The following is a 143,018-nucleotide window of genomic DNA, read 5'->3' as shown; positions in this document are numbered from 1 at the left end:
AAAAAAACAAATTCAATCTAGAATTTTTTTAAGCCCTAAAATCCTTAGAGTGCTAACAGACCACGATTTGGCTTCAGTGTGTATGTAAGTCTGCTTGCAGAGAACTATGATAATCAATAAACTTTCTGAAGCATAAAAAAATATTTCATTACGATAAAACTGTGGAAATGAAAAGAAAGATTGTAAATTCAAGGAGAAAAAGGGACAATGTAAAACCTTAAAGAACTGGTTCATCCATTTTTAAATAAATCACGATGGGTATCAAATTGTTAGGCTCTTTAGATTCCATTAGGTACAATTTTTTAAAACATGTAACATTTCTATTTTAGAACATCAATATTTATAATATGCCAGGAGGAATATTCTTTGCAACCATTTACACTTACAAAGAAAATTTATGAATGTCAACCTCAAAATGTGCGAGGGGAATTCACCGTTTTCCAAAATGCTTTTGGGTGGCGTGCAAGCAAAAAACTACTGAAACCGCTGGCCTGTACCATTCACTTGGTCGCCAGTGCCCACCTTGGCACATGGCTCGGTCTGAACAGCTACTCTGTGCTGTATTGTTTGAATTCCCTCACGGCAGCCTTGTTTCTCCAGCTCAACTAGAAGCGGAGTCACAGGCTGTTTTGTGTCCCCAGTGCTGGCAAAGTATAGAATAAAGCTGAGCCTTGACGCCAGTGTCTCTTGATGGGCCTCTTTTAACTCACAAATGAAGATGTGAGTTGAAATCTCAAGCCTGCGGGCTGTTGCACGTGCTCCATGGTCACTTCATAAGCCCCTCTGGGTCTTAACTTCCTCATCTGTAAAACAGGGTCAAGGCCACACACCTACGGTATTGATGTTACAGGATTTTTACAAGGCTCAAATAGAATCATCTTCCCTCCTAGCTTTAACTCCAATTTTTCAAATATTACCTTGCAGCCTATCTGCTTGTACTGAGCTCACAAACCCCCCTAAAATAGAAGAGCCAAAAGCCCTTCCCCCAAAAAATCAATGTCCTTAACGACCACCACCCCAAACAAGGGAACCCATTCCATCTTCCTTCCCCAATGAGCCAAACATGGCCTAAAATTCCTTCACAAAACTCCCAGCTCTCTAAGCCACCACCGATTGAGCTGCGAGGTCAATTTCCCTCTGTTGTGTTTGACTATTGATGGTTGAGTGTCGGGTATATTGATTATTGAGCTTTCGATAACACCTCCCTCCCGGGAATTCAGAGGTCTCGTGGTCGAGCCCTTGGTCCTAGAGACCCACACTCTCTCCAGCACTGGCCTGGAAAGCAAAGAAGGCGTGAGAGTACCGGGAAAAAGGAAACCACGGAAGTGGTGCCTCCCCCTCCCCTCCAAAACAGAAGCTGGGACATGTCTCCACGTGATTACAGACACTATGCAGCGTCTCTGTTCCTTTTGTGACTCTTCGCCTACAAAGCCCGTCAGTGCTATTTCAGAGCTGCCTTCCTGTGGTTTGTTTCACGAATCTGACCAGGGCAGAACCGCTGCCCTGCATGCTGCTGCTGTCGTGCAAGAGGCTGGGTGGGTTTTTTTTTCTTTTTTTATAGAATTTTTAAAGGTTACTTTCTATTCACAGTTATTACAAAATACTGGCTCTATTCCCCGTGTTGTACAATACATCCTTGAGCTTACCTTACACCCAATAGTTTGTGCCTTCCACTCTCCCACCCCTCTATTGCCCCTCCCCCTTCCCTCTCTCCACTGGTAACCACTAGTTTGTTCTCTGTGAGTCTGCTTCTTTTTTGTTATATTCACTAGTTTGCTGTACTTTTTAGGTTCCACTTATAAGTGATATCACACAGTATTTGTCTTTCTCTGTCTGACTTATTTCGCTTAGCATAATGCCCTCCAAGTCCACTCATGTTGCTGCAAATGGCAAAACTTCGTTCTTTTTTATGGCTGAGTAGTATTCCAGTGTGTGTGTGTGTACACATATACATATATATACATACCACATCTTCTTTATCCATTCATCTGTTGATGGACACTTAGGTTGCTTCCACATCTTGGCAACTGTAAATAATGCTCCTATGAATATTGGGGTGCATGTATCTTTTTGAATTAGTGTTTTTGGTTCTTTTCAAATAAATACCAAGGAGTGGAATTGCTGGGTCTCGTGGTAACTCTATTTTTAGTTTTTTGAGAAATCTCCATACTCCTCTCCACAGCGGCTGCACCAATTTACATTCCCACCAGCACAAGGGTTGCCTTGTCTCCACGCCCTCACCAACATTTGTTACTTGTGTTCTTTCTTATGACGGCCATTCTGACAAGTGTAAGGTGATACCTCACTGTGGTTTTGATTTGCATTCCCCTGATGACGAGTGATGTTGAGCATCTTTTCACGTGCCAGTTGGCCATCTGCATTTCCTCTTTGGAAAAATGTCTATTCAGTTCTTCTGCCCATTTTCTAATCGAGTTGTTTGTTTTTTTGATGTTGATTGTATGAGCTGTTTATATAGGTTGACTAATCCGTTTTCAGTCATATCATTTGCAAAATTTTTTTTTTTTTTTTTTTTTTGCAGTACGCGGGCCTCTCACTGTTGTGGCCTCTCCCGTTGAGGAGCACAGGCTCCATGGCCATGGCTCACGGGCCCAGCCGCTCCGCGGCATGTGGGATCTTCCCGGACCGGGGCATGAACCCCGGTCCCCTGCATCGGCAGGCGGACTCTCAACCACCGCGCCACCGGGGAAGCCCATTTGCAAATATTTTATACCATTCAGTCTCTTCAATAAATGGTGCTGGGAGAACCGGACAACTACATGTAAAAGAATGAAATCAGAACATTCTCTCATACCATACAAAAAACATAAACTCAAAATGGATTAAAGATCTAAATGTAAGACCAGATACTATAAAAATCCTAGAGGAGAACAGAGAGAGAACCCTCTTTGACATAAATCACAGCGATATTTTTTTGGATCCATCTCCTAAAGTAAACAAAATAAAAGCAAAAATAAACAAACGGGACCTAATTAAACTTAAAAGCTTTTGCACAGCAAAGGAAACCTTTGACAAAACGAAAAGACAAGAGGTTTGTTTTATTAATGAAAAGACCTCTCATCCTGGGAAGCCCCAGGAAGGCAGACAAGAGAAGCAGGGTGACTCAGTCGATAAGTCAGGGAAGGGTCTTGGTAATTGTTCCAATTCACCTAGAAAATGAAGAACACACACCAACCTGTGTTTCAAGAAGACAAAGCTGCTCTGCTTGTGGGACTGGTCCTCAAGTCCACAGCTGCCACCCACAGGTGAAAGTCAAGACAGGATTGGGCTTCAATGCCAAATCTGCCACGTCTCAGTATAACCCCAGTTCTCTGTCCTGCTGGTGAACAACAGGGCTGTACTGTCCTCCCCAAATGGTCTCCCTATTTGCACAGAGTGCAGAAGGACTTACACACTGGGCTTTACTGTAATTCGAGTCTTAGTTTCAATCAATACAGAAACCTCAGGATAGAGGGAGGTTAAGGAGCCCCCAGGACCAGTTGGGAAGCTGCCAATCCTTGTTAGGCCGAAGCTATAGAGCTGGTTACACTGCAGCAAGTCGCCTCTGAGGCTCAGACCATGAGCCTCCCCAGGCCACAGCCTTAGAAGGCATGGAAGGAACGGGAGGGTCCCTACACTGGAGGGTGCTGGCTCCTCCATGCCAAGCACTGGTCTCGGTGCCAGGGATAGAGCAGTGAACCAAAGACAGAAGTCTTAGTGGGGGGCTTCCCTGGTGGCACAGTGGTTGAGAGTCCGCCTGCCAATGCAGGGGACATGGGTTCGTGCCCCGGTCCGGGAAGATCCCACGTACCATGGAGCGGCTGGGCCCATGAACCATGGCCGCTGAGCCTGGGCGTCCGGAGCCTGTGCTCTGCAACAGGAGAGGCCACAGCAAAAGTCTTAGTGGGGACGGGGACTTCCCTGGTGGTCCAGTGGTTAAGACTCTGCACTTCCACTGCAGGGGTCACGGGTTCCATCCCTGGTCGGGGAACTAAGATCTCACATGCTGTGCGGCCAAAAAAAAAATCCTAGCTGGGAACACAGATAATAAACAAGCCAAATAAAATATATTATATATCCAATAGCAAAAAGAGAAAAGGAGAAGAATACAGCAGAGAGGCTATATGGATAGGGAGTGTGTGTGTTGCAATCTGACATCGTGAGGTCAGCAAAGACCGTACTGAGAAGTTACTGAGTCAGACATGAAGGAAATGAAGGCGGGAGCTACGCAGCTACCTGGGAAAAGAGCAATCTGGACAGAAAGAACGTAAGTGTGAAGGTCCCAAATAAGACCCTTCATGCATTTCTCGGTTACAAAACTTAACACAGCGTCATCAGTTGAGAGAATGATGACGAAAATTGAAAGAATCTTCCTCTCTTAGGTCCTACAATGCATTTATTCATTGTTTTTCCAGAAGATATGGTATCACAGTCATCATTCCAATGGTGAATATTTGCCTCACTACTAAGAAATGTACACCCACCACGCTGTGTCCAAGCCTTTCTGTGGATACAGTAACTTTTCATTGCCATATGCCAACTTATGATGAATTCAAAGACATTTTAAATGGCAATTAAACCTGCGGTAACAACAATGCCCATCACTCAACACCCATCATTCAAGTGACAACAATATGGACAGTTATATAGATCATATATAATTTCATTATTTTATTCAAAGAAATCTGATATGTGCTATCCTTTCCTGACACATAAATTGAATAACTCGTTTTTTAGCAGCTGGTTTTTCAAATTTACTCTAGAAACAAATTGCATCAAGCTTGGTGCTAAAAGTCTATCTGATGAGGATCTTTCCACATTCAGACAATAACAACCGCATCATATCTGTTGCCAGCAACCCTAAAACTCCAGCTCAAGACTGCAAGACTCATGTTTTCAGAGCTTTTCTAATGAGATGTGACTGATTAGCATGAAGACTGAATAAAAGATTAGTATACAAAAGCCAGCCCTGGTCTCAACAGAGAAAACCTGGAAACCGAAATAACTGGCCACCAACTAGAGAGTGGATTAGTAAACTGTGATGTACTCAACACAATGTGATACGAAACGAAAGTAAAAATCTATTCCTTATAGCAACATGTCATGTCGTTACGGCACAAAGCATGGCACAGGCAAGTGAAAGAAGTCCAGAAAGACTACAAAAGGCATAATATGCTTTTATAAAGTTAAAAATTACCAAAATAATAAACAAATAAAAATGGGCCATGATTGGACCAATATGAGGGTGTTTCATGAACTAGCTCTAGAGCTGTAACTGTCTCTGGTAGTTGCTACCTCTATGATACTTTAATATTCCCCCTTTACTCTTCCAGGTACCTAGTTATTCTATACCTGGTTAGCTTTTTTGTTTATTTCTAATTGTCTCTGTTCAAATAACTAGTATGACTTCTGTCTCCCGACTCTGATTGGTACAGGCCCTCTCTGCCTGCCTGCCGTTTGCAATCTATGACAGCCTGGAACTCTGCAAAGTGCAAAAGCTGAATTTTCTTTCTTTTTTTAAAAAAATTAATTTATTTATTTTTATTTATTTATTTTTGTCTGTGTTGGGTCTTTGTTGCCGGGCGGGCTTTCTCTAGTTGCGGCGAGCAGGGGCTACTCTTCGTTGTGGTGCGCGGGCTTCTCATTGTGGTGGCTTCTCTTGTTGCAGAGCACGGGCTCTAGGGTGCATGGACTTCAGTAGTTGTGGCTCGCAGATTCTAGAGTGCAGGCTCAGTAGTTGTGGCGCACGGGCTTAGCTGCTCTGCAGCATGTGGGATCTTCCCGGACCAGGGCTCGAACCCGTGTACCCTGCATTGGCAGGCAGATTCTTAACCACTGTGCCACCAGGGAAGTCCCAAAGCTGAATTTTCTGTTCCAAGCTAAGGTAAGCATGAGCAGAGACCAGCAGGCATAGATCATGGCAGAGATAAATCCTGAAGCCCTTGACAAATATCTCCTCCTATTCTGTGCTCCTTGTCTGGACGTGGAGACAGTTATACTCAAATATAAGATGTATTTCACTACCCTACAACATGGAGAAGAAGACAAACTACAGTTGCCATAGATTATCCCTCTGCTCTTACACAGTGGGACAAGGGAGATTATCCCTCCCTTACAGGTCCTGGGTGGTTATACCCAGATCTTCAGGCAGCCCCAGTGAGCTGAGGTCCAGACATCAGTCCTCGAGGTACCTGTCAAGTCCTCCTTGGCTGGGATCTCTAAGTCTGTGGTCCTGCCCGCCACATCCTACATGACACCATCCTGAGTCTCTAAGGCAACTGGACCCCCCAAACCCAGGCAGGAAGTGCAGGTCCTCTTTGGTTGGAAAGCTACCAACTATGGGGCCACAAGGACACGAGCCTCATCCCCTAATCCTCCATAAGCATGTAAGACTTCTCGTGGGACTTCCCACAGGATGCCCTGCTCTCCAGCATGGTCTGCACACCCAGGTCATCTCCTTTCCACCCTGTATATTTCATCTCCTGCTTGGCTGGCTATGCCTGCATAACAGATTACCCTCAACACTTAGTAGCTTAAAACAACAAACAGTTTCTGCAGGTCAGAAATCTGGTGAGTGGTTCCGCTGGACGGTTCTGGCCCAAGATCTGTCACGAGGCGGCCGTCAAAGGAAGCCATCCCTGATGGAGGGTCTACCACCAGGCTCACTCTCAAGGCTGCTGGCAGGAGGCTTCAGTTCCTCCCATGAAAGCCTCCCCACAGGGCTCCTCAACAGTGTGACTTCGTCCCTCAGAGTGAGTGAGTGACCCAAGAGCAAGCCATCCCAGGATGGAAGCCACAGTGGCTTTTGTAATCTGAGAACAGAAATAAGGCACCATCACTTCTACCATATTCTGTTGGTCACACAAACCAACCCTAGGATAACATGGGAGAGGGCCACACTGGGCATGGATACCAGGAGGAGGGCATGATTGAAGGTGGGCTACCATACCTGGCTACTTGTCTGTACCCTCTACCTAACGAGCCCCTTGAGGGTGAAAGCTGGGTCTTGTCCACCATTGTGTCTCCCGCACCTGACACACAGTCTTATCCTCTGGGTCAACAGATACCAATTTACAAGGGCAGGTAGCATCGTGTCAGTCTTCACGGCCACCGTAGTGCCTTGTCTCCAGCGAGGGCAAGGTGGCAGGAAGGAAAGCAGGCAAGAGCCAGCTTCTCTATTTAGGACCAGGAAGAGAGGAAAATCAAACTAGGCGAGAGAAAAACCGAACACCTTCTCCAAAGGAGACGTTGTGAGCAGCGTCCTACTGCGGAGATATCCCCGTAATTGTGGAAGGGCATGTGGGACTATCATTGTAGCCAGAAGACAAATTCAAATTCAGCATCTCTGCCCTGCTGGGGGCAGGGCAGGGGTCCTCTTTGATAGAAAAGCTCTTACAGAAGATTACTAATGTTAATAGCTGTAAAATGGGGATAATAATATCACCAACTTCACAAGTTGTTGTATGGCTCAATCGAAACAAACGTTTGTGACTGTCTTCGCAAGGTATCTGGCAATCAGGACAAAAATCAATAGATGATAGCTACTTTTATTTGGTGGATATGAGTACCAAGTCCCAGACAGCTACAACCTCCACCAGCCACGGAAAGGAGCAACATTCTCTTCTCTGAGGAGTTCTGCTAATCCTTTCAGACAAATGAAAAGGAAGGAAAAAGTATTTCCACTAGAGCTGGCTGGCTATGGGGAAACAATGAGATTATTTTCTAATTAAGTGGCTGCTAGAGAGATACTTCCTCTGAAACCTTTTGCTTCTCATCTTCAATGAAATGTACCTGCCCAGAAAAATAATTAAAACACTGGAATGTCGCACAAGCAAGTCATCCCATTTATAAATTTACAAGAAGTTTTTGGTGGGGGAGGGGATTTTCATCAAAACTGAAGATAAGGGTATCACATCCATCAGGATGCAGGCATACTCAAGTTGAGTCATTTGAAGAGGCAACAATAAAATACCTATCTACAAACGTTGGGGAAATCACAAAAGATAGGGAAGTACCCCAGCTCTAGAAAGCGTACACAGATACCACCTGTAGGCTCAAAGGAACATGGGGAAAGAATGGTTATCAAAACCTGGAAGGAGAGCTTCATGCGGAGAGGGCTGCCCAATGCCTGACTGGAGCCACATTCTTTAGCCAAGGAATGCAACCATCTCAAGTCAAACCTGCAGGCAATGAGGCAGGGGAATAGACACCCAATCTCATTCCTCACTCTCATCCCTCCCTCCAGTCTCCTGATGTAGATCCCCATTGGTCAAATCCAACCTGAAGCCAAGAAAAGAGAGCCCAATGCGTTTCCAGGGGTAGAGAGCAAGGTGAAGAGTGGAGAGGGGATCTGGAAGGTCAGATAGAAAATATCCAATACATATATTTATGAATTTATAAAGAAAAACAGCAGTAACACATGTAACAAATACATGTTTACATAAGTACATCATGCAATCTTTTTTTTTTAGAAATAAACAGCATAACCACTGAGAAAAGATCAGAAAAGACAGAGATCAAATAGCTAAGCACACAAATTCAGGAAGGGCAAAAATACTACTGTAAAGGCGCAACAGATTATCATAGGTTGAGTGTAAGGCTACTCCAGAACTTCGTTTTTAAGTAAGATGCAGTGGGACCCTGTAAACCTATCCACAGTATTTTTTTTTCATGTTTCTGTAGCTAGGAATGTTATGCTTAAACAAGATGCACTAGCACCAGATACAATGGTTTGCTACTTAATTTAATTCATACTATCCTATGGGTTTTTTTTTAATTCATTTTATTGGAGTATAGTTCCTTCACAATACCATGTTAATTTCTGTTGCACAAAAAAGCGAATCAGCTATATGCATACACATGTCCCCACATCCCCTCCCTCTTGAGCCTCCCTCCCATCCTCCCTATCCCACTCCTCTAGGTCATCACAAAGCACCAAGCCATGTCCCTGTGCTCTGATGCTGCTTCCCACCAGCCAACTATTTTACATTCGGCAATGTATATACATCAATGCTACTCTCACTTTGCCCCAGCTTTGCCCTCCCACCCCATGTCTTCAAGTCCATTCTTTATGTCTACCTCTTTATTCCTGCCCTGCAACTAGGTTCATCAGTACCATTTTTTGTTTTAGATTCTATATATATGTGTTAGCATACAGTACTTATTTTTCTCTTTCTGACTTACTTCACTCTGTTTGACAGTCTCTAGGTCCATCCACCTCACTACAAATAACTCAATTTCGTTTCTTTTTATGGCTGAGTAATATTCCATTGTATATATGTGCCACATCTTCTTTATCTGTTCATCTGTCGATGGACACTTAGGTTGCTTCCATGACCTGGCTATTGTAAATAATGCTGCAATGAACATTGTGGTGCATGTCTCCTTCTGAATTATGGCTTTCTCAGGGTATATGCCCAGTAGTGGGATTGCTGGGTCATACAGTAGTTCTATTTTTAGTTTTTTAAGGAACCTCCATACTGTTTTCCATAGTGGTTGTAACAATTTACATTCCCACCAACAATGTAGGAGGGTTCCTTTTTCACCACATCCTTTCCAGCATTTATTGTTTCTAGCTTTTTTGATAATGGCCATTCTGACCAGCATGAGGTGACATCTCATGGTAGTTCTGATTTGCATTTCTCTAATAATTAGTGATGTTGAGCATCTTTTCATGTACCTCTTGGCCATCTGTATGTCTTCCTTGGTGAAATGTCTATTTAGGTCTTCTGCCCATTTTTTAACTGGATTGTTTGTTTTTCTGATATTGAGCTCCATGAGTTGTTTGTATATTTTGGAGATTAATCCTTTGTCTGTTGTTTCATTTCCAAATATTTTCTCCCATTCTGAGGGTTGTCTTTTTGTCTGGTTTATGGTTTCCTTTGCTGTGCAAAAGCTTTTAAGTTTAATTAAGTCCCATTTGTTTATTTTTGTTTTTATTTATGTTACTCTAGGAGGTGGGTCAAAAAAGATCTTGCTGTGGTTTATGTCAAAGTGTGTTTTTCCTATGTTTTCCTCTAAGAGTTTTATAGTGTCTGGTCTTACATTTACATCTTTAATCCATTTGGAGTTTATTTTTGTGTATAGTGTTAGGGAGTGTTCTAATTTCATTCTTTTACATGTAGCTGTCCAGTTTTCCCAGCACCACTTATTGAAAAGTTTGTCTTTTCTCCATTGTATGTTCTTGCCTCCTTTGTTGTAAATTAGGTGACCATACGTGTGTGGGTTTATCTCTTTATTCTTTCCTGTACCACTGATCTATATTTCTGTTTTTATGCCAGTACGATACTGTCTTGATTACTGTAGCTTTGTGGTATAGTTTGAAGTCAGGGAGCCTGATTCCTCCAACTCTGTTTTTCTTTCTCAGGATTGTTTTGGCTATTCAGGGTCTTTTTTGTTTCCATAAGAATTGTAAGATTTTTTTAATTTTTTAACTCTGTTTAATTTTTTAACTCTGTTCTAATCCTGTGAAGAATGCCATTGGTAGTTTGATAGGGATTGCATTGAATCAGTAGATTGCTTTGGGCAGAAGAGTCATTTTCACAATATTGATTCTTCCAATCCAAGAACATGATATATTTCTCCATCTGTTTATGTCATCTTTGATTTCTTTCATCAGTGTTTTATAGTTTTCTGAGTACAAGTCTTTCACCTCCTTAGGCAGGTTTATTCCTAGGTATTTTATTCTTTTTGTTGCAATCTTAAATGGGAGTGTTTCCTTAATTTCTCTTTCTGATTTTTCGTTGTTGATGTATAGGAATGCCAGAGATTTCTGTGCATTAATTTTGTATCCTGCAACCTTACTAAATTCATTGATTAGCTCTAGTAGTTTTCTGGTGGCATCTTTAGGATATTCTATGTATAATATCATGTCATCTGCAAACAGTGACAGCTTTACTTCTTCTTTTCCAATTTGTATTCCTTTTATTTCTTTTTCTTCTCTGATTGCCATGGCTAGGACTCCAAAACTATGTTGAATAATAGTGGCGAGAATGGACATCCTTGTCTTGTTCCTGATCTTAGTGGAAATGCTTTCAGTTTTTCACCTTTGAGTATGATGCTTGCTGTGGGTTTGTCATATATGGCCTCTAATATGTTGAGGTAGGTTCCCTCTATGCCCACTTTCTGGAGAGTTTTTATCATAAATGGGTGTTGAATTTTGTCAAAAGCTTTTTCTTCATCTATTGAGATGATCATATGGTTTTTATTCCTTAATTCGTTAATGTGGTGTATCACATTGATTGATTTGCGTTATTGAAGAATCCTTGCAACTCTGGGATAAATCCCACTTGATCATGGTGTATGATCCTTTCACTGTTTTGTTGGATTCCATTTGTTAGTATTTTGTTGAGGATTTTTGCGTCTATATTCATCAGTGATGAATACATAAATACATACAGAGCAAATACATAAATCATGCAGCAAGCACACATGCAGAGGAGAAAATTTTGACTCAACACCTGCAACCAAAGTTTCATCTCTCCCATGGAACCAGAGGACCTGAATATGACCAGAACTTGAATGCCAGATCCCTCTCAGAAGCAAAGTGTCCCTTGTACAAGAAGATGCTGTCTTGCAGAAAAACAAATATCATATGATATCGCTTATATGTGGAATCTTAAAAAAAAAATGGGGGTACTGATGAACTTACTTACAAAACAGAAGTAGAGTCACAGATGTAGAAAACAAACTTATGGTTACCAGGAGATAAGGGTGGGGAGGGATAAACTGGGAGACTGAGACTGACATATACACACTACTATCTATAAAATAGATAACCTGCTGTATAGCACAGGGAACTCTACTCAGTCCTCTGTAATGGCCTATATGGGAATAGAATCTAAAAAAAGAGTGGATGTATGTATATGTATAACTGATTCACTTTGCTGTACACCTGAAACTAACACAACATTGTCAATCAACTATACTCCAATAAAAATTAAAAAAAAAAAAAAAAAAAAACAGGAGATACTATGTAGAAGCCCCTTTACTACCTTACCATAAATGGCTGGGTTCCAAAGGCATCCAAATGAAACCTGCACCACCAGCACTTCAGCATAACAACCCTCCTCCCTAACTCATGAAAGTCTGAACAAACCCTAGATCAGGGAGATGAATTTGAGCCCTGCTTCCTGTCTTCTTTCCTGTCCACCTTGCTATAAAGGTCTTTCTTTTCTAAAAAAAAAAAAAAAAAAAATCTCCCATCCTCACTTGCATTCAAACATGCTTCCTCAGATAGGAAAAGGGGGAATGATATGACAGTGAGAGTCCCTCAGACAAAACATAAACCCTGTGATGGAGCAGAGACCTTCATTCCCCACCGAATATCCACGTCCTTTTCCTTACTTCCCAGCCCCCTCGCAGTAGGTTAGAGCAATGCGACCAGTTCTGGACCACAGACTGGGAGCAGAAGTGGCGTGTGGCACTCCACAACCAGAGCATGTAAGACCCTCCAGATGATGCAGCTACAAGACCATGAAGCCCCTCTCAGCCTGAGTCACCAGGCACTACAAGAAGCAAAGGCTCCCCACCAACCCATGTCGGACACGTGGAGCTAGAGAAAGATCAACTTTCATGGTGTTAAGCCATCGAAACAGATAGCTGCTTGTTCCCTCAGCATAGCCTTGCCTATCCTGACTGGTGCCGTGATCCGGGGATGCCCTGGAAGAGGCTTAGGCACGTGGTTGACGTCACTGCCTAACTATGAATGTTAGGAATTGTTTTGCCAACAATCTCGGGTTTTAGGAAACGTTTCTTTAGAAATATTTTGTAATTATGAGAGATGTGCTACATGCGGAAAATAACATAACAGGGTACCAACCACACAAATTTGAAAAAATTTCACATTTTGCCATATTAGCTTCAACTCTTTTCATCAGTAAAACATTACAGCTATAGCTAATGCCCCACTCCACACCCATCCCATTTCCCTCCCAGAGATGACCACCAACCTATGTGTCTGTGTGTGTCCTTTGAGGAGAGTTTACTCTGCTCATAAACAGAGTAAACTTGGCATAAACATAGCAATCTGATACCTGAGCTTTCTGCTTCGGGGGAAAAAATGAGAAAACGTGATGCTCTTATGCTTTTCTTTTACAAAAGAAGGAATTGTGACATTAACTACCCTTCCTCTTTTTCCATTTTTTTCCTTCTTCCTCCTGGTTTGCAAAACTACTTTAAGGTAAGAAATATGTGACTGTTTTATTTTTAAACACTGGCCTCAAATCAAGGATATTTTATTAGTTTCAGTTTTCTCGAGGAGAAAAAAATACCAGTTTCTGTTTTTGTTTTAGATTTTAGTGAAACCTCTATTTAGCTCTTGAATCAACTGCTTCTGTTCTAATCCCCACATGGCCTCCTATGAGCTGGGTAACCTTGACCAATTTTCCTAACCTTTCTGTGCTTCAGCTCTCTTGTGTATCACTCAAGGTCCAGGATGAAATAAATGGCACACTTGAGAGAGGCCACTGAAGAGAATTTAATACAGGATCAACTGACGAAGGTACAGGCATGACGAAGAGAAATCGGTAAGAAATGGGAAGATCCCCCAGAGCTGGTAATAGCAGGAAGCCATCATTAGCCTGAACAGAGGGGCAAGGGAAAGCAGTGGGGTCCAAAATCTGTTGTGACCCTCAGCTGGAAGAGAGAACCACTTGCCAGGAGCTGTGGCCTTAGGTGAGGAGCTCAGCCTTTGCCCCCTTATGACATTATGACTTAACCTTCAGTCTCCCGAAGGCCGCCATTGGAGAAACACAACTAGAATCCAGAGGACAAAGGAGCACGATGGATGCTGCCCCACGGGCCATGCTGCCACAGCGCCAAGCACAGGAAGGAAGATCTGAAGGGCACAGAGAAAATCGAGCACAGCCCACCCGTACCATTAGGACAATAACAGCACCTTTGTCATAGAGCTATTCTGATGATTACATGAAGAAACATATAAAGGACAGTCTCTGGCACATATAAATGCTCAACAAACAATACCTTATAGCAGAATCATTAACTAGCCCACATAATCAGTATATATCTGAAGTACTGAATATGCCTACTGATACTAAATAACTATAGAAGTGAATTCTTTCTGAAAACCTGGGTGATTTATTTGTTTATTTATATATTTGTAGCAAGAAATTTGCCAAAGAAGTCATTTCCAAGCTGAATGTTTTCACCACACACTCAAAAAGAAAATCTTCATTTACTTTCACTAGGTCTGTACTGTGATCTAATATCCATTGCCCTTTAGGGAAAAAACAGCTCCTACAAAATGGAGATGATTTTTCTTCAAAGAAATGGCCACTCCAGATTTGTTGAAAGTGATTCAATATTTGGTTCAATATTTGTCCCCATGCCTGTGTCAAAATCTGGTTAAAAGAGAAGTTTTAGGTTTAACTATGGCCTGAGGAATGCAGTGCTGGCAGGCGTTTCAGTATAAAGGATTCCTGCAGAAAGTCTCACTTGGTCTTCTCCCCTTGAAAGCAAAGGATGAGTTTCCAAAAACCAAAATACTGATCAAGATCTCAACCCTAAAATGCAAAATGGAAGGCTGCCATCAATATCAATATATAATATATATTATGCTATAGTATCTAGAATATATAATCCAATATTAACTCAACATATAAAACATATCATCTAATATGTAACATATGATCCAATATTAAATATTGGAGGGTTGTCTTATCTTGTGGCCAATGACTTTGTACCAGGTATAACCAGTGATTTGTGTAAGCCTGTAGCAACTCTAGTTATACAACTTGAGCAATTCATTCATAGCACTCAAACCCTAGTTGCATAACTTTACTCTCTACTTGTCCTTGGGCAAACCACCTCGATTCTCTCCACCTCCCTCTAGATTGGGGTGGGGGGGGGTGGGCAGAGTGCCCACTTCAACCTGTAGCTCTACCACTTATTAACTAAATGACCTTGAGCAAATTATTTAAATTTGAAATGTGACAGAAAGAGGAGTTGGAGGATTCTGAGGTTTTTGTCTTGAATAAGTATACAGGATGGTGTTTGCCCTTTCCTGTGTCACTGAGTCAGCAGCCTGTTCTTATTTATTAGTTTATAACGAAAAGTTCCAGGCCTCGATCTGGACTCTCATCTAATGCCAAAGCCCGTGCAGTTTGGTCCTTTACACCATAGTCCCGTCATGCTTTGGCAAGTAAGCCTGGGCACTGAGCCTGAGCTAATAAGTCAGTCAACAGCAAGCTCTGACGACACTCCCCACTCAGCATCAATTTCTGGACTCAGCAAGATTGAAGTGATTTGCCAAGGGTCCCACAGCAAGTCAGAACTGGTGCTTTAGGCTTGTACAAACTTATCCTGCTTGCCCTGGGTGAAGCTTCGTCTCTGAAGCAGCAATTATTAACCTTCTAGAGATCCTGGACCACTCTGAGAATCTGATGAAAAAGATGGATCCCATCCCCTGAAAAAGCTAGGCGTACGCAGCTACACAGACAATTTCTGGAGGTTCACAGACGCTCCCTTTAAAGCTCATCTGTAAACCCACTCGGGAACCCTGGGCTAAGAATCCCTGCCTTGGAAGCAAAGTTGAAAATAAGTAAATTAATACCAAGATGCTTTTAATTATTTTGAATAGGTAATAGACACACCTGAGGAAAAATACTAAAATAAAAGAGTACAAATGAGTATTAGATGGTCTCTCTCCTAGTTCTATCTTTAGCATCTCAATTCCCCTGACCGGATGCATCCACTCCTAACAGATTCTCCTATAGACATCCGGAGATGGAGTGTGTATGTGTGTGTGTGTCACCTTTCTCTTCACCCACAAAGTAGCATCCTGTACACATTGTTCTGTTTCTTGTTGCCTTACCCTCCTATGATTGCACAGCTGGCTCTTACTGATGAACACTTAGGGATGTTTTCATCTTTTCCCATAAAGAAACTTCCGCCCTGGATAACCTTGAGCATCCCTGTTTGTGCTCATTTCGGAGTTTATCTGTAGCAAAAGCTCCCAGAAGCGGCACTGAGGGTCCAAGGACCCGTGCGTTTTACCTTTAACAGACTTTCCAAATTGCCCTCCAAAGGGAATCTACCAATTCACACTCTCACCAACAAAATCACCAAGTATTTTAATAACACTGCCACGTTTTCCCCAGAACTGGAAGTATTCATTTTTCAATTTAAAAAAAGAAATCCACTACATGAAATGCTTTCTGGCTTCTCTTGACTAATCCAAGTTATTCCACAAATTATTCTCACAAACAAAAACAAATAGTCTGATCCATATGTTCACATTCAGCACAGGCCAAAAGAGCAAAGGCAAGCCACAGACAAGCCTTCGGAACCGAACCCTTATCTATCAATGTGGGGCTCTTTCTTGATAATAACCCTTTCATCCCATAATTAATGGATAGACCGATGTCTTACCTGAATCAAAATTTGTTTCAATTCCAAAGGAACCTCATATGAACAACTCAGAACAGAGATAAAAGTTTAAAAGATCAAAATCCCCAGGGAAATTTAAAATGCCAAGGCCAGAATCCATTCTCATTTCAATTAGTTCCAGCAAAGAACTACTGAATCAGAGTTTCCAATGCTGCTAAAGCAATTGCTCATTAAGGCAAACTGAGAGAAGGCTCAACCTTGCCGTTTTCCCTTCATGCTGAGCAGAACGTCCCACGCGTTCCGAATTGGACACATGGTACCAAGTACATATAAAAATGAACAAGAAATTTTATTAAAGCACAATACAGGGGAGAAAAATAAACTTGAAACTGGATATATGGGCCAAGATTCTGTCCACGAGGTGCAAGGGACCGAAGCTCAAACTGGTTTCAGGAGAAAAAGTTAAAAACTCAGAAAGAGAATGTGCCCCTCACCCTTTATTAAGGCCTCTGACGTCGCACCACTGCCCAATGGGGTTTATGACTTCCTGTCTTGCCCCAGGGTTACTTCTCTAGGATCCCTTGCCCTGGGTGCTGTCTCAACAGGACACACACTCAGCTACCTTCCGCAGCCTCCTCTTGACCCCTGTCAATGTGCATTGAGTCCCCCCAAGCTCAGCAAATAGAGTCAGCTTCCTCTGCTGCCCCTGCCTTCAGTCTCCTCCAGGCCAGAGAGGGGCACATGTCCAAATGCCCACCTGGCAAGCTACCCCAAGCCCTCCCTTGTGTTCTGCTGCTGCAGAACACACACACACACACACACACACACACACACACACGCACACACGCACGCACACACACACACACACACACACACCATCTTTATCCATTCATCTGTTGATGGACATTTAAGTTGTTTCCATATCTTGGCTATTGTAAATAATGTCGCAATGAACACGGGAGTGCAGTGATTTCATTTCCTTTGGATAAATACCCGTACGTGGGATGACTGGATCATAGGGTAGTTAATTTCATGAGAACCCCCATACTGTTCTCCATAATAACTGTATCAATTTACATTCCCACCAATAGCACACTAGGGCTCCTTTTTTTCCAAATCCCCATCAATACTTGTTATCTCTCATCTCTTTTGGTAATAGCCATTCTACCAGGTGTGGGGTGATATCTCATTGCGTCCTGGATGTGCATTTACCCGTGATTAGTGGTACTGAGCTCCGCTAAGCTTGTGGCAATCTGTTCCACCGCAATGGAAAGCTAGCCTTTGAGAAGCAGGAGAGGTTGCCTGATGGCTCTGCGCATCTCTGAGCTTCCAGTCAGCTGAGGAGAGGCTACCTGTTGGTTAGGATGAGCCTGGGAGAAAGTGCCTGGGCTCAACGTGCAATGGACGCAAGCTGGAAGGCAGCCACCACCAACAGGATGAAAATGGAGACCACCGAGCCACACAGCTGGTCAGGTGACACAAGGAAAACTGTAAGCTCAGATGTACTGCAGAGGCTGGAATACCCAGATCCTCCCCTGTCTTTCTTTTGCCTCTAGTTTATTCTAAGGCAAGACTCCTTACCATGCCCACAAGCCCCTGCAAGGGCTTACCCTGCTGACCTCCCTGACCTCCTTCCTCTCCACACTGCCCCTTCACAGATATATTATTATTATCATCACTTATTTATTTATTTATGCTGCACTGGGTCTTCATTGCTGCGCACAGGCTTTCTCTAGTTGCGGCGAGCAGGGGCTACTCTTGGTTGCGGTGCGCGGGCTTCTCATTGCCGTGGCTTCTCTTGTTGCAGAGCACGGGCTCTAGGTGCACAGGCTCAGTAGTTGTGGCACACAGGCTCAGTAGTTGTGGCTCGAGGGCTCTAGAGCGCAGGCTCAGTAGTTGTGGCACACGGGCTTAGTTGCTCCGCGGCATGTGGGATCTTCCTGTACCAGGGCTCGAACCCATGTCCCCTGCATTGGCAGGCGGATTCTCAGCCATTGCACCACGAGGGATGTCCCCACAGATACATTCTTATCTCATCAGCTTTATTTCAGTGCCTGGAACATACCAATCTCTTCCCACGTCTAGTCCTTTGCAATGTATGTTCCCTCTGCCTAGAATGCTCTTCTCTTGGCTCTTGCTTTGGGTGGCTCCTTAGTTAGGTCCAGCAGAAATGTCACTTCTTTTACTAGAAGGCTTTCAAGAAGCCTTCTCCAAATGCTCCACCCAAAGGAGGTCCCTCCATCTCATACTCTGTCTCTGCACCCTGTTTCTTTCCACCGCAGCACTCATGAGAATTTGCACTTAGATTATATATTCGGTTGTTTGCTTTTTCACTGTCTATCTTTATCACTAGGAAGTACGCACCTGTGGCAGCTGGGATTGTGTCTGCCTATTTAATCTCTGCTTCCCCAGGACCTAGCAGGGTGCCAGGCCCTAGAAGACACTCGATCATTTTAAGTGGACAAATGGCCTTCCTACCTGCGCAGAAGTGCTCCCCTGCCATCCCTTTTCCCCTCCTCTCATAAGACCAGCAAGGCCCAGAGCCTTCAAAGTTCTGCTTTCTGAATCCCAGACATGCTCTTCCCAAGTCCTGGTGATCGTTCACCAAGGTAGAACTATTGATTAGCCCCATTTTACAGATGAAGAAAACGAGTCTCAGAGAAATGAAGAGATCACAGAGCACCTGAAATAGCAGACCCAAGACTTGGACCCACTTCCGTCCGACTCCAAAATCCATGTTCCTCCCATGAGCGTCTGTCACCTCCAGTTTTCTAGAGAAGGCTTCTTGAGAAATCTTAACATCCCGAGTACTCACAGCAGCCAGTCCATGCCAACCCAGGTGGAGGAGAGAAGGGTAAGAGAAATCTGGCTGAAAGGAATTTGAGGCAGCTTCCAAGGTAACAGGCAGAGAAGGCGTCCCCACCAGAGGAAAGTGCTCCCTGGAGACTGTGGGCTCCGTACAGACACTGGCTTGGTCCTGCTCAAGGCTGCACCTTCAGAGGTAAGAATAGTGCCTGGTATGTGGTGGGCATTCAGTAAGTATGGTTGAAAGAACTTAAAATGCTAATATCAAACTGTTAGGAGTTCATAGGTAGGTAACACAGCAAGGGTCTCAACTTGAGTAGAATCCCCGTACACACGGGCAGGCTTGCCAGGCATCTCAGTTATGTTGGGGTTTCTCAACCTGGACGCTACGGACATCTGGTGCCAGGTCGTTCTCGTCACGGGGGCTGCCCTGTGCGCCACAGAAGTGAGCGGCACCCCTGGCCTCTACTGTAGAGGCCAGCACACGTCCCCCTCCACGTGGTGACAGCCACCGATGTCTCCAGACAGTCCCAGAAGTCCCCTCGGAGGGCAAAACCACCTTCCTAACTCATGAGAACCCCTGACTTACGTGCAGTGGAGCCTAATCCTTATTGAAACATGGGCTCAGACCCTCCGAGATTTTTGCCAGAACAAGGAAATAAGCTACCAGGATGCTTGGCTTGCCTTCCTTTCTTGTATAAAATTGACAATCTCTGTTTCAGGAGAAATAAGGGGAGGGAATCAAGAAGACTCTGCAGGTCACCACGAGGCAACTGACTCAGGACACCGCTGGGGCTAGTGGGGGGCTTGGAGCTGCAGTCATGTTGATTCCTAGAGAAGCTGCCAGGGTAAATTTTCCAAGCGTATGGCTAGGTAACATCTGGACTTAATCTGAAATGAGGTTTCACTGCCTTCTCTCACCTTGGGATAAAAAAATATATGTATTTTTGTTCAGCCTAAATCGGAGTCTCTAACACTTAAAATGAGAGATCCTTGAACAGAAGGAGTAAGCCATACTACAAACCACAGAAAGATAGTGGGGGGAGGATACTTCCTCCATCTGAAATGCTGCCGGATTAAAAAAAACAAAGACCAAGGTTTCTCTTACTTTGCGGGTGCGATCTTTCTAGGAACAAGCAGTGCAGAAAACATGGATAAATCAAAAGAATTTTCTAAGTGGCACCGTGAAAGCTCTGTGCACTTAGAATCTCATTCTCCCAAGAGTTTCTTATCTGAATCGTTAAATACGCTCATCAGTCCGGAACTGATGCCACCTTCCTCGTGAACCTTGAGGAAAAGCACAGACTCGGAGTCCCAAACAGACTTTCACACCTGCCCTTCCTCCACTCTTTCGAATGTAAAGAGGAATGAACGTGTTTCCATCTTACATGTCAGGCCTGCTCCGTGGGGGGCATCAACTCGGCAAAACATCAGAGGAAACACCAATCACAGGAGGGTTTTCTATTCCAGGTTGTGAAAGAAAAGCTCAGGTTGGAGTTCACGGAGCATTTTGCTTAAACGTGACCTGTTACTTATAGACAAGGGAGCAGGTGGCGGTGAGAGGGCTCTCGAGAGTGATTTTTAAAATAGGATTCTGATATCTGGAACATTTTCTTCTGACAAAATCTTAAGGAGGATCTCAATAAAAAGCAGATACAAGAGGAGCCTCTGGGACTTCCGTGGTGGTCCAGCGGTTAGGACTCTGCGCTTCCAATGCAGGGGGCGAGGGTTCTATCCCTGGTCGGGGAGGAAGTTCCGCATGCCACACAGTGCGACCAAAAACAAAAGAAGGCTTTTTCAGAGAAACGGGAGGTCTAGAAATCCACCCCAGGCAACACTTCGCACCAGCATCTTCCCCAAAACCTCACCATGATCTGCCAAAACAAATTGGAGCTCTGCGCTCTGGGGGACTGGGTTTTCCCTTTGGCACTGGGTTGCTCCATGGATTTCCAATAAACTGTCCTTGCATTTTTTTTTTTTTTTTTTAGATGTTGGGGGGTAGGAGTTTATTTATTTATTTATTTTTGCTGTGTTGGGTCTTCGTTTCTGTGTGAAGGCTTTCTCTAGTTGTGGCAAGCGGCGGCCACTCTTCATCGCGGTGCGCGGGCCTCTCACTATCGCAGCCTCTCCTGTTGCGGAGCACAGGCTCCAGACGCGCAGGCTCAGCAGCCATGGCCCACGGGCCCAGTTGCTCCGCGGCATGTGGGATCCTCCCAGACCAGGGCTTGAACCCGTGTCCCCTGCATTGGCAAGCAGATTCTCAACCACTGCGCCACCAGGGAAGTCCCTGTCCTCGCATCTTGAGCTCGTTTCTCTGTCCACCTGCTCCCGCTCAGTGGCCTGGGAGCTGATTCTAGAGACGGGCTCACGAAAGTCCCCTGTCGCAGCCAATGGGAGGCAACAACAGGAGGTCCCAGGGCAGGAGGAGAGAGCAGTCAGGACATTTCTTCCCCACGGGCTCCCAGGATTGGTCAGCTCGGGCTTGTTTTGAACATGGCTATCTAAGCCCAATTTTCTAAGTCTGTTTCCATTTCAAACACCGTGATTCGGATTTGGGGCTGAGAAATGTGGTCCCTGATATCAGTGTGCCTTAAGTTCGATCCTTCCCTGAAGAACAGTCACATTTTTTTACCTGGAAGTGGAATCTACTCTGTTGGTTGCCTGAGAGACAAAATGCACCGCTTTGTACCATTTAAATGTTAAGAGGGCTCAGACATTTTTCTGCAGAAGGCCTATTTCCCTGGCACTGAGTTCCCCAGTTCTCCCAGTTTCACAGGTTAGGGAGTTCTCTTTCATTAGAAAGTTTTTTAGAAAATGTTAGGGATGGATTTCATTTATATCAATTTCTTGCTGTGCTTTCTACTAAATTCCAAATTAATGCCAGCCCAGGGTTTAATAGATCAGATCCCTGAGGTCACCGTGACCGCTATTAACTGAGCACTAGCTTTGTGCAAGGCATGTTCTATTCACTGTCTCTCATGCTCCTAAAACCCCCAAGGTAAGCAGCATTCTTCCCAATGGAAAAACTGAGGCTTCGCAATAAGTGAAGTCACTTGGAAGAGCTAGAATTTGAACTTCTATGGTCCGGAAGCCCTAATCTTTTGTACATATGGGGAATGACTGTTAAGGGGTAGGAGGGTTCTTTTTAGGGTGATGAAAATGTTCTGAAATTAGACAGTGGTAATGATTGTACAACTTTCTGAACAGAAGAAAACCACTGAATTGTATACTTTAAAAGGGTGAATCTCATGGCATACGAATTATGTCTCAAAAAAAATATTTTGAACAGCACTCAGAACAATGCTTGGCTAAGTACTAAGGAAGTTTTCATTAAATAAATTAAAGTAAATTGCAAAAACAATAAATTATTATTTCAGATTTTAAAATCTTTATTCATCAAATCCTTCGGCCACCCCACCACACGAGATTTTTCAGAATTGTCTTCAATCTTTCGGAGCCTTCACCCTTTCGCCGCTTTCCCATATTTTCTGCAATCTCTCCCTCCCAGTTGGACCCCTTCCAACTCCAAATTTCCCTCTTCCTGTTATACGAAGAAATCCTGCTTTATGTAAGTTGGTGCAGCCACTGTGGAAAACAGTATGGAGGATACTCAGAAAACTAAAAATAGAACTACCGTATGATCCAGCAGTCCCACTCCTGGGCATATATCCAGACAAAACTATAATTCAAAAAATTACCTGCAAAAGATGGCAGTGTAGAAGGACGTGCGTTCACTCCCTCTTGCGAGAGCACCAAAATCACAACTAACTGCTGAACAATCATCGAGAGTAAGACACTGGAACTCACCAAAAAAGATACCCCACATCCAAAGACAAAGGAGAAGCCACAATGAGATGGTACGAGGGGTGCAATCAAAATAAAATCAAGGGGGCTTCCCTGGTGGCGCAGTGGTTGAGAGTCCGCCTGCCGATGCAGGGGACACGGGTTCGTGCCCCAGTTCAGGAAGATCCCACATGCCGCGGAGCGGCTGGGCCCGTGAGCCATGGCCGCTGAGCCTGCATGTCCGGAGCCTGTGCTCCGCAACAGGAGAGGCCACAACAGTGAGAGGCCCACGTACTGAAAAAAAAAAAAAAAAAAAAAAAAAAAAAAAAAAACACCTAGAGACAAATGACAATGAAAACACAACAATCCAAAACCTATGGGATGCAGCAAAAGCAGTTCTAAGACGGAAGTTTATAGCAATACAAGCCTACCTCAAGAAACAAGAAAAATCTCAAAGAAACAATCTAACCTTACACCTAAAGGAACTAGAGAAAGAAGAACAAACAAAATCCAAAGTTAGCAGAAGGAAAGAATCATAATGATCAGAGCAGAAATAAATGAAATAGAAACAAAGAAAACAATAGCAAAGATCAATAAAATTAAAAGCTGGTTCTTTGAGAAGATAAACAAAATTGATAAACCATTAGCCAGACTCATCAAGAAAAAGAGGGAGAGGACTCAAATTAGTAAAATTAGAAATGAAAAAGGAGAAGTTACAACAGATACCGCAGAAACACAAAGCATCCTAAGAGACTACTACAAGCAACTCTATGCCAATAAAATGGGCAACCAGGAAGAAACAGAAAATATGAACAGACCAATCACAAGTAAAGAAATTGAAACTGTGATTAAAAATCTTCCAACAAACAGAATTCCAGGACCAGATGGCTTCACAGGTGAATTCTATCAAACATTTAAAGAAGAGCTAACACCCAACCTTCTCAAACTCTTCCAAAAAACTGCAGAGGAAGGAACACTCCCAAACTCATTCTATGAGGCCACCATCACCCTGATATCAAAACCAGACAAAGTTACTACAAAAAAAGAAAATTACAGACCAATATCACTGATGAATATAGATGCAAAAATCCTCAACAAAATTCTAGCAAACAGAATGCAACAACACATTAAAAGGATCATACACCATGATCAAGTGGGATTTATCCCAGGGATGCAAGGATTCTTCAACATACGCAAATCAATCAATGTGATACACCATGTTAACAAATTGAAGAACAAAAGCCATATGATCATCTCAATAGATGCAGAAAAAGCTTTTGACAAAATTCAACACCCATTTATGATAAAAACTCTCCAGAAAGTGGGCATAGAGGGAACCTACCTCAACATAATAAAGGCCATATATGACAAAACCACAGCCAACATCATTCTGAATGGTGAAAAACTGAAACCATTTCCACTAAGATCAGGAAGAAGACAAGGTTGCCCACTCTCACCACTATTATTCAACATAGTTTTGGAAGTCCTAGCCATGGCAATCAGAGAAGAAAAAGAAATAAAAGGAATCCAAATCGGAAAAGAAGAAGTAAAACTGTCACTGTTTGCAGATGACTGACATGATACTATACATAGAGAATCCTAAAGATACCACCAGAAAACTACTAGAGGTAATCAATGAATATAGTAAAGTTGCAGGATACAAAATTAATGCACAGAAATCACTTGCATTCCTATACACTAATGATGAAAAATCAGAAAGAGAAATTATGGAAACACTCCCATTTACCACTGCAACAAAAAGAATAAAATACCTAGGGAGACAAAAGACTTGTATGCAGAAAACTATAAGACACTGATGAAAGAAATTAAAGATGACACAAACAGATGGAGAGATATACCATGTTCTTGGATTGGAAGAATCAATATTGTGAAAATGACTATACTACCCAAAGCAATCCACAGATTCAATGCAATCCCTATCAAATTACCAATGGCATTTTTTTTAACAGAACTAGAACAATAAAACTTGTAGGGAGACACAAAAGACCCCGAATACCCAAAGCAGTCTTGAGGGAAAACACGGAACTGGAGGAATCTGACTCCCTGACTTCAGACTATCCAAGCTACAGTAATCAAGACAATACAGTACTGACACAAAAACAGAAATATAGATCAGTAGAACAGGATAGAAGGCCCAGAGATAAACCCACGTACATATGGTCACCTTATTTTTGATAAAGGAGGCAAGAATATACAATGGAGAAAAGACAGCCTCTTCAATAAGTGGTGCTGGGAAAACTGGACATCCACATGTAAAAGAATGAAATTAGAACACTCCCTAACACCATACACAAAAATAAACTCAAAATGGATTAAAGACCTAAATGTAAGACCAGACACTATAAAACTCTTAGAGGAAAACATAGGAAGAAAACTCTTTGACATAAATCACAGCAAGATCTTTTTTGACCCACCTCGTAGAGAAATGGAAATAAAAACAAAAATCAACAAATGGGACCTAATGAAACTTCAAAGCTTTTGCACAGCAAAGGAAACTATAAACAAGATGAAAAGACAACCCTCAGAAGGGGAGAAAATATTTGCAAATGAATCAAAAGACAAAGGATTAATCTCCAAAATATATAAATAGCTCATGCAGCTCAATATTAAAAAACAAACAACCCAATCAAAAAATGGGCACAAGACCTAAATAGACATTTCTCCAAAGAAGACATACAGATGGCCAAGAGGCACATGAAAGGCTGCTCAACATCACTCATTACTAGAGAAATGTAAATCAAAACTACAATGAGGTATCACCTCACACCAGTTAGAATGGGCATCATCAGAAAATCTACAAACAACAAATGCTGGAGAGGGTGTGAGAAAAGGGAAGCCCCTTGCCCTATTGGTGGGAATGTAAATTGATACAGCCACTATGGAGAAGAGTATGGAGGTTCCTTTAAAAACTAAAAATAGAATTACCATATGACCCAGCAATCCCACTACAGGGCATATACTCAGAGAAAACCATAATTCAAAAAGATACATGAACCCCAATGTTCACTGCAGCACTATTTACAACAGCCAGGTCATGGAAGCAACCTGTCCATCGACAGATGAATGGATAAAGAAGATGTGGTACATATATACAATGGAATATTACTCAGCCATAAAAAGGAATGAAATTGGGTCATCTGTAGATACGTGGATGGACCTAGAGACTGCCATACAGAGTGAAGTAAGTCAGAAAGGGAAAAACAAATATCATATATTAACACATATATGTGTAATTTAGAAAAATGGTACAAATGAACTGGTTTGCAAGGCAGAAATAGAGACACAGATGTAGAGAACAAACGTATAGACACTAACAGGGGAAAGCAGGGGCGGGGGGAGGGATGAACTGGGAGATTGGGATTGACATGTATACACTGATGTGTATAAAACAGATAACTAATAAGAACCTGCTGTATAAAAAATAATATAAAATAAAATTCAAGAAAAAAAAGATACATGCACCCCTATGTTTAGCAGCACTATTTACAATAGCCACGACATGGAAACAACCCAAATGTCCATCGGCACATGAGTGGATAAAGAAGATATGGTACATATATACAGCGGAATACTACTCAGCCATAAAAAAAATGAAATAATGTCATTTGCAGCAACATGGATGCAACTAGAGGTTATTATACTAAGCGAAGTAAGTCAGAAAGAGAAAGACAAATACCATATGATATCACTTATATGTGGAATCTAAAAGATGACACAAATGAACTTATCTATGAAACAGGAACATAATCACGGACATAGAGAACAGACTGGTAGTTGTGAAGGGGGAGGGGGTGGGGGAGGGATGGAGTGGGAGGCTGGGGTCAGCAGATGTAAGCTATTATAGAGAGAATGGATAATAAACAAGGTCCTACTGTCTAGCACAGAGAACTATATTCAATACCCTATGATAAACCATAATAGAAAAGAATATTTTTTAAAAGAATGTATATACATATATATATATATGTGTGTGTGTGTGTGTGTGTGTATAACTGACTCACTTTGCTGTACAGCAGAAACTAACACAACATCGTAAATAAACTATACTTCAATAAAAAAAAAATTTTTAATTAAAAAAAAGAAATCCTGCTTTCCCGAGGCCCTTCGCTCCAATCCAGTACCATGCTCATCTTTGCATATCCAAACCAAGAATCAACGCGCCTTCCATTTAACAAGATTCCACCCTGATTAAAAAGCAATTATGGGGCTTCCCTGGTGGCGCAGTGGTTGGGAGTCCGCCTGCCGATGCAGGGGACGCGGGTTCGTGCCCCGGTCCGGGAAGATCCCACATGCTGCGGAGCGGCTGGGCCCATGAGCCATGGCCGGTGAGCCTGCGCATCCGGAGCCTGTGCTCCGCAACGGGAGAGGCCACAACAATGAGAGGCCCGTGTACCGCAAAAAAAAAAAAAAAAAAAAAAAAAAAAAAAAAGCAATTATGATTTATGTTTTTTCTTACGCAAGCTACTGTAATAGAGACAATACATGTCTTCTCTTTTTCTTTTTTCTTTTTAAAGAATTCAGAGGATAGGGTGGAAAAGGAAAAGGTGAGTCAGTAAGCCAGAGACTGAGGAAGCACAGATGGGACTGAAAAACTACGAACTTTTTTCTTCTCATTCACCATTTCTCCCCATCAATGACAAATTTCAGACACCTTTTGGTCTCAGGACTTCGTATTTACTGTTCCCTCTACATAGAATGCTTTTCCCGCAGGAAGCCACATGGCTCACTACCATAACCCACGCAGATCTCTGATCAAATGTCCCCACTCTGTGACATTCCCAGGGTCCCCTGATTGCATCTCATCCCTGACACCACGATCCCTCTCGCCTGCCTTCTTTCCTCTCAATAGCTTGCATTATGATCTGCCATCCTATGTAGTTCCGTATTTGCTTGTTCAGGGTCTCTCGCCCCACTCTCAGCCCTCTCGAGGCAGTCTTCTGTCTTTCTTATTCACAACGGTATCCCCAGCACCGAGAACAGTGTCTGGTACATAGTAAGACGCCCAGTAAATATTATTTGGGTGAATGAATGAATGAATGAATGAATGACACAAGAAGCTAATTTTCAACAGGTCTTCTAGACAAGGGGTCGTATTTTGCACAGAAGGCAGGTATTACTCTACGTTGGGTGGTATGCCATTTCATCTGTATTATTTCCCTGGGTACCATGGAGACCTCTAAGAAGCCATTGTTCTGAAATACAATTACAGGGGAAAATTAGTCACTTAATTCAAAAGTGTTCATGCTTCTGTATAATAATTTGATGTGAAAAGAAAGACGTGGAAAGATATTAGTCTTATTGTCAGCACACTTTTTTAGTTTTTAAAAATCAAGTCTCCTCTGTGCCTGTCTTGCCATTTCATCCATCAGGTTGAGAACTCCCCAAGGGAAGGGCCAGGCGGGAGTGGGTTTCAGGACAGCACTGAGTGTCTGGGGAGGGGCTGGATGTCAGCTTTTCCCTGAGTTCTGTGAGCTGTCCCAGCAAATTATCAAACCCAAGGAGGGGGTCATGGGAACCCTGATTTATAGCCGGTTGGTCAGAAGTACAGCTGACAACCCGGGACTTGCGATTTGGCACCTGAAGTGGGGTCAGTCTTGTGGGACAGAACCCTGAACTTGTGGGATCTGACACTAACCCTAGGTAGACAGAGGCAGAACTGAATTGAGATCTAGGACATCCAGCTGAGAATTGGTTAGTGTTGGGGGCGGAAAATACCTACACTTCTGGACCCAGAGGTGAGTAGTAGAAGAAAAACATGATAGTCCTTTTCTCTCAGACCAGCCGGGACTACGGAAGCAGATACTGGGCATGGGGCCCAGCATTCTTGTTCTCACAAGCCCAACAGGTGACTCTGGTAGGAACTCAAGTCTGAGACCATTGCTTGCTTCCCCCTGGGAAGTCCCCGAGGGTCTAACCCTCCTCCAGGCAGTCTAGTATCCACGACTCTCCCTGGGCAGCATTGTCCCATCTGGGCTCACAGCCCAATCTCCAACAAACCCCAGCGTTCACCTCCAGAGCTCAAAATAATATGTTGGTACCATTATTCCTGATTTAGGTAACACATATTACCTCCCCACCAAGAGGACTTAGCCCATAACTTCCCCTCTCCATCTCAACTTTTGATATTTATAGTTCTGTGACTCTCTAGAATTTTAGATGATACGCTCAATCCTCTATTTCTTGTTCCATCAACAAGGGGATCCTGGACCCCCTGCTTTATAAGATGCTCATTAGCTCCCATCCCCTCCCCGCCCTTCTCCTCCCTCCAATCCATGTCACAACTTCTGCCCAAGACTCCTTTGCTTTTATGTTTCTAAACAGATCTCATTTACAGTTCATTCCCTCTCAAGGCAGTCTTTTTCTTTCGTATTCACAGAAGTATCCCCAGCACCAAAAACAGTATGTGGTACATAGTAAGATGGCCGGTAAATATTTATTGGGTGAATGAATAAATGTACAAATAAACGAATGACATGAGAAGCTAATTTTCAATAGGTGTTCTAGACAAGGGGTCATATTTTGCACAGATGGCAGGTATTACTCTACGTTGGGTGGTATTCCAACATAGCGTAACACCTGCCATCAGGTATTACTAAACTTACAAGCTAAGTCTAAATACTGAAAACCAGTGAATAGCCTTTATATTATTACGAGAGTATGTGTGTAAGGAGCATGGCACAGTGTTTGGCAAGAGTAAGCCCTCCATCAATGGTAGTGGATTATTATTTTCATGACAAGCTAAATATTGTTCAGGTTGGTAGCCAGACTCCAAAGTGGTCCCCAGTGATGCTCACCTCCTGGTATTCACGTTTGTGTGTAATCTCCTCCTACACTGAATAGGGTTGAACTGTTTGACAAATGGGATGTTGCAGAAGTGACAGTGTGTAATTTCCAAAGCTAGGCTACAAAGAGCATTGTAACTTCTGCCTTGTTCTCTTGGGATTCCTTGGGCTGGGAAAAGCCAGACACCATATTGTGAGGACACTCAAGCTGCTCTGTGGAGAGGAACCTCCAGCAGTCGACACCAACTGGCCTGCCATGTGAGTGAGCTACTTTGGAAGGGGATCACCCAGCCCCAATGAAATCTTCACATGATGCTACCAGCCCTGGCCTAGGTGTTGACTGCAACCTCATGAAAAATTTTGAGTCAGAACCACCAGGTTATGAATTCCTGACCCAAAGAAACTATAAGCGATAATAAATGTTTATTATTGTTTTAAGCCACTAAGCATTGGGGTAACTTGTTACGCAGCAATAGATAACTACTACACTTTACTGTAGTGTCAGCCATCCTATTGAAGGGCCATATTTCACAGTACATGACTAATTCCAAACGACATTATTCTAAGTCAGATAAAAAGATGCGTCTCGGGACTTCCCTGGTGGTCCAGTGGTAAAGAATCTGCCTTCCAATGCAGGGGATGCGGGTTCGATCCCTGGTCAGGGAACTAAGACCCCACATGCCACGGGGCAACTAAGCCCGCATGCCACAAGTACTGAGCTTGTGTGCCTCAGTTAGAGCCCATGAGCCACAAACTACAGAGCCCATGCACTCTGGAGCCCACACACCACAACTGCAGAGCTGCCCTGGAGCCTGCGTGCCACAACTAGAGAAAAGAAAACCCACACACCACAACTAGAGAGAAGCCCACATACCACAACGAAAGATCTAGCATGCCTCAACAGAGACCCTGCGTGCTGCAACTGAGACCCGACACAGCTGAAAATAAATTAAATAAATACATACATAAACATGGCGGGGGGGGGGGGAGAAAAAAAAAAAAAGATGGGTCTCTTTCAACCAAAGTGGTCCTTTCAGCCTGTGCTAAGACTTGGTTTTAATTATCTACAAAATTCTTTCTTGATCCTAGTGGCAAAAATCAAAGCCAATTCTCTATTCTAAGTTACAGGTCAGCAACTCACTGAGAGCTTTCAGCTTAGACATTTCAACAAAGAGGAAGGCTTTCCAGAGCTCAGCCTTGCACCACACTGCCTGCTCCCTCCCACCTCTAAAGCACTGCAGAAAATCACCTAAGTACTGATAGCTTGCTAAACTATACATCCCCAGACCCCACTCCCAGGGATTCTGAATCAGTGGCTGCAGCCGGGACCCAGGAATCTGCTTTATAAAGAAATAGTCCCCCAGGTGATCCCGATATAGGTAGAGCTGCTCTGAGAGAAAAGATGCTGTAAAGGCTGGCGTCTCCTCTCCCCTGATCCATTAGCTGAGCCGTCACAGCTGGTGAGATGGGAATAACACTGAAAGCATTTGCCAGCATGGTTGCGAGCCAGGCCTTCTCCAAGTCTGAAGTCAGGGGACGGCAAGCTGAGTGCCACTGCGTAAAACATATACAGTCACAATCCTTTTCTCTGTCTCAGAAAAGATCCACCAGTGAATAACTCAGAGAAAAGTTCCTCTGGAAGAATCAGTAGCCATTCCTACCTCTTGTAGGCTTTTTATTTTCTTTCCCCGTTTTGCAAATCTGAGGGAATTACACCTGTTTCATTATATCAGATGTTCGGGACCAAGATTGTTTTTTAATAGCTCTTTAGAGTCTCATGGACAATGCAGGCAAAACAACACGGAAACCTTGAAAATCTGAAGTGTGAAAAGAAGAGCTGGTTCTTTCCTGCTACCTCGCTTACCTCTCTCAGGGACGCTGATTCAAAATAATCATTTCCTGGCCCTAGTCAATACCCATTGATTATTCACCACTGCAGTTATTAAAGCAGGTTGATTTGAGAAAGCTCGGCTGGTGCGAAGCATAAAGATTCTATTTTCAAACAAGACCAGAGATAATCTTGATCAAAGAAACCCACGGGTGCAAAACTGAAAGTCCACACCCCAAGAGGCAAGCCCGCATAGATGCAGGCCCTTTGAGAGTAGTCACAATAAATCATTCTCTACACTCACATTCAATCAGTATCTATAAATTCTCTAAGATTTACATGTGCCAAGATTGCTGCAAGCAGAAAACCAAGATTTGTTTCTATTCCATAGTCTTTATCGCATTGTTTGCAAACTGGTGATTCCTGGGGCCCCATCTGGAGCTCAGAAATATTTGGTTACACCTGTAGAGGTTCTTTGTTTGTTTGAATTCATTGCCAACGTTTTAAAATCAGGAGATTTTACACTCAATGCAGATGGCAAGCCTGGGTCAGTTAGCATTTTCTGTGTAATAACCATTTATTGTCCCATGATTCTGGCGTTCAGAAATCTGGGCTGGGCTCAGCCAGGCGGCTCTGCTGGTCTAGGCTGGCTTGACTGATCTCTGCCAGCCATGTTCATGTGTTTGTGGTCAGCTGCCGGATCAGATGGGGGCTGGCTGGTCTAGGGTGGCCTCAGCTGGGACAATTGGCTCTGTTCCACCTTGGTCTCTTCCTCCATCAGGCTAGCCCGGGCTTGTTCACAAGGCAATCACGGGTTCCAAGAGCAAGGGCAGGTGTGCAAGGTCTGGATGCCTGGGCTCAAAACTCACACACCATTACTTAAGCTGAATTCTATTGCCCAAAGCAAGTCACAGGCCAGCCTAGATTCAAAGGGTGGAAAAACAGACTCCACCTCTGGATAGGAGGGGAAGAAGTTGAGGCCGATTTTGCAATTTTACACACAGCTTATCTTAAGAAATCAACAGATGGAACCACATAGGGTGCTAGAGTATAGAGGCACCTGCCCCCTTAAGGGCCATGTCAGCGCCCTTGTGCACAAGCCTTGCCCTTGTGATTCATTGACACAACGGTCTGGCCCTGAGGGCACGGCAGGGTTTGCCATTCCTGATCCCAGAAGAAGCTCCCACCTTGTGTATCCCAAAGATCCGTCCCCAGCACTGTCAGGACCCTGGAATCACTTTTCACTTCTCAGAAAACATCTCCTTTCTGTTTACCCTGTCTCCCTTCCCCCAATAAATATCCCATTTTCTGCTGGGAGAATGGGGGAAGGGGATGTGAAAGCGGGGAGGGTGACTCTTCGGTAGTTGGAAGACTCAGGAAAAGAGCAGCTTTGGAGCCAACAGACTTGGGTTCTCCTTGTAGCTCCAAGACCCCATGAACATAGTGTCTCTAAGCCTGGTTTCTCGTCTGTAAAACCGTCCCTGCTAAGTTTGCTTACTTCCCCTTGAAAATGCATTATGTTCGTTGATCCATACATTTTGCGTAAATATGGACCCTTTTTTTTTTTTTTTTGCAGTACGCGGGCCTCTCACTGTTGTGGCCTCTCCCGTTGCGGAGCACAGGCTCCGGACGCACAGGCCCAGCGGCCATGGCTCATGGGCCCAGCCGCTCCGCGGCATGTGGGATACTCCCGGACCGGGGCACGAACCCGTGTCCCCTGCATCGGCAGGCGGACTCTCAACCACTGCGCCACCAGGGAAGCCCTGGGGACATTTTTGATGTAACAAAGTTAGGCAAAAAAACAAAAACAAAAAGGAAACAAAAGCAACGACAACCCAGAAAAGCACTCAGAAATGAGTGGTTAAGGTTATTTCCCGGCTCAGCCGTGAGTTTACACCAGGCTTCCTACAAAAACCAATTCAGGACTCATGTGCAGAAGCGATTTGCTAAAAGATCCAGAGACTTAATGGCCCAGGGAGCTGTTTTATGTCCTTGCATTTACAAACTGTAACTTGCCTCAAAGCTCAGAATCCCTGGCAATGCCTGCCTCTCCTTGGTGGGAGCCTTGGGAGGGCCTGCAGCGCCTCCTGCTGGGTGAGGGCTCCTGGGACAGGGTCACCCGGGGCTCAGGGCAGGGTTATTGAGGTAAGTCCGGGACAGATCCTCACCCTAAGGGACCTACAAGCATCACTCAGCTGCAAGCCAGTGAAGCCGGGGTCCCCTAACACCCACTTCCGAGGCCCAGCCCTGCAGCTCCCGCCACCTTCAGAGCCCCAGACCACCTTCCCCTTAACCTCCCTAAGCCTCAATTCCCTCATTTGCAAAATGGAAATGATGAGAACGCCGACCTCATTGAGGTGCAAATGTGACCATCCAGAGGAAGCCCTCAAAGCCCGGAAGCAGAGCGCACAACACGTAGCAGCCATTAAGGTTAGGCCCGAATCTCCTCCGGATAACAATAACATAACAAGAGTCATCTATAGCGGTCCCCTTCCCCACCCACCAGGAGTGTGGTAACAAGTACCGGGGATTCACCGTCGGCCAGGCTCCGAGACCCTTAGGTGCATCGAACATTTTTAAACCTCAAGCATTTCCATAAAGTCCATAACATTATTATCCCCATTTCACAGATAAGGAAAACTCAGATTAAGTAACTTGGCCAAACTCGGCTAGAAGCAAGTAGCAGGACTAAAATTCAAAAGCCAGCAACCTGTGTCTAGAAGTAATAAAAAATTTTCTTCCTGGATAGATATTAGCAAGTCAAAACTCTCCCCACCTCCCCCCTTTTTTCCTTGATAATCTATTAAAAAAGGGAAGCTAAGTGAATCAAACAGTTTTGTTTTCCCCCAAAGACCCTCCGTGTTGCTTTTACTACCTGCAGAGCTCCTCACTGGCCTGGCGGCCCTGGGTATTTGTCCTCATCTTACAGAAAGAAAATGGAGAAGCCAGGTCAGGCTAAGTTCCACTCACTTGCTTGTCACTCCCAGAAGCCAGTGGCGGGTGCCCAGGCCAGAACCCCGCGGTCTAGGCGGTACTGACCTGGTTCAAGACCCCAGTCACGATGCACAAAGCTTGCCGGGGCGTTAGCTTTCGTAGCCTCACTGAAGCCAAGTGAGGGAGGCTGAGGAGAAACGCCTCCAAATTGCCGGGAGACAGATGAGAGGCTGGTGAGCGCGCGCGCGCGCACACACACACACACACACACACACACACACCACATACCTCACACTCACAACACACACCACACACATCTCACACACACACCACACACACAACTCACACACACCTCACACTAACAACACACACACCACACACAATTCTCACACACAGCTCACACACACCACACATACCTCACACTCACAACACACACACCACACACACACATCTCACACACACACCACAACTCACACACACCTCACACTCACAACACACACACCACACACAATTCTCACACACAGCTCACACACACCCCTCACACACACACACACACACACACACACACACACACACCTGGTCAACCAAGAATCAACGTCACTTTTCAACGCCCCAGCGTGCTGAGACAAAGGAGGCTCTGAGTTCCCACGAGGTCTCAGGCAGAAGCTTGACTCACCTTGTACGTGGGCGCTTCCCCAGCTCGCCCGTCTCGGCAGATGCCTGTCGGTCTGTCTGTCCATCCGCCCTGAGCGTCAGGACGGGCACGAGGCCCTGGGTTCGCAAGCTGGAGAGTTGCCGGGTGAAATCCGAAACCGACCCCTGTCAACCGAGGGCCAGGGCAGGCCCAAGAAAGGGGCGGACCCTCCAGATGGGTGGGTGGTGCTTTCAACACGCAGGGAACTTACACACGAGGCTTGAAAGTTGTAACGAGCAACTTTCTCCGGGATTCTCCGTCCCGCGCCCGAGAATCTTAAAAGTTTATGTCGAGGCCTTAGCGGGCCTTCGTCATCCAGACCGTCTCAACAACACGTGACTCTCAGGCTGCGTCCTCCAAATGGTTCCCACTGTGGAATGGCGGGCGGAAGGCCGTGGGAGGAGCCTCCAATCGTCGGGGCTTAGTTCAAGCGGAGGTCACGTCCTCTCGGTGACCTCCTCCTACAACCCCGAGCCCTCCCTCTCTGCACCCAACTTCCAGGCTTCGCTCGTGTCTCCGAAGTCCTCCCACGCGGCGCCCAGAGCTCTGCAGACACCACCCGAGTGGTCTCCGTCTTCCATCTTCCTCCCCCACCCCGACCTCCAGGCGCCAAGCAGAGGGGCCTGTTTAACGTGGTCATCAGATTATGTGGCTTCCCTGATTAAGATCCTTCAATGTAGGGCTTCCCTGGTGGCGCAGTGGTTGAGAGTCCGCCTGCCGATGCAGGGGACACGGGTTCGTGCCCCGGTCCAGGAAGATCCCACATGCCGCGGAGCGGCTGGGCCCGTGAGCCACGGCCGCTGAGCCTGCGCGTCCGGAGCCTGTGCTCCGCAACGGGAGAGGCCACAACAGTGAGAGGCCCGCGTACCGCCCAAAAAAAAAAAAGATCCTTCAATGCTCACTCACAGCAGCTAGAATAAAATCGCCTGATCTGGTCCCTGGCAACTTTTCCCAAACCCCTCAAGCCCCTCACTCCTTGCACACCGGCCACTCAGGCCTCCTCTGACACTCCTGCCCCCAACTTGCCACTCATACTGCTTTCTTCCTCCTTTGGACCTGCACCCAGTTGTCCCTCTGCTTGACCCCTCTTCCCCCTGGAAGCTCCACGTCTGCTCCTGGGCACCTTCCAGATGTCCAATGCCTCCTTCTCCGGGAAGCCTTTCTGATCACCCCTCGCCCAACACAATTGATGATGCCGTCCTCCCCTGGCTATCTGTTCTCTGCCCATCAGGCCCATCCAACTCGAAGCTCCCTAAGAGCAGGGACCATTCCCAAGCCACCCACCTGCATGACCTGGCAGAGTAGAGGGCAGATCGTAGATGTTCAAAAAATATTTGAGGGAGGGAGGGAGGAAGGGAGGGAGAAAGGGAAGGAATGAGAAGACAGACATGGGAGAACAATCAGTAATTATTAACGTAATTTGTGATGATAATAGCCAACACCAGGATGGGCCTGCTCTGAGCCTGGCGCTATTCCACGCGCTTCACATGTGTTAATGCATTTAATCCTCACTGCGAGTCCCCATCTTACATGTGCAGAGGCTGAGGCTCAAGTGAAGTAACTTGACCAGTGTCCACAGAAAGCAAGCGGTATGGCTCAAGCTTGAACCTGGGCTTCACTCCAGAGTTCATGCTCTCAGCCTCCAGGAAGGAGGCCCTAGATGTCCATCGCATAGGGGAAAGGACACCCCCTCCACAGGGAATACAAGGCAGCCGCTTAAAGAAGGATTTCCGTATTTACTGACATGGACAGGTGTCCTTGATGGGACACTGGGTGAAAAAAAGCAAATGAAGGACACATGTTATAATCCCATTTTTTTGGAAAACATCAGAGAAAACAACAGCCAGATGTGATTGTTCACACACAGAAACGTGGCTGGAAGGACACACAAACCTGGCTGATGCTGGCTACTGCTGGGAGGGCTTCCCGGGTCTCTCGCTCCAGGCTCTAGGCACATGGAACTCTCCCTCGAGACCTAGCAGGCTGCTCTATCCACAGTCCCAGAGCCCCAACTCCCCAGCCCCTTACTCGGCTTCCGCGCTGCATTTGCTGCTGCCTGACACCAGAGGGCACACTTATTTATTTGATGCCCGTCTCTGTAAGGGTAAGAATACATTGAAAAAGAAAAAAGTTGATTTTCCCCGGTGCAAAAGGAGAACCTTTGCATTGCCACTCTCCTTTTCTTAGATCATGTGATTCTTTCTCTGCCCCTTTGACATGTATGTAAATCTTTTTAAAGGCGAAATAAGCCGCTTGCAGGTTTTTAAAACCCGGGAATGTGTTAAGAGTCTGAGAGCTGTCTCCTTGAAAGGTAAACATCAAGGAAGATAGCAGCCTATCTCCTAGGCCAGATGAGGGTTTAACTTCGGTGACTAGCTCTGTGCTATAATTACATGTTTGTCACAGAGGCACAGGAAGTGTATTATTCCTTTGGATAAAGACAATTAGCAAGTACAAACGAGGGTGGACTATGTGTGACAAACCGTGCTGTCAAGTCCTCTTACCTGAGAACTAGTTATTTTTTGTCTTTGGATGAAGCATCTGCTCAGCTGCATATAACAAGGCGCTTTCTTCCTGTCTTTGAGATCTCGTTAGTGAATTGCCCCTGATCTGCATCACGTTCTAGCTTAATGTTTACTCAATAATAAAATTCTTTTCTTTCTCTTCTCCTTTTGTGGAAAGGTTTTCTGTCAGCAGATTTTGTTTTGAAGTCTCCCCACCACCCCTCCCCGCTGGCTTGTCTTCCCCAGTAGAACATAAGCTCTGGGATACCTTGTCTTCGTACTTCACGGCTGTGTGCCCGGCACTGAGGAGGTGCTTAAAACCTGTTTATTGAATGAATAAAAGAAGTTGCTGGCTGTATCCTTTGAGTTTTCATTGTTTACAATGATCAAATGTTACCTATGACAATAATTTTGCTAAAAAACAAACTTTTAAAGACTCCACAGTTGTGCATACAAAAGGCAGCCACTGGTTTGCTTAACAGATATTGATTTTATTTCCTGTTAATCCCCATGCTTCTCAGGCATGAGTCAGTCGTCTTTAAATCATTATTACCAAGTACTTAAGACAGTCTTATTAGCAACATATTGAGACATCGAACGAACGAGAAAATCTTCAAACATCATAGTTCCAGCTAATCCAGATCCTTCCCGAGTACCGAGAAGTGATTGTTTCTATCTCCAAGGCAGTCGAGAGGAGATTCTTGGAAAACCGTATCCGCACGCTTCTCCTCAACAAGCTACCGCTTTTCTCGGTGGTGGTTTTACAAGTAGCATCTGTCTCCCTGAGTGGCCTCACTGGACCGCACAGCTCGGGTTCTACGCCCTGTGCCCCCCACCCCGAAGCTTTTATTGGTATCCAGTCCACACCATTCATACTCTTCTCAGAACGAATGAATGAAAAGGAACAATAATAATAATGGCCACTGTGCTCACCACGATCAGCTTTCGGGAAGGCACTGTACGTGCTGGTCCCTGTGCCGAGCATACACGTGCATGAAATTTCTCTTATTCTTCACAGCAATATTGTGATATGGTGCTATTATTATTCCCATCTTACAGATGAGAAAACTGAGGTCCCAAGATGTTGAGTGACTTGACCCAGCACACGGTCAGTGCACCATAATGGGGGGACACACCCCCAGGCAATCTGACCCCAGAGCCCCAGCTCTTGGCCCCAAGACATAAAACACCATTTGTTTCAAAGCGTTGGACTAATCTTCTACCTTATTTGTGGAAACAAGAGAAAACCCAGCCAGGCAGTAACCCGAGGCAGGAGGAACCCGAATTCCTCTTAATAACTCACATTTTCTGAGCTCCTGCCATCAGTCAGGCACTAGGCACAGCACTCAAAAGGTGTCATCCCGGGCTTCCCTGGTGGCGCAGTGGTTGGGAGCCCGCCTGCCGATGCAGGGGACGCAGGTTCGTGCCCCGGTCCAGGAGGATCCCACATGCCGCGGAGCGGCTGGGCCCGTGAGCCATGGCTGCTGAGCCTGTGCGTCCGGAGCCTGTGCTCTGCAACGGGAGAGGCCACAACAGTGAGAGGCCCGCGTACCAAAAAAAAAAAAAAAAAAAAGGTGTCATCCCACTTAAGCCTCACACCAACCTAAGGGAGGTTCATTCACTGTCCACATCCCAGAGGTGAAGGCTGAGAAACACAGAGAGGTGTCGTGACTTGCCAAGGTGCCACAGTCGGTCAGTGGCTGAGGTGGAATCATATCCAGGTCTCTCCGCCTCCATGGCCCATGTTCTTACTGACGATTTTTCCCCCAAATGAGGAAGAAAAGCAGAGATGATGATCCAATGTCAGCCCAAGTTCAGACAAGGACAGAGCTCCCACAGGGTGGGCCACGAGGAAAAAGAGGTCGCTCGGAAGTGGGTGGTGGCAGCTACCACCGGTGACATTCTCCACGCCCCCCTTGGTGCCTAGCAGAGCCCCGAGCATGACGCGGATGCTGAATTAAATAGTGACTGAAAAACTGAGAGCGAATGCACCTCTTCCTACAGAGACCTACAGTGCATGCCTCCATGGTTCCCAGTTCAGACATGGTCTGTGGGGCGTGGAAGCCCGTTTTCTCCTCAGCCCTCCTCCTCCCTTCGTTGTGCCCCACAGGCCATCTGTGTCATGATGGAGGGAAGGGGGGTGGGGAGTGAAGCCTTTGTGGGGACTGATACCATGCCCGTCGTGCACACATGGGATTGCTCTTCATTTTTTCAGGAAGTCATAGACACATGTGTCGTTATTCCCATAACACAGGAAAAGAAAGTTGAGGTTAAAGCAGGTTACATACTTTCCTTGGGGCCGCAAGGCTAGTGTCACGAGCTCCCAAACTCCACCCTGACCCATTTGCCTCCGAAGACCCTGCCTCACAGAGGGAGAAGAATCAGTAGGTGCCACACGATGAAAGAAAATGTGCACACGTGGTCGGCACCCAGTAAGTGCGTGTTGATAAGTGAATGGGTGAGACTCTTTCAAGGAGAGGGTTACTAACAGGATCTACTGCTACAAGATGTCACTAACGATAGTTCAAGTTATAATAGAGAAAAAACTGGAAATCACGTATATATTTATTATAACCTATATTAGTCAGCTCGGGCTCCCATAACAAAATACCACAAACCGGGTGGCTTAAACAACAGAAATTTATTTTCTCACAGTTCTGGAGGCTGGAAGTCCCAGATCAGGGTGCCAACGAGGTCCAGTTCTTGTGAGCATCCTCTTCCTGGCTTGCTGATTGCTTCTTGCTGTGTCCTCACGTGGCAGAGAGAAAGAGTTCTGGTGTCTCTTCCACTTCCGATAAGGGCACTAATCCCATCGTGAGGAACCCACCTTTATGACCTAATCTAACCGTATTTACCTCCCAATTGGCCCATCTCCAAACACTATCAAACGGAGAATTAGTGCTTTAACATGTGAATTTGGGGGGAAACACAAACATTCAGTCCATAACACCCATTACCAGGACACTGGATTAAATAAATCATGGAGCACCTATACTATAGAATGCTCTGCAGCTTTTAAATAATAATATTGCACAATTATGGTTTCAACAAGAGAGACATTAGTGACAGATGAAGTGAAAAAGTCACATTATGATGCATATATACAACATCATCCCATTTCTACCAAAACTAGGGGTGTGGGGTACTTTGGCAAGATCTGGATCTCACACCCATACCCTGACCAGAGGGCCACCAACCATTGAGATTGGACAGCTTCATACAAACTACAATAGGGAGGGAGGGGCATCTCCAATAGAAAGAGGGAGCTGGGCAGACAAAATAGACAGAAACGCCAGCCACACTGCCATGTCTTGAGTCCTTACTGTGTCATGCCCTGTTCTACAGGCACTGAACTATATTATCTCCTTTAACTTTCACAGTAACCCTTTGAGATGGGTATTATTACTCTCACTTCTTGCAAGTGAGGAAGCAAGGGACTTAGATCGTTGGAGTCACTTAACAAAGATTCTAAACAGGGCCTGCACCACACCAAAGCTGTGATGTTCACCAACAAATCATGAAACCACAAAGCCTTACTTTTACTGCATCGCCCACTGCTGGCACATAGCAGGTGTTCAGAATAATGAATGCTGATTGGAAATGAACAGAGAGGAGGCAAGAAGTGATGTATGGGCACGGGTAGTTGGATTTGCTTTGGGAAAAGGGACAGAAGCAGGAGGTGGGGAATGGTGGAGGGAAACAGGGACGTGGGCTGGAGCCATCAGTTAAGACTCAGGCTTCCCCTGAGAAGTAAGAGGCCAGGGTATGTGCCAGGAGAGAAGTCATCAGGGCAGGAAGGAGGACTCCAGGTGAGCAGAAACAGTTTAGAGCAGACACTGCAGAATCTGACAGAGAAAGAGAACTGGAAGAGAACTGTTCTCGTCCTCAGGAAGACTCAGGTACAACCAGAGAATACGTAATGGGAGAAAACGTGGCAATGTGTCCCAAACACTGTTCGCTTTCTATTTTATCACTGTTTATCTGCCTGTGCTCCAGAATCTACCTTCCCACATTCTTATAGAAAGGAGCCACAGTGAGTAACCCCGAGGCCCTGGACCCCTGAGCAGATTAACCATGGTTCCCTTGGGAACTGGGAAGAAGTAGTTCCTCCTCCACCAGAAGGGAAAACTCCTTTTCCTTCCTCCAGCACCCCGGCCCCTCACACACACACACACACACACACTGATGTGTGCCCCTTCCCATGGTACATGTGCACTTCCTGTGTGACACTCACCGCCGTGCACGGGCACACAGCCCTGTCGCACTGCCTGGAGTTACCACCCCCGTCCCCCGGCAGCCACCCCCTCTACCTCCCTGCCAGCAGAACCCCGATTGTGTTCAGGAAGACGATGTGCCTACTCCGACCTAAGCCAGGCCTATTTCTTTTGCTGGATCCTCAAATTCCAGACTCCCTTGCAGCTAAGAGTGTCCTGTGACTCAGCTGTAGCCAGTGAGACAGAAGGGGCTTCTCAAGGTGGGGGTAGGGTCCTGAGGTATTGAATTTGGGCACATCGATCCCCATCTCTTTCCAGTGTAGAACGGCTGAACGGCCGGCAGAACAGCTATAATTTCCCTTTGCACCTAGGTTTCTGGATACGAACTCATTTCTGCCAGTTGAATGCACTGGCAGAATATTTCGAAGGCAGAAAGGAGGCGGAGGCATCCTCCTGCGGTTTGGGCTGTTTGCTGCTGGTAAACAAGTGTGTGGAGACGTGGGGTTTTCTGCAGCAGAATTCAGGTGTGCAGTCGCCAGCCCACGGGTGTGGACCGTTAGTTGTGGCCGAGGCAGCCGCCTGACCCTGCTTTCCAGCGTCCAGTGATCTGTTCTGTAGAAGCTGGAAAGCAGCTGCAGTGGCAGTTTCCTGATCCTGGGGTCACGGCTCTGGCAGTGTGCTCTAGAATTCATTCATTCCACTGGCCGACCCCTGACACCCACCTAACGGCTTGTGGCTTGTGTCCCCCCTCTTGCCGGCCTGTGTTGCTCTGTCCAGAGAGCCTTTCCTGGGGGGCCAGCCTAATGTCCACTCCCCCAGCTTTTCCAATGGTTTTCCAAGCAACCGTTCCCTGTGGTAAAAAAAAAAATTTTTTTTCTGCTTAAAATAGCAAAGATCTAGAAACATAACATTCTGGATCCTCTAGTTTGAACCAAAAAAAGCTACCGGGGGCTCAGGCATGACAAAAGGATGAGAATAAGAGGCCTCAGGGAAGGTTTCATTTCTGTGAGCCTCAGTTTCTTCTTCTGCAGAATGGAGACCAAAGATTATTATTTTTATTACAGTTAATAGTTGACTACCGTGGTAGACTGCATTTCCCAAACATGGTCACGACAATATTTCCCATTGCACAAGCCCTTCCACACGTGACCTTGTCACTTCCCGTCAAGTCGGAGGAATCTGACCCCCTCACTCCTGAATCAGGGCTGGACTGGCCTCTGACTCGCTTGTAAGCAACATGATGAGTCAGGATCCGCCGACTAGAACTCGCAGGCTGTCGGAAGGGGTGCACGTCTCCAGCCCCGCCCATTTCTCGCGGTGCTTCAGCTCCGGCCCGCCCCGGCCGCGCGGGGCTACAGCCCCGCCCTCGCCGCTCAGGCGGCGGAGGGGCGGGGGTCGGTGGGCGGGGCCAAGGACGGCGCGCGGCCCCGGCCCCACCCCGCCGCTCCGGGCTCGGGCTCCCGCGGGCCCCGCCCACCGCGCTGCTCCCTCTGCTGTCCGCTGTGCGGGCAGCGGCGCAGGGCTGAGTACCATGGCCGGGCTGCTGGCGCTGCTGTGCCCCACGGGCAGGGTGGGCGCCCGGGTCCGGTCTCGCGCCGCCTGGCTCCTGGGCGCTGCCGCCCCCCGCGCCCCACCGCCCTTGTTTCTGCCGCTGCTCGGGACCGGGCTGGACGCCCCGCTGCTGCACGCGGCCCGCGGGAACTGCCACGGCCGCCAGGTAAGCCTCCCCGCCCCCACCCCGAACCCCGCGCGCCCCGATCGTCGGCCCATCTCCGCCGAAGGAGAGCCTGACTCGCGCAGCTGCCCGAGACCGAGCACCGCCAGGGTCCCCAGGCCTCAGATCTCTACAAGTCAAAGAAGCGAGTTCCCAGTTTACAGCAGGGGAAACTGAGGCTCAGGAAGGTGTGACTGCCCAAGGTCACAACCTCCAGGTGATCCCAGGATCCCAAAGCGTCAGGCTGTACTGTGGTGGTGGACGGGAGGATTGGAGATGGGGCCTGGGCTTGGTATCGACGTTCTCACTGGGCGGTAGAGTTGTTCCCTTTGAAGTCGCGCCGGGGCTTCCTCCCTGGGCCGAGGAGAAAGGCTTGGTGGGTGCTGCGGTCTCTAACACCCCCCCCCCAACACTTGCTGCCACTCCCTTTTTATCTAACCTAGAGGGCAGGCCTCCCTGTCAGACTGCAGGCAGGACGCGCGCAAGAAACCCAGTGTTACTTCATTGCATCAATATTTCACTTCGGTTGCTTCTGTGTTTGCTAACTGAAAACTGGTTTCCATTCAGAATGGTAAGGCAGACTATCCCTTTTTGAAAGTTTTGAAGTGGGTCTCCTTAAAGAAAAAAGGTGGTAAGCAGTGAAGTCTGGAGATCCAGAGCTAACAAGTTGGGACAAGCAGTGCCTGGAGGTTTGCACCTTTGGTCCCTTTGCCTGCCTGCATCCACTCACCAGCGGTGTAGACCTACCCCAAGTGCTGAAGGCCTCTGAGCCTGTTTGCTGACCTTGCAGGCGTTTAAAATAGCACCTTCCCAACAATAGTTTGGGGAACAGTTCCATGAGCTGATGTGGGCCTCAACATGGTGCCACCGGGAGCCAGTGCTTCCTGAATGTTGCATAGGCATTTGACTCGTGACCTTACCATGCCTCTGCCACAGGTGGAGAAACTTCCTTCCCTGCCTTCTGCTCCCCCATCGGACAGGTGGTAGATCTTGTCTCTGCCTCCTGAGCCCAGTTAGGGGATCGTCATGCGTCTGGCACCCTCCGCGCACACCCAGCTGTCTCCTGGTGATTCTCTGTGGATCAGCCCAGCTGTCCCTTCCTCCCGGAAGCCTTCCCTGACCACCAGTGATACCTTGGGTGCCTCCACTGGCCCCCTCCTCAGCCCCATGGGTGTGCATCTTCTATGCACTCATCATATGGAATGTCCTCCTGACTTGCTTGTCTGTCTTGTGAGCCTGGCACTGGCAGGTGTGTGTGTGTGTGTGTGTGTGTGTGTGTGTGTGTGTGTGTGTACTGCTCCCCCACCCCATATTTATTAAAGTAAGAAGGCTGTATTAGAAGGGTCAGGAAGGTTTGAGGAATGAGCCAAAAATTGCTCACAAGTTCAGATTGTTTAGAGTGACACCTGTTTTCATTCATGCAATAAGTAATATTAATAATAAACACTATATTTTGTTTACTTTGTACCAGGCACTGTTCTGAGTAGTTTGAAAATATTAATTCATGTAATCCTCACAACAACCCTGTGACGTGAGCAATACTGTCATCCCCCCCGCTTAAGCCCAGAGAGGTTGAGTAACTTTCTGAGAATCACGCAGAGGTTACCTGTCAGAACTGGGATCCAAACCAGTCTCGTTCCAAGGCTTCTGCCCTCAACAGCTGTGCTGTGTTCCTCACTTATTCGTGAGTGTCTGCACTGTGCTAGGCACTGCTCTAAGGCGGGGGGGGGCGGGGGGGGCCGGATAGAGCAATGAACAAAACAGACATAACCCACCCTCAGGGAGCCTGACGTCTAGTGGGAGGGGAGGGACAATAAACAGAAAAGGAAAATATCAGGCTTGTTGATGTGAGAGGTGCTACTGAGAAATGCCAAGGGGGGAGGGAGGGTGCAGATGGGCAGGGCTGCAGGGAGGGATGCTGCCAGTTAATAAATAAGGTCATCAGGGAAAGGCTCCCTGAAAAGGCAGCGTGTGAGGGAGAACTGGGAGGTAGGACACTGGGGCTCAGAGAGCCATCTGCAGGTATATGAAAGCACTTATCTAAGAACAGACACGGGTGAGGTAGATGTTGTCTGCATCCAGGGCAGCGACTAAGGATACATCACAGGTTCTTAAGGTGATATTTCACGAAGAAATGAATGTCTGAAAAGTTTCCATTCCTTGCAGGTCATCACCTCATAAATTCCTTTATTTCAGTCTCTTTATTCTCCTCCAGGGTTAGGAAGAAAAATGCATGACCCACAATGATTAAAGAGATTTCCAGGATAAAAGGAAGAAAATTGTCCATATAAGCTTCTAACTCAAGAAAGTTAAAAACTAACTGCAGGGCTTCCCTGGTGGCGCAGTGGTTGGGGGTCCGCCTGCCGATGCAGGGGGCGCGGGTTCGTGCCCCGGTCCGGGAGGATCCCACGTGCCGCGGAGCGGCTGGGCCCGTGGGCCGTGGCCGCTGGGCCTGCGCGTCCGGAGCCTGTGCTCTGCAGCGGGAGAGGCCACGGCAGTGAGAGGCCCGCATACCACCAAAAAAAAAAAAAAAAAAAACTAACTGCAGCACCGGCTAACAGGAAATTGTCTTTTGTGTGAATATTTTGTCCCTCCCATTGTCTTGCAGTAGATACTGGTTATTCTGTAGCTGGAAGTCTGGCTGCCTTTTTTTTTAAGGAATAACTTTTCTTTTAATATTTATTTATTAATTTATTTATTTTTGGCTGTGTTGGGTCTTCGTTTCTGTGCGAGGGCTTTCTCTAGTTGCGGCGAGCGGGGGCCACTCCTCATCACAGTGCGCGGGCCTCTCACTATCGCGGCCTCTCTCTCTTGTTGCGGAGCACAGGCTCGAGAAGCACAGGCTCAGTAGTTGTGGCTCACGGGCCCAGTTGCTCCGCGGCATGCAGGATGCGGGATCTCCCCAGACCAGGGCTCGAACCCATGTCCCCTGCATTGGCAGGCAGATTCTCAACCACTGCGCCACCAGGGAAGCCCTGGCTGCCTTTTTTTCTTTTCTGGCCAAAAGGCCTTTTGCCAAAATAGAGGTCGTACAGAAAAGGGCTCTCGAGAGAGAGACAGTTCCACCCGGTCCTGGCAAGTAGACAGAGGGGACATAATGAAGTCTGGTTGGGCCAGATGTCCAGGGTGGAAAGTGAAAGGGGCTTTCACCCGTCATCAGCCTCAGGACGTTGTTTGGCTCTTGGAACCGGGGTTTGTCCACTGCTCCTCCTATCAGGGCCTGGCAGATCTCCCATCCGGGGCACTTCATCCGCAGCCAAAAGGCGGGTGGGGAGCTGTTTATCAGGAGCCTGAGCTCCCAGCGGCCATTCTGGCTGCTAGGCGTCAGAGGACAGGGCGGGCGCGGTGCAGGCCCAACCGAAGGGTACTGGTGACAGTTTTCCTTCTCCCCTCCAGAGCCTTGACGTTCTGGAACAGGCTCTTCCTTGAGGAATGTTCAGCTCTTGGGGGACATGAAGGGGAGCCTGCAGCACAGAACTCAGTCTGGGCGCCGCCAGCCAGCTCATAGCTTTGCCCCAAACCTTGGTCTCCCATCTGTCAAAGTGGGAGCGACAGAGGTGCCCACGTCGTGGGGTTGTGAGGGTTTTTATGGGATGGCGCCTTTAAAGTGCTAAGCCCGGTACCTGGCTCAATAGAAGGGGCCTCTCTTGAGGACACTGGTGGTTTTCCTAAAACCTTTCAAAAAACGTTATGCTTTCCTGCCTATCAGAACCAGCCTCTGGGACCCCATAAATGGATACTGGATTTTAGTAGGCAGTCCCCTTTTTTTAAGTGTTTGTTTTCTTAAGTCTGAAAAAAGCCCGCAGAAGTCAAAGCTAAAGGCAGAGAGGAAATACAGTTTGTCTCCCGCCTTAGGAGCTTAACACTTAATTCCTAGGGACTGAGCAGCCTTTAATGAAACAGATTTAATTTTAATTGAAGCTTTAATTTAAAGCTTCCAGGTGTTTTGGGGTTTTGTTTGGTTGGTTTTTTTTTTTTTTTCAGTCCCAACTGCAGTTTGGGAACAAAAGAGATGCTCTTTCAGTTGGGAGGTAATGAAAAGACTCTTTCAACTAATAAATCTGAGTTCTGTGCCAACTCTTTTGGGAGCAGGGGCAAATGAGCAGCTGCTGTGTATGATTAAAAATCAAGGATGATTCTGGGAAAGGTTTTTGGTGTTTTTTTTTTTTTTTGGCTACGCTGCACGGCTTGTGAGATCTTAGTTCCCTGACCAGGGATTGAACTCGTGCCCTCGGCAGTGAAAGCGCAGGGTCCTAACTACTAGACCACCAGGGAGTTCCCAATTCTGGGCAAGTTTTAATCCAAGACTGAATTCCACCCCCTCCTCGCCGTGCGTGGAATGTGGCCCTTCACTGAGCCTTACTTAGTTCTTTTGGGGACACTAGGAGAGTCTGCTTTTGTGCCTTCTTATCTTCTACGTATGTGCAGCAGCCACGGTTTATCTTCCATTCTGGCAGCTGGTCCAGAGCCAAGCCCTCCTGTCCAGCATGAAACCAAGCTGAGAGGCTGCCCCAGGGGTTACCAGACACAACAGGGCTCCAGACACTGCAGACATTCTTTGTAGGGCAAAATGTACTGTGGCTCCCAGCTTGCCCTGAAGAGTAAATTTTAGAATCTGTACTTTGTATTTCAGTTGAATCAAATTCTGCTTCATAAAAAGGAATGAAGTTTGATACCTGCTACAACGTGGATGAACCTTGAAAACACGATAAGTGAAAAAAGCTGCCGTAGTCTGTTCGGGCTGCTATATAACACCATAGGCTGGGCGGCTTAAACGGCAGACATTCATTTCTCACAGTCCTGGAGTCAAGAAGTCCAAGGTCAAGACACGGGCAGATTCAGTGTCTGGTGAGGGCCTGCTTCCGAGTTCATAGCCAGCTGTCTTCTGTCTTCTTGCCATGTCCTCACATGGTAGAAGGTTCAAGGGAGCGCTCTGGGGTCTCTTTTACAAGGGCCCTGATCCCATTCATGAGGGCTTCACCCTCATGACCTAGTCACCTCCCACCTCCAAATACCATCCTGGTGGGGATTCGGTTTCAACATACGAATTTGGGGCGGGGGAGGGCTTCCACCAACATTCAGTCTGTAGCAGAAGCCAGTCACAAAAGGCCCCATGCTGTATGGCCCCGTTTACATGAAACGTCCAGAAAGGGCAAATCCATAGACAGAAAGGAGTTTCGTGTTTGCCTTTCCCCATCAGGATGGGGGAGAGAGGAATGGGGAGTGACTGCTAATTGGGTGACAAAAACGTTCCAAAATTAGATCCTTGTGATGGTTGCACAACTGCAAACACACATAAACCATCTGACTGTACGTTTTAAACCTTAAGATGGACTTTATGGCCTGTAATCTATATACCAGCAAAACTGTTACCAAAGTGGATGGGCCTCCCTGGGGAGGAGGAAGAAACGCACGTGGGGCGTTAGGTGGTGACGGCCCGATGGAGGGAACTGCACAGGAGCAGCTGTGTGAGGGTCTCGGTTTTAAAGAGGGTGCTCCAGGAGGGCCTCCCTGAGGTGATGTCGGAATAAAGACCTGGAGGCGGGGCTATGAGGACATCTGGGGAAAAGCATTCAGGCAGAGGGAGCCGCAGATGCCAAGGCCAGGAGCGGGCCTGGCCTGGGCTGCTTAAAGCAGCAAGAAGGCCACATGGCCCGAATGGGGAGCAGGAAGGAGAATGGGGGTGGGGGGCGGCGGGCCTGGAGGGCTGAGGGGCTGGTGCTTCCAGGAGGCCTCTGACGGGGGTGGTGCTGTAATCCCACCTCGGTTTTTACAGGCTCCCTCTGGCCACTGTGTTGAGTGGTCAAGGGTGGGATTGGGGGACCAGCTGGGAGGGAGGCCACCACAGTAACCCAGGGGAGAGATGAGGCGCCTGGGCCAGGTGGTCCTGAAGCAGCGTTCCCTAAACCCACCTAGGCTGGCACCGCTCAGCGCCCCTCCGGTCAGTAGCCCTGTCTGCTGCTCTGTAGGGTCAGCCCCTCATGGGAGACCTGCAAGGTCAGGCCCCGGGCCCCTGGGTGGCCCCTGGTCTCTCATGTTCCTGCCTACAGCCCGGGCAAGAGTAGCTCGGGGGGTCTGGTCTGAGTGCCGTCAAAGAAAGAAAACAGCCCAGGAGGCCGACTGCAGTGGGCCCGGTGGAGGGCGGGGCAGTGGATTCTGATGGGCAGACACCATGGAGGGCGGGGCAGTGGATTCTGATGGGCAGACACCGTGGAGGGCGGGGCAGTGGATTCTGATGGGCAGACACCGTGGAGGGCGGGGCAGTGGATTCTGATGGGCAGACACCATCACGTCCTGAGGATGGAAGGGCGGGGGTGGGCCACCAGGGCTGCTGGCTTAGGGGACAGCATGGATGAGCACGAGGGATGGAGGACACAGTGCGGGCCTGGCGTGCGATGCGGGGACGAGGCTTGGGTGGGCAAGCCTCCAGAAGTATCTGAGGAGGAAGGGGACCTGCTGCACTTAAAACCCTTTATCAGGGAGTTCCCTGGCAGTCCAGTGGTTAGGACTCCGCGCTTTCAGTGCCGAGGGCGCGGGTTTAATCCCTGGACGGGAAACTAAGATCCCAAGGCACAGCTGTGTGGCGTGGCCAAAAAAGTAAAAACTCCTGATCACATCCTAGTACCTGTGCATGCAATCCAGCTCGACCCCTAATACACCGGGCAGAGATGGTCCCTTCACGCTCCCAGTGCTAGGAGCCAGGCAAGACGACCAGGTTCCCTGCTCCCTGGAACCACACATTCCGGGCCTCTGGCCAACAGCAAACAAGCGAAGAACGGAATGCTTACGTACATGTATTTGTTATATTTGTTACATTATAAGCAGGACAACTCCTGAAGATGGAAATCTCAGAGAGGGAAGTAGAGATGTGATAGCATGGCTGCCACTGAGGGCAGGCAGCTGAGGTGGTCAAGGAGGGCCTCTTGGAGGAGGTGACGTTTGTGTTTCCAGCTTAGGAAGTGGCTCACTCCAGTCTGTTGCAAGGCAGGTACATCTGAGAAGCGACGGCCACGTGGAGAGTCTGCTGAGGGCGGGCAGGAGCAGGGCAAGGGGAGGCGAGAGTGCTGAGCAGGTGTTTACCTGGCAATGCTGGCTGATCACTTAGAAGCACCAGGGGAACTGATATCTAATCGCAGTGCCCAGGCCTCACCCCACATCTATGAAATCAGAGGCTGGGCACCTGGGCACAGACAGATGGATCAGCAGCATCCGGGTCCCCTGGGAGCTCTTGAGAAAGGCAGCGTCTGCAGGGAGGCCCCAGACGTGCTTGGTCAAAGCTCCCACCTGCCCGCCAGCAGGGGCTCTGAAGCAGGGCAGGGCCGGGAGGAGGACCTGTGCCTCGTTGCGGTTGGAGGCTGCTGCCCTGGGCACCTGTGTCATTTCACTTTTGTCCCTGGGATGCCACGCTGCATGTCATGTGTCCCCACCCCACCACCCCCACCGCAGCCTTTGAAGCATGGCTCCACTGCAGCATGTTCTAAAAATACAAGAAAGCAGCCGTCCCGCTGCAAAGTCAGTAGCCGGAGCTGACTGACCCAGATGCTGCCTGTGAGAAGAGCTCTGAGGTCTGTCGTTAGAGCTGAAGAAACCCTTTGATGTAAACGGCACTCTCCATATTGAGGAGTTTTGTCTTTTTAATCCAACGTTGTTTTTATTTCTCCCAAACATTCCAGGCCCTGTAGATGCTCAGTAATTGTTAACAAACACCCCACGCAATGAATACTTTCTGTACTAACCCGGCCGCTGCATTTATGGCCGGAGAACTAGCCCTCCCTTTCTCCGTTCAGATCTCAGGGGTAAATCTTGATTCCAGAAGTAGATACGTCACGGCTTTTGCTCCGTTTTATTTCGTACCCACTGTCTTGTAGAGTCTAGCATGGTTGTCACGTCACCACAAACCTGGAGGCATTAAACGACACACATTTATTCTTTGACAGCCCTGGAGGTCAGAAGCCCAAACGGGGTCTCACAGGGCTAAAGTCAGTGTGTGGGCAGGGCTGGTTCCTTCCAGTGGCTCTACGGGAGAATCCATTTCCTGCCTTGTCCAGCTTCTGGAGGTGCTGCACTCCTTGGCTCGTGGCCTTTTCCTCTGTCTTCAGAGCCAGCAGCACAAATCTCTGCAAATCTGACTCTGCTGCTGTCCTCACGTCTGCTTCTCTGACCCTCCTGCCCCGCTGTGTCCACTCACAGGACCCTTATGATTAAGGTCCCACTGGTCCCACTCAGAAAATCCGGATGATTTGCCCATCGCAGATCCTTAACTTAATCCCACCTGCAAAATCCTTCTGCCACGTAAGGTAACATATTCACAGGTTCTGGGGACTAGGACCTAGACATCTTAGGGGCCATCATCGTTCTGCCCATCGTACCTGGTACCCAGCCCTTCACTGCACTCAGTGGCTTAGCGGGCATTAGCCTCAGCTGACAAAGAAAGATAGTAACTTATCTCTCACTGGACAGGAAAGAGCAGAACGCTGCCTGAATCTGAAGCTGCTGATGACCACTAACATCCTTGCTCCTGCCCTAAAGCGTCTCCCCTTCTTTGGCTTGTGCGCAGGACACCAGCAAAATCACTGTGACAACAGGCGGCAACATCAGCAGTACAGAGGAGAAAAAGCAAAGCAAGTCGCAGCAGCTGAAAAAGATCTTTCAAGAATATGGTGCCGTTGGCGTGTCACTGCACATTGGAATCTCATTAATCTCTTTGGGCATGTTTTACATGGTTGTTTCAAGGTAAGATTTTGACAGTAGTAGATGTTTGTTTTTCGCTGCCATCCAAGTGTCTTTGGGAATAAGAACTTTTTTCCTAAGACTTTATATTCATCTAGCTACTTTCATCACATTTTTTAAAATACTGTAAATGTCATAGCCAAATTGATCGGTTAACTCTATCCCTTTTGTGTTTGTCTGTTTGCCTCTCTCCCCTCCAGTGGTGTGGACATGTCAGCCATCCTGCTTAAGCTCGGGTTTAAAGAGTCACTGGTACAGTCGAAAATGGCAGCAGGCACAAGTACTTTCGTGGTGGCCTATGCCATCCACAAGCTGTTTGCACCCGTGAGGATAAGCATTACCTTATTTTCCGTGCCCCTGATTGTCAGGTATTTTCGGAAAGTGGGAATTTTTAAACCTCCAGCTGCAAAGCCTTGATAAACTCTTCAACTGTGGGCCTGAAAACCTACTTCTTTGAAATGATACATTTTGGACTGGTTTTATGATGTAGGGTTTCTGGTGGGGGTGAGGCAGGGGCTAGCTGCTGTCTTCTCGTGAATAGCATTTACTTTTGCCAGCAAAAATTCAGGGTTTCAAATCACTGTAATTTTTTTGCTTTATAAGTTTTGGTGATGCTATTCATCATAGGGCTTGCCTGCATCATCTACAGTGTCAGCAAAGCATCGCCATTGAGTTATCATCTGAAACAAAACTGTCAGCCAGGAAATGTTCCTTCTGGAGGATCACTGGTGAGGGTCTGCGTGCAGAAAGAAGCCTCAGGGGTTAATCTTTGCTCAAGTTCTTAAAGGGCAGCGATTCATTAAGCTGGTTTTTAAAGTTCCCCTTCCTCTAATATTTGCTGTCAGGCGGCCTTCGTTTTAATATGCAGTAATGTGCAGAACAGCTGCCAGTGCTACAATTAATGAAGCAGAATTTAAGACTTCACAATATGGAATCAGGATCTTAATTAGCATCAACACTTTGACGTTCATTACACTTGTTTGGGGGGAAAGAAAAACAGGTATTTCTGGTACGTTTCACTGATCCCAAGACACCTTCATATCTGGACATGATGGGGCCTGCCTCAGCTGATTTTTCCCAAACTTCATCAAAGTAGGTCAGAATCATTTGTCTCTGTTTCGGTAAAACACGGAAACTTCATCCAATAGTAATGGCATCAGTTGGCCCCGGATGCATGTGTCCTCAGGAAACTGGACACTGTACATATACGCAAAGCTGAGACAATCTTGGCCTGACTAACTCTGTCTCAGACTTCAGACATTCCAGAACTAGTGTCACAGTGTTTACATTGTGTTGCTACTTATATTTTTTAATTGAGTTAAAATTATGTATGCAAAAAAAAGATTTTGTATCACTCTCTAAAAAAGTAAAATTACTAGCAGTTGCTGTAAATGGGAGACAACCTCAAAATAATAATATAGGCCGGGCAGGGACCGAGCTAGTTTACCAGGTAAAGGGCGTGTGACTTTAGGCCCCTCGTTCTCTGTTTGGGACATTGGTTAAGAACAGAAATGCAAGCACACAGATCTCAGTTGAGACTTTCTCCTTGAGCCAGTCAGGAGCAAGCAACGGAGCAGGACTCTATTCCCGTGGGCTTCAGCATCACTGACGGGACACTGGCTGCACCCCAGGAACCCCAGTGTAACTGCCCTGCCACCATGGTTCAGGGGTTGCATTTATCTTTCTGGCTCCCAGATTTATTTTTTATTTTAGTTTTTTGGTTTGATTAACTACATTTGTGACAATCAGAAAACTCAAGGAACTATAAACTGATCATCCTGGTTTTACTGAGATCTGACTATTGACAGGTTTTCCTCGTTAGCCCATAGTAACCCATGTCAATCAGTTATTTCAGTTAACTTTTATGAGAATCTTTGTGAGCCAGATTCTCCACTTGCAAGATCTTTAAAGTGGATCTATTATCCCACCCCCACCCCCCCTTTTAAAGCCGTTAGCCCACTGCCAAAAGGTTTTAGCAATTTAAAGTTGGAATTAGACTGCCTTTCTGGGGTCTAATTCCCAGGACACGTCCACATCAGAGAGAGATGGCACCAGTGCTAGGTAATTCCTCATGAGGACAGGACCAGCACTTCTGTGTTGCTGTCTGTGTGTGAACAGTTGGCTCTGGGCTCCTAACCACCTTCCTCACCGGCCTCCCAACCATTCAACTCATGAGTAATGCCTATGCAAAAAAGCCGATAGGGATTCCTACAGGTTTAAGGGCTTGAATGGGAGTGGACTGAAAGGGCAAGCAATAAAACAAATTATCATACCAAATAGCCATAGCGTTCTCTTGTAAGCCCCAACTCCACTCCACTCCAGTGGCCAGTTGTCAGAACAGAACAGAGTAACTAGAGAGGAGAGGCAATCAAAGGACCAGGGAGTTACAGCATTATGTGAATTCACCAGCAAGATGTACAGATCACTTGTATTTACATTGTTTTTATGGAACTAGGGGAATAAAACTGATGATCTATTTTAAACACGTAAGCCATTGTTCACCTCTAATTTTTTATCTGACCAAATGAGCAGCTTAAATTCCGTGAAACAAATAAACATCTTTGTAAAGTTTATGAAGAACTTTTTATTCTTAGAAAGCCATCACTGCTGCTGATCATGAAGCAGCAGTGCGTGTGACTAGTTTATTAATGCTGTGCTGCTACAGTGAGCTCTTTTCTGTGCTTCTGTGGGATTGTTTGGGAAAATGACAGCTTAGCTAGTGTCACTGGTGGGGTTAGTCATGTTGTGTTGACTGCATCCGGGGTGGATGGATGAACTACTACTCTGGGATGTAAAAGCTCGAGACTGTGGGAACCAAAAGCTCCTTTGTTCCGACGGGGCTACCTGGACACGGCCGTTTTACTCAGTTCTTAAGTTTCCACAACTACTTCGGCAACTCTGACGTGGAAGCGTATAGCCACGTCCTTCTGTGTAGACATTTCTGACCTCTGTAGGCCTCTTGCACTGAAAGTTGGCCATGAAAGCATGTTTCCTCTCCTAGTTCCCAGTAAGTTCAACACTTCCACCTTTGCCTTCATCATGGTCAAGTTCATCATCTTTGGTTGATGCACAGGTGTTGGCAGCCAGAAATACGTCATTTTACGTGATAGGAACACATAGAACGTGAGACCAGCTCCTCTCGTGGCACCTCCTCATTTCTAGGCCAAGAGTGAACAGGTGGTGAAAAGAATTACCCATGTACTGCAGACAGGTGTACTTGTGGACTCAGGTTTCAAGTTCACACAGACGCCACAACTCCAGTGTGTCCCGTGGGAACCAGGTGACCCGGGGAAGAAGGGAAGCCTCTGCCAGCTGTACTGAAGGGGCAGCAGGCGTCCACTTTATAAGCCACGATGAACACTGACAGCGCCCAGATCCAAGTACGGCTGCGGAGGAGGAATTCCGTTTAGGCAAACACTCCTTCACCGGAGAATCAGGACAAAAGCCACACTTGGAAAATCCATTTGCCAAGAACTGGTTCACCCCACGTGTGAATCTCTTTGCCATCCTGTTGAGAACACAGTCAGAGGCCAGGGATGGGCAGGTGTGGATGTGTAGGACTCCCCCGCTCTGTCCTGACCACCTGCAGCTCTGGTGGTCCCCCAGAGGCCCCCGCTCAGTCTCACCAGGAGGTTAAGTGGCTGAGGACCAACAAGCAGGCTCGGCAGGGGTACTGGACAGACACTGAGAGCGGTCCTAAAGGAACGCCATGGAGGTAAAAATACAAGTCTATACAAAAGTCTTTATTTTAACATTTAAAAGAAAGAATCACATGTTCATTCCGACAGCTTTACCAGACTGGGCCACCCGATAAGTTACACGCACACAGGGACTTGGAAAGTTATTGCACAGATTTTCAACGGGTCGAGTCAGGACCAAACAGCCGCCCTTCCCCACAGCCAGGCTGCGAGTCCATCTTCCACAAGGACACCTTACTCAAAACAGGCTGCGGGGTGGCTGCACTTGAACCTTGCCTCCAGATTGATTATATAACCACAGCTGCTCCCACTGCAGAGTGTCGTGTCTGCGGAGGTGGAGCTCTGAACTGGGAGGCCGAGCACTGCCTGCTCATAAACAGTATTTCCTGTAGCATCTCGAGGGCGGGCAGGCAGCAGGGAGATAGGCCAGCAGCCTGTTCCAGGCAGATTATCAGCAGCCCCGTCTCGAGGATTTCTGCCCCCAAAGATTCTTAAGATTGTTTGCTAGCTGATTCTTTTTTTTGACTACTCGATGGTTTTGAATTTGCCGTGATCCAGGGGTGTTCAAGTACTTCTTTGAGGGTGGGCCGCTGGCTGGGATTATGCTTCAGCAGTCTGGAAATGAGGTCCCTGGCTCCCTCTGGCACAAAGTCAGGGAATGTGAATTCCACCTGGGTAAGTGTACAATAAGTGACAGGGTCACAAACGTGGCTAAGAGAGAACAGGATAAATATTCAGATCGTAGCCTAAAGTCAAGGCTGATAAGGAATGATGGGTCCTTTCTAGTGATGTCTTACCCGTGATATTCTTTTGTAGGTCTCTTGGTATGTGTTTGCCTCAAAAGGAGGCTTCCCAACTAGAAATTCATAGCAAAGCACCCCAAGGCTCCAGAGATCCACCTTCTCGTCATGCATCCGGCCTTCAATCATCTCAGGCGGCAAGTAGTCCAGGGTACCGCAGAGGGTGGTTCTCCTAAAAACGCAGGCAGGTTCAGGTTGACGTGCTTCTGTTTCTGATGCACAACAGCTGCTCAAAATCACCAACCATTACACTAACGTTGAGCGCTTTTCCTAGGCTAGATCCTGTGCTACGAAGCAGGTACTGTTATAAATCCCCACTTTTAGACAGGGAGATGTACAAGATCTCACAGCTAGCAATCAAGCTGCACTCCAAATCTGTCCAACTCCAGAACTTCCTTAAATGATATAAAATATAGGATTTAAAGTATCACCACTATAAAATTTTGTGGACAACTAGGGAAATTTGAACATGGACTAAATAGCAGGTATTAATAAGGCTGTTAATTTTCTTAGGCGTGATAATGGTTGTGATTATACAGGACAATGTCCTTATTTTTAGGAGATGCACACTGAAGCACTCAAAGGACAAAGCACACTGTCTGCAACTTATACGTAGACGACACACCCAACATGGCAAAATGTTAACAACTGTTTGAGTGTAGGCACTGGATCGACAGGTGACCAATGCAGCACGTCTGTATGTTGTTTTTATAATAGAGGTTGGAAACAAACATCAAAGCAGGAGCAAAGACCATGCAGGTTTTGCTGGTTTACATCAGTTATTCTCTCCCTGGTGCCCAGTGAGCGCACAAATGCTCGCTCGACTGCATGGTGACCCAGGATTAAGGAGCTACCTCTCCAGACACCTAGCCTCTCATCACCACCGAGATTCAGGAGACGGCCTGAATCGGGGGGTTCTCAAATGACAGCACAACATCGAAGGAGCTCTTACAGTTACCAAGGTACGGGAGGCGAGGAGAAGTGACCAACATTTACACAGTGTCCTCTTCAGAAAAGGATCAGCTACCTTTCCTGTCACGATGACACCACTGGGAGGGTTAAGGTACAGTTTTGCCCTGCGATGCCATGAAGCCAGGTGCCAGCAGCTCCCACCCGTGGCAGACCACGAGACTTTTTTTTTTTTTTTTTTAAACAGAGACTGCAGCAGCATATTCAGTGCCTTGCAGGAAACAATTAGGAGTGGTCTGTGACAAAAGCAAAGCTCCCCACACCCAATGGCATCTATTTTAGACTACACAATTTTTTTTCAACTGGCTTTAAGGTAATCTGGCTAAAACTTTTTAAAGACCTACCCCGAAGTTGACAGACTCTTCCTGGTGGATGTGTGCTTTCAAATGCCCTACTTCACATGTGGTCCCAAAAGCTCGCTTAAACTCCACTTACATTTTAAAGAGGAGAAACTGTTTTAGCTCTGTTGGCAAAGTTCACTTAAATTGTTTCACTACGTTGATCTCTCCACTTTAAGAGGAGACAGGAAAGGACTGTTCTGTTGACAGAGGACGAAAGAATCTTTGCCCCCCCACCCTGAAAGCTCCGTCCTGAAAGCTCCGTCCAAACCAGTTTGGTTCCTTTAAGTTCCCTGAAGAACTGTGCTCTTGGTTCTAGATCTTTGCAAGCGATGCCCTCAGAAACTTCTGTCTCCTGGTCCGGGAAGCAGTGGAGTCTCCCTCACACCAGTCAGCCAGGTGTTACTGCCCCTGTACACATGCTGCACTTCACCTGTCATACACTTGTCATATCTTTTACTTATTTGTCCCCTTCATTAGTCTCTAAGGACATTACGCATCTTTTAACCCCAGGCTTAGGACAGGATAAACAGCCCAAAATGGCTGCGGAGTAAAAATGTTCTTGAAGACACTAGTTTACTATCAGGCCTAAATTACACCAAAGTACGTGCGTCAGTTACCTGCCCCAACTCAGCACACATCTATACTTTACATATTTTACTATTTAGCTCATGATTAGCCCCTGGGCTTTTGCTAAACCGAGCAAACAAGTTCCACGTCTGCAGTTACATACCTGGAGGATGGGGCATGTACTGACCACCCAAAATCTGCGATCTTAAGCTCTCCAGATGATCCGAGGAGCAGGTTCTCTGGCTTAATGTCTCTATGAATAACTCTCTTTGAATGACAGTAAGACAGGGCATTTGCCAATTCTGTGATATACTATTCAAAAAAAAAAGCATTGAAAGTCTGTGCTTTAGATTTATATAACACAATTTTAGACATCTCTTCTGAAAGGAAACCCAACATAGATTTTAACATGTTTCGTAGATTTTTAAAGCCAAAACTAGAGAAAATGGATGACTCTACAAGAAAACAAACCAATTTAGTGTGCAGCATTAAGTACAAGTGATTCTGTGCTATGTTATTTGCTAACACAGCAGATGTGATATTGAAAGACAGGAAAACACAGAGACAGCACTACATCCCCACATGGCAATATATGGCCCAGCAGCAATGAATTAAGACAATATTGAAAAACTGGTATAAATTAGGGAGTCAGACATGTAAACGGTTTTTAACATTTAAAACAAAAACGCTTAAGTACAGACCATTCCCATTTTTAAACCAAGGCCAATTTACAACAAAAGGATTTGTCTGAAGCTAAAACTTTACTCTAAGAGCACCGGAAGAAAAAAATCCTGAACAATAAACTAAGAGCAGTTGTCCTGGCATGTTAAGTAGCGAGCTAAATTTGGGGACACACTACATAGTAATTCATTAGTCAGCTTCAAAGTACACAAGCAAGTCAGTCCTTTCGTTCGTTTTGTTTGCATTTCAACTAAAAGATCTAGCAAGCAGGTCCGGAATTTGCTTTAACATATAAATAAGAATGGTTTTATAGTATACTGAAAGAATATACTTAGCTCTGACTTAAGTTAGAGAAGCGTTTGTTTCCCAAAAGTAATTCTAGACAGGACTGAACATTATTTTATACCAAAAAAGGTGTACTAAACAAATGGGTAGAAACCAGATGTTATCGTCAGAAAGGACATTTTTCATTATTTTCAGCCAAAGCCAGAGACCAAAATTTAGACCATAATAAACTGAAAGTGAAGGCAAAGAAAGCTCGTCTCCTGCACCAAAGTTGGGTTGATGATGCCCTAGGAGCACACATTACTATTCCGGAGGGCAACAGGCTGTCCCTGCTCAAACCTCGGCAAGAACCAGAGCTCTCTGGCACCCAACTCCCTCCACACCTCCCACATTAGATTGTGGGTACACGTAAAGGTCCCTAACACTTCTCTAGAATTAGTCTTATTTTTATTAGAAAAGAAAAACAGGTGCGTGTATATATCTCCAAACTAAGGAATCTAGAAAGAACCAATCTTTTCTTTCAAATAGCTGTTTACACCAAAGTAAACTCCATCTGGACTGAGGAAAACTGAGTACTACAAATATTAATTGCCAATTAAATAAGAAACTAGTTTGGTTAACTAATATTTAAAAAGCAAATAAAATAGATTTCTACTTATCCAAAGGGCAAATATTTAAGTTTAAAATAGTACGTCCTCGTTGCACAGACAGGACCAGAGGGTCATTCACCAATAGTGCTGTGATTTCATCAGAAGATAAAAGTAAAACCACCTGAACTTAATGCCATTTACATCAATGCCAAAAAGAAAATGAGTGTACATACTACCCAGAGACCTCCACCAAGAAACAGAACGAAGTAACCACCATTCAACAGGCCCATCATCGGCTAATTCAACAAAAAACAGCCCAAATTAAGACTCAGCTTCTTCAAACAATTTTCACACAATAAAGGAAAGTAGAATTTGGGGGCGGGGGACAAAAACCTGATAATGTTGAACTTTATTAAGATTAAAAACATCTGCCCCTGAAAAACACAGTTAAGAGAATGAAAACATGAGCCACAGATGGGGAGAAAACGTGATAAAGGACACGTACCACAAATACACAGGAACCCTTCAAACTCAGTAAGACAACAACAAAAATTTTTAATGGGCAAAAGATCTGAAGAAACACCTCAAAGATGATATACAGATGACAACTAAACACATGAAAAGATGCTCAACATTGTACGTCATTAGAGAACTGCAAATTAAAACTGAGGCACCACTGTACACCTACTGGAAAGACTGACATCCAAAAGGCTCAACACCGGGCTTCCCTGGTGGCGCAGTGGTTGAGAGTCTGCCTGCCGATGCAGGGGACACGGGTTCGTGCCCCGGTCCGGGAAGATCCCACATGCCGCGGAGCGGCTGGGCCCGTGAGCCATGGCCGCTGAGCCTGCGCGTCCGGAGCCTGTGCTCCGCAACGGGAGAGGCCACAACAGTGAGAGGCCCGCTTACTGCAAAAAAAAAAAAAAAAAAAAAAAGAAAGAAAGAACAAAAGGCTCAACACCACCAGCTGCTGGTGAGGAGCAACAGGAACTCTCATTCGTGGGTGGGAAGGCCAAGAGGGTATATCCACTTTGGAAGGCAGTTTAACAGTTTCTTAAAAGCTAAATGTAGTCTTACCATACAAGCCAGCAATCGCACCCCTAAGTATTTACCCAGCCAGTTTGAAAACCTATGTCCCACAAAAACCTGCATGCAATTGTTTATAGCAGCTTTACTCGTAATCACCAAAAACTGGAAGAAACCAAGATGCCCTTCAGTAGGTGAAGAGAGAATAATGGAATAGTATTCACCAATAAAAAGAAATGAGCTATCAAACCCTAAAAGATACAGATGAATCTCAAATGCATACAGTTGTTTCCCACAGGGTAACTGGTTAACAATGCTACCACTACACATGAACACTGGAATTGAACAGATAAATGGATGGCGGAGGGTGGAACCCAAGTTTCTCAATGTTGGGGTGGAGGTTACAGATAAGCAAGGGAGGAGGGTAAAATGATCCATGTGATAATGGACTCATGTTTTGCTTAATATAGATACGGATGGATAAATATAGAAATACTTTTAGATACATGCATTTACATGGATTACTATACACATATTTCCTTGCTCTCTGTCAGCTGAAAGCCAAGAAGTAATAACACTCAGTAGCAATGATCATATCCAGCGCCCAGATCTTGGTTTCTAGTAACACTTTCCAATAAAAGGAACCAAAGCTCCGTGGAGAAATAACGAATTCTAAGACTGGGATAGGAAATGTACAAGATGAAGCTGGAACATCATCTTATAGCACCAGAAAACAAGCAAGTGCTTTTCTGTGCACGCACACACACAACGATAGGGACATATCCAAAGGACACAGGAACCACGAGAGAGCTCCCAGTGGCCAAAGCTGGAACAATGAGAGCAAAGTGGTATTAGATTATACTCAAAATATAAAATAATCCATGAGTCCATGTTAATAAATGATTGACTCCATTTTCTGACTATTTTAACATCATTTTGCCTTTGGTGTGGGTATTTGTTGTTATATGTCTTTTATGTCTATGGATTAATTTTGTCTGGTGAATCAAAGGATTTATATCATTTATCAAATTTGGAAAATTCCCAGCCATTATCACTTCAAACATTACCTTCTGCCCAATTTCTCTATTATTTTTTCCTTCAGGATTACAAAATTTATTACTAAATTTATATAAGAAGTAAACATTACTTCCAAATGTCAAAAATAAATAAATAAAAATGAGTGAGTAAATAAATAATGGAGAATAGAGAAATATCTGGTACAGAATTCCAAATAACTTATGTCGATACCCTGCCCTATAGGAGATGAAACATAACCCCCCATGGGCTGTTCCTCTGAAAGGACAGAGCATGCAAAGGGAGAAAAAGAGTAACTTTACAGTGGAGAAACCTGACAAACACTACCTCAGCCAGGTGGTCAAGGCCGACACTCAGGGATGAATCAGGTTAATAGTATGTATCCTTGATACGAGAATGTATTTTACCTCTGATCTTCCTCTCAAAACCCCATGACCCTCATCTAATCATGAGAAACTAAAGAAATCTGAATGAAGTATGGATTTCAGTCAATAGTTATGTACCAATATTGGTTCATTAGTTATGACAACTGTACCACACTGATAAAATATAAATAGGAAAATTAGGTGTGTATTAATAAGAGAAAGTAAGTCTGTACTATCTTCAGTTATTCTATAAGTCTAAAACTAATCTAAAACAAATTTTTCTTTTTTTTTTTTTAAAGAGAGCAACTATACATTTCCACAGAAACAGCTGTGGAAACCAACCACAATATTCCATTTGGTACCTGATTTTATCTGTATATAAAAGGTACACCTAAGCTATTTTGATTTTTCCATTTCAAATATTTGATCTGATTAAGCTATCTTCCCATGAGACAAAACCCCCTCTATTATATAATGAAAGGTCCACTGCTAGGTAGGACACGTATAGAGGAAACAGAATTAGTCTGAACAAATGAAAACTTACAGTAGCAGTTCTCTGCTCATCAAACTTTGACAGTTTCTGAAGTTCTCTATAGACAGCTCCGAGGGGTGCATATTCCAGAATTAGGTAGACTCTGGTAGCATCATGGAAATAACCATACAGCCTGAGAATATTTGGATGCCTGCAACGAAGGACGAACACTCTAACACCTGGTTTTGGAGCTGATATGTACTGAGTATCAAACAAATGCTCATGTGAAACCAGTGGTGAAAACTGCTGCTGGCCACAGATCCCACTTCAACCCCCCTTGAGAATTTGAAACTACAGACCCACTGTAAGAAAAAGATGTACACTGCTATCAATTTACATGCATTTCAAGGTATTAATGGACCTTGGGTTTAGTTAAGACTATTGTCTTCCTTTAGGCCATCTATATTCTTAGGTGGGGAAAGAATTCAGATAAATATTAAGTCTCTGCAAATTGGAAAAAAAAAAAAAGACATGGCATTCCCACAGTAGTTGAAACCCAAACACCATGAGATAGACAACACAGGCAGCGTTCACGAATGGCATGGGATGTGCTGCTGACAACTTTGGACAGCTGAGCACAGGCTATCTGTTTTTTTGTTTTGCTTTTTTTTTAATTCACCGAAAGCAAAAAGAAAAAGATCCACTGGCCAAAGTCAACCTGTAGGCTGCCAGTTTGCAACCTAACTCAAAATAAAAGGTATCATTCCCTTTAATTACCCACCAAAACAAAACAAAACAAGAACACCTCCAGTAAATTACTCCATCAACAAAACAAACCTTCAAGCAATTTTTCAGGACCACGGCACTTAAGTCTAGTGAATTTAGTCACTCTGCAGTACTACGGAGCCAGCCTTCTACAAAGAAGTTTACAATCGTTTAACTCTTAAAGTTCTGTATGCCACTCTTCCTGGACATCTGAAAACTTACCTAAGGTGGGACTGTATTTCTACTTCCCTCCTCAGCTGATGCTCAACTCCTGCTTTCTCCAACTGAGCTTTAAATAATACCTTAAGAGCCAGGATAAACTTGCTTTGTTTTTCTCTCGCCAAATAAACATTACCAAACTTTCCTTTACCCAGCGGGCGACCAATTTCAAAATCTTCCAAAGCCCACTGCCTTCTAGGAAAGAATTGAACATTTTAAAATGTGAAGAAAACACATCTTTTCTAACAATGTATATTAGTGAGTAGTAGACATCCTATAAATTTTATATTCAAAGTTGTATTGAGTATGTACCCTCTGCAAGAACCAAACCAATAACCACAATTAATGAGTCACCACAGACATTAAGCCCCCCATGCCCCCACCCGCCATCAGCTGAGTGACTCTGTGACAAGGAACAACCTGGACTGTTAGAACTGAAGCACTCACTGGGAAGTGTCCCACGGCAGTACTATGCCCTGGAGCACAGACCTATTAACAACAACACTTAGGACCGTAAGAAGGATTAGATGAGTAACTGGAGAGGGAAAAATGCTGCAGAACCACCTGTGAGCCTCTTTCAAACCAAGCACAGCCTCCACCACTCTGGTTAAGCGAGTGGGATGGAGCCCGCAGGGCAGTGGGGCGAGAACCATTGGATGTAGATTCTCAGAAAGCCTCCGGTAGGTGCTAGAGCAAAAAAGGCTATGGATTCATTCCTGGCTCCTATCACATTCTAGAATCTAGACAATTCAGAGACTGAGAGCAGGGGAAAATACAGCCAAGCTTTATTATGAGGAACAAGTATAATAATTCTGTCAATACTTTCAAAATACCCAGACAGTCATGTATTAGTCCATAGCTCTGCAATAGGACCACATTTTGTTGTTGTTTTTTTAACTTCCACCTCTTTACTAGAATAGAAAAAAGTATAGAAGCATACATAAACCATATGTAGTAGTTACTTCTGAAGGTGGAGAGGAACTTTCACTTCACACATTTCTGTAGCAGATTCATACAAGTCATTTCTAAATTTGGAAAGCAATAAGAAAAACTCGAGTCCCTAATAAACATCCATCATTAAAATTCCTTCTCCCTTTCTTTAAAGATTGGAAATTTGAAACATCTATATTTTCTAAGTGAAAATACAGTATAAAGACCTATTTTAAAAGTGTTCCCATAACTAAATTTGCAATTAAATGGTGTATTCTAGTAGAATGATGGCACAGAACTCTGTAAACAAGATAAAACTTTACCTTTTTGATTCTTCATTTTTCTGTTTTGATGCCGCTTCCTTTTCAGGATTATTTCCTAGATAGAGTAAGTTAAAAACCTGTTTTTAGAATAACTATGCAGAATAAGTTAGAAATCTTTGATTAGAGATGAATATTAGTGTATGTCCAAAATATTAGTGTATGTCCAGAATGATAGATCTGAACTATTTCTAGTTTTTTTTTTGTTTTTTTTTTTTTAAAAAAAGGGACTTCCCTGGTGGTCCAGTGGTAAAGAATTCGCCTTACAGTGCAGGGGTTGCAAGTTCTATCCCTGGTTGGGGAACTAAGATCCCACATGCCAAGGGGCAACTAAGCCCATGCGCCACAACTACTGAGCTCGTGCGCCTCAACTACAGAGCCCATGCAACCTGGAGCCCGTTCACCACTACTAGAGAAGAGAAAAACAGCGTGCTGCAACGAAAAGATCCCGCATGCCTCAACGAAGATCCCGCATGCCAAAACTAAGACCCAACGCAGCCAAAATAAATAAATAATAAATAAAATATTTTTTAAAAAGACTACTTACTACACTGTAACCTCACTCCTGCCATTTGAAGTCTTTATAGAACTTCGAGAGTAAAGACAAGCAGATACATATAGCTAGGCCCTTAGATAATCTCCTTGAAGCCTCAGTTTCTTTTTTTTTTTTTTTTTTTTTTTTTTGCGGTACGCGGGCCTCTCACTGTTGTGGCCTCTCCCGTTGCGGAGCACAGGCTCCGGACGCGCAGGCTCAGCGGCCATGGCTCACGGGCCCAGCCGCTCCGCGGCATGTGGGATCTTCCTGGACCGGGGCACGAACCTGTGTCCCCTGCATCAGCAGGCGGACTCTCAACGACTGTGCCACCAGGGAAGCCCCCTGAAGCCTCAGTTTCTAAATGAAGAGCTTCTAAAGCAGAATTACCAATCTTCCCATCCATCACAAGCTCCCACCTCATCACCTTTTCCCCAGGAGGTGGGCCAGCCAGCTGTCCATTTGCTACAGACAATGTGCAACAAAACATAAGCCAACCACCACCTCCTTCCACTGTCTTGGTGGCCAAGGGGAAATTACATGGGACATTTCCACTTGTCTATTTCCAGCACTTCAAACTCTTAACAGCAGCACATTTTGCTCTGGTCAGGTATTTGAATTCAGGCCTCAACTGGACTTCCCCTCCCTGGTTCACAATCTCAGTTAAGGCCACCAGTATAACCACCATCCCCATGTCCAGTTTATTGCCCAGTTCAGTCAAGTCTGCATCCTAAGTGAGCTCTCGGATTTGTCTGCACCACTCCATCCTGGCTGTCTTCAAATAAGTTAACACTTCAAAATCTTAGCTTCCTCCTCCACAAAACCAAGTTAAAAACCATGGCTGCCTTTGTAGAGTGGTTACGAGGACAGAATGACACAACGCGGATGAAGGAAGCCTGCGGAGTGAGCGCTCACACCTGGTAAATGCTAACTATTAGCACCGACCCTGCTCTGCCTAGGTCAGGCCGCTGCCATATTGGCCCCAAACCACAATGGCTTCCCTCCTATCTGGTACCCCTGGGTCCAGCAATGCTACTCTCCAATTCATGCCCCACATTCAGATGAGCTTTCTATAAAGGCAAGTCAGCCCGTCCTCCGCTCAAAAACCTTTCAGCAGCTTCCCAGTGCACATGGGATAAAGCCCCACTCACCGCGGCCAGCAGTGCCCACCTCGACCTGACCTGGCCCGCCTCAGTCCACCCACTCCCCACGCCGGGCACTTCCCTCCACACCCCAGAACCCTGAAGTTGTTCAGCTCCAAGAGTACCTGCTACAAGAACCCCATCCCTCCCCTCCGCCCCTACTATGCAATCAAAGAACACGGCACTGCTGCTGTGTCCTCCCTGGCTGCCAACTCTTCCTTGAGGGTGGGAGTCCGGCCTGGCCCACAGGAGACACAGGTACTTCACCCGGACACCAGATTTTCTCCCCATCCTCAGTAGAAAATGACGTAAAAGCTAGGGTTCCAAACAATAAACACACGTCTACACACTTGCTTTTTTAGCAACTAAAAAGAATGACTCTCCAATGAGCCTCAGAGCGCTGATTACCAGGTGCTGGGAGCTGGGGCTGCTCGCTCTTTTGGGTATTACTCAGCGGCCTGGAGACAGAACGAGGGGCGCTGGCTGCCTGCGTCGGCTTCTGCTTCAGGGGCTGTACGGGTTTTTGGCTGGAGACAAGCTTTTGCACTTGTGAAGGAACACGCTGCGAGGAATTTGAAGGACACAAGACCCGCTGAGCCTGGCCACTGTTCGCAGACACCGGATTCTGAGAAGGAAATTGCTGAGTCACCGGAACACGTTTTGGGCCATCACCAAGTGGAACTGTAGTCTAGATTGGGGAGGAAAAAGGAACTTTATGGTCTCCATGAACGAAAGCTGAATATCAAGAGAATATTCCAAAAGTTTTTTTTCCAATATAAGAAAATGAGTGTCACTCACTGATAACAGACGTTAGGGGAAAGCGATTTTAATCAGCACTTCCAGAGCATACAGTGTATGGCTGCAATACCTGAATGACACCGCCTCCCCTTCCCCAACACCCACCCCTAAAAAGCACGCCCCCATAAACAAATGTTCATGAACAAACTTTCATTGAAAAAAGGAGGCATTAAACACTAAGAATTCACAATGACTTGGGAATTATTATTTAGCAAGAAGCTGCAATTTGGAAACTGTATACCAAAATCCCAATTCCAATGACATTTCTTTGACAATACCTATGTTTAGAAAAGAGACTGAAAGAAATACAACAAAATATTCAACAGTGATTTTTTTTAAATTATTATTTATTTATTTTTGGCTGTGTTGGGTCTTCGTTTCTGTGCGAGGGCTTTCTCTAGTTGCGGCGAGCAGGAGCCACTCTTCATCGCGGTGCGTGGGCCTCTCTTGTTGCAGAGCACAGGCTCCAGACACGCAGGCTCAGTAGTTGTGGCGCATGGGCCTAGTTGCCTCGCGGCATGTGGAATCTTCCCAAACCAGGGCTTGAACCCGTGTCCCCTGCATTGGCAGGCGGATTCTCAACCACTGCGCCACCAGGGGAGCCCTCAACAGTGATTATCTTTGAGTAAAGAAGTTTTGGAGAATTTCTGTACTTGCCAGATTTTCCACAAAAGCTAATTACTTTTTTTTTTTTAACAATAATGACCACAGTTTTAATAGTCCAAAAAGCTAATTACTACTGATTTAGTAGTGTTTCAATTTCCAAGTGTTCAATACTGACAAAATGCATCTGAGGCAAAAGACAAAATAAATATAGGCTCTTCAAAAAGTTACTACCAGGGCTTCCCTGGGGGCGCAGTGGTTGAGAGTCCGCCTGCCGATGCAGGGGACACGGGTTCGTGCCCCGGTCCGGGAAGATCCCACATGCAGTGGAGCGGCTGGGCCCGTGAGCCATGGACGCTAAGCCTGCGTGTCTGGAGCCTGTGCTCCGCAACGGGAGAGGCCACAGCAGTGAGAGGCCCACGTACCGCAAAAAAAAAAAAAGTTACTACCAAAATATATTATTTACATGCCTGTAAGTTGGATGTCACGAGTTTTTAAAATACTTAAATTCTAAGGCCCTGAGCTAATCAAACACAGGGCAGGGGGCACTTCCTCTAGCTTCAATGGAGGAAATTTCCTCATAAACGAGCAAACAGTGCCAGAAGAGAAGCCTCAGAATCCATCACCAGCTTGCTGGTACAAGTGCTTTCCAAGAGAGGGTTTCCAACTTACAGGAAAAAGAGATTGCTTCTGAAATTAGCAGCATCCACAACACAGCAGACATTCAGGCAGCAAAAGACATTTTAAACATCAAGCAATTTTCTTTTTATGTAAATTTATTTATTTATTTTTGGCTATGTTGGGTCTTCATTGCTGCGCATGGCCTTTCTCTAGTTGCAGTGCACGGACTTCTTATTGTGGTGGCTTCTCTTGTTGCAGAGCACGGGCTCTAGAGCACAGGCTCAGTAGTTGTGGCGCACGGGCTCAGTTGCTCTGCGGCATGCGGGATCTTCCCGGACCAGGGCTTGAACCCGTGTCCCCTGCATTGGCAGGCAGATTCTTAACCACTGTGCCACCAGGGAAGTCCCTAGAGCAATTTTTTTAAATGATTTTTATCATCAGAATTGAGAATCAAATACAGTGAACCAATTTAGCCTTTTTCTGGTTGGTCATTTTTACACTTTCAGCCAGTAAAAAAGGCTAAGTATCCATTTTTCAAAGATGAAGACTTCTAAAAACAAACCCCTCTCCTCAAAAAAAAAAAAAAGCAGTATTTATATTCTTCTAATTTCCTAGAAGGAAAAAAACCCGGGGATTACTTATATTAAAAGGATCTTTCTGTGAGAGACCCATTCACCTAACTGCTCCACAAATATTCATCAAATGCTAAGTAAGGGCCAGGGGGTCTCTGCTCCTGGATTCCAATCTCCCCCAAGCTGAACTGAGCACCCCTCCCAGGAATTACTCAGGTTATATGTATATATAGTATGGTACTGGCTCACACACCTACCCAGAAGGGCTCTAAGTTCTTTAAAGTCAAAGACCACATGCTTTTCACCGTTGTGATCCCTGCACCTGACACAGAACCTGGCTGCAATGCCCAGGAAATGCCCACTGAACTGCTGCTCGACATTCCTCTAAAGCGTGAGCAGAACCAACTACGGCAAAGAAATTAATTTCTGGAAAGCAAGGAAGTACGGGCAAGTGTTAAGCACCTACTACGTACATCATTATCCTGCATGCAATGGAGCAATAGAGATACTTAAACAGCTAACTGTAAGACAAAGCAGAGGAAATAAAAGTTACGGTGAAAGAAGCAACGAAGTGTTATTGAATGCGTAGAAAAATGACTAATTCCCACCCAAGAACGTGGTAGAGGGATCTAAAGTTACAACCCAGAGTAAAGGTAAAAAGAATTCTAGATTTTAAACCCAATCTCAAACAACTATACCCCAATAAAAAATAATAATAATATAAATAAATAATAAAATAAAACCCAATCTCTCTTTGGGTTTTATAAATGTGTCTTGAGATTACAGATTATTCGATTTACCTTAGGCCCCGAGATGCTGTTTTCTTTACATTTGTCCATGATGCCTGAAAAGAAAAAAGAACCACCTTTAATTTGTAAAAATCCACCTGCTTCCAAGTGTTATGCTGGATGACGGTTATAAATCCTGATGAAAAAGCCTCAACAGCACACAGAATTTTACATGTTTTGTCATCCAAATGAGGCTGATAAGGGAGCAGTGTTTTCTCGCCAGATACCACGTGCAGGCATGGGGCCTTCCCCCCACCTCACACACTGCAGCCTGCCCCTCCCCCGATACTCAGACTTCACTCCTGAACCGCCCTGTCCTGCCCCATCATCTCTCTAACGGACCACTTTCATCACTGTACAAGCCAGCTTCCACACCTGCTGCCTTCAGAACAAAAAAGGTCCTCTTTACCCCAAAACTGACTCAAGCTATGACCACATCTCTGGCCTCCCCTTTCAACAGCAAAGCTCTGCAAGTCTCTACCACTTCCCTCACGCTGCCACAAGCTCCCTCCCACAGGGCTTTTATCCCCACTGCCAGCCCAGCTCCAGACTGACCCCTGCTGTTGCTAAACCGAAAGGTCAATTCTCGGCCTTCCTCTAACGTGCATTCCCTGCATTCCAGGGGATCCTGCACTCTTTTTCCACTCCTTTCTTCGCTTAGCTCGCAGATCTGTCTTCACCTTACTGCTGTCCCATCGCAACCGCCTTTGCTGATCAGCCTCACGCGTACCACCAATCTCAGTGTCTGGGGTGACTCCGGAATGGACTCTGCAGGTCTCCATCTACACCTGCCTACGGCCCCAGGACTCTGAACATCTTTAACAAGAGAACTCGAATTTGCATCTCCTGCCCTCCCCTCTCCTGCGACTGCCAGGCTCTCTAACAACCTGCTCAGGATCCCCCAGGAAGGTCTGCCAGGCGTCTCAACCCAACACACCAAATGAAACCTCTTCTCTCCGGCACACTTCTTTTCCCCTTTGCCATGGGGGTTGCCCAGAAACACTTCTTTCCCAACTACACTCACTCCTTCGGTGAGCTCATCCCGTCTCCTGGCTTTCAGTACCATCCACAGGCTGAGGATCCCCAAATTTCCATCGGAACTCTGACCAGCTGGTAATCTGAGAGCATCTCAATGTTAAACTGTCCCCAACTGAAGTCCTGCTCCCTTCCCCACCCCATCTCCGGCAACCCGCTCTCTCGGATGGCGGACTGGGCTGCCCCCATCTCAGTAGACGGCAAATCCATCCTGCCAGTTGCTCAAGTCTAAAGTCTTAGCACAATCTTTTACACGGTTCTCCCTCAAAACCCTTATCTGATCCATCAGCATATCTTACAGGCTCTATCTTCAAAATCACTGCTCACAGCCTTTACTACTCCCACCTCGTCAAACCACAATTTTCCCTCCCCGCAATTATTTGCAAAAGGCTCCCCAATGGTCACTCTGCTTCCACCCTTCTCCCATTAAGTCCATTTGCAACACTGTGCCCAGTGATCCCATTAACAAGTCAGATATATGGTCCTTGGTTCAGAGGCCCCTCATGGTTCCTCAACTCAAATTCAAAATCTTACTTGCACATATAGGCCTATAAAGCCTCACAGAATGTGGATCTTGACCACCTCTGTGACCAGATCTCCTCCTCTTCTCTACTGCACACCAGCCATTCAGGGCTCCTCCCTTTCCCTGGCAGAGAAGTCCCCTGCCACAGGGCCTTTGCACTTCCTGTTCCCTCTACCTATGAGGCTCCTCCCTAAAAGAGAAGTGTGGCTGTTCCTTCATTTCATTCATGCTGAGATGCCCCTTTCAGATCATCTTTTACTTAACACCTTACATAACATTATTTGTACTCGTTTACCTTCTGAGTCCCCAGACTCAGATACCCAGCTATCTGCTCAGTATCTCTAAAGAAAGTAAGCTCCACAGGAGGAAGAGCTTAGTCCCATTTTGTTCACTGTTACCTCCCCAGAACATGCCTGGCACACAGTATGTATGCTCATCTTTTGGGAATGAATCAATCCATTAACAAAACAGATCAGTAATAAAAAATAGTTTCTAACACTTAGGAAGTGTTAGAATCACTTCCTGTGAGTCAGGCACAACAACCTATCAAGTAAGTAGAACATAAACTCCAAGAAAGCAGAAACCTTTATTTCTCTTACTCAGATGCTCCTTATACTCTAGAATCCAATCAGAAAGCACTCTTCAGCCCCACGCTTTCACATCCACTTTATAAGTAATCAAATAACTCCACCTCGAAGCCAGGACCAGGCTAAAGAGCCTGGAGTCCTTATAAACAGCCATTTAGACATAATAGACAAAAAAGAAAAGGAAATACATTCTCCTCGAATTTCACACACGCTCTGAAGCTCTCTTCACTCTCCCTAACAGTTACAAGCAGCAGACTCATGAGAGCACACAGACCAATGAACACTGAACCGTCTTTCACAGAAGCTACAGACATTCACGCCAATGTAATGCACTTTCCTTCTCAGGAAGCACAGTAACAGAATGGAACATGATTCTGATCCAGAAATTCTGGAGAAAGCCTCAAGAAGACTGCTTCTCAGGTGATTCTGGCCTGCAGCGGAGTTCAGGAGTCACATGTCCAGACGACCTGCACAAGATCCCTGCAGTTCAAACTAGAGATCCTACTAGTCTAAACAGCAAAACAGATTTGCACTGTGGGTTGAGGCTTTTCCTTCCTTCGTTAAACCTGCAAATGTCTGCACAGATGCAAGAGAGTGGAGAGGAAATGAGTATGTCGCTGAGAAGCATTTAATTCAAAGAACTAGGAAGGTTAAGGATGAGCAGGAAACAGTGAAAGGGTGATAGCTACATCTACATCAGGAGGACATTCGCTAGAAATGGAGACTTTCAGGCCCAACCCCAGACCTAAAAACTACATCCTGCATTTCAAAGACACCCCCAGATGACCAGTATGTGGCTGGGCTAGACCACGAGTTCTCAACGAAACATCAGAATCACCTGCAGAGCTTGATAAAAATACAGACACCTGAGTCCTACACCCAAGCGCTTCTGATCCCTTAGGTGGGTTCATATTTTTAACAAAGACGCTCAAGTAATCCCGATAAGGGTAGTCCAAGGTCTACGGTTTGAGAAGTACTGGCCCAGGAAGGCCTCTTTGAGGAAGTTATTTATTCACCCACTCATCCGTCCCGCCCGGACAAGGGCCTTTTCCGGCTAGTCTACCCAAAGTAGCCCCCGGTTCCTAGCGCCCTTCCCTAGTGGAAGTTATCTTGCTACTTCATCGTCTGTCTCCCCACCCCCCAGAACGCAAACTCCAAGACAGCAAAAACCTTCTGTACCTCCTTACCCAGGTGCTCACTGAACACGAGAATCCCATCAGAAAGCACCCCCCCAGAGCCGCCCCCCCACGCCACACAACCCAACGCACTCCAGGTGTTTAATAAACACCAGGCGGCATGTTACAGGGCGTCTGGGGACCCAGGAGCTGATGGGAGGGCGCTGGAAAAGCACGGGGGGACGCAGGGAGGAACGGGGGGGGGAACGCAGGGAGAAACTGGGGGACCAAGGGAGACTTTCTCGCCCCGACCCTCCCCTCGCCGGCCCAGCGGCCCCAAAGACCTCTTCCCTCCCACCCACCCCCAAAGGCCACCCAGGGTCCTCCCGCCCGCCTCAAAGAGATGCCCCAGGTCTACGTACCTACGGCCTCCCACCTCCGACCCGAAGGCTCCGAGTCCTCCCGAGAGCTCGGCCGTTAGGAGTCAAAGTCTTCATTTTAAATAGGAGTTAAACCCTCGAACCCGAAAGCTGATTGGTCGGGGCTAGAGAGGCGCTGCATTTTCATTGGTTCAAAACCAACTCGACGGCTTGAGTCACGGCCCGGCGGAGACGGCGCGCAGGCGCACTTGCTTCGCAAGGCCCCGGAAGTGATGGAGGCAAAGGCCCGCCACATCTGCGGCCGTTCTAGCGCCCGCGGTGCTCTCCGGGTCTGACAGTTGTCCGTGAGGCAGCAGTCCCTTGGCGTCAGGGTTGCCGCGTCGGAGATAAAGTCGGAGGAGGTGAACGAATCTCTAGAACGCGCCCGTAAGATGGCGAGAAGGGCAGGAGCGAGTGGGGTCAATCGATAGCGCAGCGCTCGGCGCGATGCCCTTTGTGCGTGCGCAGTGAAGGTGCGCCCGGAGCGATCGATTGGGCAGGATTCGCGTCTCCATTTTTCTAGGAGAGAGCGCGGGAGACCGAGCGAGCAGGACGATCCGGTATGGGGGAGCCCTGAGTGCGTGGAATGGCGGGTGCGGTCGGCTAGCGCCTTTGGGGCACCACAGGAAAGACGCGGGCGAGGCGGGAAGAGTCAATAGTGAGCGGGGTGGCATGCGCCCTGAGTTGCCAGGCTGGGCCCGCACTGTCGCTCCTCTTCCTCAAAGGCCTCTCTTTCACCCTCCATTCTTCGCTAGCCTCTAGCTCGGGGTCATAGCGGAGCGTACGGTGAGGGGGCGTTTGTGTTCTCTCCCTGGTCTTCCTTCCAACTACGGGTACAACCAGTCCTGGACTGGTTACTTCCTGTCTTGGGGCCGCAGACCCTTCACCTGCAAATTGGGGGCGGTAATTAGGGCGCTTTCTAGCCCAGCGAACGGAAGTTCTATGGGAGTTGAGAAGCAGGGCTCGTCCTCTCTTTTCCTATTTTAATCTCTTGGTAGCCCTATGATGCTCCTGGCACGAGTGAAGGATGGAATAGTGGTTACGCTGTGGGTTCTGGGGTGGGTAATCCTGGTGGCCACTTTAACCTTGGACGAGTTACGCAGCCACGTTTTACTTGTAGTATTTCCTAACCTCTTTGAGCCGGTTTCATCATCTCTGTTGTGTCCTAATATTGTCTACACAAGCATGGATTTATATATATTTGCTTAATACCCATCAGTAGAGCACAGTAAGAGCTCAGGCTCTGGGTTAGGATCCAGGCTCCGCCATTTACAGGCTGTTGGATCCTGGGTGAGTTAACCTTCCTGTGCCTCCGGTTGCCCACCTCTAAAATGGCATATGCTGAAGATTGAATGAGGTAATGCATATTAGTTGCTTACACCATGTGTGTTATATGCGGAATGTCTAATGAATTTTAGCTAGTTTATCATTAAGTTTTTAAGGAGCAGTACACGCAGCAATTAGAACAACATCATCTCTGGAGTCAAACCGTTTGCGTTCTAATGCTGGTTCCTCCAGGCACTAATTCTGAGACCTTGGGCAAGTTATTTCCCCTCCTCACCTGTAAACAAGATTACTGGACCTCCTTTATAGGATGTTGTTGAGGATTGAGATGAAACATGGTAAACACATTGGCTATTCTTATCATCAGTAGCCTCAGTAATTCTCCAGAGGGCCTTGGGTAGTTAAAAACACTGTTCCCGCCCCTTTCCTACAGCACCTCCCACTTTCAGAATCACCCCTGTGAAGTGGTGTTAACTGCCCACTCCCCGCCCTTCTTTCTTACATTCTTCTCTCTCTCCTGTGCTCTGCCTTCCAATTTTCTTCTGTGCCACAGCTACCTGTCTGCCTGTGACTTTTATTCTTTATCGCTGTTCCCCAGCTCCTGCAGCTTTCCGATACCTGTACAGATCTACACGTGTACAGACATTGATTTTTATAATCAGGTTATCTAATCATGTCAACCAATTGGAGTTCTTTTTTTTTTTTTTTTTTTTTTTATAATTTTAAAACAATTTTGTTTTTTTTTTTTTTTTTTTTTTTGCATAAACTGGAAACCATCTGTAATTTTCTCTTTTGCTTTCTGAGCCGGAGAGAGAACTTAAACACTTGTAAATCAATCTAAACGCACAGTCCTTCCAGTTTTTCCATTTTTTATAGTTATTTTGGCTGTATCCTATTTACCAATATTTTATTCAGCAATGCTTTCCAAAGTATTCTGTAATTAAATTATGTAATGTAACAAGCTCGGTTGCCTTGAAACATGTTTTAAGAATGACCATAACTGACATTAGTAAACATAACAGCTTAGCTGGTGGAAACAGTAGTGTCTAGACGTCCAACAGTAGCAGCTGTTGTACCTATTGCAAACATTAGCCAGGGTTTCATTAACAGAAGAAGTGGAAGATTCTGGGATAGCAGTAAAGAATAAAAATTGCAGGTGGGTAATTTAGCAGAGAAAAAATGTTCATGAAGAGAGGTTCTACTGTAAATATTGGCTAACGTGATTTGAACCATTTCTGTGTGCTGCTGTGCTCAATGCTCTACATGTATCATCTTGTTTAGCCTTCACTGACTTATTTAACAGCTGAGGACCCTGATCTCAGAGAAACGTAGTTGCTGACCAAAGATAATGCTGATAGAGCTGGGATTTAAGCCCTGGAAAGGCTGACCAGATTCCTGTGTTGCTTCTGTGGTTTGCTAGTGCCTCTGCCCCTCATCATCTCCTGTTTTCTCTCTTGCAGCTGGCAGGGAAATTACCTTCCTCTCCTCCAAGATGTACAGAACCAAAGTGGGCTTGAAGGATCGCCAGCAGCTCTACAAGCTGATCATTAGCCAGCTGCTCTATGATGGCTACATCAGCATTGCTAATGGCCTCATCAATGAAATCAAGCCTCAGTCTGTGTGTGCGCCCTCGGAGCAGCTCCTGCACCTCATCAAACTAGGTGACTTGTGAGCGCACGTTCAGTGAGCCCGTGACAAGCGTTCAGATGTTTGTCAGGATTGCTGCCCTTTACTTTTAGTGCCTAGTATGTGTCGAGCACAGTGCTGGGTAATGAAGGAGAAAGCGAAGTCCATAGTGTGAAGGTTTTGAGCAGGTTCTGGCCTCAGGGTCTTTATGTGAATTATCTGGAGCTTTCTGCCGCTGTATTATTGACTTCAAGTCTCAGCTCAGATGTCGTCTCAGAGTCCTTCTCATTTCTTCTAAAATAACCCGAACATCTTCCCCGTACCTCCGCAAGTGCTCTAAAACAGCAATCCCATTTCCTTTGTAACAGAATCACTGTCTGAAATTTTCTATATTGTTTTGAGTTTCCCACACAATCCATACCACCTGCCAGAAGACTGCGAGTTGTTTTGCTTTGGGTTTGGGATTTATTTTTTTGGCTGTGTCAGGTCTTAGTTGTGGCACGCAGGCTCTTTGTTGTGATGTGCAGGCTTCTCTCTAGTTGTGGCATGCGGGTTTTCTCTCTCTAGTTGTGGCGTGAGGGCTCTGTAGTTTGCAGCACGTGGGCTGTCTCTTTGCGGCTTATGAGCTCAGTAGTTCTGGTGCCCGGGCTTAGTTGCCCCGCGGCATGTGGGATCTTAGTTCTCCAACCAGGGATAGAACCCTCATCCCCTGCATTGGAAGGCGGATTCTTTATGACTGGACCCCTGGGGAAGTCCCAGACTGCAAGTTTAATAAAGATATTGAACCTTGTCTTGTTCAACAGTGTGTCCAGGTGCTTGCCTGTGTCATAGAAAGCACTCAGTAAAATACAGAATTGCCAAACATATTTATACTCTTTGACTTGGCAGTGTAAACTGTTCGAATTGGCCTGAGGAAATAAAATGAATTCCACTGAAATGCCCAACAATATGGAATTGGTTGTACATGTTCTCATATTCATAAAGTTGGATCCAACAACATGATGTGGGTGAACGTTTATTACACTGGCCAGGTGTTTATTCCATATGGGTAAATGACCGAGTATGTCACACCACGTTACATATTGTGATTTTATTTGTGTTTTAAGAAATGAAACAACTGTGTGCGTGGAGAAAGGTCCAGAAGAATTCATACCGCCATGTTAACAGTAATTATCTCTGGGTGATATAATACAAGGTTATGTTTGTTTTTTGTTTATCTGCATTTCTGATTTTTCCTATACTAATAAAAATTGTTTATATGATATGTCAAGTTATTTTTCAATTTAAAATGGATTTTCTGGGCTTCCCTGGTGGCGCAGTGGTTGCGAGTCCACCTGCCGATGCAGGGGACACAGGTTCGTACCCCGGTCCGGGAGGATCCCACATGCCGCGGAGCGGCTGGGCCCGTGAGCCATGGCCGCTGAGCCTGTGCGTCCGGAGCCTGTGCTCCGCAACGGGAGAGGCCACAACAGTGGGAGGCCTGCGTACCGCAAAAACAAAACAAAAAAAAAAATGGATTTTCTTGTTAAACTTCAGTTTGTTTAAACCTCAACATTCTTTCAAAGATGTTTCACTAATGTTATTACTAACAATATATCTGACTTAGTGAGCTTCAGAGCTGCTACTAACAGATCTCAACACTAAAAATATTAAAATTCGAAATCGGGAAAAATGGACAATTTAATAACAGAACTGCTCTTTTTCAGTTTCTGTAGTTGTGGTTAAAGTAGAAACTTTTGGAGGCAAGTATCTGGGGAGGTGACTTTACCTGTTGGAACCTAACCTGCCACAACGCCTATTGCCTTACAGCGTTGTCACTGTTTGTGCACCCAGGTCACAATACATAACTTTGTACAGTATTAAGTACCATGCAGCTCCAAGAAAGAGTAAGTTGACATCGGCAAACACCTTTCCCAGTTTGGATCCAGAACTTTGTCCTGTCTTTTTAAAATAACGTTTCTTCATGCCCTTAATTTTTATTCCTTTCAGGAATGGAAAACGATGATACTGCAGTTCAGTATGCAATTGGTCGGTCAGATACAGTTGCCCCTGGCACAGGAATTGACCTGGAGTTTGATGCAGATGTCCAGACTATGTCCCCAGAGGCTTCAGAGTATGAAACATGCTATGTCACATCCCATAAAGGACCATGTCGTGTAGCTACCTATAGTAGAGATGGGCAGTTAATAGCTACTGGATCTGCTGACGCTTCCATAAAAATACTTGACACAGAAAGAATGTTGGCCAAAAGTGCCATGCCAATAGAGGTAAAAATCCTGGTAATATACTTACCATTTGCCTTTTGTTGTTCATTCTTGGGAGAATGAGAGCATAGTTTAAACCAGTTTTAACTTAGCATAGCTGTAGAATGTATACTTTGAGCCAGACAGATTTTACACTTCAAGATTCTCTTCTCTTCTTGCTGGCCTAGGTCATGATGAATGAGACTGCACAGCAGAACATGGAAAACCACCCAGTGATTCGAACTCTTTACGACCACGTGGATGAAGTCACGTGTCTCGCTTTCCACCCAACAGAACAGATCCTTGCCTCTGGTTCAAGGGACTATACTCTTAAGTTATTTGATTATTCCAAACCATCTGCAAAAAGAGCCTTCAAATACATTCAGGTTAGGAATGTTTGGAAAGGAGCTGTATGCATTTTTTTCCCTAAATACAATGAGCTGTTGTGTGGCTCTTCTCTTGTTAAAAGTCGTCTCAGTGGTCATCCTGTAAATAGAGAGGATGACAGCAAGGACGCAGCGCCCGCTGCAAATGGCACGGCTCTCATGCTGTCACACGCCCACCTCTGGCCAGTGAGGATGGCTGCCGGTCACAGATACAGTTCAGAATGCACATCACATTTTAAAGGTTGCAGATTCCTGTTTAAAGACAAAACACAACGAACTTCTCTAACTTAGGGGAATTAAAAAATTATTCAGTTGAAATTCTCAGGTGTTTGCTGGAAAAGCGACATTTGGTGCTCTGTTTTGAATATGCGGTTCAGAAATGCTAATGTTTTAGTAGTGGCTTCCACTTCAATATTTGGAGCCCTGGGACAAATTAAAGAAACTCTTCTTATAGTTTATTTTTACTCATTAATCGTATGTGAATGTTTCATAGATTGATAGTATTCCCTTCTGAGTTCACCCATTGTTTATGTGCGAATGATGAAGCTCACCTGTGATCTTCGGAATAATCTCACCAGTAGATAGTTTCGGAAATCTTTGTTCAGATGGTCCTTTTGTGTATTCCAGAAAGTTCTTTGTTCTTCTCTTACCTGTGTAATATCTAGTCACTGTTTTATGGGTTCTTTGCATCAGCCAAATATTTTCTCCATTTCCTCTGGGTTTAATTGTTCACCACTTGGTCTCTTTCCCAACAGGAGGCTGAAATGTTACGCTCCATCTCTTTTCATCCTTCTGGAGACTTTATACTTGTTGGAACTCAGCATCCTACTCTTCGGCTTTACGATATCAACACATTTCAGTGCTTTGTCTCTTGCAATCCTCAAGATCAACACACTGATGCCATATGTTCCGTTAATTACAATCCTAGTGCCAATATGTATGTGACTGGCAGCAAGGACGGCTGCATCAAATTGTGGGATGGTGTTTCAAATCGATGCATCACCACTTTTGAGAAAGCACACGACGGTGCTGAAGTTTGTTCTGCCATTTTTTCCAAAAATTCAAAATACATTCTGTCAAGTGGAAAAGACTCTGTAGCTAAACTTTGGGAAATATCAACAGGACGAACCCTGGTGAGATACACAGGTATGTGAGAAGTTGATATTACTTCACATTTCTGAGGCATTTTAGTTTCCAGAACTCTTAGATCCTCGAACTAGATCCACACAATAAATCTATGTGGATCAAACAAGAGGCAGAGCTGGAAATAGAACCACAGTTTCTTTGCCCTTCTCAAATGTTCACAGCTAAAATTAGATCTGATTCCATGCAAGTAACACTTGAGAATTAGGTGGTCTGTTTGTAGACCCATGGCCTGCCCACTTCCCGCAAAAACATGAAAGCAGTCCAGAGAAGAGACTCAGTAAGTGAGAGGAAAGATCTTGGCTCATGCCTGAGAGAGGAGAAGGAGCCCCCAAAAGAGACCCCAAGTGTTCCGAACCTAGATATAAAGTGGGCCCTTCAGACAGAAACACAAAATTGTTAGACTGATTGTCTAATTTATGTTGGTCTCTAATTGTAACAGTTGTGCCTGTGAGCTCTTTTTATGAGATCTGTTTAAATTTATCCTATCATTAGTAGTCAGTGTTTGTCTAATTATTTGATAGTAAGTATTAAAATACTGTGTTTCATTTTTCTGTTCCTTATAGCAGCAAAGGCTGTTTGGTAGAAAACTTCAGCTAGTTTCCTCTGTTGTGAGATGTTTGTGTCGTACACTGAAATTGCCATGACCACAACTTTAAAACTCAAAAGAAAACAACACTGTTGTAAGGGACTGCTGGGATGTTAATAAGTGAAGAAAATTGAAGAGTTGGTGACATCTGAACCACTAGGGTGCAGCATAACCTACCATAGATTTATCTCATTGTAACCAGAGTTTGCTTCCTGCCATCTCTCTGGCTTCTGGTGTAGATGGTATAGCTAGCAAGTCTTGGGAAGAGTCATTTTTGTTTTACGAATGTTTGGGATGTTTTATGGTTATATGTGGCTGATTGGTTTGTTTTTCTGGAGAATTGGGATTTAATTTTAAAATGAGATTATAATGAATTTATACGCAAATTCCCTCTAATTCACAGTTTAAGACCCCTTCATGTCAGCACTTTTGGATCTGCTTTTCCAGTTTTAATCTTTAGTTAGAATTCAGAGGGGTCTTGAAATAATGAAGGAAAAGGAAAAACTATCAAGTAAACATCAGAAATTTTGATGTTAAAAGTTAATTTAGCGCTTCCCTGGTGGCACAGTGGTTGAGAGTCCGCCTGCTGATGCAGGGGACACGGGTTCGTGCCCTGGTCCGGGAAGATCCCACATGCTGCGGAGCGGCTGGGCCCGTGAGCCATGGCCGCTGAGCCTGCGCGTCCGGAGCCTGTGCTCTGCAATGGGAGAGGCCACAACAGTGAGAGGCCCGCATACCGCAAAAAAAAAAAAGTTAATTTAAAACGCTATAAACAAAATTAAATGCTGGCTAGGGAAAAAAATATATAGCATAGGTAATAAACATAGGTCATACGCTGCTCAGTAAACCCAAGAAAAGATGACCAACTTCACTATAAACCTAAGAAATGAATACTCGTCAGATTTCAGGAATTTAAAAGATTGGTATTATATAGTATTGATAAACGTTTCAGGAAATCACATATTGTTAGGAGTATGATTGGTAAAATACTTCTGAAGGGCAGCTTGGTGTCATATTATCAAAATTATAAATATATATATTTTTGACTTGCTATATCCACTGTTAGAAATTTAACCTAAAAAGATTCTTGGGAGGCATGCACATGCACACATAAAAAGGTATTCATCCCAGCATTATCTGGAGTAGTGGAAAGTTAGATAGAATATAAATGTCCAGAAGAAGCATTGAGGAAATTGTTACATAGCCTTTCACGGCATGCAGCCTTTAAAAATAAATACTCATAGTAATGTTTGTTGAACACTTATACTGCAAAGCTGAATGGGCATTACACCTCATTTTAATCCCTGCAACATCTTGTGGGCAGGTGCTGTAATTATCCCTGCAGAGCAGAGGAGACAGTTAAGGCCCAGGGATGTTATTTGTTCAAAGTCACATCGCTAATAAGTACTGAGTCCAGATCCAGCACCAAAGTGTGTATTTTTATCCGTTAAGCTATATTCCCTCTTTGTAGGTCTCCACCACAAACTGTTGAATAAAAACTGTATGCCATATGCCCTGATTTATATAAATTACAAATGAGTATACAACGCACACAGATATTTGGAAAAGATATTCATCAAAATGTTGACTGTGTAAAATTATCAGGCAGATTTTTTTAATAGTTCATATAATACTTGAAACATAAAATATGCTTTTTTTAATTCATGATGAAAAACAAAAAGCATAGAGTTTCCTCTTGGAGAGTGGCTGTTCATCCATCCCAGTGATTCTAGTCCTAGGAATTTAGTCCTAAAGAAATAACGTGTTCTATACAAAGAATGTTTGTCACAATATTACAGTTGGATACAAACTAACTGCCTAGCAGGAAAAGAATCATTACCTAATGGTGCTTCCAAACAATGGGATACTTTGCAGCCAGTAAAAAAACACAACGTATCCAACATGAAGTTAGATAATGTGGCACCACTTTTGTATTTTTTTAAGGTGTTTTTATGCCTAAAAATCCATAAGAACATTAATAGAGTCGCATTAGGTGGTGGGCCCAAAGGTGATTTTCTTTTTCATACATTTTTTAGAGTTACCAAAATTGCACAATAAATGTGTATTACTTCAACAATTGTAAAATGCAGTTTTTACGTCAACAGAGCTAATAACAAAAGTAGAACAGTCTGGGCTCTAAGATGTGAACTGGAAAGCTAGCCCTGGTGCCCAGGCCTTAACCTCTCGGTCTCTGCGCAGGTGCTGGCTTGAGCGGACGGCAGGTGCACCGGACGCAGGCCGTTTTCAACCACACGGAGGACTACGTGCTGCTGCCTGACGAGAGGACCATCAGCCTCTGCTGCTGGGACTCGAGGACGGCCGAGCGCCGGAACCTGCTCTCGCTGGGCCACAACAACATCGTGCGCTGTATCGTGCACTCGCCCACCAACCCCGGCTTCATGACCTGTAGCGACGACTTCAGGGCGCGCTTTTGGTACCGGAGGTCAACCACGGACTAGAGCCGCCGGCGTTAAATAGGGTTCTTTCCTCGAGGACTCCGCCCCTCCTTCCCCTTGTGTCCTGCCATCAGCTTCAGTAGTAAGTCATTGTACCATCTTTGGCAGTTGTGCTGCCACCTCTGCGTCCTTCTGGGATTTGTATGAAAGAATCTTTTTTTACCTTGATGGAGAATCATGGTGGAAAATGTTGGAAACACAGATCTGTGCGGTTGTTCTGCAGTCACTGATTATTACAGTGTGATTTTCATCAGTTTTGTAAATACAGGACTTGCTATTTCCCTTGATCATTTGAAGAAGGATGGAGTGTTCAAGTGCTTTCCAGATCCCAAGTGGATCTGTCGTGAGGAACGTTCATTTGGATATTTTGTCAACTCTCGTGCCTGTTTTACATCCCCTTTGTACCTTTCCTTTCAGAATACATTTTGGCAGATACGGGGGCATATGGCTCTGAGAATCAAGAGTTTTATGCCACGTTAAAACCATTTTAGAACATCGATAGTATCAATTCTATCCTAAAGTGACATCACTCTGATAATAAAGTTCAGATCTGCGACATTACTGGTAACACATTTTTCACTGCAGTGAAACTAATGACCAGCTTTTCCTGAAGATTTATAGGAGGTCTATCTCCCATCACACATCCCACATTATCCTTTCACAGCCTAAAATGCTTGTCTTCAGTAAATGTGTTTCTGATGAGATCATTACCATTTGATAGGAAACATTGAAAATACATCTAGTGTAATCAAAACTAGGTGATCCCGCTATTGCTCTCAGGTGTTGCTCATCTTCAGGAATGATTACTGTCAATTGACTTTGTTCTTACCTAATTTTAAATCTTACTTTTCAGTTCCCTTCAGCATGAGCCGTAACTACTCATCGTGGATAGACCCAGCAGCTGCATTCTCAGAAGATTTTTTGCAATTAACGAACTAATACAGGTTTTCTGGTTCTTGAAACTTGACAGTGGTTCTCTGGATTCAACTCTAGCTAGGTCAGAGAGCCCTGAGCTCCCCTTACAGAGAGAAACTTTGGTTTATCATTATCTCCCAATACAAATACCTCATGGTCTGGGTAGGAGTACCTAGAAATACAGTCTGGGATCATTTGATAAAGATATTAAATATGTTAATTGTTTTATGTTACAGGAATTTTATAGTCTTCTCAAGTTCATTGTATAAAAATTCTGCTTTAGACATCATCCTTAAGGATCATTTTAACTCTGGTCTATAAAACCATTTTCAGCATTCTTAACATGGTAAGTCACAGGTTTTAGTTAAGATTTCCAAAGAGCTATATTTTTTGGTCCGTAGTGAGTTTAAATTTATTTTGTGTTCTCATTCTGCGGTATTTGAGCTTGGCCATCTGTGGGTGCTTTTCTTGTACGACCAAAAGAAACCTATTGGATAGAAACAAGGATAACCAGTTCTACCCCAAAATTACCAACCAAAACTACCCACGTTTTCCATCTTTCAGCCTATGAAACTGTAAAGCAGTGGTTCAACTTTTCTGCTTATTCTCTCTGGCACATGCACTGGGATGACCACACTGTACTCCTGATACAATTTCCATTGGACCTTTTTAACTGTTCATGAATTTAAATGATACTGCCTACTTTTTCCAGCTTTTGGAATAGTCTCAGCAATAGATCTGTAGTTTCAGGACTTATGTTTACAAGATCAAGATGCTTTTGTGTGTTTCCAAAATAGATTTCTTCTTAAATTTTTTTGCTTTTAAAAATCACATTAATGTTTGAAACTGGTGTAAATGCCAGGTATATTACATGGACTTGGTTTCATCACATGGTTAATTATTGTACCACTTAATTTTACCACATAACACCCTGACATTCAGATGGTGAGTAATATGCAGTTAAGAACTTATAACTTCTATGTTATTTTTTAAAGACATCTGATTTCTAAAATAAACTTTTTGTATATAATGATAATTTAAAGCTAGTGTTTGTGGGTTTTTTTTTTTTTTTTTGGAGCTTGCCTTGAATGTTTCTGTATTTGAACGTAAGCTCTCGAACAGCAGTTGTGACTTTGGACTGACACTTTTCACACTGTTTCTTCAGTGCTTTGTTCTAGAAGGCAGATTTTCATAGCTTAATCACCTTTAGCTGTGTATCTTTGCTCTTCTATGAATGTACAATTTTTAGTATAATCTGTTTCTTTAGATCGTTCAGAGAAATCTGGCTTTCGCCTTAATCTTTGGTTTCTCTTAGGAAAGGAGATGTTGGGGGCATCTAAGTCTCAGCTCTGTTGAGGCAAATCATTTCCAGGCGATAGCTTCCTTTTCTGTGATTGAAGAACTTTATCAGAATCATCCCCAACATGCACTTCAATCACTGAACCTCCTTTTTTAAAAACACATGATATAAACAATTGGGAGAGGGGAAAAACATTTACTTCTTGGGGGACACTTCTTCTACTGAAAAAAACAGCAGGCCAGACAGAACCCTTTCAGTACGAACCTGGATAGAATTTATTTTTAATCACTAAGTAGATAGCTGAGCTAGCAAGAAAGTGAGGGGGTTTCTGAGGCAGACCCCACACAAAGCACACATCCAGAGGATTAACAGTGACAGAGCTGCCGGTTGCACGAAGGACATTTGTCAGTCCCTTGCAGCCTAAAGATTTCTGGGCTCTGAGTCTTCACGAGGTTAGGAACTTTGATCAAGACCCATAAAGAAAACCCAGAACCCAAAAGTGGCCCCTCAGCAAAAGGGTGAACTGGACAAAATCCCCACCTCAGAGAAAGAGGAATCCGGCCCCACACTGCTGGTTCAGGTTTGCAGGGAAGGGTCTGGGGCGTTGGCACAGGGGAGGGTCTTCGAGAATCTCATCCACAAACAAGGGTGAACCAATCCACACTACCTATGTGGTTTGGAGAAAAGCAAGCTGAGAATTCCAAGCAACTCCAGCTGGTAGTGGCCATGAGTGCCAGACAGGCCAGCACCAGTTCTCCATGGATGAGCACATCTTACCACCAGGCCTCAATTATTCCTTCTCCCAGAGAGAGCGCTAGGAGTCACGTGTTCACAAGTGAACATAGGAAGCAGCCACTGTGATGAGAATCAGAAACGAGTCAGACTTAGTGGAATTAGCAGATGCACAATATATATGTAGAACATGTTTGAAGAACTAAAACAGAATAACTAAAATGGGGCCAAGGATCAAGAGACGTCAAAAGTAACCAAGTGGGTTTGAACAACAAAAACTATAAAACATTCAGCACGTCCGTAGCTTTCGTACCTCATGTTTTTGCCCTTTTTCTGGAACCTTTGCCTTTGCCTTGCTACTCCCTTAGTGGGTGTTTTCATCTATGAAGCCTCTTTCGCAGTCATTTTCTGGCCAATTTACTCTTCTCTTCCTGGCTGCTCACCCGCAATGACTACTGGCCTGTGGTGTCATTTTCTGCCCTGGTTTTTCTTCATCTCCCTGTCTGCATTCAGCCTTTTCCTCCAGCTTTACACCCCCTCTCCACCAGCAGTGTTTCCTTTGCATCCTTTTCTTCAAGTCTTGCTCTCATTCTTTTTCCCTCTCAACCTTGGGATCAAAATTCAGGCTCTTAATAAGCTGAGCTCTCACTAATAATTACAGTAGCTGTAGGATGCCAGTCCTCCCTGTATTATCCCTATACTAGGGTATTTAGACGAATTTCTTGGCAATTTATGAAATCCTACTTTGACCAAAGGAGCTGTTTTGAGCTACGTTCATGAGGTTAAAATCTGCCAGATAATAAGGTGATTTAAAGCAGCAGAGTCTGAAATGTCCTGCCAGGCCTTTAAGGCTTTGGACATTCTGAGTGGTGTTTGGCTGGACTTTAAGAAAAAAGTCAGGTATTGAACTACCACTCATGGAGCTGAATGGCTGAAAGTCCACACGAAAACAGTATAAAAGCATATATAAAGAGCAGTACGCAAAAGCCATCTGCCTTCTTGCACGTTTATTTATTTATTTTTAATTTATTTATTTGGCAGTGCCGGGTCTTAGTTGAGGCAAGCGGGATCTTTAGTTGCGGCACATGGGATCCAGTTCCCTGACCAGGTATCAAACCCGGGCCCCCTGCATTGGGAGCATGGCGTCTTAGCCACTGGACAACCAGGGAAGTCCCTGCCTTCTTGCACATTTATTGGGAGCTGTGGAGGTGATCCGACTCCCTAGGTTCTGAAAAGAAAATCAATTCAAAATACTGTTCTCGGGAATTCCCTGGTGGTCCAGTAGTTAAGACAGAACTCTGCGTTTTCACTGCCGAGGGCCTAGGTTCAATCCCTGGTTGGGGAACTGAGATCCCGCATGACACGCAGCCAAAAAAAAAAAAAAAATACTGTTCTCAGTGGTACATTAGTTAAGAGAGGAGGGGTGGGAATTACCTCATTAGAAGCTCTCTCACTTGGTTCTTTTGAATTCTAACCGTTTCAAACTTCCGCCTGCAGTATATTGCGAAAACCACCCAGTTTTCTAGAATGATCAACTCTCGCAATATTTGTGCACGTAAGAGACTCATTTGCCTTAAGATGTAAATATGAACGGATTGCAGCAAAATGTCTACAGCCTTTCATTCAGAAAAATCTTAGCAGGGTCAAATAGGAGTCTGAGAACTCAAGCCCCTTGTTCACAAAATACTACACTAAATATCTATGTAGGGGTGAGTATTTAATTTCTGGGCCAAATCCTATTACATTTGTACCTTGGATTTTGGTTCTGATTGTTTTTCCTTAAAAAGGCATGCAGGGACTTCCCTGGTGGCGCAGTGGTCAAGAATCCGCCTGCCAACGCAGGGGACACGGGTTTGATCCCTGGTCTGGGAAGATCCCACATGCCGCAGAGCAACTAAGCCCGTGCGCCACACTACTAAGCCTGTGCCACAATTACTGAAGCCTGCGTGCCTAGAGCCCGTGCTGCAAAACAAAGCCACCGCGCTGAGAAGCCCGCGCGCCGCACTAGAGAAAGCCCATGCACAGCAACGAAGACCCAACACAGCCAAAAATAAACAAATGAAATAAAAGTTTTAATAAGACCTGCAAATTACAGCATTCTAATCTGTACAGGGACCTTTGAGGTCAGCCCTTCAGTATAGGGGAGAATTACTGTCTGGAGTTTGAGAAGGTGAGAGGAACCGTCCAAATTTGAATTGGTGTGAAATCTGTCTGTTGTCTTTTTTTTGTGTGTGTGGTACACAGGCCTCTCACTGCTGTGGCCTCTCCCATTGCGGAGCACAGGCTCCGGACGCGCAGGCCCAGCGGCCACAGCTCACGGGCCCAGCCGCTCGTCGGTATGTGGGATCTTCCCGGACCGGGGCACGAACCCGTGTCCCCTGCATCGGCAGGCGTACTCTCAACCACTGCGCCACCAGGGAAGCCCTGTTGTCTTTTTTTGTTCATCACTGTGTGACCTTGAGTGAGTATGTCCATCCTTTCTTTTTACTTCTTTTCAAATATATACGAAAGTCAATAATACGGTAGAAACAGTGGTTGCCAGGGGCGGGGGTAGAGGAGAGCAAGGAATGACAGCTGACGGGTACGGGCTTTCTCATTGGGGTGACGAAAACGTTCTGGAATTAGTGGTGATGGTTGCACAACTCTGAATATACTAAAAAACACTGAATCGTACTTTTGTGGTATGTGAATTATATCTTAATAAAGCTGTTATTTTTTTTAATTCAGTATCAGCAGTACAGTACAGTGAATCCCCATGGACTCATCACTCAGACTCCCCAATCTTCAACTCACGCCCAGTATTGTTCTACCTATACCTCTATCTACTTTCCCCTTGAATTATTTTGAATTTTCAAATTTTATCTGTAAATATTGCAGTATATATCTCTGAGAGATAAGGACTTTTTAAAATGCAATCATAACATTTTTCCGTTTCAATATATATGTGGAAACATTGAATCTTGGTTTAATAAATTCCCACTCTGGAAACATGAACCTCAGCCTTAGCTGGACAGTGCTTGCCTCTTCCTCATCTGAGGTGCTACATGGCCCATGGCCGCCGACACAGAGGAGCTGCTAGAGCCAGAAGAAAAAGCAGGAGGGAAGAGGTGCACCCAAGAGAAACACCCAGAGTCACATTTAACAACATGGAAATCACCTGCTATTTTGCAGTGGCCTTTGCCTCACAAATATCACCTGTTATATGCATTGCAGTGGTACTACTTTAATGATTTGTCTCATCTGTAAAGACTAACAGGATAAAATACTTCTGTTAGTCCAGGGTCTATATGGCTCTGCCCCAGCTTCTCGTACCTTGCCTTCCTCGTGAAGCCTTCCCTAAATTACTCCCCCACTCTCCCATCTCTGTCCTCCTCTCTATGGATCTCCACCTTGAGCTTGTTGCCAAGTCAGTTTGTGATCGTTCTGTACGATCACCGTTCCCTCCCTGTTAACTGCTCCCATCAACAGCATGTCAATTACTTGGCACTGCAAGTTAACTTCCAACACTGGTAACAATTTAAAATATAGGTCCTGGGGACTTCCCTAGTGGTCAGGTGGCTAAGACTCTACACTCCCAATGCAGGGGGCCCAGGTTCAATCCCTGGTCAGGGAACTAGATCTCACATGCCATAACTAAGAGTTCGCATGCTGCAACTAAAAGATCCTGCATGCTGCAACTAAGACCTGACACAGCTAAATAAATATTTTTGAAAAGAAATAAATAAAATATAGATTGTCTCAGCCAGAAGTCAGTCAGCTATTTCCACCTGTAAATCCTTTCCACCTGTAAATCCTGTAAATCCTGGTGCTCAGACTTGTAGGGGCTACATGTGGGATAGCCAGCAGACAAGACAGTAAGTGCTGTAATCACAGGAGAACGATGAGAGAGACAGCCCATTGGAGGTGGAAGGTGAGCCCCGCTGGGAAGGATGGGTACCAGTTCGTTTATGTGAAATAAAAGTGTGAACATGCCTAGCAAGGAATCTGCTCTCCTGTGGGTCCTCTCTGGATGTTTAGTCTGAACTTAAGGAAAGTGGAAAGACTTAGCAAGTCATCCCGAACTGTGTGAACTAGTGTGGCATCACGTGGGTGGGTCGGTGAGATTTGAGAGATAATGTATTGATAAGTACTCAGCATAACCCTGCTGCAGAGCCAGCACTCAAAGACCAGGGGGTGAGTATGGGGGTCAGAGCAGGGGGAAGCGGAAGAGTGCACCTGACGGGAAAGATGTGGGACGAGGTCCCTTGGCCACGCCCCCCACCCCCGCTGGACTTGTTTTCTCCGGCTGTTGCAGGGTAAGTTTTAGGGGGCAGGAAGGAAGAAACACTGACCGTTATCACAAATTTGTCCTGGTGGCCTCTAATCAGAGAAATATGTTTGGTCTGTCCAGGGGGAGTTATTCCACAACGTTCAAGGGATGAGAATGCCGTGCGTTCATAAGTAGGAACTTCACCCTGTAAAGCAGACTTTTTTTTTTTCGTTTTGTGGTTTCTTGTAGCAAATGTGTGACAATTTATACTTATAGACATCACACATTGAGGAGTGAGTGTGGTCTGGATTTCTGGTCTCCCTTCCTTCACCTCTTTTCTTCTCACCCTTTCCAGAAAGTTTGCCTGCTGGGAGAATCATTCTGACGATTTCCTGTGCTGTCAGCTCCATAGAATTCAGTTTCTGAGAACCAGCCAGAGGCATGCAGTGACATTGCGTAACCACCTCTGAAGTCAGAGATATCAGCCGTGGAGCTCAAAGGAGCCGTTTCACACCAGCAACATGAAAGGAGCTAGCATCACGGACGGGGCGCCCAAGGTGAGTGGCGGGGCTGTGTGCAGAGGCAGACGGAGCAGCCTGTTTGGGTTATAAGGACAGCGGCCGATTTCAGGGCTGAGTTTCTGATGAAGTCAAAGATGAATACCAGTAACATCTAAGTTTGAGAGGAGAAAGTTTCACGTGAGTTTAAGTGTAGAAACTATATGTGCCGTAAAGCTCCTGACCAGTCTGACTCAGAGATGGTTGCAAATTACTTTCTAGCAAAACCCAGTTTACGCGGTTGATAACACAACCCATCCCTTTGTGTCCATTCACCTTCTAACAAACTTCTGAGCGAGACATGGGTCTCTGCCCCAGCCCTGAGTCCTCAGCGGGCCTTCCTCATGCTGTTTTCACGTTACCTTCTGTACTGACATGCATGAGTGGAGCTCAAGTCTGTGACAGGAATCAAAAAGGATTTGCTGTTTAGTGTTGAAATGGCTGCTAAAAGAAAACTGCTTGGACACAAGGAAAAGTGAAGGTCAGGGTTATTTTGCTACATCTTTTTAAAATTTTAAGTAGAACAGGAAAGCAAAATGAAACAATTATGAAATGGGGAGCTTGCTTATATGATTAAATATGTGTTATTTATTATTATAATAATAACAATAGGTGTCACTGGTGGAATGTACAGCTGAATAACCCATGACAGTCTCTCTTATGTAGATTGCTACCCTAGAATTTTGTACCCGACTATTTGCTTTGAAAAATTTTAAACCATTGGGAAAATAGAAAAAAAATTTCAGTAAACCTGTGCATATCCTTTACCTACATTCACCGATTCCTGACACTTTGTCACATTTGTATGCATCTATTTGTATATATTTAGACACAGGCTACATTCACATTTTCCAAAAATCCAAAAACATCCTTTCTAGCTTTTTTGGCTGTTATTATTTCTTTGCATGTTTACTTGTTTTTTTTCCAGCCCAGGACCCATTCCAGGATCACACATTTTGTTTGTTACGTCTCTGTCATCCTTAATCTAGAACAGTCCACTACTTTTTTTTTTTACATCTTTATTGCAGTATAATTGCTTTACAATGGTCTGTTAGTTTCTGCTTTATAACAAAGTGAATCAGTTACACATATACATATGTTCCCATATCTCTTCCCTCTTGTATCTCCCTTCCTCCCACCCTCCCTGTCCCACCCCTCTAGGTGGTCACAAAGCACCGAGCTGATCTCCCTGTGCTATGCGGCTGCTTCCCACTAGCTATCTACCTTACGTTTGGTAGTGTATATACGTCCATGCCACTCTCTCACTTTGTCCCAGCTTACCCTTCCCCCTCCCCATATCCTCAAGTCCATTCTCTAGTAGGTCTGTGTCTTTATTCCTCTTACCCCTAGGTTCTTCATCAGTCTACTACTTTTTTATTTCTTTCATAAAACTGACATTCTCTACGAATATCCAGATTTTTTAACGATTTACCCTTTTTTTTTAATGGGCCACTTATTCTGCCCAATTTCTATAGCACTTTACAATGTGTAATTGTAACATGTATATGTGTAATTAACATGTATATATACATATAGCATATATGTGATAGTCCCAGCATCCCCATGAATTTCTGTTATCGATATTATACAGATAATAACAGCTGACCCTTACTGACTGTCCATCTGTCAGGCCTGGCGCTGAGTGCTATTCTTGCTTTTTCTCATTACATCCTCTCGACATCTCCATAAGGTAGACGTGTTACTCTTATCCCCATTTGACAGATGAGGAAAGTAGGGTTCATTGACTTGCCAAGGTCATTTGCTAGTAAGTGGAATGCCAGGAGCCAAACCCAGACAGACTGACGCAGACCCAGACTTAACCAGCTCACTATATGCTGACCCTTAGGCCAGAGGTCTGCAGTCTTTTCATAAAGAGCCAGCTAGTATTTTATGCTCTGTGGTCCACCTCTGATCTCTGGTGCACATTCCTGTTTTTATTTTTTATTTCTGGCTGCACCTCGGGTTTCGGGATCTTAGTTCCCGGACCAGGGATCAAACCTGGCCCCCTGCTGTGGAAGATCAAAGTCCTAACCACTGGACTGCCAGGGAAGTCCCTCTGATGCATATTCTTTTTTGTTTTTACAACCCTTTAAAAATATGAAATCATTCTTAACTCTTGGACTGGTCATGTGGATTTGGCCCACAGGCCCTAGTTTGCCGACCCAAGTCTTAGATGAATGATGTCTCAGCTCGTACGGATGCACCCCCTACCCAGTTACAGCAGCACCAGGGCGAGAACCCAAATCTTCCATTCCTAGCCCAGAGGCAACCTCAGTTCATGCTTTCTTGGGTAGCCCTACAGAACTGCCAATGCACATATAAGATAATATGATTTTTTTTAAAGGTTTTTCAAGAACAGGAGCAGTAACTGAACAACTGTTGAGCTTCTTGTCTTTGACAGTGAACAGTACATATTAGAGCTCCATCTGTTTTAGCACCACTGACCTACCTCAGTATTTTCAATGCCTACGTTGTCATTTAGGTGCTTTTGATTAAACGGTAACACAATGCTTGAAGGAGTCATACCCTGTGAGTGGTTCTCAGCATTGGTGCATCTGACTTTAAAGCAACCCTGACTTTCACTTAGGGGCACCCAGACTCCTTTCATGCCCCGAGGTCAGCCTGTGTACGTCATGAGGTGAACTGTGCCTGCCCTTTCAGGCTGTTCCCCAGTGTTGCTGCTTGACAAACAACCAGCTGCTCCTCGTCAGTAGAATTTCACCTTTGTGCACAGTGGATTTTGTGTAATTGTCTGACTTTTATTAGGTTTCCGCAAACTGTCTTACAAAATGAAGAGAAAACTAAAAAATAAACATGGTGGTATTAGAGCTAGGAAACACTGGTCTCAAACAGTGTAATTGCAAAAGGTAGAGACCGTTGTGTGTTGCCAAGGCTGTAAATCCAACATCTCATTGGACTGTAGCTGATTGACTCCATGTTCAACTCCATTCATGCAACGCTGGAAAATTAGGTCTGAAAGACAAGGTGAATAACTGGTTTTACTATATGTAAGTCCTTGCTTTGGATTTTTGGTTGTTTCAAAAGTGCCTTATTTATGAAAATAGAGTCTGCATGTATTTTAGTGATTTGGTCCCGTTTGTTGCGGTTTACTTCTGAGCGTATGTGTCTGTGTGTGCGTGCGCATGTCCACACCATTAGAGGTGATGCTGAAAATAGCATCTTTGTGTACAGGCATCTTTGTCTCCCTGGAGTGAATGGCCAGGAATTGAAAGAGGAATCCTGGGTCAAATAAGCATGGTATTTTGTTTTCCATCACTTTCTGAGAACTTCTAAAAGTTGAAAACTTAGTTTCCATAGTATTTTCTCTACAATCTATATTTTCTCTCTTTTATAAATAGAGCCATAGGCTGTTTTGCTCACTTGGTTTTCTGAAGGGAGTTTTCAAACCAAGTGTCTTTACCATGTTACTGAAGGGTGGATGTTCCAGAGCACTGATCAAAATAATATTTATGTTTTAAGAACGTTTAAACATCCTGAAATGTTCTCAACATTTCAGATTCAGCTTCAGTTAAAAAGCAAACATCCTGTGGTCCTCTTCCATCTCAACTCTGAGTGGGATGGTTCTAGATTCACTCAAGGAGGGTCTAGGTAAAGACTTAGAATAAAAAAAAAACAATCACCAACACTCCCAGGGTTAGTTTAGACCCTGACAGGCTGCAGGGGCATTGGATGAGTCTGCCGCTCGCCAAGACTCTTCTGCTCTGGTGCTTCTGGGCAAGAACGCTCGGTGAGGCTTTGTTTGTGAATGAGGAGCAATTTCAGGCTCTCCTTGTACCTTTAAAGCTCTCAGATGGTAAGCAAGACACTTTCAACTCAGTCTTTGTCGGAGAAGGGCAAGTGTGATCACGGCAGGGAACTCACCATCACCCACCAGGCCCTGCCGCGTGCCACTCCCACCAGCTCCCACCACCTCAGTTCCTTCCCCTTCTCCCCTGCTGTTCCCGACCTGGGAATGCTCCTCTCTCCCTGTGGCTTGACCACTGGGTCCTCCTCTCAAGCATCTCCCCATCCAGAGGCCCCTCTGGACCACCCTGTCTAAACCACCTCCCTTTTCCACACCCATCCCATCATTCTCATCATCCGTCTCAGCCTCACTTAACAAGATTGGAAATTGTCTTGCCTTTGTTTCGCCCTTTGGAAATTCATCTCCATAAGGGACAGATCTGGCCTTTCTTATTCAGTGCTGCATCTTTAGTGCCTACAGCAATGCCTGCACATAGTAGGTGTTCAAGAAACACTTTGGTCGGTGTGCATGTGTGAATGAATGGGAGGTTACCTGGAGTGCAGATAGAGAGCCCTTGCAACATGGCCACGAGGACAGGAATAGTACTTCCTGCTTACCAGATGTCTGGGAACAGAGGTCACCCCTGACTCTCAGCTCTTCTAACCCCTACCTGGCCCCATCCTGACCCGCCTCTCAACCTAGATGCTTGAGAATTACCCCCCTCGTTCTCCCACGGCGAGATGTTGCCTTAGATCTGAGCCTGTGCAATTGAAGTCACGGCCACAAGGACCTGTGGTCTCCCTCTGACCTCATCCAGCAGCCTCATCCCTTCACCTGCCTCCCAAAGCAAAACAAGTAACCACAGCACCCAGCTTGAAAGCACAACTCATGGTCCACTGTTTAGCCTCTCACCCAAGACAGAATCATTGCGCTCTGGGGGTTTGAGCGATCAACACAGAGCCGACATTCCCGTGGGATCAGACAGTCGGTAAATAAGTAAATGGACACAATGATCTCAGGTGCTGACAACTGCCCTAAAGCAAAGAAAACAGGGCTTCCCAGTGGCTCAGTGGTTAAGAATCCGCCTGCCAACGCAGGAGACACGGGTTCAAGCCCTGGGCTGGGAAGATCCCACATGCCGCGGAGCAACTAAGCCCATGCTCCACAACTACTGAGCCTGTTGCTCTAGAGCCTGAGAGCCACAACTACTGAGCCTGTTGCTCTAGAGCCTGAGAGCCACAACTACTGAGCCTGTTGCTCTAGAGCCTGAGAGCCACAACTACTGAAGCCTGTGTGCCTAGAGCCCGTGCTCTGCAACAAGAGAATCCACAGCAATGAGAAAAGCCCGCACACCACAACAAGGAGTAGCCCCACTCGCCACAACTAGAGAAAGCCCCCGTGCAGCAATGAAGACCCAACGCTGCTATAAATAAATAAATAAATTTATTTATTTTTTTAAAAAATTAGTATTAAAAAAAAAAACAAAAAAAACAGGGTGACCTGATAGAGATGATCCACAAAAAGGGCCTCTCTGGAAACCAGAATGATGGGAAAAGCTTTCCAGGCAGAGAGAACAGCAAATGCAAGGGCAGGAATGAATTCAGCAGAGCAGAGCATCCGTGAAAACGCCAGTGGTCAGACCAGAGTTAACAAGGGTAGAAAGTGTCAGAAGCAAGATTTGAGGGGTAAGCAGGGTCTGTTCACATAGGGCCTCGTCGACACTGTAAGAACTTTGAAGTGCATTCTAACTGCAGAATGCACTCTAACTGCATTCAAACTGCTACTTTACACAAGCCACTGGCCTGTGTAAAGTAGGAGATAACATGGGCTGATTTACGTCTTTTAAGACATCTTAAGGCTGCCGTGCACACACAGACAGTCAATAGGAAAGAGCAGAAGCAGGGAGGTGAATCAGGAGACAGGGCCAGGGCTTCATTTTCCATTTTGGATGGTACCGTGCTGTTCTCAACGCACATGGAGAAGAACCGTTTGCTCTGTCTTTTGAAAAAAATAAAACGTTTGGTGTTTGAGAGTGTCAGGAGATGTGATCAGAAAGAAGAGTAAATAAAGATATAAATAGGTTTTATTGAGGTACATGTGCTATATGCTTTATTTTTTTAAGAAACGGATGTTTATTTTCCACCAACTTTATTTCCATTTTCTTTCATTCATTCCCCAAATATATTGAGCCAGACGCTGCTCTAAATGCCACAGAAGACAAAAGTCACTTTTCTCAATATTTAATAAACTGTCATTAGCGTTAAAAATCCATTACCTTCTATTATTCTTTCCCCTGTTCGATAACCTTTATTCTCTCTTTTTTTTATAAATTTATTTTTTTTCTTTATTTATTTTTGGCTGTGTCGGGTCTTCGTTGCTGTGCGCGGGCTTTCTCTAGTTGCAGCGAGCGGGAGCTACTCTTGGTTGCGATGCGCGGGCTCCTCACTGCGGTGGCTTCTCTTGTTGCGGAGCACGGGCTCTAGGCACGCGGGCTCAGCAGTCGTGGCTCGTGGGCTCTAGAGCGCAGGCTCAGTAGTTGTGGCGCACAGGCTCAGTTGCTCCTTGGCATGTGGGATCTTCCCGGACCACGCCTCGAACCGGTGTCCCCTGCGTTGGCAGGTGGATTCTTAAACACTGTGCCACCAGGGGAGTCCATAACCTTTATTCTCTTAACATTGTATTTGCTATAGAGCTCACTTTGGGGGGGGGGGGCAGTGCAGAAAAAAGGCCAGACAGAACACCAACTGCTTATACTACAAGTTAAAAATGTTGCCAGGAGACTTTTCAAAGGAGAGTGGCCTGCATGATAATGGAATGAGGAAGCGACCTTAGAAATGTGTGTGGTCATGTTGGAACTGTGATGACTCAGGGGGGAAATGACGAGAGCCTGGAGGGGAAATAACTTCAAAGGAGGAAGGTGGGAGGCTGGTAACAAAGAAAAAAAAAAGATACCACTACAAGTGATATTCGAAGACTCCAACATGAGTTGCAAAAAGGGGAAATAAGTATTTTTGGAACCATTTCCAAACGTATTGCCCATAAACCATGTGTTTATTGGAATGGAAGAGGGCTCCTGTGTGCACATGGCAAGGACAGAGATAGGAACAAGAAGGCAGAGTGTGCGTCTACGCCTGGGACGGCATCTCCTGGCTCTTTGCGGGGAGGCTTTGCCAGCTCTTAAAACTCCTCTAGGAAATGTTATTCCTGGTCAAGTCTGGGCTCTGCCTCGGGCCCACTCACTCCACGGCGAATCGATTGTTCTTTTTCTTTAAACCCTTGCTTCTCCTTAGAATCAGGAGCAGTTTTGTTTGTTACAGGCAGCTTGTCTTTTGGGGGTTGGAGGGGGTGAGAATTGGGGTAAGAAAGCAGTAGGGTGCCTCTCCCTCGGAGACGCTTGCCATCTAGTTAACAAAAAGTAAAACGCGCCTGTGGAAGGTTCTCTTGGGTTCAGAATTTAAACTCAGAGGAGGCTGAAAGGGCACGACAGTCAATTACTAATAGCGAGAATGTCAAGTTGCTTCTGTCCTACACGGATGTTTCCCAACATGGAGGGGATCAACAGCCCTGGGGAAATCAACAGAGACAGTTACAAAGCACATTCTCTATAACCTTCCTTGTGGCGCTAGCGATGGGTTTATCTGTGGCTCATTATTGACAACAAAATGAATAAACCCAGTGAACTGGAATAAATGCCCACCAACAGCCTGAGAGAAGAACTTAAAGAACAGGTGGCTCGTTGCTTTCCTAACACCCCCCAAAATGACCCTAACAAATGGAGAATTCGGTGAACAAGTATGAACTTTCACATTTCTCTATGATCCAGTAAACAGCCTGGACCAGTTTTGAATTCTTCCTGATCAATCAAATGGAAAATAATCACACCCTGCAGGGACTTTGACCTCATTCATACAAGATGAGTTTAGGTGTGGTACACAGATAGAACACTTCTTAATGTTAGCTCTGTATTTTAATGTGCATTGGAAAAAACTAAAACTAGCTCATCAAACTTGTAATTTCATAGGTCATATTGCTTTGGGAGACTGTTTTTATTTTTTTATTGGCTTAATTTAATATTTTCCTTGAAGTTAAAAATGTACAGACAGCACATGGATATGACAGGAAGCATGCAGTTAATAGACACAGGAAGTTTAAGAAACACAGTCTTAGACAAAGCTTTCTCCTAATTGGCGGTGGTATAATTGCTTCAGACCAATCAAAGGACACGAAACACCTTCTTTCATCTCCATGCCTTTGATCCCCTTTACGCTTCAAAACAAGAAAAAGGGAAGGAAGGAAAAGATGAGAAAGGAAAGGATCCCACCTGTCATTTTCTTTAATCCCTCTGATGGCTTTCATGAAGTAGGAGATAAGAGCAAGACGAAACCATGCAAAATGCAGGGGGTTGCAGTTGGATGGGAACCCTACACTTTCAGATGAGGATACTGAGGCCCAGGAAAATTCTCAGCTACTTGCCCTCCTCCCTCCATGTGTTTCTCACAAGAGAGGGCTGAATTCTCAACCACTTACCTTGGCCCACCATTGCTCTCAACTCCTCTTTTCCCCAAACCAAATACCTGAAACAAGAATTCAGAGACTTGTCTAGCAAGGAGTGAACTTGGAGGTGGGGAGGGGGTTTGGGGGACGGATGAATAAATATCCTGGATCTCTAGGGCACTACAAGCTACAGAAACAGTTTGGTATAACATGAACCTGTCTTGGGCCACATCCAAAAATATCAATTACTTAGAAGACCTGGGAGATCTTTATTGTTGCATCATTTCAACCCTTGGGCTTAGACTAACAGAACCTTGTTCACCTTGTTCATGGAGAAATCAGTTAAGGTTTGTGTGTGTTCGCAGACTAAGCCATGGTCAGGCTCATTTTTAGAGGTGTTGGGAAAACAAGGAATCCTTCTTTTATTTAAGTTTTTCTTTTTCTCTTATATCCCTTCTCATTTCCAAGTTCACCAGGTTTATTCCCTTCTTAGTCCCCAGTGCCTACAGCTAAGCCGGAGACAATGGCTATTTGCATCCAGATGGGTGGAAGGGAACCAATGTGTTATGTAACCGGCCCCTACCTTTCCCACCCATGGCTGTTGGTTTCACCCCAGATCTCTCACCCCACCCCAGGTAGGGACAGCTGCAGAAAGAGCAGTGCTCAGGCACAAGTGTTCTAGACCCCAAACCTCACAGCATGCCAGCACCAACTACTACAGGAGTTCCCTTCTGAAGTGATTTCTGCCAGTGTTTTCCAGAGTATGGACTAATCACCTTTAAAAATAATTTCTTTAAAGGATCAAGACGAAGGTGAATGTCTGTATCTGAGTTTCTCTCTTCTGGAATCCATTTCCCTCAAGAGTTCAATTGCTTAGGACTCAGAGTGAACTGTGTAAATGCATCCATTACTTGTTATTCTGCATTTTTTCCACTAAGTTAAGGAAGTAGGTAATGATGTTTCCCAAGCAACTATCCCATCAGTGGAAATTATCAAAAGTTGTTTTATGTCCCACATTTTGAAGCAAAAAAGAGAGAAATTGAATTTTGTTTAGAAAGCTCTATTCTACTCAGTTAAGTTTTTGGGTTTTTTTGGTTTTTTTTTGTTTGTTTGTTTTTTTTGCGGTACGCGGGCCTCTCACTGCTGTGGCCTCTCCCGTTGCGGAGCACAGGCTCTGGACGCGCAGGCTCAGCGGCCATGGCTCACGGGCCCAGCCGCTCCGCGGCATGTGGGATCTTCCCGGACCGGGGCACGAACCTGTGTCCCCTGCATCGGCAGGCGGACTCTCAACCACTGCGCCACCAGGGAAGCCCTAAGTTTTTTTTTTTAAAGCTTAAAGGTGACTCTAAATATAAAAGTAATCTGGAAAAAGGCATTTCAGTATCTCAGTTAAATGACTTCAGATCACTTTCTACACATTCTGGAGCCTTTTAGTCCAGAACTTTTCAACTTTTTCAGAAGCGGAGCTGAAGCTAAAACTCAGTTATTTTCTAGCCTATCTGGCAAATTAATATTAACCACAAGAAAGACAGCAGTTTCCCCTCAGCCTCTCTCACTTAACTGCTTTGCTAAGTTTTTTATAAAAATAGCTCCAAGAGAAGCAACTCTTCTTTATGCTGTGGGATGATGGAAGAAATTACTTAGCTGTCACCTCATTTAAAAAAAAATTCTAAGTATTTCTGAAAATGAAATGCAGATCATTGCAGCCAAGCTGTGTCAAGTTCTACAGCACCATGTTAGGCATGACACATTAAAAGGAAATAATTTAATATAGTTGCAAATCTCAAGGCAAGTTCTGGTTGTGAAATATACCATTTTGCTATGTTAAGTGACTCGGTTCCCTGTAACTTGTGGAATTTTACTTTTCAATGTAAATGTGGCTATGGAAAGCTACTGAAATTCATGAAAGGAAAGAAAAGTTAACTTAGAGAAGAGAAAGAGGAGGAGGCCTGATGGCCTGGTGGCCCATCTCAGCTGCAGACCTCATAATACAGTTCCACGTGGAAGGAAAGCAGCAAGTGGTTATCCCAACGCCTTCCCCGATGTTACGCGAGTGCAAGGCACAGCTGCAGTGTCCTGCAGCTGCTGGTCCTAATTTCTGGTCTTGGGAACAGTCCCCTCATGGGGGCCCCTCCCACTTGGCCCAGGTGTTTGTGCCCAGGACCATGTCATTCTGCAGCTGACCACAGGGGAGGGGACGTAGTGGTGGCAAAGGCACCCAGCCTCTCCTGTTTACCTGGAGACTTATTCGATGCCTCTCTAACTTACCTGGGCCAGGCCAGAAAAACCCTTAAAGCTTCACCCCACCTAAATTTCTGCGATTCTTAACACACCTACGGTTAGACCCTGTTGCCTTTAAGTGGTAGGTTTTTGTTGCCTTCTCTGGATGTCGTCTGTGACCCTACTCTCAAGGAGCTGGGGAGAAAGAAACACAAAATCAGCTGGTTCTCAACAACTGTCCAAGCACTTCTCAGCATTTTTCATGCTGTAAAGGATCCTCTGATGGATGGGCAATGAGAGTCCCATCAATGGTGTGAGTTATCCCGGAAGTACACAAAGGGTTTCCCCAGATGCCAGATGCTTTTGTGTGGCAAACTGCTTTTGGCTGAGATGAAGACTGACTGGGTCAAGGTTCCCTTCTATCAAATCTGGGAGTAGAACAAGCTTAAGTGATCATGGAAAGCAGGAGCTCAAGTTCACCAACGCAGAAGCAATTCTCTTCTAACAGAACAGAATCTTTTTTAAACACTAGATTTTTATATTGAAAAAGCAAAACACATACATATGGCTTTAAAAATTCAAACTGTACCAATGAACATGGACTGAAAGCATGTTTTCCTTTAATCCCAGAGCTCTATAGTTTCCTGGTCTCCGGTTCAGCTAGCCAGAGGGGGAGTCCCAATGACTTATGTCATCTTCCAGAAAGATGCTGTACTCATAAAAGCATACATAGGGACATACTGTCTGCACAGTTTCTCATCTTGCTTTTTAAAGTATTAATCCTTGGGAATTCCCTGGTGGTCCAGTGGTTAGGACTCCACACTTTCACTGCCCAGGGCCCAGGTTCAATACCTGGTCGGAGAACTAAGATCCCACAAGCCACGTGATGCGGCCAAAAAAAAATTAATACTCTATTTTAGAGAATGTTCCACTTCGGCTCATTTAAACTCTACCTCATTATTTCTAATGGCTGAATAGTATTCCATTATACAAATGTGTCATTATTTGCCAGTAATTACATTGAAGCCATTTCCCAAATTCTTAATGGAGAATCTAATTCTGATCCTCTAACCATACAACTTACCCAACTGAGTTAAAAATGTTTTTATCAGCTTACCATGCCTCTCTCCAGAGGCACACTTTGTCATTTGCTCATCCATCGAAATGCACATGCCATCTCACAAAGGATAGCATGCTAAGCACTATGATTTGTAGGCCAAAAGGGCAGACTCCAGGGTCAGAACTGCCTGTGTGCCAGTCTTGGTTCTATTCGCTGCCCCCCGAGCAACCTTAGGCTAAGTCACTCACCCTCTCTGCGCCTTAACTTTTCATCTCTTAAATGGGACATTAGTAACAGTCCCCGCTTTATGGGATTGTGACTATCAAGTGAGATAGTCAATGCTAATTACTTATCCCAGTGCGTGGAACAGAGTTGAAAAGCTGTGAGCAACCCTTATTAAGGCGGCATTGGCTACATAGGGAACAACAATACAAACGTGACTCAATATGCATCCGAAAGATTAGAGAGGATTTTTTTTTCTCTTTGATTAATTATGGGAACTTAATAGCAGTTGACACATACAGTGTGTAAGAAGTCTGCGTTGTAAGTGGGGAGCCTTCCCAGATAGCCCTTGCTGTGACTCCTTAAAGCCTGTTGAGCCCTCCCTTATCTCTCCCCAGATTGCCTTGCAGAATGCTGTCACCCATCCGCATCTCTCATTAAAAAAGTGTCATGGGGATACTTTGTTTCTTCCTCAGGGTTGTCCTCCTTCCTCTGTCCTTCTTCCCTTTTTGGAGAATGTGGGTGGGAAAGGGAAAATGGAGGTGGTGAGGGGATTTTTCTCATGCTCTTGGAAACTTTTCTTTCTCTCTCTCCTCTCTCGATTTTGTTTAACATAATGCGCTTTAAAATATGATGGAAAATAAACATTCACGAGCCAACAGATAGCACCATTTTCTCTGCTTTGATCTTTCTAAGCCTATCTATGTATTTATATAATATGAAATACTTCCAAGTACATTGAAGGGGAGACCTTTGTCTTTAAAGATGATCAAAGAGCTTTCTCCGTTCCGCATTTACTCCTATGTTCTCAGTCTGGGCTCAGCAGCCTCATAAAAGATGTATTAGAGAATATCTCATTGATCTCAAAGGAAAAGTTCCTACATCCAGGAAAAACCTTCATGAACTTCAGGGGTTCACATTTCCCATACATCACAGGGTTTGAAATATTTACAGTGCATGCATTTTAAAAAAATTGTGGCTTATGTGTAACTATTCTCTCTCATGGCCCTCAGAGGGGGAGTATCAATCATTCCATCACCTTCCCCTGAAACTAACTACTGCTTCCAAGAATTCTTGGAAGTAAGTCATGGAATCTGTGAGAAGGAAGCTAAAACGCTAAACATGGATGCTTTTCAAAGAAGGATTTTAGTAGAAGAAAAAGGCCTGTCTTGTTAATGGGGTTCCACGATGTCGTACAGAGCAGGGACCCAGCAACGGCTTTCTGCTCAGGGTTCCTTCCACGTTTATGATCTCTATCTCTTCCTGTCTGGGACACTTATTTATTTACTACTTCCTGCCGTGAGCGGGTGACCCTGTGGTATGATTTACCTTCCCAAGGAAATGAAGATTTTCTGGCTACTTTAATGGAAAACATTCCAGGATCTCTACTCTCCTATCCCCTGGCCACTACCTCTGTCATTTCAAGAATACAAGAGTCTGGGGGTGGGGGGAACACTTGTGGAGGATGAAGCGAGAAAAAGCAGGATTGGGTTGTGATGCTGATCTGACCCTTGTGAAGGGAAAGAGGGGAGCAAGCAGGGGAGGGTGGAGAGAGCCTCAGACTGTGAGCATTTTGCACATAGTCTTGGATAACATAATGGGGGGGGCGATGGGGGGCTTCAGAACAGATTGCCCATTAGAGGAGTCCTGCACTGGGCAGAAAGGCTCCAGCCCCCGCTTGTTAACTTCCAGTTTGCAAAGGAAACCAGTGTGGGGCCTCTAAGAGCCCAGCAGTGGGCTGGACTCAGCCACAGAGTACTTCATTTGGCCCAAGTGTCATCTTTTGAAATCTGCCTGAGTGTGCCGCAGTCTCCACCGCTCCCAAACGTCTGACACCTGGCCTGCCTCCCTGACATAATACTGCTTGCCCGGCTCCTGTGACCATTTGAGTTTGCCTCTCCTGCCTATAGACGTCATTAACCCAGCTCCTTCTAAGTTTACATGCATCTAGACTTCAGCAGATTAGAGCAGGAAATTGACTTGGACTCGGGGAGGCTGTGCACTGAATTGACAAGAGCAGGCTTCAGAGTCCGACAGACTCGAGTTTGAATCCCCAGTCTACTGACTGCTGCTGTGTGACCTTACCCTCTCCTAGTCTCGGGCACCATAAAGCTCTAAAATGAGGCCAACACAGCCAGTGAGCCCCCCACCCCCACCCCATCCAGCTCGAACACTGAGTTTCTGCAGCTTTGCTCTTTCAAGTGAACTGAAGAAAAGTGGAAAGTAAAGCAGGAAGGCAAGCCAGGCTCTTGGAGAGCCAGCATGGGGCAGGAACTGAGGAGCTGTGCCCACCCTCCCGGCCCAGAGAGGGGATGACCATCCTGGCAGTGGGAATGATGCAGAAGCCCAAAGAGCAGCTTCAGCAGGTGGCATTTCTACAGGCTCATCTAATGTGGTTCTGCTTAGAACTGTAGCTGCTGGCTCTTCACATCACTGCAGAAGACAAAGTATGAGAACCAAATCTGTCTCTCTGCATCTTACTTCCCTTGGTCCACAGCGCGCCTCTCTTCCCTTCTCTGGCAGTTACAATCCTGCCCTTCTTTCAAGACTCACCTCAGGGTTGCCCGCAATCCCTCGCCAGCTCCTCCTGGCAGCGCTCCTAGAGCCAACTGCCACCCTCATCTGAGCCTCAGGCATCTCCCGCCTGGACTGGACCACTGGCTTTGATGAGCCTCTTTGGCTTCACACTGGCTCCGTGGAGTCCCCTTTCCACCCAGCAATCAGAGATAAACATCAACCAATACGGAAACCAAGCCCCAGGTTTTTGTTTACTTCTCTCCGGACCACCTGGTCATCTTTCAGTTTCCCTGACTCACAGTGCACTTCGCATAGACACACAAATTCACTCCCTCCCTCCCTCACCCACTTTTCTTCCTCTGCCTGGATGATTTGTCCCCCTTTCTTGATCTGACTAACTTCTACTCACTCCCAGATTGCAACTTCCATGGCCCGTTTCTCAAGGGAACGTTCCCTAAGCCCTCATCCATCCCCACTTCCCAACTGCACTCATAATTCCTCATAAATGTCTATATCTTCCTTCATTGCACTTAAGAGAAGTAGAAACCCTACGTTTATTTCTGATGTGACTGGAATGTGTCTCCTCTGCTAGGACGTACACCGGCATGAGATCAGGAACTGTTTTGTTCACCACTGTATCTCTAGCAGAGTGCTGGGCATATAATCAATGCTCAATGCAGTCTTGATGTATGAATGATTGAATGAATGAATGAGTGAAGCTAGCTAGTTACTCCCATGACTCATTGCTGATTCAGTATAGATTAGCACATTGCATCTGGCCATTGTGTGAACGTCTCCCCAGAGAGGGAATCTGTTGTTTGCCTTCATCTCCCTAGTCTCCTTTCCCTTCTCCCAACTGTTGTATGAAGATGGGCATTTGGGGGAAATGTCCTTTTTGGAAATTGGTTAAGAAGGTTTCTTCCGTTGTACCTAGAACCTAACTGTCTTTGTACCGAAAGAGAATAAAAATATAAACATATGCCCTCTTTCATCTCTTAAATATCTACACGAATGTTTCCAAATTATCACCCTGTTAAAAAATAACTTGGGAGTGGCCTCAGTGACAATTGCAGTTGTTATCAGGATGCTTTGCAGTCCTCGTCAGTCCCTTCCATCTGTTGTCTATAAAGTGTTCAGCGCAGTGCCGGGGCATGGGTTCACGATGCCTGTTTGTTGCGGCTGCTATTTCTTGTTCTCCCCACACGGCCAGCCTGTCCATAAAAGCCTGGGTTACCCCGACCAGACTGTTTCTTGAACATGCCTAGAGGGTCATCACCTCCAAGTCCCGTGGATGCACGTGGAGGAGTCCAGCCTCCAGCGTGTGGTCAGGGACATTCTCTTCAGGAGGTGACTCGAGCTGAGATCTGAAGGAGGATGAGTCATTCGTGCAAAGATCTGGCAGAAGAGCGTTCAGGGCAGGAGGACTAGCATGGGCAAAGGTCCTGAGGTGGAAGCAAGCTTAGTGCATCGCAGGAAAGTAAGAAAACGATGCAGCTGGAGGGAAATTAACGGGAGTAGTAGCAGCTCGGGAAGCCGATCAGGCCGGGCAATCCGGTAGGGAGTTTAGGTTTTGTTCTAAATGGGGTTCTGAGCAACTGGACATTTTTAAACAAGAGACCAAAAGTCTGATTTATGTGTATAAAATACCACTCAATGCAAATCAAAACTACAATGAGGTATCACTTCACACTGGTCAGAATGGCCATCATCCAAAAGCCTACAGATAATAAATGCTGGAGAGGGTGTGGAGAAAAGGGAACCCTCCTACACTGCTGGTGGGAATGTAAATTGGTGTGGTCACTATGGAAAACAGTATGTAGGTTCCTCAAAAAACTAAAAATAGTGCTACCATGTGATCCACCAATCCCACTCCTGGGCATATATCTGGAGAAAACCATACTTGGAAAAGATACATGCACCACAATACTCACTGCAGCACTATTTACAATAGCCAAGACATGGAAGCACCCTAAATGTCCATCGACAGAGGAATGGATAAAGAAGATGTGGTACATGTATATTATACAGTGGAATATTACTCAGAGCCATAAAAAGAATGAAATAATGCCATTTGCAGCAACACGGATGGACCTAGAGATGATCATACCAAGTGAAGTAAGACAGACAAAGACAAATATACCAAATATCATTCTGGCTGGTGTCTAGACACTGAATTGTAAGGGGAAGCGTGCAATAACGGATGTGAGGAGGAGGCTTAGAGTCCACGTGACCTCGGACAAGTCATTTGACCTCTCTGACCCTCCATTTCCTCATCTGTAAGATGGGAATAAGAAAACCTACCTCTGAGGCAGTTGAAAATTAAGTGACATAATGGCTTCAGTGCCCCCAACACAAGTCCCCATTCAATATAGTCCACTGTTACCTACCTTTTCTGGGAGAGGAACTCCCCAAGATTTCTCACATTTTAAAAATTCTTTTATGACACAAATTTTGATAGTCTGTTATTAAAACTCTAAGACATTAATTGACTGCAGGAGATGTCTCTGCAGGAGATGGACCAATTATAATGAAATACTATTCTGAAGGGAATCATGTTATAGCAACATATTTAGGATTTTCCTTTGCTGGGACTTTACATCCTTTAAGATGCTGGCTGCTGCTCTGAAGGCTTCAGGCTGTAAGTGCAAAGTAAACTGTGTCTCCATTTTGGACACAGCTGTGGGTGCCCGATGGGGTGAGTGATCACACAAGCCCATCGTTCTCTGGACAAGCATCCCCGCCTTTTGCAACAGGCAAATCCACTGGCTAAGCTGATGCCAATCTGGGCACTTCAAAGCAACTGCCATGTTGAAGCAACTTCTCTGTCGAAAGATACACACGATCTTATTTCTAGACAAGTGCAAGCACGTTTCAGATGATGGGCTTTTCCTGTTCAGACTATGTTAGATGTACTTCATGGGAATTGTGACGATGGGTTGGAGACTGTGTTTTGTTTTCCCATTTCTTCCCAGTGTGGACAGTTAAAGTATCGTTTTCATAAAGGTAAAATCATGACTCTCACGCGAATATAAAATGAACTCATGTCAAAGATTTTATTAAACTGAGTAATTAATGAAGGAACCAGAAAAAAAGTTAAAAGAGCATTTGAGGATCTAGGTATCTGGAGACAATTCAATACAGTAATATTGGGATAGGATTGCAGGGCTGGACACGAATCTGATTAAAATCCAGCCAGCAAGATAATAAACCATTAACATTTCAGGTTATCTTTTCTTACTGAACAGAAGTTACCGGCTTCTTTAACTGGAAAAAAAAATCCACAAGGTAGCAAGTAACTTTACTAAGTCAGGACCTTTAATCAATACCCTTTATAAGATTCGAAACCTCCCTTCCCTCTAAATGCTTCGTCTCTGCTCGATTCTCCAAAGCTGAGTACCCATATTCATGTGAAACCAACTCACAGCACATTGAAGGGACAGTACTAGAGTGGGCAGACTAGCCAGGCCTCGAGGTCCATCTTCTGGACATCTAAGGGGTCATTCTTACTGAAAGCCATCAAAAAGAATGGCCAGAGAGTCAGAGAGCTTCCTTCTTCTTAGACAGAAATAGGAGCTCTCACCTTGGTGCTGTGTGTCTCTTTACCTTCCAAAGACTTGAACCTAAGGCATCGCATCTCTCATCCTTAACCACGCATTAACTAACCAAGTAGCCAGTGAGCACCTACTGTGTGCTGGAATCTGGGGATACAGTAAGAGCAGGAAAGTGTGGTCCCTGCTCTCCTGGACGTTATGCTCTGCAGGGAGACAGATACCAAATAGATGATCGCCCGCTTAATGAATTAAATACAAGGGTCATAAATCCTGATATGGAAAGGTGTTAAGAAAAAAAATGGGGAGAACTAGCTTAGTCTGGAAGAATATGGGTAACAGGGCATCATCTTTCAAGGAAAGGACACTTTAAATTAATCTGAAAGGATGAGAGGGATTTCACGGGGAGCAGGGAGGCAAGGTGCTAACTGTTTCACGGGGAGCAGGGGGCGCAAGGTGCTAACTGTTTCACGGGGAGCAGGGGGGCAAGGTGCTAACTGTTTCACGGGGAGCAGGGGGGCAAGGTGCTAACTGTTTTGGGTAGAGGGGACAGCTTGTGTGAAGGATTCGAGGACCCCAAAAGGGTGGCGCTCCTGAGTGGCTGGTGAGGAAGTGACGCCATGAGGCTGGACAGGAGAGCAGGGTCCTGGAAGTTTGGGCTTCATCCAAAGGGTGCTGGGGAGACGTCGAAGGGCCGTAGGGTGAGGAATGACGCGATCAAAATTTGTGTCCCTGGAAAATCCAGCACTGGGAACAGTGCTGGTAAATACTCAGTAAACATTGGCAGAATTCGTGAAGGAGCACAGGGCTGGCCCGAGGGGAAGCTTCCCCTCGGATCCCTGGCTGTTAGCTCTAACTCAGCTCTTTGCTTTCCAGTTGAATCTCATAAACTCACTCAACCTCAGACAAGTAAGGCTTCATACCATCCCTCTAGCTGAGGATCTGTGGTTCACCATGGATGAAAGAGAAAATCTCCGCAGGCAGCAATGACCCTCACTGTACACCAGCCCTTAACGCTTCAGGCCCTTCTTCCTTCTTTGAAAAATGAGTGAACAGTGGAGATGCCCCAGGGAGGTAACGCCCTTCCCAAACTGCAAAAACATTTCAAGTTTTCTTGACAAAGATTTTAAAACGAATGCGCCATCCAACCAAGAGCTGATGCACAGGGTATGTTAGGGTGCAAGGAAATGGGCAGTTTCATTCAAGGGTCAGGGTGGGCAGATGTGGAAATGACTCAGACCTCGCTGGAGGGCCGTGAGCAGCCCGGAAGGGGGAGCCCCAATGATTTCCACCTGCAACTCCCCTCCCACAAATGTGTCTGTGGAAATAACAGGGGGAGTTGCAGATAGTTGGCTATCAAGGTAATCATTTCAGCATTGTTTGTAATCGCTAAAAACTGGAATTAGCTAAAATGTCCCCAAATCAGGAAGTTCGAGTATGGGTCATTCATACAATGGAAGACCATTCTGCTATTTAAAAGGATAGTGAAGAAAACTGTTTATAGGCTGAGGAAGATGTTCACAATCTATTTTTAAGTGGGGAAAAGCAGATTATAAAACTGGATGTATCATAGATTCTTATTATGTTTTTTTAAACATCTTTATTGGAGTGTAATTGCTTTACAGTGATGTGTTAGTTGCTGCTGTATAACAAAGTGAATCAGCTATATGTATACATATATCCCCATATCTCCTCCCTCTTGTGTCTCCCTCCCACCCTCCCTATCCCACCCCTCTAGGTGGTCACAAAGCACCGAGCTGATCTCCCTGTGCTATGCAGCTATCTATTTTACATTTGGTGGTGTATATATGTCCATGCCACCCTCTCCCTTCGTCCCAGCTTACCCTTCCCCCTCCCCGTGTCCTCAAGTCCATTCTCTACGTCTACGTCTTTATTTCTGTCCTGCCCCCTAGGTTAAAATATAATTGTTACTCTAAGTATGTGTATGAACATGTAAGTTCAAGAAAAGGTCTGGAAAGACACAGCCAAAGAAGTAACAGTAGTGACCTGTGGTTGGTGGCACTGTAGGTGCTTTTGGCTTTTTCTATTTTCTTACCGTCATTTTGTATTCTTTCTTTATGAACTTTCATCGCTTTTGTAGCAAGGAAAAAAAGGCTCCTGTACAAAAATGTGCATGATCTCCTAGGATCTCAGCTGCTGTAGATTTTATGGAGGATTTTCAGTGCCTCTTTGCCTGCAAGGAGGATTTGATTCTACTCAGTCTTCTCAGATATACATGCATGTGTTTCCCCAAATCCACAGACCTGATTGTGGGTTTAAGATGGTATTTTTCAGCAGTTGGCCATCCAATTCCATTTTTGTGACAGAAAAAGAAAACATTATTATGCAAAAAAAAAACGGCATCAGTTCTCAACCGATGTAATGGGAGGATTGGTCGTTTCCGCTTTATTTATAAACTGTACGTATTAGGGGCTAGTGGGTATAAAAAGTATAATTAACTAAATTTGATTTTTTAAAAAAGGCAGCCGGAAGGATGAATACCAAAATGCTGTAAATAGTTACCTCTGAGTGGTGGGATTGTAGGTGATTTTCACTTTCTTCTTTTTGCTTCTCTGCATTTCCTAATTTTTCTGTAATGCACTGATATAATAAGGGAAGGAGGCGATTACTTTAAAACCCACAGAAACAAATTGCATTCTTTTATTGACAGCAGAAAATTCCAGTAAGAAGGGGTTTTACCATTGCTGTCGCTACAACAGGTGGTTTTGCGTTTTTTGGAGGACTGTGTGGCTTACAGAAAGAGCATGGGTCTGAGAATTAGGAGACTGCCCGTGTTTTGATCCTGGCTATATAGACTAGTCACTCACCCCCTGCGTCTTTGTTTCATTGCACGTGAATAAATGAACATTGATGGAGCCTCGCCTATGCGCCTGGGCACGTGCTTGATGCTGGGGAGAGAGCAGCAAATCGAGTGAGGTCTGGTCCCGGAAGTCATGGAATTTCCAGTTCCAGTCGGGAGAAAAACAACCACCAGGCAAAGGGCAGTAGAATCATCTTGACACTTTACAGCCAAGCATTACTGAGCACTTAGCAAATGCCAGGCACTGTTCAATGAGCTTTCTACACTTACCAACCCATTTAATTCTCACAATAACTCCATCAGGTAGATGGTACTATCATTCCCATTTTACAGACAAGGAAACTGAGGCCCAAAGAGAGTAGCTAATTTACTCAAGGGCACACAGCTAGGAAGTCACAGAGTCAGGATTTCAACCCAACTCTGTGCTAGGCTGCCCTCTACCGTATAACTAGGGGGGTCATAAATTAAATCAGGACCGTGAGAGGGGAGAGACTGGACCTGGTCTCAGGGTGGAGGTAATACTTCCTGGAGGATCTGACATTTCACCTGAGACCACGCCCCACACTCCCCAAGGATGGGTAGAAATAAATCAGGCAAACAACAGGGACGGGGCCTCTGGGGTCGAGGAAACAAGATAAATGAGCAGCTGTGACTGGGTGCTAAGCGAGTGGTATGGGTGCAGTGGTTACTGGCAATGATAATGACCGTGAATTCTTTCGCCCCTGCCCCCAGATGCTCTTGGCCAGGGCACTTTATGACAACCACCCCGACTGTGCCGATGAGCTGGCTTTCTGCAGAGGAGACATCCTGACCATTCTGGAACAAAATGTGCCAGAAAGCAAGGGCTGGTGGAAGTGTTTGCTTCACGGGAGGCAAGGCCTGGCCCCTGCCAACCGCCTGGAAATCCTCGTGGAGGCCCCTGCCGACAGGCCCTGTCCCCCTTTCCTGAGAGGCCCGGAAGATGCTTCCACCAGCTCCCAGGAGACCTATGAAGTGCCCACCCTGCTCAACCCCTCATCTCCAGGCCCTGTGTATGAGCAGATGAGGAGTTGGGTGGAGCGGCCTCTGCCTCCCACCGTCCAAGTCTATGAAGTCCCTGACCCGCCTTCCAGCGCCAGAATCGTCTGTGAAAAGACTCTAAGATTTCCAAAGCAGGTAAGCCTGTTTCTGGACAGAAGAAATAGGACAAGGGGTACGTAGCACCCAGGGGCTTAACTACCCTTGAATCGTGGGTGTCCATCAGGAGATCAAACATACAAGATGGGAACCAGATGGCCGGGGTGAGTGGATGAGCTTGTGTTTGGCGCCCACTTTGGTTGTCATTAACACTCTGGGCACCCTGGCGGTTTCTGGCTCACCGAGACACCCGCACTTTGCAGGAAACTAAATGCTTAGTCAAGCTGTGTGTGAAAGCATCTCAACATTCATGGTGGTGTTTTTTTACGCCAGGAACACTAGGATGGCTAGTGGTAAATGGAGGGGTTGAATTTCCATGGGTCAAAGGCAGGAAATCACTCATCAGATTTAAAATTTGTATTCCTTTCCATCCAGAAACTTTACTTTCAGAATAGCTGCAGAAATATACAAGAAGGCAGAAATAGATCTGGATGAGGAGGCCATAGGCACTATAGCATTATTTGTTACAGGGAAAGATCCAGGGTGCCTAACTGTGTATTCATGGGGTATTTGTTACATAAATTTCGGCATAACCCTATGATGAGCTACTATGCAGTTGTGAAAAAAAGATGAAGCAGTCCTGTAAGGTATTTATAAGTGGAGACAAAGAACCATTTAAATAAAAACCAACCTAACAAAGAAAAACTCAAAAAAAAAATTGTGTGTGTATGTGTGCATTGAAAAGAATACACACCAACGGTGGTTACGCTTAGGAAGTGGAACTGGTTAAGGAGAAAGTGAAAGAAGGCATTAAGCAGGGACCTTTAATTTATTCGCTCCTGTGTCCCCGGCATCTGGGACCATGCCTGGCATGGGGTGGGTACTTGATAAATATTTGATGAACAAAGAGACTAGGAAGTTGATTTGTGCGTTAGGCAGAGCATGTGTTACATCTGTAGTTTTTAAAAATAACAATTTTTAAATTGTTATTTAAAAAAAATAACAATTTAAAAAACAGAGGAAAAGAAGCGCTCAGTAAATGCAGAATGAAACTGTTTTTTTTTTTAAAGAAGGAAAGGAGTTAAGAGAAAAATAATGTACTGTTTTTCCCCAAGCCCTGGCCTTCATGAAGTGTTAAGAATGTAGAACAGATTTGCATATGGTCTTCAGTCACTGCAGGCATTTCCTGCCGTCACACACTTTGCTTTCAGCTCAGATGACACATCCCACCCGGCCCCAGCTCTGCATGGAAGTGCCGGCGAGGTCTGTGTCCAGGAAGGCCCACTCCTCCCATGTATGTGCTGGCCCCCACCCCCCAGCTCCCCCCCCCGAGCAATATCCCACCTACCATGCAGGCCTCCTCCACACTAGCTTCTTCAGACAAGGTGTTGATTCCTTAAGAGATTTTGAGTACTTCAGATTTCCTAGCTCCCCGGGGCTGCCATGCAGAGAACCAGCTGTTACACAGAACAGCTGCCACTCGTAGGCACTGGCAGCAGACACCAGAAGGAGGCAGCTCAGTCTCCAGCATCCATTCGTGAGGTGGACCCCAAGTCACTTTTCGGGAACAACTGGCCCAGATCTAGGCCTGGCACACTCAGCTGTCATCTGAGCAGCTGACTCGGTGCTGGCTTCTCTGAGAACAACAAGTGGCCTGGGCTGAAGTTAATTGAGTTGCTTTTCAAAGCCACTAAAAGACACACACAAAAAATCAAAGGCCCCCAAAAAGGACAGCAGCTGCCATGTCCACTGTTCCCCGGGGATCCCAAACCCCCAGCACAGTGCCAGGCTCCTGCAAGGTGCTCTGTAAACATTTACGGAACGAATGAAATGACCGGATCCAACCTAAGGCTTCACAACCATGGACTCACTGTCAACTTCTAGACTGACAACGGTATGGAAGGAGAGATGAGTTTACCTCATCAGAAAAGGGCCAGGGCATTAGCTGTAACATTTGTCCTAGACATGAAGCGTGGAGCTCTCACTGGTGCAGGCTGCGGCCACGGACAGAAACCACGGCTGCCAGAGGGGAATTTAGAAGCGAGGGACTCCTCACCACTCAAGCAGGTCTTGCTGTGGCCCCAGTAAAACACCTGGGGAACTTTCCTTCCTTTCACTCCTGCTTAAGTTCCCTCCATCGCTGCCCTGTCTATATTTTTGCTCCCTCCCGCCTCCCTTTTTTATTGCCTTCTCCGTGCTTGGGGGTCTTTTGAAGCAAGAGATGCCGTCTGTGGCTTAGAAATCAGGAGTCCAGGTTCACTTGGCTTTGGGGGCAGCCACAGCTATGCTGGGTGATTGGAGACATCCCAGCACCCCTCTGTACTTCTCTTTCTTGCTCTGTATCAAGAGAGGGTGGGGCTCCATCATTTCTAAGTTCACCTCAAGTTGTATCTTTTGGTGATTCTGAATAATTTTGCTTCTTCCTCTACTACAAGAAGGAAGGAGCTAGAAGAATGCAAGATGATAATCAGTTAAGAATCTTCTGATTCACAGAAAAGGCAGACATCTTCTCCAAGTTCGGGTAATCTAGCGGTGAGCCTTGAGTCTGAGACCGCCCAGAAAATATTCCATTCTGAGCAGAAGCGGACGTTGGTAAAACCGAGCACGTCCAGCCATTAGCTTTGAGCTGTTTTCCGACGGGCGGTTCACAGGGTCGGTACACGGCCCGGGGGACCCATTTCAGAGATTCCCCGGGTTGAATATCTCTAGATTAAGGTTGGCCAAAAATTAAAAACCAAGAAGGTGGAAATATGTCACCTGTCTCAAGTTGTCCTAATAAGGGATTCTCCGTCTTTCTAGCTGGAAGAGACCCGTGTAGATTAGAACAACTCTTCGCTTTACAAATGAGGAAATTGATTCCCAGGGAGGTGAAAGGCCCATCCAGGGTCATACCCTGATGAGTACTAGAGACCAAAGTTTCTTTGTTGTGTCTGTCTCTGTCTACACCCCTGGGCTGACAACACCCAAGGCAGAGCCCTTGGCCTACGCTTGATCTTGTTCACCTGGCTCTGTGGCTGACGCTATCTATTTTGTTTTATTGAAGTTTAACCTATAGATCCTAAGGGTATGTAGTTCAGTCGCTAGTATCCGGATCTAGAAAAAGAACGAAACTAACATCCCAGAAGCCCCCTCCCACCTCTCCCAGCCACTTCCCCCCAGGGTAACCACTGTCTTGAGCTTTGTTTTACTTTTTATTCCAACTTCCTTAATATAACATGCCGGCCTCTCTTAAAAAAATAATAAAATAAAATGACCATACAAAGAAGGTATTTGATTTTGGTTTAAATTCAGAGAGGGTAATCTTTTGTATTTCAAGTAAGAAGGTCAGATTTCCTGATGAAATTGATTTTAGACCCTCTAGTTCTCGACCTGGAGCTTCCTTCTGTCCTCCAAACCTTTCAAAACCACGTTTCTCAAAACAAGTTCCTTAACTGATTGCCATCTACATTTTCCGAGAAACACTGGGCATTTTTGAACTGACTTCTTTCCACCTAAAATTCCAAACACAGGAAAGTCCCCTTGTAGTCTGTAGGTTGTCTCTTGGGCAAGTGTGACCCACAAAGTCAGCTGCATAAATAAAATGGACCTGTGGTGCTTGGGGAGTGGTAGGCAGTGGAACCGTGTTTGGACAGGCTCTGCGGTGGGAGAGAGCTCGCTGTGTTCCAATAAGGAGGGGGGTGGGCAGGGAGGAAGGAAGGTGATGGCTGACAACTGGGGACACACCATGCATAGTCCCTGGGGTTGGGCAGGGCATGGCCTGCAAGGAGCTTGGAATTAACCCAGAGCATAATGGGGAACCATTGCTGAGTTTGTCCTGGACAGATCAGCCAAAGACCAGCAGGGACCAAGTCCGGTTTACTAATCTGCGGCAGTGAAGGGGATCACAGAGCAGAGGATCAGGTAGCACCTGTAAAGCCCCCCTGCCTGCCGCATTCACGGCTGCATCCTCAGCATCATTAGACAAACATTAATAACCCAGCGTTCGAATCACAGCCTGGGATCCCTAGAGAACAGCAGAATCACCCGGGAAACTTGATGATACAGCAGTTTTTCAGTTTCTCCATCAAGACTCAGAAATTCCGTACCACGGACGCGGAGCCCAGGAATCTGCATTCCAGCCTGCTTCCCAGGTGAGGCTGATGCAGGCAGCTATGGGCCAGCATGTGAGGAAGACTGCCCTCCACCATGGACCTCCCCAACAGCGTGCTGCTGTTCCCAGTCTCAGAGCGAAGGGCTTCCAATTAGAGGTGCCCAGAGAACATCCCAGTGTGTCAGAGCTGCCTTTGCTGTCTCATGACCCGTGGACTCAGTGGTGACGTTTCTTTCCCTCAACTCTTCTTTTTCTCCCCAAGGCCCTCTTCACAATTCCCAGGCCTGCTCGGACCTCGTTGCCAGCTCTGCCTTGCCAGGTGTACGATGTGCCTGCCCAGAGCCGGTGCCTCCCAGCCCTAAAGGTGAGCCTCAGCCGTGGCCCTGCTCTTCCCACACCTCTCCATCCATTGTGGGGTCTCAGGGTCACGCAGACCCTGCATTTCGGCTTTACCACTGAGATATCTCCTGGAGCATCAGTCCTGACTCCAAAGGACACATCTTCCCTCAGAAACCAGCTTTGTGCCCAGGGAGCCCAGACCTACTCACGAGAACATTACTACTATTTGAATTCTGAATATTTAAAACTTTTTTACTTTTCATTTGTAATAGATACTTTATATCCACGCATATGTATACACACAAACATACACATACACATATCTGCACTTTTTTTTTTTTTTTCGGTTTCCAAAGCACTTTTATTTTGGCAGGCGCGATCTTAGTTCTCCTGCAGTGGGAGTATGGAGTCTATTTTTTTTTAATAGATCTTTATTGGAGTATAATTGCTTCACAATACTGTGTTAGTTGTGTTGTACAACAAAGTGAATCAGCCATATGGATACCTATATCCCCACATCCCCTCCCTCCAGAGCCTCCCTCCCACCCTCCCTATCCCACCCCTCTAGGTCATCGCAAAGCACCGAGCTGATCTCCCTGTGCTATGCTGCTGCTTCCCACTAGCTAACTATTTTACATTCGGTAGTGTATATATGTCAGTGCTACCCCGTGTCCTCAAGTCCACCCTCTGTATCTACATCTTTATTCCTGCCCTGTAACTAGGTTCATCAGTACCTTTTTTTTTTTTTTAGATTCCATATATATGTGTTAGCATATGGTATTTGCTCTTCTCTTTCTAACTTATTTCACTCTGTATGACAGACTCTAGGTCCATCCACCTCACTACAAGTAACTCAATTTCATTTCTTTTTATAGCTGAGTAATATTCCATTGTATATATGTGCCACATCTTCTTTATCCATTCATCTGTCGATGGACATTTAGGTTGGTTCCATGTCCTGGCTATTGTAAATAGTGTTGCAATGAACATTGTGGTACATGTCTCTTTTTGAATTATGGTCTTCTCAGGGTAAATGCACAGTAGTGGGATTGCTGGGTCGCATGGTAGTTCTATTTTTAGTTTTGTAAGGAACCTCCATATTGTTTTCCATAGTGGCTGTATCAATTTACATTCCCACCAACAGTGCAGGAGGGTTCCCTTTTCACCACACTCTTTCCAGCATTTATTGTTTTTAGATTTTTTTGATAATGGCCATTTTGACCAGCATGAGGTGATACCTCATTGTAGTTTTTTTCTTTTTTTTTTTTTTTTTTGCGGTACGTGGGCCTCTCACTGCCGTGGCCTCTCCCGCCGCGGAGCACAGGCTTCAGCCGCGCAGGCTCAGCGGCCATGGCTCACGGGCCCAGCCGCTCCGCGGCATGTGGGATCCTCCCGGACCAGGGCACGAACCCGTGTCCCCTGCATCGGCAGGCGGACTCTCAACCACTGCGCCACCAGGGAAGCCCTCATTGTAGTTTTGATTTGCATTTCTCTAATAATTAGTGACTTTGAGAATCTTTCCATGTGTCTCTTGGCCATCTGTATGTCTTCCTTGGTGAAAAGTCTATTTAGGTCTTCCACCCATTTTTTAACTGGACTGTTTGTCTTTCTGATATTTAGCTCCATGAGCTGTTTGTATATTTTGGAGATTAATCCTTTGTTGTTTCATTTGCAAATATTTTCTCCCATTTTGAGGGATGTCTTTTTGTCTTGTTTTTGGCTTCCTTTGCTGTGCAAAAGTTTTTAAGTTTAATTAAGTCCCATTTGGTTATTTCTGCTTTTCTTTCCATGACTCTAGGAGGTGGGTCAAAAAGGATCTTGCTGTGATTTATGTCATAGAGTGTTCTGTCTACATTTTCCTCTAAGAGTTTTATAGTGTCTGGCCTTACATTTAGGACATTAATCCATTTGAGTTTATTTTTGTATACAGTGTTAGGGAGAGTTCTAATTTCATTTTTTACATGTAGCTGTCCAGTTTTCCCAGCACCACTTATTGAAGAGGCTGTCTTTTCTCCATGGTATGTTCTTCCTCCTTTGTCATAAATTAAGTGCCCATATGTGCATGGGTTTATCTCTGGGCATTCTATCTTGTACCATTGATCTATATTTCTGTTTTGTGCCAGTACCATACTGCCTTGATTACTGTAACTTTGTGGTATAGTTTGAGGTTGGGGAGCCTGATCCCTCCAACTACGTTTTTCTTTCTCAAGATTGCCTTGGCTATTTGGGGTCTTTTGTGTTTCCATACGAATTGTAAACTTTTTTGTTCTAATTCTGTGAAGAATGCCATTGATAGTTTGATAGGGATTGCATTGACTCTGTAGATTGCTTTGGGTAGTATAGTCATTTTCACAATATTGATTCCTCCAATCCAAGAACATACTATATTTCTCTATCTGTTTATGTCATCTTTGATTTCATTCATTAGTGTTTTTTTAAAATTTATTTTTGGCTGCATTGGGTCTTTGTTGCTGCACGCGGGGCTTCTCATTGTGGTGGCTTCTCTTGTTGCGGAGCATGGGCCCTAGAGTGCGCGGGCTTCAGTAATTGTGGGATGCGGGCTCAGTAGTTGTGGCTTGCAGGCTCTAGAGCGCAGACTCAGTAGTTGTGGCGCATGGGCTTAGTTGCTCCGTGGCATGTGGGATCTTCCCAGACCAAGAATCGAACCTTGGTCCCCTGCATTGGCAGGCGGATTCTTAACCACTGTGCCACTAGGGAAGCCCCTCATCAGTATTTTATAGGTTTCTGAGTACAAGGCTTTCGCCTCCTTAGGCAGGTTTATTCCTAGGTATTTTATTCTTTTTGTTGCAGTGGTAAATGGGAGTGTTTCCTTAATTTCTCTTTCTGATTTTTCATTGTTGGTATATAGGAATGCCAGAGATTTCTGTGCATTAATTTTGTGTCCTGAAACCTTACCAAATTCATTGATTAGTTCTAGTAGTTTTCTGGTGGTATCTTTAGGATTCTCTATGTATTGTATCATGTCATCTGCAAACAGTGACAATTTTACTTCTTTTCCAATTTGTATTCCTTTTATTTCTTTTCCTTCTCTGATTGCTGTGGCTAGGACTTCCAAAACTATGTTGAATAAGAGTGCCAAGAGTGGACATCCTTGTCTTGTTCCTGATCTTAGGGAAATGCTTTCAGTTTTTCATCTTTGAGTATGATGCTTGCTGTGGGTTTGTCATATATGGCCTTTATTATGTTGAGATAGGTTCCCTCTATGCCCATTTTCTGGAGAGTTTTTATCATGAGTGGGTGTTGAAATTTGTCAAAAGCTTTTTCTGCCTCTATAGAGATGATCATATGGTTTCTATTCCTTAATTTGTTAATGTGGTGTATCACATCGATTGATTTGTGTTATTGAAGAATCCTTGCATCCCTGGTATAAATCCCACTTGATCATGCTGTATGATCCTTTAACTGTTTTGTTGGATTCTGTTTGCTAGTATTTTGTTCAGGATTTTTGCATCTATGTTCATCAGTGATATTGGTCTATAATTTTCTTTTTTTGTGATATCTTTTTCTGGTTTTGGTATCAGGGTGATGTTGGCTTCATAGAATGAATTTGGGGGTGTTTCTCCCTCTGCAATTTTTTGGAAGAGTTTGAGAAGGATCGGTGTTAGCTATTCTCTAAATGGTTGATAGAATTCACTTGTGAAGCCATCTGGTCCAGGACTTTTGTTTGTTGGAAGATTTTTAATTACGGTTTCAATTTCATTGCTTGTGATTGGTCTGTTTATATTTTCTATTTCTTCCTGGTTCGGTCTTGGAAGGTTATACCTTTCTAAGAATTTGTCCATTTCTTCCAGGTTGTCCATTTTATTGGCAAATAGTTGATTGTAGTAGTCTTTTATGATACTTTGTATTTCTGCGGTGTCCGTTGTAACTTCTCCTTTTTTTTAAAAAAATTTCTGATTTTATTGATTTGCATCCTCTCCCTTTTTTTCTTGATAAGTCTGGCTAAGGGTTTATCAATTTTGTTTATCTTCTCAAAGAACAAGCTTTTAGTTTTATTGATCTTTGCTAGTGTTTTTTTCATTTCTATTTCATTTATTTCCTCTCTGAGCTTTATGATTTCTTTCCTTCCACTGACTTTGGGTTTTCTTTGTTCTTCTTTCTCTAGTTGTTTTAAGTGTAGGGTTAAATTGTTTATTTGAGATTTTTCTTGCTTCTTGAGGTGAGGTTGAATTGCTATAAACTTCCCTCTTAGAATTGCTTCTGCTGCATCCCATAGGCTTTGGGTCATCGTGTTTTTGTTGTCATTTGTTTCTATGTATTTTTTAATTTCTTCTTAGATTTGTTCAGTGATCTCTTGGTTATTTAGTAGTACACTGTTTAGCCTCCATGTATTTGTGTTTTTTATAGTTTTTTTTTCCTGTAATTTATTTCCAATCTCATAGTGTTGTGGTCAGAAAAGATGCTTGATACGATTTCAATTTTCTTAAATTTTCCGAGGCTTGATTTGTGACCCAAGATGTGATCTGTCCTGGAGAATGTTGCATGTGCACTTGAGAAGAAAGTGTATTCTGCCACTTTGGGATGGAATGTTCTATAAATGTCAATTAAATCTATCTGGTCTATTGTGTCATTTAAAGCTTGTGTTTTGTTATTTATTTTCTGTTTGGATGATCGGTCCATTGGTGTAAGTGGGGTGTTAAAGTTTCCTACTCTTATTGTGTTACTTTCGATTTCTCCTTTCATGGTTGTTAGCATTTGCCTTATGTACTGAGGTGCTCCTTTGTTGGGTGCATAAACATTAATTATTATATCTTCTTCTTGGATTGATCCCTTGATGTAGTGTCTCTCCTTATCTCTTGTAACAGTCTTTATTTTAAAGTCTCTTTTATCTGGTATGATTATTGCTACTCCAGGTTTCTTTTGATTTCCATTTGCATGGAATATCTTTTTCCATTCCTTCACTTTCAGTCTGTATGTGTCCCTAGGTCTGAAGTGGGTCTCTTGTAGACAGCATATAGATGGGTCTTATTTTGGTGTCCATTCAGCCAGTCTGTGTCTTTTGGTTGGAGCATTTAATCCATTTACATTCAAGGTTATTATTGATATGTATGTTCCTATTACCATTTTCTTAATTGTTTTGGGTTTGTTTTTGTGGGTCTTTTTCTTCTCTTTTGTTTCCTGCCTAGAGAAGTTTCTTTAGCGTTTGTTGTAAAGCTGTTTTGGTGGTGCTGAATTCTGTTATCTTTTGTCTGTCTAAAACGCTTTTGACTTCTCCACTGAATCTGAATGAGAGCCTTGCTGAGTAGAGTAATCTTGGTTTTAGGTTTTTCTCTTTCATCACCTTAAGTATATCCTGCCACTCCCTTCTGACCTGCAGAGTTTCTGCTGAAAAATCAGCTGATAACCTTATGGGGATTCCTTTGTGTGTTATTTTTTGTTTTTCCCTTGCTGCTTTTAATGTTTTTTCTTTGAATTTAACATATGTTAGTTTGATTAATATGTGTCTTGGTCTGTTTCTCTTAGGGTTTATCCTGCATGGGACTCTCTGTGCTTCCTGGACTTGGGTGACTATTTCCTTTCCCATGTTAGGGAAGTTTTCCACTATAATCTCTTCAAATATTTTCCCAGCCTTTTTCTTTTTTTCTTCTTCTTCTGGGACCCCTATAATTTGAATGTTGATGCATGTAGTGTTGTCCCCGAGGTCTCTGAGATTGTCTTCAATTCTTTTCATTCTTTTTTCTTTACTCTGCTCCTTGGCATTTTTATCCACCATTTTTTCTTCCAGCTCACTTATTCATTCTTCTGCCTCCGTTATTCTGTTATTGATTCCTTCTAGTGTATTTTTCATTTCAGTTATTGTGTTGTTCATCTCTGTTTGTTCTTTAGTTCTTCTAGATCTTTGTTAAACATTTCTTGTATTTTCTCAATCTGTGCCTCCATTCTATTTCCAAGATTCTGGATCATCTTTACTATCATTACTCTGAATTCTTTTTCAGGTAGATTGCCTATTTCCTCTTCATTTATTTGGTCTTGTAGGTTTTTACATTGCTCCTTCATCTGTGATATATTTTTTTGCCATCTCATTTAAAAATTTTTTTTTAAATTTTTTATGAGTGGGATTGTGTTCCTTTCTTACTGGTTGTTTGGCCTGAGGCTTCCAACACTGGAGTTTGTAGGCTGTTGGGTAGAGCTGGGTCTTGATGCTGAGATGAGGACCTCCGTGAGACTTTACTCTGATGAATATTTCCTGGGGGTCTGAGGTTCTCTGTTAGTCCAGTGGTTTGGACTTGGAGCTCCCACCGCAGTAACTTCTTCCCCACCCCCAGTACATGAATCAAGATCCCCCAAGCCACATGGGGTGGCAAAAAAAAAAAAGAAGAAGAACAATAACATAGTAAAAAATAAAATTAGACTAGGAAACTAACAGATATATTAGAAAGAACATAAAAATAAAAATATACATGAATCAGCAACTGGAAGGTACATCACTACCACAATAGTAAAAAAGAGGATGAGGGAAAAGAAAAAAAAAGGAAAGGAAAAAGAAAAAAAAGGGGGGGGGAAGGCCTTGGCTGTGGAGGGCGGGTCCTAAGCAAGGGCGGGTTTGGGTGGTGGGCAGGGCCTATGCTCAGGACCCACAGGGCTGGAAAAGGCCCTGAGGGCTGTGGCGGGTGGGGCTTAGGCTCAAGGAACAGAAGGGGCCCAGGCGTGCCCCCCACCCCTGGTCTCAGAGGGCGGGGGACCTCACCTGGGAACCCAGCAGGCTTCCTGGGCTCGAGTAGGCAGGGCAATCGCCCTCCGCTCCTTTCCCTCTCCTCCCGGAGGGCCCCTCCTGCCTGCCTTTCTTGATCTCCATGGCCTCCCTCCTCTGCCCCTGGGACCCACGCGGCCTTGAGGGGGCTTTGGCGGGGCAGCTACCAGCCGCGGAGCTGAGCAGGCTCCCCGGCCCCAGTGGGAGGGGTAATCACCGTTCACTCCCCTCCCGCTCTTCTTGGAGAGGCCCTCCTGCCTGCCTCCCCTGGTCTCCCCAGCCTCAGGGGCACCAATCCTGTCTGGCCCCCATTTCTTCTCCCCGCTCAGTCCTCCCATGTCCTACCAGTTCACTTGGGGGTTCCTCCCGTCTCCTTGGGCATCAGGGTCCCACACCAGCAGCCGGCAGGTGCCCTAGTTGTGGGGAGACGCTAACTTGGTGTCTTCCCACACTGCCATCTTGACTCCACCCCCCTGCACTTTTTAAAAGTAATAATATCATGAAGGATATACATCTTTTTTGTTGGTTTTTGGCTGCGTTGGGTCTTCGTTGCTGTGCGCAGTCCTTCTCTAGTTGCAGTGAACAGGAGGGCTTCTCTTGTTGCGGAGCACAGGCTCTAGGTACCTGAGCTTCAGTAGTTGCAGCACACGGGCTCATTAGTTGCAGCACATGTGCCCTAGAGCGTGTGGGCTTCAGTAGTTGTGGCGCAGGGGCTTAGCTGCTCCGTGGCATGTGGGATCTTCCTGGACCAGGGCTCGAACCCATGTCCCCTGCACTGGCAGGTGGATTCTTAGCCATTGCGCCACCAGGGAAGTCCCACATCACAGTCTTAACATTATCATTGGTTATCTTAACATTGATTATCTCTGGGGGAGGAAATTTTAGGTTTTGGGATTTTTTTAAACTTATTTGAATGTTACTAGTACATCACTTCTGTAAGACATGCTTCGTTTAATCAGAAAACAACTTCACTCACTTCTCAGCCCATCAAAATTGCCCGGTGGCTGTGTTCTGCCCTGCCCATCAATGCACATCGGAATGGCCTGGGTGCTTCACCCACGCCTGCATCCTGGAACCACACCCAGGGGCGCTGATGTTTGAGGTCTGGGTGGGCCCTGGGCAGCAGTAATTTTAAAGCTCCCAGATGGTTCTGGAGCACAGCCAGGGCTAAAGGCCACTGCTCTAGTCTAAATAAAAATTCAGGCCTTCTCTGTGACTTCCTGGTCCCTCACAGGTAATAATTAGTCTCAATGGAGGAATTTAATGTTCAGTGCAGGCAATACCCGAAGTTCCTACTATATTTAAAGCGAAAGCTCGTGCTCTCTCAGCTTGTTTGCAGGGCCTGGGCTCCTGCTGCAGGGACGGAGGGCTGGCTGGATTCTCTGCTAGTTCCCCACCTCGGGTTCCTTCTCACTGGGTGACCTCAGGCTCCTGCGGGGCTGAGGGGAAGCAGGGAGGCAGGGCAGAGGTGGAAAGGTCCCGCGTGCCTGGTTCTGTGGGAGGGATGGTGCAGTGTTACCCCATGGAGGCAGCGAGCACTGCAGGCTGATTCTTTCTCTTCGGGGACATTTTTGCGAGTGCCAACCCCTCCCCGCCTCCCCCGATTGCCAGGTATCTCTCTCTCTCTCTCTCTCTCTCTGTATTTTTGGCTGCGTGGCTTGTGAGATCTTAGTTCCCAACCAGGGATTGAACCTGGGCTCTCAGCAGTGAGGGTCTGGAGCCCTAATCACTGGACCACCAGGGAAGTCCCATGCTGGGTATCTCTTACCTGCAAGTTGCACAGGGTGGGCAGATGCTTGTCCTCTGGCCGGTGGCTGAAGGTTCCTCCCTGAGCTCCAGGCAGCCGGTCATCTCCAGCCTCACCCTCCTGAGATGCTCTCACCCTCTAGGCCTGGCTCCAGCTCCCATGCAGCCCACGTCTGGTCCACAGAGAACGCACGGGCTCCCTCAGCCGCAATGGACCCCAGGGTCAGGACTGGGGGGCGGGTGGGGTATGGAGAATGGGGCACTTTCTCCCCCAAAGTTTTAAACAAAGACACATTTGCAGGACTTACTTCACTTGCCTCGCCCTCGTCCCGGCCCTGTGGATCATTTCTTTATTCAAAATGTTGATATTTTGTTCATCACGATTTTTTCACATCAATTGCGATTTTAAAGTGTATTGCATTAAAATATTATTTATCTTAGACACTGAGTTTGTTGGTGCACCTTTAAATGTTATGCCAAGGCAGGGGCTTCCCATTGCTCCGCCTGGTCCCCGCCCTGAGAACAGACCCCCTCAGCCCAGCCACCACCCTGTGCTTTGTCAGAAGATTCTCACCTTTAACTTTTCTCAAGCAGAGTTAGACATTGTGCACTATGACCCCAAGCTCAGGTGGCACAGCTCAAATCTCGGAAGGTTCCGTGGGGCACTTTCCACTTTGCCTGAAGGGAGTGAAAAGCATCCTTTCCTCCCCCCACTGAGAAGGGGAGAGCAGGACACTCACAGCCCAGCTCGCTCCAAAGATACCCCCTCTCCAAATTCCAGCTTTTTCTCTCTTTCTTTGCAAAACCTGTTTTGGTGCTCTCTCACCTCGCTTTGGAACATGGAACCTGTTTTTTTTATCCTAAAATATGTATTTCCTAATTGTTGCACCCAAAAAAAGCCTATTATCTGTAGAGGCGCCATGTCTTTTGCTCATTACTGGGTGTATATATGTCATATGGTTCAGTGTGTAGTCGTTAGTAGGCACTCAGTAAATATTTGCAGGATGAATACATGACTTACAAGCACAGGAAAATTTCTGCTGAGAAAAACAAGAAAGGAAAAAGACATAGTAAGTCCCAATCTTATATTTATTCTTCTTTAATTCAATCTTAAGGTGAACTAACAAGAGGAAATGAACTACCGTTTTTAACTGCAGCTGCAGCTAATTCTCTCTATAGTTTGTCCCCACCTTCGATCTAGAAGTCACCTTTTCTAAAGCACAGAGTCCATTGTTGAAAATATACCCAGTAGAGCACACACTTCCACCATGAAAGCATCATGACTGAAATCCCCCAAGTCTTCAGTGATTTGTGTTTTCATTTGGAAAAAAAAAGGAACACTGGAGTGGAGAGAGTTTGTGATGTGCAGCCATCAGGAGGGAAAAATTCATGTTGTCCTTCTTTGTGGTCTTTCTCCAGGAGCCAGGGAAGCAGCAGCAGCTATATGACATCCTCCCCAGCCCCCAAAAAGCAGCACTTGGTCCCCCTGCCAGCCAACCAAACGTAAGTATGACGGGCGCTGAGATCCGATGCTATGCAAACCTGAATGGCCTCTGGGAAATGTTGTTTGCTTGGTCAAAATTAGGAATGCAGGGCTTCCCTGGTGGCGCAGTGGTTGAGAGTCTGCCTGCCGATGCAGGGGACACGGGTTCGTGCCCCGGTCTGGGAGGATCCCACATGCCGCAGAGCGTCTGGGCCCATGAGCCATGGCCACTGAGCCTGCGCGTCCGGAGCCTGTGCTCCGCAACAGGAGAGGCCACAACAGTGAGAGGCCCACGTACTGCAAAAGAAAAAAAAAAAAATTAGGAATGCAAGTCCCTCACAGCAGAACTTACTTCACTGGAGGCAAAACTTGTAACTGCAATGGCATTCAGGAACAGAACAAGCTACGTGGTTTAGATCCTTTAACTTCCATATGCCTCCGTTTCTTATTACAAACTTATGTGAGAATTGACATAATCCCTGCAAAAGACCTAGTACAGTGCTTGGCACAGAGCAAGAGCTCAGTAGACTTTATTTTATTTTGTTTTATTTATTTATTTTAATTAATTAATTTACTTATTTATTTTTGGCTGTGTTGGGTATTTATTGCTGCAGGCGGGCTTTCTATAATTGTGGTGAGCGGGGGCTACTCTTCGCTGCAGTACGCAGCTTCTCATTGCGGTGGTTTCTATTGTTGCGGAGCACGGGCTCTAGGCGCCGCAGGCTCAGTAGTTGTGGCGCACGGGCTTAGTTGCTCCGCGGCATGTGGGATCTTCCTGGACCAGGGCTCGAACCTGTGTCCCCTGCGTTGGCAGGCGAGTTCTTAACCACTGCGCCACCAGGGAAGTCCCATGAGCTCAGTAGACTTTAGATAAATGCTTCTTCTTATTGTATACCTTGGAGACATGTTGCATCAAGGTAGGTTTTTATTTGTATAAAAAGGAGGTGCCTTAATTTGAAATCTGTAATCATGTTTATCGTTGGATTCTGTCACATGTATAAATAAATGTACCTATGCCCAAGGTGGCAACTCAGCAGTGTCACAAAGGATGCATAGGAGTTTGTTAGATGGAAAGCAAGGGGTTGGGAAGACATTTAGAGCAGAGGAACCAGTTTGGGTAAAATTAAATATAGTGGTTCAAGAGAGCATTCTGTGTTCAGGGGAAGGTAAACAGCAAGGGTAGCTGGACTTTTAAGGAGGGTGGTGGCAGAAGCAGAGAGCAAGGAGGCTCAAAAGGAGGTTGGAGCCCGACTGTGAAGGGCTTGAGTGATAACAGCAGTGGGGAGCAACAGAAGAGGCGTGAGTAGGGGAGTGTTGATCAGATTTTTAAGAAGCACAGTGCCAAGCACTTGGTGGGTCCTCAGTATAATACACATGTGTCACCTGAGTCGCTCATACTGTCTTTTTATTGCTCCTAAACTGGGTGACTTTGTGTGGTTTTTCACAGGGGCAGAGTGTTCCCCTGATGTCAAGCATTGCCTTAAGGAGAGGCAGCTGCAACACGTTGCCAAGCCCTCAGAAATCCGAATGGATTTATGACACGCCAGTGTCTCCGGAAAAGGCTGATGTAAGAAACGCATCTCTAAGCAGCTTTGTGGAAAAATCGGGGCACTGTGCTCTCCCCAGGTACATGTCCAGTTTTCACAGCCCTCAGAACAGCAGAGCAAGGACCCTCAGTCCACACCCGCAGAAAAACGTGCCCATGCAGAAAAAACTCAGCCTTCCAGAGATTCCTTCTCATAGCTTTCCACCACCCAGGGATGCATTCCCTTTGGATGAAGGTGTCAGCTACAAGGTCCCTTCAAGCTTTCTGATCTCCCGAGTGGAACAGAAGAACACCAGGCTGAACATTTACGACGTCCCTAAAGCAGTGCTAAGTGTCCCTCAGGCTGGGAAAGAGCTGGGAAAAGCCGATGGGCCTTCAGAGAATTCCATGGACCATAATTCCTCATGGTTCTCCGGACGGGCAGCATCGCCGTCTCCTGAGCCAGACGGCTTGTCCGTTTCCAGTTCTGACAGCAGAGCCAGCGTCCTTTCCTCATGCTCCTCCACGTCTAGCCACTCTTCTAGCTCCTTCTCGGAGGAGTCAGCCAAAGAGCTCCCCTTGGACCTGGACTTGGCCAAAGAGACAGTCACAGCTCTGCAGCACAAGGTGGACAACTCTGTCGCGGGCCTCTTGCTCTTCGTCAGTAGGCAGTGGAGGTTCCGAGACTACCTGGAGGCCAATATCCACGCGATCCGCAGGGCTGCCGACCGCATAGAGGAATCCTTGAGAGAATTTCTGGATTTCGCCTGCGGCGTCCGTGGGACCGCCTGTAACCTCACCGACAGTAAACTTCAGGCCAAAATTAGGGATCAGCTACAGACAATCTCCAACTCCTACCAAATCCTGCTTGAAACAAAGGAAAGTCTGGAGAGCTGCGATTGGTCCCTGGAAGTCCTTGTGACCAACAAAGTCCAAAACAGCCTGGATGACCTGGAGAGATTTGTCCTGACGGCGCGGATGGTGCCAGAAGACATCAAGAGGTTCGCCTCCCTCGTCATTGCCAACGGGAGACTCATTTTCAAGCCAAACTGTGAAAAGGAAGACCCCATGCAATTGACCCCAAATGCAGAATTTAAGCTTGCAAAATCCGTCTGGCTTCCCCAAAAGGAGATTGAATCATACCAAAGGAATGCTTCTTTTCAGAAACAAAGGGAAAGCAAACACCCTCCTGAACTATTAAAGAAAAATAGGACAGATGTTTGTGAACAGGTGAGTTCAGAGTGGTATACTATAAGGGGACTTTCCATTTTTATCTGGAGTGGTCACCAGTAAGTTAGATGATGAGAATCTGTTTTATCGTCTTTGGGGAGATAAGGATTCCATTTTCCAGAAAATAAAATTCATGGAAGTAAAATTCTAGGTGAGCTCTTAGTAAGAAGTAAGATATGTATCTTAATATTAAAGCAGACAGGATGTCTTCTGGAAAATTGGGGTTTTGGGCTTACCTCTGATGCTAGGATTAGAAAGGATTTTGAAAACCTTGTGAAACCTGTTCTTTGAACAAAATTTTTCATCTCATCATCAAGTTTCTTTGCATTTTTCACAGTTGTAAATTTAGTCATTGTCAGTGTGTTTCTTAGAAACAGAAGAGGAACTGTAAACACTCTTCCAAGTTGTGCATGGTCCTAGCAGCCTCCAGACTCTAGTTACTCTTAGGAATACTTTGCTCCATGAGTCTAGACACTATAGAAAGAGACCCTTAGTTCAAGAATTGCAAGTTGCAGGGCTTCCCTGGTGGCGCAGTGGTTAAGAATCAGCCTGCCAGTGCAGGAGACACGGGTTCGAGCCCTGGTCTGGGAAGATCCCACATGCCTCAGAGCAGCTAAGTCCGTGCGCCACAACTACTGAGCCTGCGCTCTAGAGCCCACGCACCAAGAGCCCGTGCTCCGCAACAAGCCACTGCAATGAGAAGCCTGTGCACCGCAACGAAGAGTAGCCCCCGCTCGCTGCAGCTAGAGAAAGCCCACACGTGGCAAGGAAGACCCAACGCAGCCAAAAAAGAAAAAGAGAGAGAATTACAAAGTTGCAAGAAATGCAGCAGGTAACCTGGGGCCTGTGTCACGGAGATAACTCAGTGCTTTCAGCCCCAGTCTTGGTTTTCTGCTGACATGCCTGGAGGTGCAAGAGCTTTAACACACTCTAGAGAAGCTGGAAATTTGGTTATTTTTCGTTTCCCAATAAAATTGTGTGTCATTATATTAGGCCATGTTGGTAGGCAAAATTCAGCCCTCGGGCTGCTGAAGTCTCCTTTGTTGGAAAAAGTCATTACAAGGTAGAACCATCAACAAAAACATAACGAGGAATGCTCAAGTTATAAAGTGGACTTAAACAGCTATATAATAGTATAAAGACCATTCTAGTTGGTAATTTGAAGGGATTTTATGTTTCAGGAGTTGCCTAGCCTAGAAGAGAAAGAAACGCCCATCTTGGAACAAAGGTTGGATGAAAACAAAGACTTAGAAACCCAGGTAAGCGATGATGCTGACTCTCCAATACTTCTGATGGACTAATAGGCTTTATCCCCAGAGATGTTTCCTGCTGTGAATAATTCAGCATTACAGCCCTGACCCACATGGGAGGAGACTTGGTTTTGTGACGGTTCTTCCTTTTTTATAATAGAAGGAACCCTGGAGATGAGCAAGTCCAATGAGCCCCAAAACGTGGAACATGGTCCTTTAACCATCAGTGAAATAATTCTAGGTGCTCTGCAAATTTATCACAGGAGATACTGACATGGCATGAAGTCACACGGACTCACATTCTTGTTGACATTTTTTCCCCTTTGGCTTAAACAATAGAAATTTATTTTCTCACAATTCTGGAGGCTAGAAATCCAAGATCAGGGTTCGTTTCTTCTCCAGTGTCTTTCCTTGGCTTGTACATGGTTGTCTTCTCCCTGTGTCTTCACTTGATCTTCCCTCTGTGCATGTATCTGTTTGACATTCCCTTTTAATGTTTCTGATTACAACAGAAAAAAACATTTTGGTTTGGGGCCTGTGTATCTTCAACACCTCTCTGACATTTGATCTTCTTCCTTTTTTTTTTAAATCAAAAATGTTATCATTGTACTTATTTTTCATTGCTTACCTCCTATTAGTGGCAAAGGATAGTAGTTTTCCATTTACCGAGTTTAAAAGTTTTAACTTAAGTAAAAACAGCTGATCACTTAAAAAGAAGGATGTAGCTGACCGAAGTTAAGAGGAAGGTGGAAAGGGCGTAATGTGTGAAGGTTTTCTTTGAATAACTGAAGGCTGGGAACCAATGAACCCATTCAACCTCCTGGCTGATGGGGGGTGGGGAGGGCAGCATGGGCGAGAAGGGACAGAGATATCCAATGATGTGGACAAGATTGTTTGCCTTCTCAGAGGCCAACTAAGATAATAACCCAGGCGTCCTGATGCTTCGTTCTGCAAACCCCAAACCCAAAACTTGGGGCCTGTCAGATTGCTAAAAGTCATGCTATTTTGTTCAGCACGAAGTATGCCTTGGACCAGTGGTTCTAAAACCTGAGAGTGTGTCATAGTTTCCTATAGCGCTTGTTAAAACCCAGAGGGCTAGACCCCACCCCAGAGTTTCTGATTCAGTAGGTCTAGGGAAGGGCCTGAGAATTTTCTTTTCTAACAAGTTCCCAGGTGCTGGAGGTCCAAGGATCACCCTTGGAAAAACCCTGCTTTAGACTGACTGCTTCTCAGTGGGGGTGGCAGGGGGACCACTGACCATCAGGTGGGCAGTTCTTCACTGCATGGGATGGACTGTTCAGCATCCCTAGCCCCCTGTCCACTGGTAGCCTGTAGTGTTCCCTGGTCAATGTGACAACCAAAATTAGAGATTTCCAACAGCCCAGAATAAAAATCATAGTACATTTTTGTTTACCTACAGGTAATACTCCCAAGCCAAGATGCCAACATTCCAATGTCCAGATGGTTGCTCCTCATTTCTAGCCTCTGATGCATCCTTCTCATGCTCCCTGCCCCCCGAGAGTCCATCTCAACCAACACCCCAGGCTTTTCTTCCCTTTACCTGTCTATCTTAATCTGTTTGTGCTGCTACAATAAAGTACCATAGGCTGGGTGGCTTATAAACAGTAGAAATGTATTTCTCACAGTCCTAGAGGCTAGGAATCCAAGACCAGGGTGCTAGCAGGGTCAGATTCTGGTGAGAGCCCTCTTCCAGGCTGCAGACTGCCCACTTCTCATTGTATCCTCACCTGGCAGAGAGCAGAGGGTGGAAGCAAGCTCTCGGGCAACCCTTGGAAGAGCACTAACCCCATTCCTGGGGGCCCCACCCACATGATCTCATCTAATGCTGGTCACCTCCCAAAGGCCCCATCTCCCAATAACTTCACACTGAGGGGTAGAGTTTCATGATATGAATTTTGGGGAGACACAGTCAGACTATAACACTGTCTGAGTGCTTCTGAGCTGGATGTTTTAAGACCGTAGGTTGATAAGAGTGCACAGTTTAATAGAAAGAATGAGAGTTTCAGACTTGCTGACTAGGCTAAGAGCTCCAGATCTTTATTTTGCTAGTAGAGTGACCCTAGGCAGCCTCTTCTCTTCCGGAAGCCTCAGTCTCCTCACCTATAACCTAACAAAGGGGCTTTTTTTTTTAACTTTTTATTTTATATTAGAGTATAGTTGATAAAAATGTTGTGTTAGTTTCAGGTGTATACAAAGTGATTCAGTTATACATATACATGTATCTATTCTTTTTCAAATTCTTTTCCTATTTAGGTTGTTATATAATATTGAGCAGAGTTCCCCATGCTGTACAGTAGGTCCTTGTTGGTTATCCAATTTAAATATAGCAGTGTGTTTGATTATTACCTGGAGTAGGATTTCCACTAAGTTTGATGCTGAGAATCTTTCAACAGTGAACAGGCTTTGGTTCCACATTCCAGAAAATAAAATTCATGAAAGTAAACTTTAAATAAAACTTTAATTAGCAAGTAAGATAAATATTTTAATCTTAAAGCAGGTAAGTCAGTATATTTTTATTTCTTCTGGAAATTTGGGGGATTCAGATTTACCTCTGATACTGGAACTAGGAAGGGTTTTTTAAATGCTTTAAAACCTGTTGAGTAAATTTTTAAATCTCACCATCAAGTTTTCTGCATTTTTTTTTAAGTTATAAATTTAGTCATTGTCAACGAGTTTCTTAGAATGGGTTTCTAACAGTTTGTAGAGAGGATTGAATACGATTTTATATGTATCTAATATGAATGATTTTATGTATATAATGCAATATATAAAATTATATACCTGAGAGATAATTTATATGTAACAGTGCTTTGAAAACCTTAACATTAATTTCTTAGGCAAATGTTGCACTGTGGGGCTTCCCAAACAAAACTGTACTTTTTCTTACAAAAAGTCTAGCAAATTGAGCAAAAACAGGAAAAGAGAGACAACCACAGCCTGTCGATCGAATCTCTCTCTTATCCATTGTTTCCTTTCTCTTCTCTAGAATCCTAGCTCCCTTTGCCCCCGACCTTTGAGTCAGCAGAATCCTGAGAAGAAAATCCGCCTTTCTGAACACTGCCGCCTCTATTTCGGGGCGCTCTTCAAAGCCATCGGCGTGTTGCACAGCAGTCTTGGCAACGGCCAGCCCCCCGAGATCTTCATCGCGCAGAGCAAGCTAGTCATCATGGTCGGGCAGAAGCTGGTGGACACGCTGTGCCAGGAGACCCAGGAGAGGGACGTGCGCAACGAGATCTTGCGCGGCAGCAGCCGCCTCTGCAGCCTGCTCAAGGACCTGGCGCTGGCCACCAAGCACGCCGTACTCCAGCATCCCAGCCCCGCCGCCCTGCAGCACCTCCAGGCTGAGGCCAAGAAGCTGGAGCGGCACACGCAGCAATTCAGGGGGATGTTGGAATGAGCCTCCTTCCTCCTTCCTTCTCCGTGTTAACTTCTTCGCTTCAGCTTCACACCCACAACCTGTGCAAGTCTGTGCTCTGGGAAAAGCCAGCCTGGGGATACACCAAGGGGTGGCAACAGCCGTGGTGCCCAAACCCAGTATTACCAAGTGGCTGAGCAACCCCAGGACATTGGCTTATCCCACAGAGAGTCAGGGAAGAGAATCAGGTGTGAACTAAGGACCAAAGTTTTTAGCCTATCATGTAGGGCCAGTGTGTGAAATGAAGTTATAGAAATCAATTTTTATATTGGCTAAATGTGTGCCTGTTTTAAACTCATTCATTCAGTACTTACTTATTGGGTACCTATTATATGTCAGGTTCTAGGTTCTGGGCATATAGCACTGAATCAGACTGAGGCTTTGCCCTCAAGGAGCTTACAATCTAATGGGGAGACAGACAAATGATGAAGAAATACATACACAATGTATTAGGTGCTAGGGAGAAAATAAGTAGGAGAAGCGGGGAGAGATTATTTTCAAACAATTTCTGTTGCATCTGATAGAAAATATAATAAGTTTTTCATTTTGGATTAAACTAATTCTGTGAGATTGGTACAAATTATGTATCTGCATCTTACACCAAAAAAAATACATATATATATATATATTGCTATTTTATCTGAACCTAGTAAAACAGGCATGTTATAAGTAGCAGTAAATTTGCAACATAACATGTTCTGTTGGGTTCCCTATTAATTTATTTTGTACATTATAGGTTCTGTGTTGATAAATTCAGTATGTTGGATCATAAAAGGTTTACACCTCAGTGGTCTCAAATGTGTTACCATTTATAATATTACGTAAATACAGTCATGAATTGCAACATCCTTTGTAGCAATCTTTTCTTTGGAAAAGTCTTTGATCCGTGTCACTTGGGTTCTGGTACCAAAGCAACATGTTTACTTGTGTCATTTAAACGCTTCTCCCCAAAGTGTTCAAGGAGCTACAGAAGAGGCCAAGTTCGCATGCGCAAGGCTAGCTCAGGAAAAGCAAAGCCAGGAAGTGTGGTATAAACAGGATCCTTATCGCTGGGCACAGATCTGAGAGGGGCCCAGAGCTCCCCCCACCACCCCCGCAAGTCAAACCACCTCCTCTTCCTCTCCTTGTAGCTGGGGCTTTAGCTTACGTTGCTATGGTTACATCATCACTTCAAGTCTTCACATCTCCTACGTGCACCTCAGCCACTAGGCATCTCCAGTCTGGAAATCACCTGAAATGGTACTAGCTCCGGTTCCTACCTGCTACTTAGTAAGCTCTTTTAAATTGTTGACTGCCAAAAGACTAATTATTTTCATTGAGTTAGTCTCAGGGTCCCTAAAGAAGGACCCCGTCTTTGTGAGGCTTGGTTCCCTACACTAGAATGGAGAGAGCCACATTCTGGGAGCAGCTGTGATCTGTATCAGCTACGACTCCTTCTGTTACAAGGGATCAAAAACCATATCCACGCTCTCTTAAGCAATAAAGGGAATTTATTGACTCAAGTAACTTAAATTAATCCAGGGGCAGGCTGGCTTCAAGAACAGCTGGTTTTAGGAATCCCACTATTGGGCATATACCCAGAGAAAACCATAACTCAAAAGACACGTGCACCCCAATGTTCATTGGAGCACTATTTACAATAGCCAGGTCATGGAAGCAACCAAAATGCCCATCAACAGACAAATGGATAAAGAAGGTGTGGTACATATATACAATGGAATATTACTCAGCCATAAAAAGGAACGAAATTGGGTCATTTGCAGAGACGTGGATGGACTTAGAGACTGTTATACAGAGTGAAATAAGTCAGAAAGAGAAAAACAAATATCGTATATTAATGCATGTATGTGGGATCTAGAAAAATGGTACAGATGAACCGTTTTGCAAGGCAGAAATAGAGCCACAGATGTAGAGAACAAACGTATGGACACCAAGGGGGGAAAGTGGTGGGGGGGATGAACTGGGAGATTGGGATTGACATGTATACACTAATATGTATAAAATAGATAACTAATAAGAACCTGCTGTATAAAACATTTTTTTAATTTAAAAAATTTTTAAAAAGAACAGCTGATTTTGGGTCCTCCAGCAGAATCATCAAGGCCCAATTTCTCAGTCCCACTCTCTCTGTGTTAACTCTCATGGTTGCAGGGTGGCTGCCCTGAGTTATGTCCTTCTTGGTTTGTGGCCAATGGGGAAGAGTCTTGATTTTTGCTTGGACTAGTTTAGATCAGATGCCTGCCCCTGAAAGCTCCATGATGAGAAGGGCATGTAATACCCAAGTTGTCCTAGACCTGGAATTCACCCCTACACACACACGCACACACACACACACGCACGCAAACACACACACACACATGCACGCAAACACACACATACACGCGCTCGCACACACACACACACACTCCCATGTGTCCCGAGAGAGGTAAGGGGATAGATCTGACAAGAACTGTGACATGTCTGAGATTTTCTCCTACTTCAAATTCACAAGTTAGCCTGTGACAACTTCATGAATGCTGAGAGAAGACACGAGACTGAGGTCAGAGGCTATGTCAGGGTCCCCAAGACGAGGTCCAGTGATTCGATAGGAGGATTCACAGGTTCCCACATATAGCTGTGCTCACAGCTCTGAGCCATCACGCTGAGAGGAGACAAAGCAAAATCGACAAAGGGAAAGCGCACAGGCGGCGGGGGCGAAGCAGCAAGGAAACCAGGCTCGAGGTGCTGAGAGTCCCCTCCCAGAGGTCACACAGGACACCCTTAACTCCTCCAGCAGCGAGCTGTGACAAACGCACGGGCAATGTTGCTGGTTAGGGAAACTCTTGAGAGCCTGGCCCCCAGGGTCTTCACTGGGGCTGATCATGCAGGCAGCCTCTGTGTGGCCTGGACCAAAATTCCAGACTCTCCAAAGGAGAGCAGGCATCCAGCATGAATCACATCATTTGTACAAACAGTTTAGGCCCTGCACCATTCTTATCAACTCTGGGGATGGTGAAAACCCTCCTCAAATCCAAATTCCTATCCAAGCACCAAAGGCAACCTTGCAAGCAGGACTCTCTAGGGAGATTAGTCAGGCCTGTCATGTCAACTCTCCTGCACAGTCAGGGGGCTTTTCTTCCAGCCTCGCAAGCAGCTTATGTTTCATCTTTGCATCATTTCCTCACATCCCTCAAGTCCCAGGGGCAATGCAAAGGTGGGCCCATGTGATGCTGTGCACACAGTGGGTTTGCATCAAAGCCAAAGAAAAAAAACCCTGAACATAGGAAGCCCCAATCTTTTATAGTATCTGTGTAAACCTGACCAAGCTTTGCCTCAGAGGGAGACCTTATTTTACGATATTGGACAGCAAACAATCCTGCCCTTCTGCTCTGGAGGGAGAGGTTATCTCTGTCTTCCAAGGGAGTTAGTTACAAACATCCTGGAAAGGATAGTCTAGAAAAAAATGTCAAGTCAATGCCTCTGCTCAGAAGATGTGCAGAAACACGAGAGACCCTTGGGGCGCTGTGTCCCAGCTGGAGCCCCTAGCAAAGTTAGCAATGGTGTTAGGAGGAGGGGTTGCTCCAGGGAGACACCAATAATTGTTTACTCCAGGGGGCAAAATGATGTTTTACACATGAGTGATAACAACAAGATGTATCTATTAAGGGATTACTATATTCCAGACACTGTTCTAATGCTTCAGATGTTTTAGCTCATTTAGTCCTTTAGAAGTGACATAGTCTCCAATAGGTAATGAACAGGTCCCAAATGGTTTCAGAATACTATGTATGTATGTATGTGAGTGGAGAGATCAAGCAATGGATAGAGCCAAAGAGATAGAGAAAGACAGAGAGAGAAACACACACACACACGGATCTGGAGCTATATCTATATATACTTCCTTTCCTGAGAAGAGTTCAAACCAAGGACCTTTGTCAACAAAGTACAAAACCATTGGGTTTAAAATAATGCAAACTGCTGCTCTCAGCTAAATGTGTTTCCTTCCTTTTTTAAAAAAGAGAGCAGTTGTGGGATGAGTTTCCACCGATTAATTCAATAGGAAAATTACTTCTGAAAAAAACCTGTAAATTAGGATAAAATCGTATTTTTTAGCTTTCAGCAACTTTTGGCTAAGTATTTTTCTCTAACACCCAGACTTCTGTACTGTTCCCTCTCCAGGTAGGAAGAGGAAATGGTGGGTGGTATGGTGGTGATGGTGGTGGTAGCCACTTGATCTCAATTAAGTTCAATTTCATCAGGAAGATGGAAGTGGTAAGAAGCCTTGTTTAGAGATCTCCTAGTGTGATAAGCACTGTGGACCCAAGCACCCAGTGGCAACTATTTTTCTTAACAAAGCATCTTTTAAAAACTTTATGTTCTCCCCAGGTAGGCACCCCATGTCTCCTGAAGCTGCCCCTTTGCAAAAGTTGCCCATTTATGTAGGTTATTTGCTAATGCCCTTTTCCTTTCATTCATTCAACATTTATTGAGCACCTCCTATCTGCCCAGGCCTCTGCTGATCACTAGAGGTGCTGCAGGGGCCAAAGCAAAGACTCTGCATCATGCAGCTTTCATCCCAGCTGAGGGAGATGGAAAACCAGGGCCAGAACCGGGTGAGGCGAGTGAGGCACTCTCTTTGGATGGAAAATGTAAGGGGGGCTCCCCCAAAACTTAATAATCAAGATAAATTATACTTTGATGCCATACTTTAAAAATCTAAATCAATGCAAAAAATCCATGGTGAACAAGATATCAAAATTTAAATTTATAACACGGTATCAGTGGTGGGAAGTGCAAGGAAGAAATTAAATCAAGGTAGGGGGTAGCATGATGGAGGAGACGTGCTCTTTTAGATGGAGAGGTCTGGGAAGATGACTCCAAATAGGGGACCAGGAGCTGAGTGATGCATCGCTGAAGGGAGCTGGTCTGGCAAACATGGGGAAGAGTGTTCTGGAAAGGGAATAGCAAGGTGAGTGCCCAGAGTAGACGTACACCTGGAGAGTTCAACGGAGAGGAGCATGCCCGTGAGGCTGGAACTGAGTGAAAGATAGAGAAGACAGTGACATGAGCTGAAAGGAGTAGCCATGAGCTGAAAGGAGTGACATGAGCTGAAAGGCCACTTCACGTAAGGCCCATATAGTCCTGGAATATTTTGTTTTCGGCCACACCGTGCGGCCTGTGGGATCTCAGTTCCCCGACCAGGGATCAAACCCGCACCCCCTGCAGTGGAAGCTCGGAGTCTTAACCACTGGACTGCCAGGGAAGTCCCTCCTAGAATATTTTTAATATTTCACTAAAACTGCAAACAAAAAGTAATTTTTGTCCTGAGTTATCTCAGCAATCAATTCCATTTTCTACTTTATTTTATTTTAACCATCTTTGGGTTATCCTCCCAAGTGTAACCTTAAATGAGGCTGTGAAATTCTTAAAGAATCCTAGCACAGTTGTTTTTTTTTTTATGCTAACTCTTAAAGTGAGTTACTCTGCATATCAACTTTTTCCAGAAAGAATTCTTATTATTTATGTTATTTATTTATTTTTGGCTGTGTTGGGTCTTCGCTGCTGTGCATGAGTTTCTCTAGTTGCGACGAGCAGGGGCTACTCTTCGTTGCAGTGCACGGGCTTCTCATTGCGGTGGCTTCTCTCGTTGTGGAGCACGGGCTCTAGGCACGCGGGTTTCAGTAGTTGTGTCACGTGGGCTCAGTAGTTGTGGCTCTTGGGCTCTAGAGCGCAGGCTTAGTAGTTGTGGCGCACGGGCTTAGTTGCTCTGTGGCATGTGAGATCTTCCCGGACCAGGGCTCGAACCCGTGTCCCCTGCCTTGGCAGGCGGATTCTTAACCACTGCGCCACCAGGGAAGTCCCTCCAAACAGAATTTAAAACTGCACCTCTGGAGAGCACATGGGCAGAGCTAACCGGAAATCAAACTCTCAACAGTTTAGAAGTCTGAAATATTTGGGAACTATAGTAACACCCAGTAGAAGCATTTAAAGTATTGGTTCTTAACCTGGGCCTCGGGAAGTCATGAATGAAATACATACACGTATAAACTGTAGTAAAATTTCCTACATGCTTATGGATATTCTTCTGCGGAATAAGTCCAAAGTTTTCATCAAATTCTCCGACAGGTCCAATGACCCCAGAAAGGTTAAGGAATACTGATTTTGCTAGAGGGTAATGTTTTTCTCTTTCATGATTTCATTCCTCTCCTGCCCTTCAAGTTCACAGTTTGATCCAAGGATCAAAGTTGTCACCAAGGATCCTTGTAAGGGAATATCCTTTACTGGTTCATTCAGCAAAGGCAGTGGGAAGAAGCAGCAGATAACGAACCTGCTGCCCAGTGCGCTGGAAATGAAATGGCTCAAATCAAATAAAGCACGGAATACAATGCCTGACAGCTCTCAACACAGATTAGTTGCTACTGATGATAATAATCAACTTAGCTGTGTATAGTCTGCAACAAGAAGTACCTTAGAGACCAATACTCTAAAAAAAGAAACCAAGGAGGAAGAGAAAAAACATCCAGCTGCCTCAACTTTAATGCCCTGAGAGTCATCACCACTGGGTGTCATCAGCAGCTTTGCGGGGAGAGGTCAAGGATCCTGGCATCTGTGGTTAGATGGGCCTCATTTGAGGAAGCCCCTTCCTCATCTCCTACTCCTACTTCCTTGATGTGTGACCCTGACCCAAGACACCATGGACATCTGAGCCTCAGGTTTGTCCTTCGGGAAACAGAAGGCATTACACCCCCTACTAAGGTTGTGAGGACAGAAGGAAAGAATGTTTCCAAATCTCCCAGTGTAGGTAGAATCATGGTTTGATAAAGAGCAGCTATTTTTTTTTCTTTTTTTTTTTTTTCGGTACGCGGGCCTCTCACTGTTGTGGCCTCTCCCGATGCGGAGCACAGGCTCCGGATGCCGCAGGCTCAGCGGCCATGGCTCACGGGCCCAGCTGCTCTGCGGCATGTGGAATCGTCCCGGACCGGGGCACGAACCCGTGTCCCCTGCATCGGCAGGCGGACTCTCAACCACTGTGCCACCAGGGAAGCCCAAGAGCAGATGTTTTTGTTTTTTCTGCCCCAAATGAATTCAGTGAGGGGTAGATATACTTGTCAGAAAATAGCACTGGTTTGAGAGTCTGTCTAAAGATCCTTGGGTTTTTGCTATTCTCTGTCTGATTTTCTGTCCATTGCTGTAAGAGAAAACTAATCTTAGAACCCATTCCCAGCTCTCACTGACTAGCTGTCTGACCGTTGACGAGTGCTTCGATCTTTCCAGCCTTCTGTTTCATCCCCTAGAAATGAGATTCTAGGTGTACTCATCAGTTTTAGGGGCTGCTTGTCACCTCTCTCTGAATGAGTCTGTACTTTCTTTTGGTTTATTGACTACTGAATAGTGAGTGTGCCAAAGATTCTTCTAGGCACTGAGGATGCAACAGGGAATAAATCAAAGTCCCTAGTGAGTTTACAATTCTTGTCATGGGCATAAAAATAAATCATAAGCCAATGAGAGGCCAGCTGATTAAAGGGTTTATTTTCTTTTAATTCCCATTAACTGCAGTAACAGATAACCCAATCTTATAGCCCTTGAAGTTTTCATATCCACATACACTTTATTTTCTGTTCCCAAGTGGGGAATATTTTCTGTTTTTTATGTTTCACTTTGGTCAACGTGGTAACATCCATTCATAAATGGTCGGCTTTACTCGCAGTGGATAAGCTTTCCCCTAATATTTGTAATAATTAAAGGAACAAATGGAGAGATGGTCAAGAGCATGAAAGCAGACAATCATGGATTTTAACAGGGGTTTTGCAAGGGATTTGTGTTCTCATTATAGATATGATACAGCCTGTCTCT

At 45.2% G+C, this 143,018-nt stretch overlaps 4 protein-coding genes across 10 annotated transcripts; 3 read left to right on the top strand and 1 right to left on the bottom strand.

The window, feature by feature from the left end:
- Positions 1–43,393: 43,393 nt before the first annotated feature.
- MIMS2 (mitochondrial inner membrane scaffold 2) lies at positions 43,394–65,929 on the top strand. 2 transcript variants are annotated; one of them, XM_027086949.1, is made up of 3 exons: positions 43,394–43,626; positions 52,181–52,356; positions 65,644–65,929. In XM_027086949.1, the coding sequence occupies exons 1-3, from the start codon at positions 43,441–43,443 to the stop codon at positions 65,900–65,902; spliced, it is 621 nt and encodes a 206-aa protein (XP_026942750.1). In that variant the 5' UTR covers positions 43,394–43,440; the 3' UTR covers positions 65,903–65,929. The 2 variants fall into 2 exon arrangements, with proteins under 2 accessions (XP_026942750.1, XP_026942751.1); XM_027086950.1 differs by lacking the exon at positions 65,644–65,929 and adding an exon at positions 52,554–54,924 and having other exon boundaries at positions 43,411–43,626.
- Positions 56,076–74,332, bottom strand: AURKA (aurora kinase A). 4 transcript variants are annotated; one of them, XM_027086945.1, is made up of 9 exons: positions 74,155–74,332; positions 70,485–70,528; positions 67,499–67,778; positions 65,420–65,474; positions 64,170–64,361; positions 63,255–63,393; positions 58,892–59,040; positions 56,849–57,023; positions 56,076–56,722 (listed from the first exon to the last, which is right to left on the bottom strand). In XM_027086945.1, the coding sequence occupies exons 2-9, from the start codon at positions 70,521–70,523 to the stop codon at positions 56,543–56,545; spliced, it is 1,209 nt and encodes a 402-aa protein (XP_026942746.1). In that variant the 5' UTR covers positions 70,524–70,528; positions 74,155–74,332; the 3' UTR covers positions 56,076–56,542. The 4 variants fall into 4 exon arrangements, with proteins under 4 accessions (XP_026942746.1, XP_026942749.1, XP_026942748.1 ...); XM_027086948.1 differs by having other exon boundaries at positions 64,170–64,358; positions 74,155–74,277; XM_027086947.1 differs by lacking the exon at positions 74,155–74,332 and adding an exon at positions 70,882–70,900.
- Positions 74,333–74,563: 231 nt separating this feature from the next.
- CSTF1 (cleavage stimulation factor subunit 1) lies at positions 74,564–85,835 on the top strand. Its single transcript, XM_027086944.1, has 6 exons — positions 74,564–74,711; positions 76,896–77,096; positions 79,051–79,328; positions 79,493–79,690; positions 80,446–80,836; positions 83,622–85,835. Exons 2-6 carry the CDS (start codon positions 76,928–76,930, stop codon positions 83,879–83,881), a joined length of 1,296 nt encoding a protein of 431 aa, XP_026942745.1. The 5' UTR covers positions 74,564–74,711; positions 76,896–76,927; the 3' UTR covers positions 83,882–85,835.
- A 3,403-nt stretch (positions 85,836–89,238) lies between these two features.
- Positions 89,239–136,031, top strand: CASS4 (Cas scaffold protein family member 4). Of its 3 annotated transcripts, XM_027086943.1 has the most exons (8): positions 89,239–89,286; positions 91,430–91,631; positions 112,991–113,413; positions 117,727–117,828; positions 127,681–127,764; positions 129,192–130,499; positions 131,681–131,758; positions 134,757–136,031. In XM_027086943.1, exons 2-8 carry the CDS (start codon positions 91,596–91,598, stop codon positions 135,165–135,167), a joined length of 2,442 nt encoding a protein of 813 aa, XP_026942744.1. In that variant the 5' UTR covers positions 89,239–89,286; positions 91,430–91,595; the 3' UTR covers positions 135,168–136,031. The 3 variants fall into 3 exon arrangements, with proteins under 3 accessions (XP_026942744.1, XP_026942743.1, XP_026942742.1); XM_027086942.1 differs by lacking the exon at positions 89,239–89,286 and having other exon boundaries at positions 91,417–91,631; positions 134,757–136,029; XM_027086941.1 differs by lacking the exons at positions 89,239–89,286; positions 91,430–91,631 and having other exon boundaries at positions 111,299–113,413.
- The last annotated feature ends 6,987 nt before the right edge of the window (positions 136,032–143,018 follow it).

Source organism: Aethalodelphis obliquidens, unplaced genomic scaffold, assembly GCF_003676395.1.
Source record: "Aethalodelphis obliquidens isolate GAN/ISIS:26980383/991018 unplaced genomic scaffold, ASM367639v1 scaffold57, whole genome shotgun sequence".
NCBI classification, from domain to species: Eukaryota; Metazoa; Chordata; class Mammalia; order Artiodactyla; family Delphinidae; genus Aethalodelphis; species Aethalodelphis obliquidens.
Note: the sequence above shows the minus strand (reverse complement) of the source record. Positions and strands in the feature narration are given on the sequence as shown.

Bases quoted from the DNA above. Each gene is read 5' to 3' on its own strand.
- CASS4 (XM_027086941.1), top strand. From the start codon at position 112,931: ATGGGTGCAGTGGTTACTGGCAATGATAATGACCGTGAATTCTTTCGC. The intron at 117,829-127,680 runs GTGAGCCTCAGC...GTCTTTCTCCAG, and splicing joins GGTGCCTCCCAGCCCTAAAG to GAGCCAGGGAAGCAGCAGCA. The intron at 130,500-131,680 runs GTGAGTTCAGAG...TTTATGTTTCAG, and splicing joins GGACAGATGTTTGTGAACAG to GAGTTGCCTAGCCTAGAAGA.
- CSTF1 (XM_027086944.1), top strand. From the start codon at position 76,928: ATGTACAGAACCAAAGTGGGCTTGAAGGATCGCCAGCAGCTCTACAAG. The intron at 79,329-79,492 runs GTAAAAATCCTG...TTGCTGGCCTAG, and splicing joins AAAGTGCCATGCCAATAGAG to GTCATGATGAATGAGACTGC. The intron at 79,691-80,445 runs GTTAGGAATGTT...CTTTCCCAACAG, and splicing joins GAGCCTTCAAATACATTCAG to GAGGCTGAAATGTTACGCTC.
- MIMS2 (XM_027086949.1), top strand. From the start codon at position 43,441: ATGGCCGGGCTGCTGGCGCTGCTGTGCCCCACGGGCAGGGTGGGCGCC. The intron at 43,627-52,180 runs GTAAGCCTCCCC...GCTTGTGCGCAG, and splicing joins GGAACTGCCACGGCCGCCAG to GACACCAGCAAAATCACTGT. The intron at 52,357-65,643 runs GTAAGATTTTGA...TTTTAAAAAAAG, and splicing joins TTTTACATGGTTGTTTCAAG to GGACTTCCCTGGTGGTCCAG.
- AURKA (XM_027086945.1), bottom strand. From the start codon at position 70,523: ATGGACAAATGTAAAGAAAACAGCATCTCGGGGCCTAAG. The intron at 64,362-65,419 runs GTAAAGTTTTAT...ATTCTTTCCTAG, and splicing joins AAAAATGAAGAATCAAAAAG to AAGGCAGTGGGCTTTGGAAG. The intron at 59,041-63,254 runs GTAAGTTTTCAT...TTTTTTGAATAG, and splicing joins ATGAGCAGAGAACTGCTACT to TATATCACAGAATTGGCAAA.